This window comes from Schistocerca piceifrons, chromosome 1, assembly GCF_021461385.2.
Source record: "Schistocerca piceifrons isolate TAMUIC-IGC-003096 chromosome 1, iqSchPice1.1, whole genome shotgun sequence".
Lineage (NCBI taxonomy): Eukaryota > Metazoa > Arthropoda > Insecta > Orthoptera > Acrididae > Schistocerca > Schistocerca piceifrons.
The window spans coordinates 267,182,996-267,327,174 of record NC_060138.1 but is presented as its reverse complement, the minus strand read 5'-3'; the positions used below and the strand labels follow the sequence as shown (position 1 = coordinate 267,327,174).

Below are 144,179 nucleotides of genomic sequence, written 5' to 3'. Positions count from 1 at the left end.
GGCGTATCAAGACCGTTAATACAGCCAGAGGTGGTTGTTCTGGGTACTGATTTCTCAGGATCTATGCACCCAAATTGCGTGAAAATGTAATCACATGTCAGTTCTAGTATAATATATTTGTCCTATGAATACCCGTTTACCATCTGCATTTCTTCTTGGTGTAGCAATTTTAATGGCCAGTAGTGTATTTGGTTGAGAAGTAACGTCTCCAAGATGTGGGAAACTCAATGACGGGATGCTAACACCATGTCGTTTATACAGTTCTACATGTTTTTGTGGCCTCTCTTACCCAAGTTGTTGTTAGGTTGACTCATATTTCTTCAAACAATCGCCGTTTCGACACGTCTGCTGGGATATTAGACAGGATCTTGTGGTGTCCACCGCAGATTGAGCACTGTCAGATAGCAGTATTCTCTTCTAAAGGGGAGTTCTTCCCCTCTTGTGGTGGAGAAGTGCGATCTTGAACTACAATTGGTGAACCACCGTCTTTGGATAGTGTTTCTTCCCGCGTATGCTGTAGAATGGGTTTTTGCCGAAAACTCCTGTGGCTACTATTGGTGGGCCAACGTCACTGGTTACGTGATTACTCTGCTGTTCGCAATAAAGTGCCTGACCACCTTCAAACTGCCTCTCTTCCCTTACATTCTCGAACGGAGCGTGGTAAAAACGAGCACTTAAATTTTTCTGTGCGGGCTCTGATTTTCCTTATTTTATCGTGATGATCATTTCTCCCTATGTAGGTGGGTACCAACAGAATGTTTTCCCAGTCGGAGGAGAAAACTGGCGATTGAAATTTCATTACTGTCCGCGGAGGTGGCTTCCAGTACATTGTTTGCTTTGTTCGCACGCCGCGTATTCGCTTCCTTGACGGCGGGGAGTAATTTTAAGTACAATGATGAATTCTATGAACAGTGCGACGCTCTTGCTATGGGATCACCATTGTCGCCAGTAGCAGCTGACATTCTTATGGAACATTTTGAGCAGGCATTAAGTAGTGCAATTTTGAAGCCTTCCTGTTGGCTCTGATATGTGGGTGACACGTTTGTTAGATAGCCACAAAGCAATGAAGAGCTTCGTGGCTTCTACAATTTGTTAAATGGTAATCATCCGAAAATCAACTTTATCCTGGAGACTTAGAGTGAGGTCGGTCTCCCGTTCCTCGAGGTGTTGGTATACAGAACAACTAAAACAGCCTAGGGCAGGCAGTGTGTAGAAAGCCTATTAACACAGACAGATATTTAGATGCTATTTCGCATCACCACTCAGCCGAAAGGCAAGCAATCCTCAGTATTCTGTCTTCACACAATTCCGTATCAGCGATGACAATAGCTTGGAATCGTAGTAGAATTTTTTTAAAAAATGTAGGCCAATAGCTGTGACAGTTTGTCCGTAGAGAGGGCTTTTAAGCAAAATATTAATTACGCTAATGGGATGAACGAGGCCTCACCTTCTCACTCTCTTAAGTTACAGTTTGTTTCTGGAATCACTGGCCGCATAAGCAGAATTTCAAGGAAAAATGGTGTTCAGTACACTTTCTTTGGTCAAAACGAAGTAAAAGACTTTTTCCGACGAAACACGAATGCACCTGATTCCCTGCACATTGTAGGCGTCTATGAAATGACGTGTGGCTACGGTAAAATGTATATAGGTGAAACGGGGACTGTTAACGAACGTTTCAAGGAACACGATCGGCACACGCAGCTGAAACATAGCATAAAATGGGCGGTAGCTGTGGTCTCGACACCAGTTTGAATAACGTACCTGTGCTGGCAAAGGAAACCCAAATACGACGGTGAGCCAAATGAAAACCTTAAATTTGTAATAACAAATCGAAATTTCGCGCTGTTATCCTGTAATTTGGTAAGCGTTTTACAAACAGCGTGCTGAATGGCCTGTAGGTGGCAGCATAGTGCAGATGCACACATACTGTCGTAGAACCAGTATAAAGATGGCCGCCCCAGTTGCGACTTGCACCAGGGAAGAACAGCGTTCTGTTATTCGGTTTTTGCGTAGTGAAGGTGTGGAACCTATTGAAAGTCATCGAAAAATGAAGCATCAGTACGGTGATGCATGTTTGTCACAGCAGCAAGTTTACGAATGGAGTAGGAAGTTCGCAAATGGTGTGACTTCAGTGGAAGATGCTACTCGTCCAGGTCAGGCACAACGAGTTGTGTCTTCACAGAACATTGCAAGAGTTGAAGCCATAGTGAAGGAAAACCGCGGAGTGACACTGAATGGCATTGCAGCATGTTTACAGATTAGTCATGGGTCAGCACACCACGTTGTGCATGATGTGTTCCAGTTTCACAAAGTGTCTGCAAGATGGGTGCCGCGGCAGCTGACTCCTGAAATGAGAGAACGACGTGCTGATGCTTGTGAAGAACTTCTTCGGCGCTTTGAACGAGAAGGTGATGGCTTCCTTGCAAGAATCGTTACTGGGGACGAAACCTGGATTCACTTCCACCAACCAGAAACGAAGAGAGCGAGCAAGGAATGGCACCATTCCTCATCACCAAAACCAAAGAAGTTTCTAACAGAACCATCAGCAGGGAAGGTTATGCTGACTCTTTTGGGGCGAAAAAGGCGTCATTTTGGAGTATTACATGTCTAGAGGGACCACTGTCACCAGTGAATCATACACAGATGTCCTAAAAAATCATCTGCGGCCTGCAATCAAAGTAAAGCGACATGGACTGCTGTCAGCAGGTGTCCTTTTGCAACATGACAATGCAAGACCCCACACCGCCTGTGCAACAGTTGCAACAATCACAAGCATGCATTTTGCGTGTCTCCCTCATCCACCATACTCACCAGACCTTGCCGAAGTGATTGCCATATGTTTGGACCACTCAAAGACGCAATGGGAGGAAATAAGTTCCGTTCTGATGAAGAGGTACGCCACGCAGTGCATGAGTGGTTGCGCGGACTATCAAAATAATTTTTTTTCTAAAGGAATTTATGCACTTTGTAAGCGCTGGAGGGCTTGCATTTGGCGTGCGGGAGATTGTGTTGAAAAGTGATACAGCTTTGTACCACTTCTGCACAGTAAATAATATTTTAAAAATATTTAAGGTTTTCATTTGACTCGCCCACGTATGTAGAAGATAAGTCCGAGGAGCGACTCAAATTTCTAAACACATGTAATCCAAGAGAGACGACGGCTATACGCTTTCGGCATCGTCGCTCCCTGCCATCAGGGAAGTGAATACGCGGCGGTGGCTTGCGAGCGATACAAACAACGACCTGGAACCCATCTCTGTAGACAATAATACACTCCTGGAAATTGAAATAAGAACACCGTGAATTCATTGTCCCAGGAAGGGGAAACTTTATTGACACATTCTTGGGGTCAGATACATCACATGATCACACTGACAGAACCACAGGCACATAGACACAGGCAACAGAGCGTGCACAATGTCGGCACTAGTACAGTGTATATCCACCTTTCGCAGCAATGCAGGCTGCTATTCTCCCATGGAGACGATCGTAGAGACGCTGGATGTAGTCCTGTGGAACGGCTTGCCATGCCATTTCCACCTGGCGCCTCAGTTGGACCAGCGTTCGTGCTGGACGTGCAGACCGCGTGAGACGACGCTCCATCCAGTCCCAAACATGCTCAATGGGGGACAGATCCGGAGATCTTGCTGGCCAGGGTAGTTGACTTACACCTTCTAGAGCACGTCGGTTGGCACGGGATACATGCGGACGTGCATTGTCCTGTTGGAACAGCAAGTTCCCTTGCCGGTCTAGGAATGGTAGAACGATGGGTTCGATGACGGTTTGGATGTACCGTGCACTATTCAGTGTCCCCTCGACGATCACCAGTGGTGTACGGCCAGTGTAGGAGATCGCTCCCCACACCATGATGCCGGGTGTTGGCCCTGTGTGCCTCGGTCGTATGCAGTCCTGATTGTGGCGCTCACCTGCACGGCGCCAAACACGCATACGACCATCATTGGCACCAAGGCAGAAGCGACTCTCATCGCTGAAGACGACACGTCTCCATTCGTCCCTCCATTCACGCCTGTCGCGACACCACTGGAGGCGGGCTGCACGATGTTGGGGCGTAAGCGGAAGACGGCCTAACGGTGTGCGGGACCGTAGCCCAGCTTCATGGAGACGGTTACGAATGGTCCTCGCCGATACCCCAGGAGCAACAGTGTCCCTAATTTGCTGGGAAGTGGCGGTGCGGTCCCCTACGGCACTGCGTAGGATCCTACGGTCTTGGCGTGCATCCGTGCGTCGCTGCGGTCCGGTCCCAGGTCGACGGGCACGTGCACCTTCCGCCGACCACTGGCGACAACATCGATGTACTGTGGAGACCTCACGCCCCACGTGTTGAGCAATTCGGCGGTACGTCCACCCGGCCTCCCGCATGCCCACTATACGCCCTCGCTCAAAGTCCGTCAACTGCACATACGGTTCACGTCCACGCTGTCGCGGCATGCTACCAGTGTTAAAAGACTGCGATGGAGCTCCGTATGCCACGGCAAAATGGCTGACACTGACGGCGGCGGTGCACAAATGCTGCGCAGCTAGCGCCATTCGACGGCCAACACCGCGGTTCCTGGTGTGTCCGCTGTGCCGTGCGTGTGATCATTGCTTGTACAGCCTTCTCGCAGTGTCCGGAGCAAGTATGGTGGGTCTGACACACCGGTGTCAATGTGTTCTTTTTTCCATTTCCAGAAGTGTATTTTGGATAAACATTCCCCCTATCATGCTCTGTCCGTTTCTGGCCAATAATGTGGGACTACTAGTAGCAGCAGAAGCATTTTAATCAGTAACTCTTCTCCAGCATGAGCGCGGGAAAAATTCCTTTCCAACCAATGAAGTTGGCCCACAAATGGTAGCCACAGGAGTTTTAGTCAATAAGCCCCTTCTTCACATTTGTGGGAGAAAACACTATCCACTGACGACGATGTTTCACGAATGGTAGCCCAAGATTTTTACCTAATAATCCAACTTCTCCAGCACAAGAGCGAGAAAACTCCCCTTTATGAGAGAAGGCGACACTAATCTCTGACAGTGCTCAATCTACGCTGGACACCACAAAATCCTGATGAATATCCCAGCAGATGGGTCGAAACGTCGATTGTCTGAAGAAATATGACGCAACCCAACAACAACTTCGGTGACAAAGGCCACGAAAACCAGCAGAATTATAGACAGGACATGGTGTTAACACACCGCCCTCCCCACCATTGCCGGTCTGTGTGGCCGAGCGGTTCTAGGCGCTACAGTCTGGAACCACGCGACCGCTACGGTTGCAGGTTCGAATCCTGCCTCGGGCATGGATGTGTGTGATGTCCTTCGGTTAGTTAGGTTTAAGTAGTTCTAAGTTCTAGGGGACTGATGACGTCAGAAGTTAAGTCCCATAGTGTTTAGAGCCATTTGATCTTTCCCTCACCATTGACTGTTTCCCAGATCTTGGAGGCGTTACTTCTCAAACCAGTAGCTCGTCAATTGGTGGCACGAGGCAGAGTACTTCCCGCACCATTCCTTCAAGGAAAAATCCCTGGCAGTACCGGTAGCTAAACGCGGGTTCACCAGTCAATCACGTTGAGCATTTTGCTGCAGAGGCAGAAGGTTTTCCTCTGGAAAAATGTATTCTTAAATTTCCCTGAACAATTTTTTGTACTTTGTTCTTTCATCTGTCAGCTGAAGTATTTCTCCTGTTACTTCCTCATCTTGTGATTCCTGAACAGAGTTGTCGTTATTACTAGCTGAAATTTATTGCAGAACTCAATTAGTCTTTCTCCTCTCTCATTCCTAGTACAATCCCAAGTGACTTACATCACAACATAAACTGTTACTGTATCTCTTACTTTAATTGAAAACGTATTATGAAAAACAAATCGTATTGTGAAGTCATGAGCGAACTCGGGGAGTGATGCAGCAGCATATGAAAAAAGCTAATGATAGAGCTAGTTGCACAAGCTACCTTACAAATGTACTGCGGTTCGGACGTTATCAAAGAGCAAGTGTCTCTAGTGAGAGTGTATCTGGAATGTAGATACGTCCACATTCAACCCCTGAATCAGTGCTGCAGCGTAGTTCAACGCGTGATGTGCAGGGCACTACGGTAGCCCATGCTAAAAGCAGAAAATGTGGTACGACATTGACTTCCTCCGATGGTTGGCCGTTATGTGTTAAGCCGGGTCCCGACAAACTAAGTGAGGCTGGATTCTTTTTTGTTGGTTACGGAGTTCAAACTGTTTGCTTCCACTGTGGGGGACGATTAAGATTTTGGGAAGAAACACATGAGTCATTTGTCGAACACACTGTATGGTTTTCCAAGTGCCGATGCATAATTGCTGTAAAGGGTAACGATTATGTGGATAATATTACTTGGAACAGTGATTGAAACTTCTGCAAGGCATGCATTTAATATTAAACCTCATGCGATTAATATTTTTCTTCTGAAAGAAGCATGAGCACGCCTGCCTTTGTGAGAGTTTCCTGCACTGCTCAAGTGTTCATCCCACGTAGGCATATCGTCGTTTGTGTTCAATGTGGATTTCCGCTTTCCTCACATGCTCTATGGCAGATACGTCTATCAGCTACAGCAAGACCATATTTGTAGGAATTACAATTACTTTATTATACGTATTGTGAAGAAATCTGCATCAGTTCCGACGGGAACATAATAATAGACACAATAATGTTAGGTGACACACTGTAAATTACAGTCGGTCAAATACAATCATGGGTTTATACGTAAATCTGTAGGATCTTTTTCCACGAATGTTTTCTGTATAAGAAAACAAATTTTAAAAAAATTAATATGAGGCTTGCCTCCGCATTATTATTATAGAGTGTGTGACCTTCCCCTCCCCCCAACACACACACACCACGTGAAATGTTTGATAGGCCATTGAGTGATTCTTCCTTTTTCTTCACACTAGAAGCGGGTGCGGTTTTCATACGTTGATCGATGACCAATACGTCGCTTTTAAAAGCTGGTATATCACCTTATATTTTGGCTTGTTCGTTGATTTGTTGATTTGGAGGAAGGGACCTAAAGGTGAGGTCATTAGAGAAGAATGGGGAAGGAAGTCGTCGTGCCCTTTCAAACGAACCATCCCGGCACTTGCCTGAAGCTATTTAGGGAAATCACGGAAACCCTAAATCACGATGGCCGGACGCGGATTTGAACCGTCGTCCTCCCGAACGCGAGTCCAGTGTTGATGATGATGATGATGTTTGGTTTGTGGGGCGGTCAACTGCGCAGTCATCAGCGCCCGTACAAAGTCCCAATTCTTACACAGTTCAATTGAGCCACTGCCACGAATGATGATGATGATGATGAAGAAATGATGAGGACAACCTAAACCCCCAGTCCCCGAGCAGAGAGAATCCCCAACCCGGTAGGGTTCAAATGATTCAAATGGCTCTGAGCACTATGGGACTTAACTTCTGAGGTCATCAGTCCCCTAGAACTTAGAACTACTTAAACCTAACTAACCTAAGGATATCACACACATCCATGCCCGAGGCAGGATTCGAATCTGCGACCGCAGCAGTCGCTCGGTTCCGGACTGAGCGCCTTAACCGCGCAACGCGATAGGGAATCGAACCCGGGACCTACGAGTCCAGTGTGCTAACCATTGCGCCACCTATCTCTGTTTTTTAGCTGGTGTTAGTATCTGTTGGTCACAAGTCCGACTCATGTCGTATTTGTCTTATTTGTCTTCTAGCGTTAAAATCCATTAGTCTGTTTTTTTTTTCAAGATGGCTATGTATCATGTCTTTATGTAATTAGCATGCGTAGATCGATTGCGACAGCAGCAGCAGCAGCAAAATAAACAACAACAAGAGGAAGCAGGGATCTTTTTCTCTGTCCTTCTTATGTTACAAGGTTATTGAGGGATTAAAAAAAATCTCACATATGCTGTGGGTGGAATTAATATAATAATAATGATCAGAGACAGGTGGGTGACTATTGACCGACAGGTATTGCAACACGTTGTCCTGATCCTATCTTTCCCTTTAGATTCGTATGCTTGATGTATATGAAATCATCGTTAACCAAGCATTAGAGCTACTGTCTACGGGACGGAGTTGTAGGGAATATGAAAGTTTTGTATCAAAATATTATTCATTATTTTTTGTACATAAATAAAACCACATATTGAGCGCAGTGACTCAACATCTTTAAAAAAAAGCGATGATGGTGGGAATAGCTGCTGTGCCACTACACGACCTGATTCTATTGTGGAAAGTTTCATGTCATATACAGATCAGTAATGATGTCGTACTGGTCGAAGAAACATCGTGCGTTCGCGGTGGAGTGCTATTTCGCTAGGTGAATCTGTCGTGCGCGTCCAACGTGTCTTTCGTAAGCATTTCAAGATTCGGCTGCTGTACTCAATTCCTGATCGCGGAACAATATTGGATTGAGTAATTGGTTTGCAATAGTAAAGAATCTCATATCACGTTGAAACTTCCAGAATTCCCCAAGGAGCAACTGGGTAAAACGCCTCGAGTGTTGTGTAGACGCGAATGGTCGTCATTTGTCCGACGTAGTATTTCGTAAGTAAACTTAAATAAATGGTTGCACTTTGTGTAAAATGTCAATTTTGCTTCGCTATTAGTTTGTGTGTTATTCAGATTTGAAATAGTCAAAACATTGTGAAACACCCTGCACATCTTTCCATTCTCAGATTGCTCGTCGTTACTTACTGTGTAGTGGGAGGGGATTTATGAAAAGATATACAATTCCAGCAAACGCAGCCCGTTGGGCCATATGACTAAAACTGAAGCACAAGCTTGGAGCAAAAGGTAAGAGCGTTCACTTGGATGCAAAAGGTAAAAGCAGAAGCATTAGCTTCTGATTGTAAGAATAACCTTTTGCTTTTCCTCTCTACCTTTTACTTCTAACACAGTAGCGAAAGCTCCTAGCCGACTGCATGGTACGCATTATTATTTTGAGCAAGAGCGGGCTTCATCACTGTTTCCTTTGCCGTGCGACTGCGTTTCGCTTCATTTACTTTCGGTGAGAACTGTCACTTATCGACTGAAGATGTCCTCGTCCGATTCAGATGAAAGCTCGGTATGCGCAGAAAGCACGATGTTGTTTTTAGTTACGGCCTTTAGAAAATCATCCTGAGTTATTAGAGAAGTCACAACTTCCAGAAGCAAAAAGAAAGAAAGAAGAAGCAATCCTAAATGTTATACATTCATTTGAAACTAATATCGGCATTAAAACTGCCGGGAAACAATTGCGAAAGAAAGTTAGTAATATGAAAAAGAGACTAAAAAGGAAAATGGATAGGAACAGAATGGGAAATAAACCGACTGTCTTAATTGTTTGGGAGAAGAAGTTTTACAGCGAGTTATGAGGAGATGGGAATCCTACAATGAACCAGATACCAGGTAAGATAAATTATAAGCTTGAGTGATGTTAATATTTACTTATTTTCATTCGGTTAAAAAATTACACGCAGTCTGTAAACGTTAAAATGAGTTTCTTTTCTTTCTTTTTTTTTTTTTCAAATCGTTAACTTTCAGGGGCAGTGACACTAGGGGTTGCACCGTCCATATCTACACTCGAAGTCATCTGGTAAGATTCAGTTCTAGTTTTCGTTAGTCAAACAAAATTAATTACTGCTATTTATAAAGATAGTTGCGGAAATTTGTTTTTCGCGAGAGCAGCGAAATGTTCTTATTACTGTATCGTAAGTACTACTATTATTATTATTAGTGGTGCTAGCAGTAATATGATATGTAAGAGCCATGTTTGCTATTCAGTTTCATTAAGTACCATGGCTAGAGTTAACTTGGGCCGCCAACATTTCGTAGCCCTTTGCGAAGGAAAGTTTCCGCTGTTATCTTTGTAAAGTAAATCTTCATAAAAATGCAAACACGAGTTAGGTTCTACCGTTGTATGCATCTCTGGCATACACATGTGTTTCTAGGAACAGATGTTACACCTCGTGCTGGCCCACCATCCTCTTCGTCTAGAGCAAGTCCATATCTCAGGCCACCACCCTTGAAGAAAGGACCATTGCCAGAAACAGACGAGACGAAGATGCTCAATACCACAGAATTACATGGGCTGGTGCTCCTGGAGCAACTGAAGCTCACTCGGCTGCAAATGGAAAAAGAAGCTATGTTAATGAACTTTCTTAATATAAAGATGAATAATGTAAACAATTTGCAACAGGAGGAAAATGAAAATAGTTTTAATGTATATACCGTTCGGCTGTGTTATTCCTTTTGTTGCAGACGATCAGTAGTTTTGTATCTTTTCATAAATAAAAAATTCAAAATCCTGCATTTTGTATTAGAGCTGCAATTTCTTGTCTTCTTTGGCGACCTCTCCGAAGAATATCCGCTTCAGTTAAAGGCTCTTCTTCCTCATTATCACCATTTTCATGTAAATCCTGTGCCGTGTCTTCAAAATATTCATCTTGTAGATGTTTCGCAACATTATGGAGTATAAAGCAGCAAGCTATTAATGTTGGAACATTTGGTAAGGCAACTCTAGACATATACTGCAAAACAGGAAACCGCCTCTTCAGCTGACCAAAGCAATGATCTATCAGTACTCTTTCTTTTTTTAAAAGGTTATTGAATGACTTGTGACTGTTCTCAGATGGATTACGAAACGGGGTCATCAGCCAGGGCTCTAGGCTATACCCCTCATCACTCAAAAGAACAGTGTTCTTAGATTCACTCAGCACTTTCCAGACACTTGAATTTCTCCATATTCGATTGTCGTGCACTGACCTGGGCCAGCTAGCCTCGACACTAGTGAACTGTTCCTTCGCATTGCATGTAGCCTGCACATTTATACTAGCAAAACCTTTCTGTTGATATATTCGTCGCCAAATTGCACAGGTTTTGGAATTCGCACATGTGTACAGTCAATTACACCAATAGCACTCGGAAATTTACAATTTTGTAGCCACTCATTTTTAGCCACAGTAATATCATGTGTTGATGACGGAAACTTGATCCACAAATCAGCTTTTTCCATTATCATTTTAGAAACATTTCTCACTGTAGTTTGATGAATTCCCATTCCTTCTGCTATTCCAGACTGGAATTCTGGATCAGTTACATACCAAAGGAAAATCTTGATCTTCTGTTCCGACGATAGTGCTCCACCTCTTCTTTCCCCTGTGTCTGTCAGAAAATGCTTTGCAATCCACTTAACTTTTTCTTCATTGAAACGATGCAGAGTTTTATAACGCTCTCCAGGTGGACATCGACGTGGTCTGTAGCATTTTTCGGGGCGTAAACGTGCTGCTGTTTGAGACATATCTGCACTCTGCGAACGTGAGCCTGCTACTGACCAGCCTTCAAGTTTTAGAAGCAATTGCTTCCACAATGAAGTCAGAGCTTCTCTTTATTCCTACAGTTCATCTAATACACTAGGAAGAGCTCGAGGGGAAAGCAAAAGCTTTCATTGTTCTTTTTGTTACCACAAGCAAAAGCTCGTGCTTCACATTTTATTCATAAATTACGTAGCTTTAGCTTCGAAATTCGAAGGAAAAGCATTTGCTTCACCTTATTCTTACGGCCCAAGCAGTTTTTTGCTAAATAAGATTCCTACTGACTGTTGAGTAATCCGAAGAAACTGTCATACACTCTCCCATTATCAGGCCTCCCAGTCTTGATGCAAACGGCTGTGAATACGGTCTTCTGATGGGTGCTTGCATGAAATAGGTATGTTAAAGTGTTCCTACTCGACACGAGTGCCTCGTCAACTGAGCAAATGAGATGTGACGTGCGTACAAACAGCGAACGAATGATGGAGTTATCTTCAGCGTTATGTATATGACACTGCTTAAAGAAAAGAAAAAAAATATTGGCAATAAAAGGGAGGGATTCTCACGACTAGTCGCATGTGAACTACGGATTGTAGTGCGAAGATCGGGAAGAGGGCAACACTTCACACCCTTTCTTGTCAACAGCACGTGCTCTAGGATTCAGTCTATGCATCGCTTCTATTTCTATATCTACATCTACATTGATGCAAATCACACTTACGTGCCTGGTAGAGGGTTCATCAACCCGCCTTCACAATAATTCTCTATTATTCCATTCTCGAACAGCACAGGCAAAAAACGAACACCTATATTTTTCCGTGCAGGCACTGATCTCTGTTATTTAATTGCGATGATCGTTTCTGCCTATATAGGTCAGCGTCTACGAAATATTTCATCATTCGGAGGACAAAGTTGGTGATTGAAATTTCGTGAGGAGATTCGGTCGCAAAGGAAAACGCCTTTGTTTTAATGACATCCACCCCAAATCCTGTATCATGTCCGTTATACGCTATCCCCTATTTCGCGATAATACAAAACGTGCTGCTGTTCTTAGAAATTTCTCCATGTACTCCGTTAATCCTATCTGGTAGGCACCCCATACTGCCCAGTAGTACTTCAAAAGAGGACAGACAAGCGCAGTATAGGCAGTCTCTTTAGTAAATCTTTTGCATCTTATAAGTGTTCTGCCAATAAAACGTAGTATTTGGTTCGCCTTTTCCACATCATTTTCTGGGTGTTCTTTCCGATTTAAGTTGTTCTTAATTGTAATTTCTGCGTATTAAGTTGAATTTACGGCCGTTAGATTACATTGATTTACCGTGTAACCGAAATTTAACGGATTCCTTCTAGTACTCAGGTGGATGACATCACACTTTTCATTATTTTAGGTCAATTACCAATGTTTGCACCATACAGATATCTTTCTCAAATTGTTTTCTAAATATTTTAATGTCCGACAGTAGAATTTTTTCAGCCTGAATTAGAACGGTGCGTATCTTTCCTTTCTTTTCTTTTTTTTGTGTTAGATAAAAAGAGATTACGACGGTACTCCCATTGAGTGGTACTGTGACAGCTTATTTTCATTCTCTGGCTGTCTGCGATGCTGCTGTCGTAAGCTAATAGTTTACTGCCTGAGTGACCAGATGTCGGTGGCGCGTGTTTGTCCTAACCAAGGCCATCGCCACCGCGGTACAAGATACGCATAGCTGGCATCAATATCTCCACTGGAAAAGCTTCTCGTCACGAAGTATCATCTGAACTTGGTCCAAGGAACTCCTAATTCGCGAGATGCGCGTCACGTGGATTTGTAAGGACAGCTGACTCTTTATTAATAGCAGATTCAGCGTATTACCAGTCTGTTTAAACTCCGTGTACCATAGAATGCACTTTTGGCACTATATCGTGATAGTACAGAACACACACTACAGCATTTTACAACAACGGTCCAATAGTACGGGGCACATAATAAACACCACTCGTTGTGCGAAAACATTATATTTCTGTCGTCACCGCTACCACTAAGAAGGCCCAACAGTATAAGCACTTATATTATTGGGTAGCAGTGAACCATACCACATCTTCTCTCGGCTCCCACTATCTTTGCAGGACCAGCCGGTTACTACAAGGCTGTTGCAATGGGGTTGCTCCATCCTTGGAGACGACTATGCAATTACATCAGGATGCAGGGGAAGGGTGGTGAGTTTTCATAGCTCCACTTCTTTTCTTTGTAAACTCCTAAATGTAGTCGGGAATATGAAGGTATTTAAATAAAATCGTGCTTACTTTTAATTCCTCTTGTTCTTGGATCGATGTACAACACGAATCATAGAGCTTTGTTGGTTATAGCATTTAGAATTGCAGGACCGGAATACATTACTTTCTTAAACGTGTGCTCCTGTAGATAAGTGTATTATCTTTCGTTAAATAGTTTAACAGTTCGTGAGTAGTCCCCCACTGTGATAGTATTGAAACATGGGACTTACGAAAAGGCAGGATTCGATGTGGACGGGGCCTTACTCATTTACCGTTGTTTGCTCAGTTTTTTTTTTTTTTTTTAAATCACGTACACATTATTTGGAACCAATTGCAAATAAGGTTGACAATAAGGAACAATTATCAAATTTGACTGTTAAAACAATGTCTAAATAAAAAAATTCTTGAGTAAGTTGCACTCACGGCTGAGGGCCTTATTGATCAGAAATTCAAATTGTTTGTCGGCTGAAGGCCCCAATAGTAACAACTCAAAATTAAAATATTAAAAAAAATAGTCAAAATTTCATTATTAAGAGGCAATATCTAATTAAAAATTCTTAAGACAAATTGCGTTCACGGCTGAAGGCCTTATTGACCAGAAATTCAAATTATTTGCTGGCTGAAGGCCCCAATAGTAGTAACTCAAAACCAAAATATATTAAGAAAACACAATTATCAAAATTTCACCATTAAGAGACAACATCTAATTAAACATTCTTAAGAGAAGTTACATTTATGGCTGAAGGCCTTATTGACAAGAAATTCAAATTACTTGTCGGCTGAAGGCCCCAATAGTCATAACTCAAAGTTAAAAAATCATCTCAATCTGATCAAACCAAGAGAGAAGTGAACCTCAGACAGTGCTCCAAGGATTGGCATGTGAAAGTCGCTCAACTTCGCAACCGATGAGACAGGCAGCCAAGAGTTGTATTCACTTGACCAGATGGCAACTCAAACTAGTGACAGTTTAAACAAAGACCAACCCTCTTGCAAAATCTACCTAACGTCTGGTAACCAACACAACGATGGAATAACCCAAGCAAGGCGGAACTGGCGGACAGCACTGCGTATTTAGAACATCCAGAAGCAGAAGGAACCACTACGACCAAGATAGTCCAAAAGAAACAAATATCTGAACCACAGTCAAGGAGGCTGTCGAACTGCACGCCTTACCGGACAGCAGCGGCGAGGCGAGGAAAGGTACACTGCCGCGAAAATACGCTAACCTCCAGGGCAGGTAACTGAAGCGTTAGCGGCCACTAGGCAGAAAAATACCGCTGGTTGGACTTCATCACTAAACACTAGGAATTCAATGATTAATAATAAGAAGTGGAGGACAGCTAATTAATTTCGCCAACTCCAAACACTCCACTCGTTGCTCTTCATCTCAGCGACCCTGCGAGCAGCAATGCGAAACAAATAGCATGATCACAAAATAGTGGAGATTTCACTACTGGGTTAGTGTTCACTCAGCTCAAACGTCCTGCGTCCGGTGGACAACGAGGTTGTGGCCATCGCAAACTACAGCCCCTCGATCCAGCAGTGCCTGCATGCCGCCAGCGGTCGCGGCATGTGCTCGCGCTGACGGATCTCTCTGCTGCTCCGTCCCAACCAAACTACCCGACACACTCCGATCGGGAAAACACTAGACGACCTTCAAAAGATAGTACTAGGGTACTAGATATCGATAACCGCTTCTGCTTCCACTATCGGACATACAACGGTAGCAAACGTAGTAGCGCCAGTAAACACGAGAAGAAAACGAGACGCCACTTTACTCGGTGCCAACCTACCAATAGCACCAACCCGAGCCGCAACACGGCCCAAGTACAGTCACCTATTATCATGGAGGGGGAGAAAGTGTTTCCATGGAACGAAGCAGCAGTCAGCATTTAGACACTACATAGGTGATTCCATTCAGTTAGGACAACATCACTTCAACGACACAATGTCGCGAATTTTCGGATACAACCATTGAATCCGACGCCATCCCCGATATAGTGATTTTGCAGGTGCCCTTGTTTACGGGGTTGTAACAGGTAGTAACATACATTATGCGCAATGACATGGTTAGCTTTTGAAAGTTATCACGCGACTAGGTGGCTGATTTATCGATAACCGTTAATAATATGTATTTTAGTGGCAAATTGCGATTTTACTGTCATTATTAATGTAGGATAATTTCCTTCCTCCTCACTGAGCCACTCTGATCCTATCTGGTCTCGGGGCTGGAGGTGTTCGCCATTCACAATAAATCTCAGTAATGCAGGTGTCGGGAAAAAAAGTAGGTTCTAATATACATAATTACATGAGTCCTACCTGATATAATGGTTGGACTAGATTATTCGAGTACCGATAATACAAAATACAGTGCATTATACACTGACAGAAGAAATACCTAGTAACAAGAGGGGTTGTTCGACATAAGTGAAAGCTGGTAGTTCTACATACGAAAGTTGACGTCCATTCAGATTTCGTGCCAGTCGCTTAAGAGTGGCGCTAGTAGCGCCGCTATGATGCCGCAAATCAGGTTTGTCTTAAATACGTCGTTAACAGTTGTTTTAGTTACCTTTGGGACTAGGTGTAGTGAGTCAATTTTAGTCCAGAATATCTTAAAGACGATGAAGACTACATTATCAAGGACTCACTGAGTTTCACTAGGTCGTGTAGTAGAGTTACAAGAAGGTGGATGTTCCTTCCACGACGCTCCAGTAAGACTTGGCAGGAACGTAGCTGGCAGCGGTGGTCACGGAAGGGTACGGACGCAAGAGACCATGCTCCAGACTACCATACGGCACTGCTGAGATGAAAATCATGTAACTCCTCAATTGGCCTCACAAGGGCAGAGTGCACCCTGCTTGTCAACAGGGCTCAGCACACCCGGACGGACATCTATCCAAGCGCTAACCGAGCCCGAACTGCTTAACGTAGGTAATCTGACAGGAACCGGTGTTACCACTGCGGCAAGGCAGTTAGCAATTAAGTAAGTAGACAAGAGAATATTATTAAGCTACCGACGATGTACAAATAGCTACGAAATTTTACGGAGTATTAAAGAGATTTCGACTGTGCACCTACCTGACCAGTTGGCTACAGGACGTATTCAGAGCTCGTGTTCTGGAATGGTTGGTTTTACCATGCTCTCGATTTTCTTCTACATGTACATCTACATGGATACTCTGCAAATCACATTTAAGTGCCTGGCAGAGGGTTCATCGAACCTCCTTCACCATTCTCTATTATTCCAATCTCGTATAGTGTGTGGAAAGAATGAACACCTATATCTTTCCACACGAGCTCTGATTTCTCTTATTTCATTGTGGTGATCGTTCCTCCCTATGTAGGTCGGTGTCAACAAAATATTTTCACATTCAAAGGAGAACGTTGGTGACTGGAATTTCGTGAGAACGTGAGAAGGTTCTGTCGCAACGGAAAACGCCTTTCTTTTAATTATGTCCAGCCCAAATCCTGTATCATTTCTGTGACACTCTCTCCCATATTTCGCGAAAATACAAAACGTGCTGCCTTTCTTTGAACTTTTCGATGTACTCTGTCAGTCCTATGTGGTAAGGATCCCACACCACGCAGCAGTATTCTAAAAGAGGACAGACAAGCGTAGTGTAGGCAGTCTCCTTAGTTCTCTTCGTGACCTGCCAATGAAACGTAGTCTATGATTAGCCTTCCCCACAACATTTTCTATGAGTTCCTTCCAATTTACGTTGTTCGTAATTGTTATACCTAGGTATTTAGTTGAATTTACGGCTTTTAGGTTAGGCTGATTTATCGTGTAACCGAAGTTTAACGAGTTCTTTTAGCACTCATGTGGATGAGCTCACGCTTTTCGTTATTTAGGGTCAACTGCCACTTTTAGCACCATTCAGATATCTTATGTAAATCGTTTTGTAGTTTGTTTTGATCTTATGATGACTTTATTAGTCGATAAACGACAGCGTCATCTGCAAACAACCGAAGACAGCTGCTCAGATTGTTTCCCAAATTGTTTATATTGATAAGGAACAGCAAAGGGCCTATAACACTACCTTGGGGAACGCCAGAAATCACTTCTGTTTTACTCCATGACTTTCCGTCAATTACTACGAACAGTGACCTCTCTGACAGGAAATCACAAATCCAGTCACATAACTGCGACGATATTCCATAAGCACGCAATTTCACTAAGATCCGCTTGTGTGGTACTGAATCAAAAGCCTTCCGGAAATCCATAAATACGGAATCGATTTGAAATCCTTTGTCAATAGCGCTAAACACTTCATGTGAATAAAGAGCTAGTTGTGTTTCATAGAAACGATGTTTTCTAAACCCATGTTTACTGTGTGTCAACAGACCGTTTTCTTCGAGGTAATTCATAATGTTTGAACACAATGTATGTTACAAAATCCTGCTGCATATCGACGTTAACGATATGGGCCTGTAATTTAGTGGATTACTCGTACTACCTTTCTTGAATACTGGTGTGACCTGTGCAACTTTCCAGTCTTTGGGTACGGATCTTTCGTCGAGCGAACGGTCATATATGATCGTTAAGTATGGAGCTAATGCATCAGCATACTCCGAAAGGAACCTAATTGGTATACATTCTGGACCAGAAGACTTGCTTTTATTAAGTGATTTAAGTTGCTTCACTAATCCGATGATTTTTACTTCTACGTTACTCATGTTGGCAGCTGTTCTCGATTCGAATTCTGGAATACTTACTTCTTCTTTTGTGAAGGCATTTCGGAAGGCTGTATTTAGTAACAGCACTGTCTTCGATAGTATCTCCATTGATATCGCGCAGAGAAGGCATTGATTGTTTCTTGCCGCTAACATATTTCAAATACGATCAGAATCTCTTTGGATTTTCTGCCAGGTTTCGAGACAAAGTTTCATTGTGGAAACTGTTATAAGCATCTCGCATTGAAGTCCGCGCTAAATTTTGAGCTTCTGTAAAAGATCGCCAATCTTGGGGATTTTGCGCTTGTTTAAATTTGGCATGTTTGTTTCTTTTGTTTCTGCAGCAGTGTTCGAACCAGTTTTGTTTACCAAGGATGGTTCAGCTCCATCGTTTGTTAATTTATTTGGTATAAATCTCGCAATTGCTGCCGATAGTATTTCTTTGAATTCAAGTCACATCTGGTCTACAGTTGTATTATTTATTTGGAGTGAGTGGAGATTGTCTCTCAGGAAGGCGTCAAGTGAATTTTTATCTGATTTTTTTGAATAGGTACATTTTTCGCTCATTTTTCGAGGATTTGGGGATTACAATATTCAATCTCGCTACGACAGCCCTGTGTTCACTAATCCCTGAGTCGGTTTTGATGCTCGTTATTAATTCAGGATTATTTGTTGCTAAGAGGTCAAGTGTCTTTTCACAACCGTTTACTATTCGCGTGGGCTCATGAACTAACTGCTCGAAATAATTTTCAGAGAACGCGTTTAGCACAATTTCGGATGATATTTTATGCGTCCCTCCGGAATTGAACATGTATTTTCGCCAACATATCGAGGGTAAATTAAAGTCACCACCAACTGTTATCGTATGAGTAGGGTACGTGTTTGAAATCAAACTCAAGTTTTCTTTGAACCTTTCAGCAACTGTATCATCTGAACTGGGAGGTCGGTAAAAAGGATCCAATTATTATTTATTACGGTTGCCAACAATGACCTCTGTCCATACTGACTTACAGGAAGTATCTACTTCAATTTCGCGACAAGTTAAACTACTTAGACAGCAACAAAAACGCCACCACCAACCGTATTTAGCATTAACATTTTGAGATGAATCGCGTCAGACTATTTAATTGTAAGTCTTTTATGACGTTATCTAATAAATGCATGGTAATGTCATCCCGGGACTTTCAAACGTCGCCTTAGAAAATTTAAGAATTACTGTACTTGTAAACTTCTACGTTATTTGATACAAAGACAGCTGAGTAAAACTGAACGTACTCATACAGTTCTCTCTTTACTTATTCTGATCATCACTAAACTGACACACAGTATTTTTTTTTTAGCGCAACGCAATCTGACTTTCAATAATCCCTACAAAAGAATGGCCCTGACTAACAATAACCTATACCTTTCATGAATCACTTACCTCACAAAAATCTTCGTTACTCGAACTACTGCAACACAGCGAGCGCCAGTACTGCCAGATAAATAAAAGATTCTAACTACTGAAGACACTAACTACTGATAGGCATAGTTAGCAAATGAAAGATTTTGATAGAGAACAAACAATGTATTTACCTTAATTGCGTTCAAAAGTCATAATATTTATATGTATATAATTTTGTGACATCCAATTAAACATATTTCCTTTTTCTGACGGACACACGTTCAGATCGTCCGCTCAAAAGTCTGCCATCTCTTTCTCCACATCCACCACTGCTGGCGGCTCACCTCCAACTGCCCAACGCTATGCGCTGTTCACATCCAATTGCCCAACACTACAATAGCAAATATTCCAACAATGCCAACCAGCCACAGACTGCACACAGCACAGTCAGTGATTTTCATACAGAGCGCTACGTGGCGTTACCAACAGAAAAACCTAAACAGCCTACTTACAACTTATTTAAGCAAATTAGCTAGCTGCACCTGCACTTATAATCACAGATCGGCTGCTTGCATCTTCTAAAGAATCCACTGCACTACGAGAACTGCTTAAAGGTACAATATCGAGAGATTCACAGAAAACGGATATGGGAAGTTGAACACACTAATTCATTAAGATAATCCAGGAAAGGGTTAACTTAACTAATTGCAGTCTCGGGTGGGAAGACTTGGTATGGTACATTACCTACACCATTTTTTACGTTCTCGAGACTAAACTAAGAAAGTTTTGCGGAGGTTTGGTACCGCGGAGTGATCTTGCACATGACATCCTCTGTGTCGACAAGAACTACTTTGTCGACAAATCTGTGATAAAGAATAGGAGATGCAATTCAAAATCAAGTGCTTCGGAAGGAGAAGCAGGAAGTGGACAGCAAATTAATAGTGATTGAAATCTTTGGCTTGCGTGTATTATCGTCGAGTTAGGAAAGTGCGTGTCGCGGAGTGCAAGAAGTAAAATGTAATAAGTTCCTGTCACAGAAAGCTTACATAGCGTTCAAGACTTCCGAACATTTTGCGATTGAAGCAGATCAAACGATTAACAAGAAGACAACGCGAGGAAGAGGAAAGAAGGCGACGGCAGCAGACGTGACGAGGACAGCCAGATATCCAGAGAAAGCATCGCTGCGCGCTCGGAGCGCGCGGGAAGCATCACAGCAACAACGGAGGGGTGTGCTGGGAGCGCACACGCAGAGGTGCACAGATCGACACGGGGCACGCTCTTCAAGCAGGTGCGTCGTCTTGTGAACACAGAAAATTACATAAAATAAGCTGAGGTTCACCTTAGGTAATAGTCTATAACTCATTAGGCACTGTCGTGTAGTTTTCTTTGAGTTCAACTAAAATGACGACAGACAAGACGAATAGTTTAGATAAAATGGAGGAGCAAAAAACAGCTCAATTGAATGTGGGCGCAGCAGATAATGTAACAGGTGCAAATACTCAGATAGTTACTAGTGAGGATGTAAAAGCAACAAAATGGCCAGGTGCGCGTAGGGCTCGCTTACTGGGCATTCCGTACAAATTTACTTCTATACGTATAGTCAGTTCGTTCATTTCGGGAATCGATAACCTCGACGATTTTTGCCTCTTATCGACATTGATACTGGCAAAATATCGGTCCCAGGGGTTCCAAGGTTTTCGAAAACGTTTTAATTTGAAGGCACTAGAAGAAGCCAAACAAAAACCAACTTGTTTCTTCCGCTACGTAGATGACACGTTCGTTGTTTGGCCACATGGACGGGACAGGTTAAATGAATTTCTCGAACACCTCAACTCGCCGCACCCCAACATACAGTTCAAGCTGGAGATGGAGTAGGATAGTGCCTTACTGTTTCTTGACGTCCTGGCGAAACGGAAACCTGACAGCAAGCTTGGACACAGTGTATACAGAAAACCTACACACACCGATTTGTACCTAAATGCCTTCAGTTGCCACCACAACTCCCAGCGTGAAGGCGTCCAGCGCACACTTGTTCACAGGGCACGGTCGATCTGCGATCAGGGGAGCCTTCCAGCAGAACTGCAGCACCTCGAGACAACATTTCGGAAAAATGGGTACAACCAGAAGCAAAAATGACGCACTCAGACAGACTGCGCCAAGACAACAAGAAGAAGAAACAGAAGAACACAAGTCATTGGCGTGCATTCCGTTGTCGGAAACACCTCAAGGAAAATCGGTAGAATCCTGGGGAAACACAATGTGGAATGTGTATTCCGACCTCCTGCAAAAACCTTGACTCTACTGGGTTCAGTGAAAGATGACCTAGGCCTTCGAAAACCAGGCGCTTATCAAATTCCCTGTCAGTGCGGAAAATCATACATTGGTCAGACGGTCCGCACTGTAAAAGAGAGTTGCCGCGAACACAAGCGCCATACCGAACTACTCCAGGCCACTACATCAGCCGTGGCTGACCACTGTATAAAGATTGGCCATACTATGGACTATGAAAAAACAAAAATACTCTGTCAATCCTCCTACTTCTGGGACTGCGTTACTAAAGAGGCCATCGAAATCCGACTACAGGACGATCTAATTAATAAAGACATCGACCTTCAACTTAGTCAGGCTTGGAACCCTGCACTCAGCCTGGAGAGAAAGATGCGGTCCCAAAGATCGATGACCGCCTCCGACGGCGGCAGCAGGGAGACTGAAGACCTCAGTTCAGATCCAGGCGCCGCTTCCCCCACCACCACCAGAAGACGCCGCGCCGGTCGCACCAAAGACACCAGGAGAGGAACGGTGGAGGGGGTAACGGCTAGTATATATAGGGCGCCGAGAGGAACAGCACAGCATTCATCAGGAACCACCTGAAGATGGCAGCGTGTACCACTGCCGAAATATTGTGGAGAAATTACGACGCTACCCGGTCGGATACCCGAGAACTGTTCAAATTGGAAATACACCGAGAAAACTTCAGATCGCATAAAGTTTATTATTCCGCCAAGGGCTCATAAACCTTAGTATATCACATACGTTTCAACTTGATACGTCTATCTGTTCCTGAGAAAAAGGGGTCTGAACAGATGGACGGACAGACAAGTATCATAACAAACGACAATTCTTTTTTCTTTTGACATAATTACAAATTAATTCTTTTTTCTTTTGATATAATTAAAAATTAACTATTTTCGAATTTTTCCTTGAATGTACAGTGAAACCTTGCTTCTTGCAAACTTTCTTGATTCTAGGTCAACGAGATATACCCTGCAGGTTTTGAGGAATGAGTTTGCTAGTATAAAAAAGAGTGACGTAAATGGCCGTATCTTTTGACTGTTCTAACTTAGAAGCTTCACTTTTTTACAGCCCCAGGGGGATAGTAGACCTTAATATGTGACATAAATTTCCAGTTAATACCTTGACCCGTTCCTGAGTGAAGGGAGTTTCGAACATTTGGACAGAGAGACAAGCAGACAGACGCACAACAAAGTGACCCTAAGGCGTTACGTTTTTATCAATTGCGGTGCGGAACTCTAAAAACGTAATTAAGAAAAGTAAAAATGCCGGATTCAATATACAGGAAACGTTACTAGCTATGATGGTTGAATTAGAAGAAAATAACAGCAAAGTAGACGACTCTGCTAGGGATATCTTGCAGAAAGTGAACAACAAAATATATGCGACTGATAACAAAATTTTAGAAAATAATAATAAAAAGAAAAATCTTCTAGGGATACTACCGAAAAGTTTGAATAACCAAAGCCACAAAAAGACCATGAAAATTCTTAATAATGCTGTGAGGAGTAGGTGGGAAAGTAGGATGAATACAAGTGAAGCCCTTCAGTTGGAATTGAGTATAAATCTCAATGAAAATGATAAAAGTATTAACACTTTGCAAGTTACTGTCAGTAATGAAACTGAAGAATTAACGTAACAGTCCCTCATGTAATCTGTAAGTTGGTAAAGTTGAAATTTGTGGTAAGTTCCTAAGGGACCAAACTGCTAAGGTCATCGGTCCCTAGGCTTACACACTACGTAATCGAACTTAAATTAACTTATGCTAAGGACAACACACACACCCATGCCCGAGGGAGGACTCGGACCTCCGGCGGGGGAAGCCACGCGAACCGTGGCACGGCCCCCTAGACCGCACTGCTACCCCGCGCGGCAGTAAGTTAGTCCCAGATGAACTGAGTCAGTCAATACTAGGTGTTAAAGGACAGTGTGATGTATAATTGAATATAAAAAATCACAAATGACCAGATCCAATCCGCATTATGTATTAAAGTGGAGTCTGTTAAATAAAGCAAGGAGATAGTTGCAGAGGTACTTCGTATTCAGCGTAAGCAAAAAATTAACTGTTTTCAAGGTGAGAGAGGGAAGCGAAAAAATGACAGAAATCAAAACAGCAACAAGGTAAACCACATTCCCACAAACGAGAATGAAATATACGATATTACTTTCCCCAGAAGAGGGATATGGGGGAAACGAAAGCATTGACATTTTCATGGCCGTAGACAAAATAATAATTTTGACAAAGAATACACTCACGAGAATTTACATTCTACGGATAAGAGGCTGGTTACGACAGAGAAGAGGATAATGGGAGTTCAGATTTTCCCTGCAGTATACAGTAAATGATAATGTCAAAGAAAAGGAATAAGAGGAAATAAATTAGGAATAAGAATAAAGAAAATTATAAATTTAGTGTGAGGGTTGCAATTGGTGGGAGCAGTCATTCTAAAAGGACGATCTCATCAGCTAATACGAGCAAAAGAGAGAATATCAGTTTTATTAGTGCGGAGTTTTAAGGATGTAGATGCTGTTCAAATGAAGAAATAAGTGTTAGTACAAATAAGGAATAAAGAAAAAGTAGTGAGAATTATTGACATGGTTGTACCATATAGATGTATCAGTTTCATCATCGGAAAGAATCTGTGGGCACACCATGCTGACGTAGATTTTCAGAACAGTATGACCGTAAATTTCAAATTACGAAGAATAAGATGAAGTTTACAAATATTAATAGAACTTGCTGATATGCACTAAATTGGTACTACATGATGTTAACAATGGCAATGACTGTAGCAATCGTTAATGTAAAGGAGCATTTCATTGCAGCAGGATCTTTTCACCAAATTTCAGTCAACAACTGTGTCCTCTGAAAGGGAAAATTTTTGTTGCCGACCGTCCTACATACGGAGAAATTATCATTACAATGGAATAATAAATCGCAGAGACCGCAGAGAGAGATTCAATTCATCATACTCCAGTGCACTGTTCGAGAGTGGAACTGTAGAGAAATAGTTGAAGACAATTCGATGACTCCTCTGCCAGACACCCACACGGTGACAATAGTGAACCATATGAAATAAAATCGTCATGAATTCTCAACGGTTTGCGTTAGAACATTCAAACTCCACGGTTGGCCGCGGGGCATGATGGGAGTTAGTACGTGGATATGGTTCGCTTTAGCGACGAAGCCCACTTTCATTTGAATGGATTCGTCAATATGCAATATTGGCGCTCTTGGAGGACTGCGAATCCGTATTTCGCCAGCGAGAAGTCTCTTCGCCTTCAACGGATGACTATGAGGTCTGCAGTGTCCAGTCGCGGAATAATCGGTTCGATGACTACCGCACGGTACGTGAATGTTTTGGAAGATGATTTCATCTCCGTTATCCAAAGTTACCTGATTTCGACAAGATGTGGTTCGTGCAAGACGGAGTTCAATCCATCGAAGCAGAAGAGTGTTTGATGTCCTGGAGGAGCACTTTCGGGACTGCATTCTGGCTCTGGGATACGCAGAGGCTACTGGCATGGGCCTCGATTGGCCGCCTGTTCTCCGTATCTGAACACATGCCACTCCTTTTTGTGGGGCTATATTAAAGCCAAGGTGTATAACAATAACTCCAAAACCATTGCTGAGCTGAAAACAAGCATTCGGGAGGTCTTCGACAGCATCTATGTTCCGACACGTCACTGGGTCATGAAGAATTTCGCTATTTGTCTGCGCCACATCATCGCCAATGATGTCAGGCATATCGAACTTGCCACAATCTAAATACGAATATCTATAGTGACGTTTACATGTTGAATAAAGCATGTGAATACCGTAATTTTTATAACTAATTTAAGTTTTTTTATATAGTTCAATAATTGTCACCCTGTTATTGTGAATTGCAGAGTAATCATGTAGTTGTAGATGTAGATCCAAATTCCACAAGCAGTGTACCGAGATTACTACAATCGCCTCTGATGTTCTTCTTATCACTCATATTACGCTACCGGTACTGCACGGTTTGAGTGCCATGTTATACAGCAAATCACTCACACCCATCCAAATACTTTGCGACGAAAAGAAACCAAGCTATTTAACTATAGCCTTGTTCCCTATGTTACATCACACTCTATGAGAAACACATACAGTTCAGAGCCACTCTGTAATCACTCAGTGTAAGAACTTCCAGTAACATCAGTATTTTGCTGTACTGTAAGACGTAAGTTCCAAGGTCTGTTCTCAGTACTCCGGAGACTTTAAATATCTCTGCTGACCAATTCAGTTGGTAAGAGTTCTCTGAAAGACGTACTAAGTCACCTACATTTAATTCCTGTCTGCATGGATCTACCATTTTAATATTACTGTACATGTAGTCTCATTATAATGAACATAAATTTGTTTCATTTTTTATAGTGTGATGTATAGTATCGTTATATTGCCCAATTACATGTGGGAGAATATCTGCTGTGATGCGTTGTCACAAATGAAATGGGTTCTGAATAGATGATAATTTACATTATTATCCCATGTGAAAAATGAGAATTGTAACATATTACAGTCGAAATGAACACTTATTTTTGTTATGCGACTTCTCCTTTGCTCTGTTTTTGGTCAGAGCGTAGGTACTTTTATATACATTGAGAGAATCAGTTCAACACTTGTGATGAAATTGACTGTTGGAACTGTTTCCCATACCACTGTTCAAAGACAAAGTTCACAAACATATGCAAGGACTTGCATATTAACCTGAAGGGTGTAATGGGTTGTCTCTAACTACGTTGTCGCTAGATACTTGCTGTGCATTAGGCACTGACTGGAATATGGCCTGGCATAGAACTGCCTTCGTCTCCATGTAGTGGTCTGTTTCAAGACAGGTCACTGACGGTGGCGTGGAGAACATCTCCAGGCATCTCTTGCTGCATCTATCTCATTGGTGTGGCGAGCGATGTGGCTTCTTTGTGGTGTCCATAGCAAGCACTAGCACTTCGCCTATCGACTACATCAGAATATCTAACCATTTGTAAAATCCACAAATATTCAAATGTGTCTGCATATGGTTTTTTTATCATTCTATTCGAACGTTTCATGATAGCTGCTTTCTGGTGGAAGAGTGATGAGTAATGGTGTATTCCATACCGCTCCTTTAAAATTTTGAAATACCTATTTAAAACGCACCTGCATGATCGGTCTGGAGATTTTCTAGGAAATGGATCATCACCATCTGCAGCAGTTGTTCAAACATCCATGTAACCCCCTTCCCCATTTCTGTTTTTCCCAGTAAAGCTCAAGCATATATGAAATACATATTAATAACAATTAAAATATAATTTCTCATTAATATTGCTTATACCTTCAATATCTGCTTGCCACAAGTCGTCCAGACCTTGTATTACAACACATCTATCCAGGAATGTCAGTTTGTAGAGTTCTCGATCTACTGTATCCAAAATTATTTGATGATGCGTCATTATTAATCTCAGAAATCACTGATGCATTTTCATTTGTATTATCTGCGTTTCCTGCAATGGCCATTAAGGTGAACAGACTTAACTGTTCTGCTAATTCACTTGTGTCATCATAACAGATATGTACTAAAGAGACTGATGGATCATTATTTTGTGCTATATGTCCGTATCTGTGTTAGTGCCACGTCTAGCATATAACGCTGATTTAATAACGTTTTTGTTTTTGACATTGCTTGCGATTTTTGGTTCTCCATTGGCTTTTTTATGCAGAGCAGTCAAATGTAATATTTTACCATAGATTTCTAGATCTTTCTGTAAATCAGATGTTCTTACATATTCTCTACCACCAAACTATAATATATACTTGGTTAAAATTTTAGGTTGTGCATCCAGTGTACGTAGTTTACTTCTGCTGACTCCCTATATTTTATCTATTTTAATATCACTGTGATAATTAATTAAATTGTCAATATCGACAGAATTCTTCTGAGCTTGTGACCGCATTGTCAATATATAAAACTGTCCAACATTTTGGCCACGATTGCAAGTGGTCTTCCTCTGGGCTGTTCAGAGACAATTTTATCTATTGGCAGTGTGGTCAACAGTTCAGAAGAATTTTATTAATAGTGATAATGGCCTACACTCACATTTACATTGGCAGTTGCATCTTTTTTTCACTTTTGAGAGTCATTCAAGAGATTCAGTAGTGATTTAAAAGTCTCTCTAAACGATTGATCTCGTTCATCATGCCCTAATTTTAGGAATCATTATTTCTGTTCAATGGCCTTACGTGCCTTGATGTCTTTTCATTTTGTAGACATTTTGCTGCCAACTAAACTGGCTTCGAAACTGCATGCACCTTATAACTATACACTCACTGATAAAAAGTGAAACTGAGTTATATTTTCTTTTTTTTAACTGTTCCACCTGAGATTCATGTCGATTCATTCTTTTATCCAACTGACAGATATGTAGATTAACATCAAATTTATCTATCGCTTGCGCCTTGTCCCGCAAATTCGGCAGGATTGTGGTCGATACAATCGGATTTGGCATGGTTGGTGGCCGGATGCCCTCCATTCCGACATCCCGTAACCCCCCCCCCCCCCCTCCCCCGGAGACAGAATCAGTGTACTCCAACTGTCTGGCTCTAGTGTAAATCATGAAATAGTGCGAACATGTTTCAAATGTCTGCGAGTCGTGTAACCGAGGTGGAACGTGGGGACCAGCCCAGTATTCACCTAAGGGGATGTGAAAAACCGCCCTAAACCACATCCAGGCTGGCCAGCACACCGGCCCTCGTCGTTAATCCGCGTAGGTTAAAATCAAAATATTTCTCATATTCGTAACATTTGTAGGAGTTTTTTTTTCGTATCTTCTAACATTTGTTCTGTTACCACAGCCCTTGCTGCTAATATATTGAATACCTTCCCCATTCTCAAGTCTTGTGGTTAGCAGCTAACCAGGCTTCTCATAATGCATATCAATCTGCTGACTTGTCATCACAAACTTCCTCTCAACCACTCTAGTCAAGGTTTCCTTGATATTTTCGGTTTTCATTGTAAAAGTTTTAACATTTTAAATGATTTTCCAGTTTCCCCACTATGATGTTTAAGATTCTTGTTTATTGTTTCATATTTTGCGTCCTAATATGGACAAATGTTTGTTTATGTATCCTTGTCCTCTCAAGGTGCATGCTTGACATGCATGCAACTATCTCCTTAGTGTAATGTATACTAATGTACTTACCTCATTCTATATTGCATATATATTAAGTTAAAAGAAACTCCTGGAAGTTTCATCTATATCGTCCATTATTCTATTTTCTTGTTTCGGTAATAACCAGAGCCCCTACTATGTGTGATTTCAAAATCTTCACATATAAACTGAGTAAACTGATTGAAAGTCATGCCAATTCCTACACGCATTTGGTAAATGTGTTTCAAATTCATATTTTCTTGTTTGAAAGCAATAATATAGTTTTCATCATCCCTTACCAACTGCTTCAGGATCTTGGATTATAAGTGACTCAAATAAAAGATGTCAACCCCGACATGATGAACAAAACAGGAATATTTCCATATTTGATTACAGTTTTCCACTGCAACATCATCCGATGTAAATATTTTCTACAGTGTCAGAACATCACTGCTTTCATTGAATTTAGTGTATGTTACATTTAAAAACGTAATGTATGCGAGTATGCCAACGACATGATCAATCATGCTCTAGACAAACATCAAACCTGGCAGCCATATATACAAAGTTTCTATGAGAAAATACAGACAAATATGATGGAGTTAGCATGCCAAATACTACAGCAATCAGAAGAAATCGTCGCCATGCAAACTGAAACGTCCCCTTTGAACAATTATACACGACTGTGCTTAAACTGACACACAATATTTTTAGCGCAACGCAATCTGACTTTCAAAATTCCCTACAAAAGAATGGGCCCTGACTAACATTAAACTATACCTTCCAGAAATCACTTACCTCACAAAAATCTTCATTACTCGAACTACTGCAATACAGCGAGCGCCACTACTGCCAGCTAAATAAAAGATTCAAACTACTGAAGGCACTAACTACTAATAGGCATAGATAGCAAATGAAAGATTTTAATGGAGAACAAACACTGTATTTACCTTAATAGTCATAATATATATAGCAGTTCATGACAAATTACAAAACTCCGCCATCTCTCTCCCCACATCCACCACTGCTGGCGACTCACCTCCAACTGCGCAACGCTACGCGCTGTTCACATCCAGCTGCCGCTGCCCAACACTACAATGGCGAGTATTACAACAATGCAAAGCAGCCACAGACTGCACACAGCACAGCCAGTGATTTTCATACAGAGGTGGCGTTGCCAATAAGAAAACCTAAACAGCCTACTTACAAAACCTGCAAATATGTATGAACCAGTCATTCCAGATGTAGGCACAGAGCTACATTCTTATTTAAACAAGTACATATCTCCACAGTCTGTAACAGTTTATAAATAAACAAGAGTACTACTTGTTTTCTTGTTTCTCTATAAATCCACTTCTTTGCTAATGTTAGTGCACAGTAGTCACCGCCGCCGAGTGGGCGAAACATCCTCATCTTAACGACTTCATAGTAGCATACTTGCCCTGCGGTACTACTTAAGACCAGCAGATAAAAAAAACGGTAGGAGGATGTAACACTCCTTCCCAATAACATACAAACAATAATTCTTGGCCTATACAACTCCAGCAAGATGAATATTATCATGTCGTTGCTAACACATGCAGATGGAATCCAATTCCAACATGTACATGTATTTTCGAAGACATTATTTAAGACCATGTACCAGCTTCTTTAGAGATATTACATATCTGTTCTTCGGAAGACCCATGAGGAGATCATGTGATCGCCTAATATCACTGAGCACTTCCAGGTAACAAGGAAGCAACTTTCATCGAAGGCTCACACAGACAAATTCATTCCTTCATGGATAATATGACTTCCATGTCCCTTTACCCAAGATTTTCGAAAGCACTGTGTAGAACCTGGGATCCAAAATCATTTCCACAGTGGTACATTTGCTGTCCCTACTGCCTAAACTACGTATTGAATTAAAGAGCATTAGCCTCACTTTGAATGGGTTTGCCTCACTTGCACGAAAAAGAAAGAGAGTGCATTACACATACACATATTTGTGGCTACATTCTTCTACTGTCATCATCGTTGTCACTAATATTTACATGATGCCTGTATTGTTGTTGCTATACATTTTGACATGTTCACCCCTTGGATTTTCTTATGCAATTACTAAAACTCCTTTTTCAACTACTGGTAATGGGTAACACTGCCTACAGTGCCTGCAACAGTAGAACAAAAAAAAGAGTAGTTATACGGAATTCATTTCTGCTTTGAAATACAAAAGGAAAACTACCCTGTTCTCTGCAGTCAGTACGTTGCTATTGCCTGTGCCATCACACATACTGTTGACTCTGAATAAAGCTACAAAACTTGAAGCTAAATCTGATACATGCACAGCGATGAAAGATTTTGATAGAGAACAAACAATGTATTTACCTTAATAGTTTTCAAAAGTCATAATATATATATCAGTTCATGACATCTAGTCTTACAAATTTACTGTGATCGACACACGTCCAGATCATCCGCTCTCAAAACTCCGCCATCTCTCCCCCCACATCCACCACTGCTGGCGGCTCACCTCCAACTGCGCAACACCACGTGCTGTTCACATCCAACTGCCGAACACTACAATAGCGAATATTACAACAATGCCAATCAGCCACAGACTGCACACAGCACAGCCAGCGATTTTCATACAGAGCGCTACGTGGCGTTACCAATATAAAAACCAAAATAGCCTACTTACAAACGATCTGCACCAAACTTGTCCATGAGTTCCTCAGGACAAAGCAAAGGACGAGAGTGAATCGCAGTCTGTGCATTTATCGTTACCTTGAAATCTGCACATAAGCTTAATCTGCCTGAAGGTTTCTTTATTACCACCAAAGGCGAAGCCCACTGACTGGCTGTTACACGGAAAATCACGACATGATTTGCGCTGCGTCTTTCATAGTAATGGCGGCGAAAAATTGTTAGCTTTGTCCAGACAATCTTGAAAAAGTTCCGAAACTCATCACACAGTTCAGCTACCTTGTCCGTAGACACAGAGGAGTTGACAGGGAGAACATTGTCTTGATTCATTGTAACGTAAACACAAAACTGTGACTGACACTATCTTGGTAATGAGAAGAAAAGTGCCAGTCAGACAGTAATCACATGGAACAGGAATTCATGTCCACTGCAACCAGAGAGAGTTGCCTGCGACTTATGTAGGTTGGGCTTGCCGAATAGTTCGTAAGTTCTCCTGTTCAACAAAGTCACTGACACTCCAGTGTTTGGAGAGTGACAAACAACTTATTCGCGTGACGCTGAATGGAAGAAGTGTGTGACTTCTTCGCTGTTACACTTGACTTGCACTTTGTAACAACAGAATCACTACTTAGCTTGGAAAAAATTGCATTGACGTTCATCGACTAAGACTTGGAAGAACGTGCAAAGTGCGTGCCACACTTCAGTTTCTGCAGAAAATTCGCACGTTACGTCGCTTGCCAGAATGATAGCACTTAACGTCACGACAGGGTATGTCTGCCACTTGTGAGGCACGAAACGCTGAGGCTTGATTTAACGTCAGTAGCCGACTGTCTAACACATGGTTTCTATTTACGTCACTGCCCTGACTGAGAATTTGGGTGCCGCAATGCTCGAACTGCAGGCACAATCTGTTTGCCGTTACTCCGCATGGCTCAAATAGGAGCGGAATCAAAGTCAATCACTGGACTGTCATACGAATCCTGACGCTCCACCAATTCCAAATCGACGCGCAAATCGACGAAGTGGCGTCACCTCAAAAGACTTGCATCAGGCGAACAGGTCTGCCAGCCGGGGGTCCCTCGCCTCACGACATTTCATTTCACCAGTTCCAATACCGGTAGCAAACTAGAACCAGGACACTTAAGAATCTGTTCGTGTATGCGAGGATGTGACATATTTCGAGTAATGACCTCCCTGATCATGGCGTCACTATAATAACGCCCACACTTAAATTTGCAATGGCGTGTGAGGTCCTGTGAGTCAACTATCGACTGCTTAAGAGTCTGATTAAGGTGCCTACATAAACGAAAGAATTCGTACTGCGCAGCTGCTGCATTAGACTAATCTGTTAACCAAAGTACAGTCATGGAAATAAGTATTCATACAGTAGATGGAGACAAACTACGGTGGTGTGTTGGGATAGTAAATCACCCACAGCGCCGATACGAATAAGTACGAGATGTAGCGTCAGATAACCATGATAATGAAGCTTCCCGTATGCCGTGAATCTATTCTGGGAAAATAAAATATGTTACACTCCGCACGGTCTACGACAGGGCAAAATGTATTCATACAGCGCACTACTTCCAACCAAACAAACGGCTGACGCAGCCCTGGAGAGCATGCCACACTTGTGTAGTCGTGTGGCGGCCGTGAAGCAACAGCACGTTGGACGTGGATACCGTGGAACAGCAGAATGGGCCGCAAGGGGAAGGAAACGACCATTGAGGAACGAAACATCGTTGTCGCCCAATATCTTCAATACAAGTCGTATGCCGAAATGGCGAACATCATAGGACGAACCCGACCGACTGTGCAATCTATCATTAAACGGTATAAGGACAGACATGTAGTAATAAACAGTGAACGACGCGGTCGTCCACAGAAGCTTGCAATAAGACAGACCAGAATACTACTAAGAAGCATCAAGAAAAACCCGAAACCGACAGCGTCGGCACTAACTACGTATGTACATGACCACTTCCGAAAGGACATCACTCCAAGGGCAGTTCGCACCATTCTCAATCGTTCGGGCTACAGAGCCAGGGTCCCGAGACGAAAGCCCTACATCATCAAAAAGAACAGGAAGTGCCGGATGGAATTCGCGAAACAGCATGTATCCAAGACAGCAGACTTCTGGGATACTGTATTGTTTCGTGATGAAAGCAAATTTAATATCGTGCACGATGATGGTTCAAAAATGGTTCAAATGGCTCTGAGCACTATGGGTCATCAGTCCCCTAGAACTTACAACTACTTAAACCTAACTAACCTAAGGTCGTCACACAACACCCTGTCATCACGAGGCAGAGAAAATCCCTGACCCCGCCGGGAATCGAACCCGGGAACCCGGGCGCGGGAAGCGAGAACGCTACCGCACGACCAGATGATGGTAGGATTTTGGTCTGGAGAAGACTGAATACAGACGTCGACCGAAACAACATTCAACCCACGGTGAAGCACGGAGGTGGTGGAGTGATGGTATGGGGCTGCATGTCAGCCTCCGGTGTCGGAAAAATTAGTGTTTGTGGAAGGTACCATGGACAGATTTGTGCATGTGAACATTCTCAAACAGAACTTACAACAGAGTGTTGACGCCTTGGGTCTTCCTAGAAATTATTACTTCCAACAGGACAATGATCCAAAACATACGGCGCAAATTGTTCGGCTGTGGTTGCTCTGCAACACTCCACACACTCTTAAAACACCAACTCAGAGTCCGGACCTGAATCCCATCGAACGCTTGTGGAGTGAGCTGGAAACACGAGTGAGAAAACACGACATCCGTAGTAAGGCCTCTTTGAAAGAGGCTCTCCTTCGAGAATGGGAAGGTATCACGTCGGAAACTACAAGAAAATTGGTCCATTCCATGCCACGGAGGATGCGAGAAGTTATACATCGGAAGGGTATGCATACGAAGTATTAAACATCTTATGGCTTCGTTAGAGGTGTCATTTTCTGTTGATGTATGAATACTTAATTCTCAGCGCAGTAGAGAACTTGGCAGACGTTTTTGTATTTTGTTTTGTAAAGGCTTGTTCATTCTCGTTCTATATACCAGCATAGCTGCATTGGCGACTGGCCAATGTGTATAGTGCATATCCAATTAGTGTTTTTGGTTTCATATTGTCAATAAAGGCAGTTTACTTTCGCAAGCTCTAGTGTATGAATACTTATTTCCATTACTGTATTTGTCTAGCGCAGCAATTAATTCTTTATAAAGAACACTTTCAGGGTGAATGGTGGGGAAAAGTTAGTAGGCGAACCTGTACACTGCTATACCTACAGTTGCAAGGAAATGAGGTTGCCTGTTCTTACGTTAAATATGACTCACCGTGAAATGTGCGTTGAACTGTGCTCAGTACTCGAACCATTCCTCGTGTGTGGAGTCAAATGCACGGAATGGTATGGCGGAAACAGGCGCTGCGGGCTGTGGCTATGCTGAGGGAGTCGAGGATGGCAGTTGCGTGTCAGCTTGCGCAGGAAGCAGCCTTGTGTTCGTGTTCATGAGATGGTGTACCTGCTGGGCCTGAAACTGAACAATTTGTGTTGCTGGCAGCTTTTGCGGAAGACTAGCCATGATCAATACACACACTGATACAAAACAAGAAACAGTACACGCAAGCATGTATGCTAACCTCTAACATACACAAATAAAAACGGCGAATTGCAGACCACGTTCTGAAACACAAAAGCACAGTAAGGCAAGCTGGCTGAAAACGACGGATCTGCAAACAAAAATACACAAGTATTACAATTCTTCTTGTCATTACACATTTTTTAGTTTAATCATTCTAGCAGCATTTTTTACTTCCCTCACTCTCTTTCTCATCCCGCCTCCCCCCCCCCACCCAACCCCCACCCCCTCCAAACACCCTCCCTGCCCCCTATCCTGCCCTCTGGCGACGCCCATGAGCTTTACAAACACACCTCTTGTCTAACCGGTTACCAATGGGTATTAATTTTCGAGCAGGCGATGTTGATAAAACCACGGGCTCATGATGCAACAACGAAAGCAGTCACGCAACTGGCTCAGGTATTCCTTGAACTTCGGACGACTAACAGCGGCGATGGACTGTCAACGCACACGCAGTTGCCGGCAGTTCGCTGTGTCCTGCGGTTTCTTCGATCTCAGTAAAGGTAAGATTAACGTTAATTTCGATATTGCATATAATTAAATACGTACTCAGAAACGCACGACAAAGGCTACCTACTCGTCTCTGTACGACATCCAGAAAGTTGGTATAAGGTATGAGATTCATAACTAGCAGACGTACACTCCTGGAAATTGAAATAAGAACACCGTGAATTCATTGTCCCAGGAAGGGGAAACTTTATTGACACATTCCTGGGGTCAGATACATCACATGATCACACTGACAGAACCACAGGCACATAGACACAGGCAACAGAGCATGCACAATGTCGGCACTAGTACAGTGTATATCCACCTTTCGCAGCAATGCAGGCTGCTATTCTCCCATGGAGACGATCGTAGAGATGCTGGATGTAGTCCTGTGGAACGGCTTGCCATGCCATTTCCACCTGGTGCCTCAGTTGGACCAGCGTTCGTGCTGGACGTGCAGACCGCGTGAGACGACGCTTCATCCAGTCCCAAACATGCTCAATGGGGGACAGATCCGGAGATCTTGCTGGCCAGGGTAGTTGACCTACACCTTCTAGAGCACGTTGGGTGGCACGGGATACATGCGGACGTGCATTGTCCTGTTGGAACAGCAAGTTCCCTTGCCGGTCTAGGAATGGTAGAACGATGAGTTCGATGACGGTTTGGATGTACCGTGCACTATTCAGTGTCCCCTCGAGGATCACCAGTGGTGTACGGCCAGTGTAGGAGATCGCTCCCCACACCACGATGCCGGGTGTTGGCCCTGTGTGCCTCGGTCGTATGCAGTCCTGATTGTGGCGCTCACCTGCACGGCGCCAAACACGCATACGACCATCATTGGCACCAAGGCAGAAGCGACTCTCATCGCTGAAGACGACACGTCTCCATTCGTCCCTCCATTCACGCCTGTCGCGACACCACTGGAGGCGGGCTGAACGATGTTGGGGCGTGAGCGGAAGACGGCCTAATGGTGTGCGGGACCGTAGCCCAGCTTCATGGAGACGGTTGCGAATGGTCCTCGCCGATATCCCAGGAGCAACAGTGTCCCTAATTTGCTGGGAAGTGGCGGTGCGGTCCCCTACGGCACTGCGTGGGATCCTACGGTCTTGGCGTGCATCCGTGCGTCGCTGCGGTCCGGTCCCAGGTCGACGGGCACGTGCACCTTCCGCCGACCACTGGCGACAACATCGATGTACTGTGGAGACCTCACGCCCCACGTGTTGAGCAATTCGGTGGTACGTCCACCCGGCCTCCCGCATGCCCACTATACGCGCTCGCTCAAAGTCCGTCAACTGCACATACGGTTCACGTCCACGCTGTCGCGGCATGCTACCAGTGTTAAAGACTGCGATGGAGCTCCGTATGCCACGGCAAAATGGCTGACACTGACGGCGGCGGTGCACAAATGCTGCGCAGCTAGCGCCATTTGACGGCCAACACCGCGGTTCCTGGTGTGTCCGCTGTGCCGTGCGTGTGATCATTGCTTGTACAGCCCTCTCGCAGTGTCCGGAGCAAGTATGGTGAGTCTGACACACCGGTGTCAATGTGTTCTTTTTTCCATTTCCAGGAGTGTAGAATTAAAATCTTTTTCGGTCCTCGCGTGGTTTACCTAAATAGCATGTTGAAAATACGGTTATGATTCGTTACACAAGAGCGAAATCGGTTACCTTTACTTTTCTTGACGATGCACAGTGAGTCAACTCGCTTCAGAACTAGACATTAAGGGGTCCACACCGTGGTTCAGCGCGAAAAAAATCGATTTTCCGTTTTCATCATATTTCGATAGATTAAGGTTTTATTTAAATACTTTGAAAAGGATTTTGCTGAAAAAAGTTTTTTTTGAGCCTTTAAAGAGCATTTTCCAACCACGTGTGTTTATGTGCCACGCCTACTTTTCTGTCACCCACTTTTCTCCCAGTACCTACTGCTACCTGCATCCTTCTGAATCTGCTTAGTGTATTCGTCTCTTGGTCTCCCTCTACGATTTTTACCCTCCACGCTGCCCTCCAATGCTAAATTTGTGATCCCTTGATGCCTCAAAACATGTCCTACCAACCGATCCCTTCTTCTAGTCAAGTTGTGCCACAAACTTCTCTTCTCACCAATCCTATTCAATACCTCCTCATTAGTTACGTGATCTACCCACCTTATATTCAGCATTCTTCTGTAGCACCACATTTCGAAAGCTTCTATTCTCTTCTTGTCCAAACTAGTTATCGTCCACGTTTCACTTCCATACATGGCTACACTCCATACAAATACTTTCAGAAACGACTTCCTGACACTTAAATCTATACTCGATGTTAACAAATTTCTCTTCTTCAGAAACAATTTCCTTGCCATTGCCAGTCTACATTTCATATCCTCTCTACTTCGACCATCATCAGTTATTTTACTCCCTAAATAGCAAAACTCCTTTACTACTTTAAGTGTCTCATTTCCTAATCTAATTCCCTCAGCATCACCCGATTTAATTTGACTACATTCCATTATCCTCGTTTTGCTTTTGTTGATGTTCATCTTATATCCTCCTTTCAAGACACTGTTCATTCCGTTCAACTGCTCTTCCAAGTCCTTTGCTGTCTCTGACAGAATTATAATGTCATCGGCGAACCTCAAAGTTTTTACTTCTTCTCCATGAATTTTAATACCTACTCCGAATTTTTCTTTTGTTTCCTTTAGTGCTTGCTCAATATACAGATTGAATAACGTCGGGGAGAGGCTACAACCCTGTCTCACTCCTTTCCCAACCACTGCTTCCCTTTCATGCGCCTCGACTCTTATAACTGCCCTCTGGTTTCTGTACAAATTGTAAATAGCCTTTCGCTCCCTGTATTTTACCCATGCCACCTTCAGAATTTGAAAGAGAGTATTCCAGTTAACATTGTCAAAAGCTTTCTCTAAGTCTACAAATGCCAGAAACGTAGGTTTGCCTTTTCTTAATCTTTCTTCTAAGATAAGTCGTAAGGTTAGTATTGCCTCACGTGTCCCAACATTTCTACGGAATCCAAACTGATCTTCCCCGAGGTCCGCTTCTACCAGTTTTTCCATTCGTCTGTAAAGAATTCGCGTTAGTATTTTGCAGCTGTGACTTGTTAAACTGATAGTTCGGTAATTTTCACATCCGTCGACACCTGCTTTCTTTGGGATTGGAATTATTATATTCTTCTTGAAGTCTGAGGGTATTTCGCCTGTCTCATACATCTTGCTCACCAGATGGTAGAGTTTTGTCAGGACTGGCTCTCCCAAGGCTGTCAGTAGTTCCAATGGAATGTTGTCTACTCCCGGGGCCTTGTTTCGACTCAGGTCTTTCAGTGCTCTGTCAAACTCTTCACGCAGTATCGTATCTCCCATTTCATCTTCATCTACATCCTCTTCCATTTCCATAATATTGGCCTCAAGTACATCGCCCTCTATATACTCCTTCCACCTTTCTGCTTTCCCTTCTTTGCTTAGAACTGGGTTTCCATCTCAGCTCTTGATATTCATACAAGTGGTTCTCTTCTCTCCAAAGGTCTCTTTAATTTTCCTGTAGGCAGTATCTATCTTACCCCTAGTGAGACAAGCCTCTATATCCTTACATTTGTCCTCTAGCCATCCCTGCTTAGCCATTTTGCACTTCCTGTCGATCTCATTTTTGAGACGTTTGTATTCCTTTTTGCCTGCTTCATTTACTGCATTTTTATATTTTCTCCTTCGTTCAATTTTATTTCGTGAAATTATTTAGGTCCTCGGAGTAATATTCTCAACGAATCCCAAAACCGTGTAAAACTGCAGGTTCGCACCATCAAACCACACAACACTTCCGAACGACTTGCGTCTTTATAATCACTGAATATTTCTTTTGAAATGGTTAAGGTTTATGAACTATACACACCTGACACTGATATCTTCTTCAATACCATAAAATATAGATTACTGCCTTAATGGCGGCTTCCAACAATCTCCTCTGAATCCGACATAAAACATCTCCCTTCCAATGTCCAACATGGAAAAATTATGTCTTTGCCGTAGCTTAATACAGTCTGTATATCTGTGTTATCGAGTTCGCAAAAATGGTTCAAATGGCTCTGAGCACTATGAGACTTAACTGCTGAGGTCATCAGTCCCTTAGAACTTAGAACTACTTAAACCTATCTAACCTAAGGACATCACACATATCCACGCCGCAGGCAGGATTCGAACCTGCGACCGTAGGGTCTCGCGGTTCCAGACTGTAGCGCTTAGAACCGCTCGGTCACTCCGGCCGGCTATCGAGTTCGCACGGAGATGCTTGAATTCCACAGAGTATTTATCTGTCGCGCAGGTATTTTACATTTATCGCATTAATAGTCCGTCGCACTTTATTCATCGGTGTTTGCAAGATGAAATGCTACAGAAGTATTGGGCGGTGATTTTCTGTATAAAATTCTCGACCAAAACATTCACATCATGACTACCTTTCCCTAGCATATAACGGGACGGAATGTACTGGCGGTTGACAACATTATCTCCTGCTTATTAGTTTTGCACCTTTCACAATCACTCGCTAGTTGTCATAAGATAAAAATTTTTGACATTAGCTGACTGATGTGGCCATGGACTTGCGATCAACAATGCCTTCCGTTCATGCCCTAGGTAATATACCTCGAAATCCGGGTATAATCACTACAGGGTTTGTTGACTTCCTATCCGGTGAGAACGGCTGAAATTGTCTGTGTTGTAAGCTATTTCTCTTACATCAACATCGCAGCGTAAACATTGTTGATGGGCGGCGCTGCTTGCATTCCGTTGTAACTCAGTTTCATAGGATGCGAAACATGTCCATTCCCGCAACAAGATTCTGGTGTGGAATTTTGCGTACGTTCAACCTCACGCTGTTCATTCCGGCACTTCTTTACTGCCCCTTCCATTTGTTCGAGATCTTTGGAAATGTTTTCCACAGAATGAACTATTTCGTCTTTCCATTGCTTAAAGTTCGTTCCTAATTGACCTTTAACGTCCTTTAGGTCTTCTTTAATACTCTCAGCAATGGATAAACTTTCGATCAGCAATTAGCTTACCGCTTCTTGGATACTGGCATCCACACATAGCATCACTTGATTCTCTTTCACAGATGCCCATTCGTTTAGCTTCCTGGAAAATTCCTGTTGTTGTTCGTTGAAATTTTCGCGTATGACTTTATCAGTCAGAAGCTATATTTGTTACTGTTTCTGTCAACTCGACTACGGAATTCTCCACTTCCTCCTGTTTCTACTTCATAGGATGCATTTCCTGTGTCACCTTTTTTAACTCCAAAGGAAATTGCTTTCGGGCCTCGCGCAACTCTGTTATTTCATTCGAGATCTGTTGTTGCTGCGTCACTAACGATTGAATAACCACTGACATATCTGGCTACTTCTGACGTAAGTCACACTGCTTTTGCGCCATGTCTGTTTGCTTTTGTAACATGGTTTGCACTACAGTTGACACGTCAGTTTGCTTTTGTGACATATCCTCCTGCTTCTGGGATACAGCCTGTACCACTACAGACGAAAGTTTTAGTTGCTCTAAAATCTGAGCCATGGGGTTTGTCTCTCGCTGAGACGAAGCTGCTGTTTCCTCTACAGCAGAATTATCACTCATTTCATGAACGTCTGGAAATTTTTACTGATCCATCTTTATTTGGGCTCTAGTTTTTACCATAAAAAATCAAAAACCACACAAAATACCTAACAGGTTTCACACTTAAATACACTATAACATGAAATTACACCTGACAAGAATGAATATATATTTCTCTATATCTACTTGAGCAATACTGAAAAGAAATGAAAAATCTAACTACCTCTTCCTCTACAGACTGAGAATATTAATTTCACTGAAGGCTGTTCTGACTTTCGTATGTGCTGAGTCAGTCCTTCTGACAATTATTTTTTTTTCAATTTCTTCATATTTTTTATGCAGCCATTTCGTCTTAGCTTCCCTGCACTTACTATTTATTTCCATATTCCTGTATTTACCTGATCATTTTTGTACTTCCTTATTCCATCGATCAACTGAAATATTTCTTGGCAAAATGCCCTTCCGGGAATAAAAGTTAGTGGATGTCGATCTGAGCAGCTGTTTGGCGCGTAAGAAACGGCAAAATACGCCGCGCTAGTATCCAGACATCGGACGTTGGCCTACAGTGGAACCGGTGGTCGTCTGTGTCTTCCACTCTTCAGCGGGTGCAGAGAGACGAGTCAGCTAGATGGATGCAATGCAGTCGATATCGGTTAACTTGTCTGCCATTCACTATGGCATGTCACGCTGTTGACGTCGGATTCTAGAAAGCGGACATGGACCGTTTCCCATATGTGACGCCACATATAATGGGGAAACTTAGTTTCGATGGGGTTGGGCGGGGGACACTGTTGTCACACTCGGTAAACTGTTTCGTCTGAAACAGCTGTGTAAGTGGTAAAGACCGGCAGATATAACTGAAGTCTTTGAAAAAGCCGCCGAATGGGATGGTCGAGAGCAAAATTGGGGCAGACAAAGAGACTGGCGCAAAGTATTGGAATAGGAGTCCAGTGAGGCTCTGTGGGCAACGATGCCAGAGTTTGAATTGGGAGCTGATGTACAGCACTGTGACTCTGGTCAGCATATGTATTGGTTCCAGCCCATCACGGTCCGGTGGGAGTGCAAGGGAGTCATACTGCACTTTGAGTAACGTCCCTGCGCTGACGAAGAAGCTCAATGCCATCGACAGACGTCGGGCCATGAGAGTTGGGACCGGTAGTACTTGAGCCATATGTGATATACGGCAGGCATGATAGATGTTCACATATTGGGCGTGTAGGATGATGTCGAGGGCTCGTAGCTGGTGATTTGCAGGGCTAGCTCTGATGGTCTGTAGCAGACGCCTACAGTTAATAGCCGCTGATCGACGGAGATCTGCTGTAAATTCAATGCCAAGACATCGAACCATGGGCCGGCGCTAAGGGGGACGACGCTTCTCTCCGGCAGGCCCTCGCCTTTGAGCAAGACCTTGGATTTTGACACTTTGAGGGAGCTGCCCGATGCTTCGCCGTAAGTCGCCACCCATGTCAGGGCTGCTCGAACTTCATCCTCAGTGCGCAGATAAAGAACGAATTTGTCAGCATAGGTCATGCAACAGAAACGGTGCATATGCATACCTTCTAAACGTTGGCGCAGTCCCTCTAGCAGGGGTTCCAAAGCGAAAGCATATAAGCTCGTGGAAAGGGAGCACCTTGCCGAACAGATCGTGCTATGACCAGGGCGGCGTGAAGCGGTCGTTTTACTTGATTCTGGAGGGCGCACCGATCAAAAGGCGCAAAATTACCATAATAATACTGCTGGGAAAACCGATATGTTGAAGGGCTGTCCGCAAATAGGAGTGGTTTACGCGTTCGAAGACCTGGTTAAAGTCCACAGATGCCAAGACACAAGGGAGACGTTGGTGACGAGCAAATGCTATCATGTCTCGGAAATGGCAAAGGGTCGTCGAATATTGTTCTCGCCTCCTAGGGAAGTCTGGTCCTTGGCGATGACGTAAGTGCGACCTTCTTGAGTCAAGATGCCGGCAGCCGTATAAATATTTTCATATCGCTGTTCAGCAACGTGATTGGTCGATAATCATGGACGCTCGATCGCCCATGCAGTTTCTGATGTCCTCGAGAAAGGTGTTAGGGACCACTGTCATTGGGGACATCAGCTCTTGTGCGATGGTCGTCCATGCTGAAGCCAACAATTTACTTTTGTAAAATTTGATGGGGCGCTACAATCGGGCCTGGGAATCTGTTATCAGACCCTGCCTCGATAGCATCGAGTACTTCATCTGTGGTCCGTCTTTATGTGCTACCTCCACTGGGAGTGTGTTCATAATAAGCCGTGCGACCTCTGTGATCAGTTCCGCGGAATGCGGTACAGCTGCATACAACCCGGTGGAATGATTGTGGAGAGCATGGCCGATGGTCTGTTGGGTCTCATGCTAGTGCCCTTCCGCATCACTGAGGGCGTGGAGCGGAGCCCTGCGACGTCGTTGTCTTTCCTGGAGGACGTGGTACGACGACATTCCCTCAAAATTAAGAACTTTGAAAGAAACAACCCTTTACAAAACAAATCGAGCGAGGTGGCGCAATGGCTAGCACACTGGACTCGCATTCGGGAGGACGACAGTTCAATCCCGCGTCCGGCCATCCTGATTTAGGTTTTCCGTGATTTCCCTAAATCACTCCAGGCAAATGCCGGGATGGTTCCTTTGAAAGGGCACGGCCGACTTCCTTCTCCGTCCTTCCCTAATCCGATGCGACCGATGACCTCGCTGTTTGGTCTCTTCCCCCAAACCAACCAACCAACCTTTACAAAACAAACCGGCTACAGGGAAAATCAACTGGGGTTCCGTAGAAATGTAGAGATATACGAAGGAATATTGACCCCAGCACTTACGTTAGAAGATGTTTGAACAAGGACATACCTACATTTATAGCATTTGAGAATAAAATCAGGCTCCAGTCATAGAATTATGCCAGGAAATGAGACGCTTAAAGTGTTACATGTGTTTTGCTTTTGGGGAGAAAAATAATTGGCGATGGTCGAAGTAAGAATATAAACGTGGAGATTAATAACTCCAGTATAAGCGTTACATGTACAGGGTGATTATAAATTAATTATACAAAGTAACCTTTCATTGTGAAAAGGGTAAGTAACTTACAGAAATGCTTGATATAACATTGAATGCAGTATATCTACATGTTTTATTCCCGCCTAACACTGTTAGTTCCTGACGTTCTCACTACTAGCTCTCATGCGGGAACGAGTTATTGCAAAAGTCGTCATCATCATATCGTAAAACGGTACAGAGCGTGCAAAGTGTTGTTCATGAAGCCAATTCCACTACTTCGGTTCGGAGACAATTCTGGACTAAATATCGCAAGCCACCACCTGAAAGACAAACTCTTATTAATTGGTACAATCGTTTCGCCGAAAATGGCTGTGTATCACGTAGGACGCCGGGTTAAGTTCGGCCAGCCGTCTCTGAAACAACAAGTGAATTAGCTCGTCAGCCATACTCTGTAGTCCGAGTACATCTATGAATATGCCTAGTGTCATAATATGGAAGGTATTGCGGAATCGCCTTACGTTCACATCCTAAAAGCTGGAACTGCTGCAGGCTTTAAGAGTAAGTGACAAAGAAAAACGAGCTGAGTTTTGTGCAGATATGCTTAATGAAATGCAGACTGAAGATAATTTTCTAAATAAAATTGTGTTCAGTGACGAAGGCACCTTCCAGTTTTGCGGCAAATGATTCGGCATAATGTTCAGATGTGAGGTGAACAGAAAGCACATCACGCTGTCGAACATGTATCGGACTCACCTAGGGTAAATGGTTTTTACGCTGTAAGCTGTAACAATTTTTATGGTCCTTCCAGCAAGATGGCGCGCCACCACGTTATCATCGCGAAGTGGTCACGTCTCTCCGTAGGAATGTGACGACGGACTGGATGTGGTGGAACAATATCCTGGTCACCACTCTGGTACGGCGCGCCGCGGAATTTGAATCGGCGCCAGACGTCATGGTCGTCGAAGACACCTAGAGGTCTCTGCACCATCGCGCCGTAAGCCGTGGCGGCGCGCGCCTCCTGGCCCACGTTTAATGTGAGGGCGCCACAGTGGAACACGTGGTCCCAGAGGCTAATAGCGGCGCCCCCGATCGTGTATTTAAGCGCCTGCCTCTCGCGTCTGCCTTCCGCGTCTTCAGCCGAGCTATTCTTTCAGTTTTATGGACAATACTTCGATGACCGACCCAGCCGTCTTGTTCATGTGCTGCGAGTTTTGCTGTTACGAGTACTCGCTGCCTGGACTCCAACTAGACTGTGAGCAAGTTTTGGTCTCATGCCGCTGTTTATAGTCGAGTTCGATTCCCGACGTCCACTGCGCCCCATCATGCTCTTTTGTTTCACAGAACACGTAATGTTACTCCGTGAAACGCAAATTCCCTCAGCGTTTACTAACTCTGATGGATCTCATGGTCGCAGATATTTTTCGAAACTGAGTGCCGGACTTCACGCGTTGTCGAAATTGACTCCTCCATGCCTGTTTATTAGATTTTCTCACAACTCAGTTTCGATAGAGTCTTTAATATACTATCCCAGAAACTTTACGTTTGCAACACGATATTGGCCTCATCATATTTCATTTCATGATGACATTCGATTGCAAGTCGAAGGAAGAGAAGCCAAAAATCGCTTTTCTGCCTTATTCTGGCCCATTATCCCGAAAAGGTCGGTAGGCTCCTACGGCAACATGGCATCCAGTGTGTGGTATAACGTATCGACACCACCCAATGGCGTATCGATGTTGGTAACGGAAAGGCAAGTTTCCCTATGATGCCGACAGCGGTCACGCGGGACCTGAAGTACCTCGTGGTGCACGTCCGCCGAGCTACACGCCCAGCGGCTGTGTACTGCAAGCGCCTCTGCCACCGCGTAAAGCCTAGTTTATACTACGACATTGGGTTGCGCCACTCGTTGCATGGAATGAGTTGCACGCTAGTGGTTTTAATATATGACTGTAGACACAGCGACACCAGTATACACTTTAGTTTCGTCGTGTTGTCGGTCCCCGAGTCGTGTCTGAAATGAAAGTTTTGGCTGCTGCACGTCGCACGAGTTGTGATGGAGTTAAAGCTTGTTGCGTGGAATCCCTGCTTGAGAAAAAAATAACGTGTCTCGATTCGTGGCTGGACGAAGAAAAGACGCCAGCTCGGTTGCTCAGCATCACTGCTGAAATAATTTATAGCGGAAGATCCAAGAAGTTCTTTTAATTATCTTAGAATGTCACCAGAACTGTTCACGTTTGTTCTAAATAAAGTTAAGCAATAAGGAATAAAGGTACTGTAATGCATGAAGTACTGTCGCTAGAACTGAAATTACATATCATATTGGGTGCATTACAATCGAGATCACTCGGCATGCTATAAGATACGGTTCTAGTTGGTTATGACGCTATTTCATTAACACCAATAATTATTAATATTAACAGTAACAATTATTAGCAAAAAAATGGTTCAAATGGCTCTGAGCACTATGGGACTTAACATCTGTGGTCATCAGTCCCCTACAACTTAGAACTACTTAAACCTAACTAACCTAAGGACATCGCACACATCCATGCCCGAAGCAGGATTCGAACCTGCGACCGGAGCGGCCACGCGGTTCCAGACTGAAGCGCCTAGAACCGCACGGCCACATCGTCCGGCTAATTATTAACATTAGCACCAATAATTATTCGAAGCAGGCCGCTTTAAGAAGATAGATCTGTACAGTGGCAATATTTCAAAATTCTAACATATGTGACCACTGCAGCGACGTTTTAAATAGATCAATATTGAATCAAGAATACAGCTTCTTGAACTTGTATAGCCTTCCCTCCTGTCAACAATATTCCTTAACTCAAACGATGGGATTTTAGTCTTGTAGACGACAGCATTGCCACAGCTAGGATTACACTAGCTTGTACCTATCTTAATTCAGTTGTATATGTGCTCCTAACTAAATAAATTTTGCCCTGTAGCTAAGATATTATCAAACCATCTACGTTATGATCGCACATGACGGTCTCAGCGGCAGCAATATGTTGCTTATTCTGGTAATCACCATCACTGAAATTCCACAAACACCTATCGAAGCATAGATATCCAAAAAGCGAACATTATTCTCAGTTCCCCACTTCATATTTCAGTTTGTCTACACTCTACGAACACACATAACCTCACAACTCATGCAACTAGTGTCGCCAAAGTTGATACACGCCGAAAGTGTTTAGTTTCACCAACGAGTTGCGCAAAAACGCGGCGCGCATGCGTAGTGGCCGGCAGCGCAGCGTCGTGTAAACTAGGCTTAAGACTGCCGGCGACAGCCGCTCGGCCCAATTGCGCTCGGAGCAACTTCGCCACGTGACACTACGCGGACGCTGTCTAGTCATGGCCCCAACACCATTGTTCTTGCTTACTGCACAGTGATTGTTGACAATGATGAGCTGGGCTTTGTTTCTCGTTGCATCATCCTTTATGAGTTTTTGTATGTTTGGAGAAATATAACTTAAGTAAATCTTCTGTATGTTGTGTTGACTAGTTCGCCAGTTATTTCTGGTTCCGTCCAGTTTTCCCATGACAACATTTGCCACACCATTCTGTTGGCCATCTATCCTTAATATAGTGTATGAAGTTGTACACAAGACAGTGCCGGCCAGGGTGGCCTAGCGATTCTAGGCGCTACAGTCTGAAACTGAGCGACCGCTACGGTCGCAGGTTCGAATCCTGCCTCGGGCATGGATGTGTGTAATGTCATTAGATTAGTTAGGTTTAAGTAGTTCTAAGTTCTAGGGGACTGATGACCTCAGAAGTTAAGTCCCATAGTACTCAGAGCCATTTTTGAACCACAACACAGTGTATGTCGCTTCCTTCAAATAAGATAAGAAATATTCTTTGTAATGTTAAAGACGATGTAGGTCTGCAAAAACCAGGTGTACACCGCATTACACCGCATTCCATCCGAATGTGTCTTACGTGGGGCAGACTATCAGGACAGTCGAGGAAAAATGGAAGGAACGTCAGCGACACACTCGACTAAAAGAAACGAGCAAATCAGCAGTCGCCGAGCACTGCCTTGAATGTAGTCATGAAATGAAATACGATGAGACCGGTATCACTGTGCAAGTGACAACTTTCATGACCAACGTAATTAAGGAACCTATTGAAATAAAGATGTTAGAACACCTAACAAACAGTGATGATGATTTCAAATTAAAAGAAACACCTGGGGTTTTCCACATCCATCATATGAATTGAACACATGAAGTCTGAAAAATGAGTCTGCTATCATATTTGTGGCACTTTATTTTATAGGTCCGTCTTCTACCTACATGTTTAGTTCGACGTTGATGCTGCATCAGAATATTTTGTGTTCTGAGGATCTGAGGATGTAAGTAGCCGAAACCGGTAATAGTGAAGTGTAAAAGTTTGTTTGATCAAGACGGACCAAAAAAAAAAAAAAAAGAGAGAGAGAGATGAAGGGAATTTACATTTCACAGAGTGTCAGTGCGTGCTCTGTAAAACAAAAGAGCGTCTAAGGGGGGCGGAGTGGACGCTGGGTGTTGAACTCGGCTATACGAGGTACGTGCGAAAAGTAATGGGTGATTTTTTATCTTTCAAAGTTTTTAATTTTTTTTCAAACAACAATACTGTCTCTTTTAAAGTGCATTGGCGGACTCGTTGTTCGCAGTCTCGGTAGCAGCACTGAAAAGCGTCAACAGGTAGCGCCTTTAATATGTCGGTTACATTCTTTTGAATGTTCTCCAGAGTCTGAAAATGACGTCCTTTTCAATTTTGGAAAAAGAAAAAAGTCACAAGGACTCGGATCAGGTGAATAGGGGAGCTATGGAACAACAGGAATGTCTTTTGAGGTCAAAAATTCTGGGGTGGACGTGGCTGGGTGACATGAGGTGTCGTCATGATGCAGAACCCACGTGTCTGCAATGTCTGCTCTCACTCAATTCACGCTTTTCCTTAGCCTTTTAAGGACGTGTTTGTAAAACACTTGGTTGACACTTTGTCCTGGAGGAACAATCTTACAAGAGCATGTGCACCTTCGACGTTTTTGTCGGTCTTTGAAGATGAAAGGCTCCCTCAGCGAGGTTCATCTTTAAAGTGTTCTTGCCCTCCCAAAAATGATATGTGCCAGCGAAAAATTTGTGCCCTTGAAAAGGAATGACCCCCTTAGGCCTGTTGCAACTTTTCAAAGTCAAATGGCTCTGAGCACTATGGGACGTAACTTCTGAGGTCATCAGTCCCCTAGAACTTAGAACTACTTAACTAACCTAAGGACATCACACACATCCATGCCCGAGGCAGGATTCGAACCTGCGACCACAGCGGTCGCGCGGCTCCAGACTGTAGCGCCTAGAAACGCTCGGCCACTCCGGCCGGCTTTTCAAAGATCACACTCATAGATTCCCCAAGTTTAACACAAAACTTCATGGCATTACGTTGCTCTAAATTCCGCTGTTCCAATTTCGTAACATACAATGAAACCACAACCACAGTGATGATACTCTCAAAAATCACGCAATGGCTTCACAGAGCTGAAACTCGGAGTGAGCATCTGGAAGTGATGAGCAATTGGTCTACACAAGTTGTAAGTAGGCTGTTTAGGTTTTTTATTGGTAACGCCACCTCTGTATGAAAATCACTGGCTGTGCTGTGTGCAGTCTGTGGCTGCTTTGCATTGTTGTAATACTCGCCATTGTAGTGTTGGGCAGCGGCAGCTGGATGTGAACAGCGCGTAGCGTTGCGCAGTTGGAGGTGAGCCGCCAGCAGTGGTGGATGTGGGGAGAGAGATGGCGGAGATTTGTAATTTGTCATGAACTGCTATATTTATATATGATGATATCAAGGTAAATACATTGTTTGTTCTCTACTAATATCTTTCATTTGCTAACTATCCCTATCAGTAGTTAGTGCCTTCCATAGTTTGAATTTTTTATTTAGCTGGCAGTAGTGGCGCTCGCTGTATTGCAGTAGCTTGAGCAGCGAAGATTTTTGTGAGGTAAGTGATTTGTGAAAGGTATAGTTTAATGTTAGTCAGGGCCATTCTTTTGTAGGGAATTTTGAAAGTCAGATTGCGTTGCGCTAACAAAATATTGTGTGTCAGGTTAAGCACAGTCGCGTAAAATTGTTCAAAGGGGACGACTATTTTTTCTGCTTGAGCTATGTCATGTTTAGATATAAGCTGCTGTTTGCCAGGCATAGTGCTACTGAACTTTAATTTGTGTTACTCTGCTAAGCCAGATTTATTTTTTTGTTTGCTGTGCATTGCCTCATATTAGTTGTAATGTTGAATTGCTTGGTAATTTAGATTTACTGTAGCTTGCTTTGCGATTTTCCATTTTTTTTATTGCTGTTTATATTAATTGTTTTATGTGCTGCTGCATTGCCTCGTCCCTTAGTTTAGCATCTGAGCTCAGTAGATTTAAGTTAGCTTAAGAGGGGGTAGACTATATAAGAAACTAACTGTTATAAATTTATAAGAAATAGGATACTGTACAGTGGAGAAAAACTATTATTGACAGAGGATGTGAACAAAATACAGAAGGCAGGCTTAGACAGGACTTTTTGGGAATAATGATGAACAAAGGGAGATCTCCATGCAAAATACTGCAGTAAAACAAACCCTGTCCTTTCCCTTTTGTGTTATCCCACTATGTGTTTGTGTACCCTTGTGTATTTGTTTTCTTCCTGTCTCTGTGTAGTTTCATAGAATTTTTTCTTCTTTTAATATTAAGCTACATTCACTATGATGAGGAATACTGTTATCCTCGAATATAATTGGCATTAATAATATGTTATTTACTTTGTAAAGATGTTAGACATTATTAATTCCGTTCTGTTTAATGCTCATGTGTGAAGTTGATGTTTCAAAAGTTATTGTGATCTTTTATGTATGTACTCATGTCATAATTCCACTGATGTATATGTTAGTTCGATTCTTTTGTAAAGCCTGTACTACAAATGTTATCTGTATTATTATGTTCTTTAATGATGTATTTTGTACCTTTGTTATTGTATTTTTATGTTACCAAATTGTAATTGTTACCAGTTCTTCAAATTAAGTAACATTTCACTGCACACGTTTCTGTTGGTCATAGTACATGGACAATATGTGAGAAGTAGGGACTGATAGTGTTTGCACATGTGTTAATGATTCAGCAAGGGACTGGATAACAGCATTGCTGGATCTAAGGACAATTCCAGAAACTTTGTGAGTGCACAAGTGGTGGTTTATGGACTTGCTATATTGTCCGCAAGACTCTTCGATGGTGATTGTGCACCTGCACATTTGCAACAGATGGCTGCTGGCCGTCTCTACCAGGACTACAGTGGGTCTGCATCTTTGATGGCCCACCAATTGCTACAAGGACTGCAGTGGGACTGCACCTCTGGTGGCCCACCAGCACCGTAATTTCTACCAGGACTACAGTGGGTCTGCTCTGTGATGACCTACCTACCAATACTCTTCAAAATTTCGACTGACTCTGCTGTGGGTTTGCTCTGTTGTGGCCCATTACCTGTATGCATGTCAAGAGTCAGCACTGTCTTTCCGTTGGAAGGACAACACTACTTCTTCAAGACTGCATGGAAATCCACTACTTCTGTGTGCATTTTCTTTTACTGCTCAGACTTTGAGAAAAACACTGCAATTTTACTGTGACGAATGATGAACAATCTGGACTGTCTTTATGGACTGTGAGAAATTTTTAGCTTTTGACCAACATTGTATCAATAAGTGTGTGCATTGTTGTAATACTCGCCATTGTAGTGTTGGGCAGCGGCAGCTGGATGTGAACAGCGCGTAGCGTTGCGCAGTTGGAGGTGAGCCGCCAGCAGTGGTGGATGTGGGGAGAGAGATGGCGGAGATTTGTAATTTGTCATGAACTGCTATATTTATATATGATGATATCAAGGTAAATACATTGTTTGTTCTCTACTAATATCTTTCATTTGCTAACTATCCCTATCAGTAGTTAGTGCCTTCCATAGTTTGAATCTTTTATTTAGCTGGCAGTAGTGGCGCTCGCTGTATTGCAGTAGCTTGAGCAGCGAAGATTTTTGTGAGGTAAGTGATTTGTGAAAGGTATAGTTTAATGTTAGTCAGGGCCATTCTTTTGTAGGGAATTTTGAAAGTCAGATTGCGTTGCGCTAACAAAATATTGTGTGTCAGGTTAAGCACAGTCGTGTAAAATTGTTCAAAGGGGACGTTTCAAAGTAGAACAACACACCGTTGCCTGATAGTCCACAGTATTATTAATCGGTGTACTTTTCTCACATAGCACATAAAAAGCGGCATGAGACCAACAGTAGCTCACTGTTTGGCTGGAGTGGAGGCAGCGAGTACACACAATAACAAAATTCATAGCTCCTGTGAACGGGAAAGCGTTATACGGATATTGGTGCCTCTCGCGTCCATCTAGAAAAGATAACCTGGAGATGCCTAAATAAGGTGAAACGCGTCGTTGAAAAAATAAAAAAACTAAAATTGCAACCAAGACTGTTTTTAACCAAAACTCATAGCATCTGAAGAGACAACTGGGTCGGTCAGCGAAATACTGTGGAGAAAATGGAAACAACAACTTCGCTGAACACCCATGAGCTCACCACTGAACAATGGTGGAGTCACCCTAGTCGGCTTTTCTATTCGCTTTGTCGGTTAACGCACTCCCTTTAGCATTATTATTGCTCTGTGTATCATCGGGTAGCTGTTCAGTGCAGCAGTGGATGACGGCGGCCGCGTTACGAAGTTTTTCCTGTTACAGCAGGAAGCAGAGGAGGTATGTTGGCAGTACTGGCCGCGGTGTGCCAGTGGGTGGGCGCTGTGTCGCTGGCGTCGCTGCTGGTCTGGTTGGTTGGCACCGCCCTGGAGAAGCTGAGGCCGCTGCGGCTCCTGGACAACCTGCCGTCGCGCGCCGTCCTCATCACAGGTCAGCTGTCACTGGGTAACCAGCCCATATAACAGAGTTCCATATTCACATGTGATTTTACGTACCTTTGATGTTACTTGTGAGACCACTGCAACATGGGTACAACGTCTTTCAATTAAGATGTTGACCAAATATTAGTTACCATGCATGGAGAGCTGGCCCGAGTGGCCTAGCGGTTCTAGGAGCTACAGTCTGGAACCGTGCGACCGCTACGGTCGCAGGTTCGAATCCTGCCTCGGGCATGGATGTGTGTGATGTCCTTATGTTAGTTAGGTTTAACTAGTTCTAAGTTCTAGGGGACTGATGGCCTCTGAAGTTAAGTCCCATAGTGCTCAGAGCCATTTGAACCATTTTGAACCATGCATGGAGAGTCTGGTCTGTATGCTGGTAAAGTAAGTAGTTACGTCATTGGCAAGTGTATTTTAGAGCTGCAGCATTCTATAACATGAGCATAGTTCGACTTTCAGAGAGTATGCAATATGCCAAAGAAACTTTGGGTAACAAAAGAAATATGCACATAGACAAAGAAGGAAGTACAAATAAACCAGAAAAAAATGAATACACTATTTTAGAGATTTCCAATTCACTCAAGATTTGTTGTTGCAACAGTGTATATGGAGTACACAAAATGATTACATTTACACATCTGTAGCACAAGTGGTTCTGAGGTACCAGGTGTCGACCGATGCTGAAACACCAATATCAGAGTGTACAGATGGCGAACAAGTACTAATCTAATCTAATCTGTCCTGTGATACGGTATTTTATGCCTACTCGACCTTTTCATGTAGTCCTGTGAGTGTTGTTGGTTGACGAGTTGCGTAAGTGTCTTCTCTTCTCGAGGTATCCCACACGTGCTCGATTGGAGACTAGTCCAGTGATCATGTTGGCCAGAGAAGTTTTTGCACGTCCTACAGAGCATGTAGAGTTACACGGGCAATGTGTGGGTGAGCAGCATCCTATTTGAACAATGTATCGTCTTCCTGCTGCAAGAACGGCAAGAGAACAGGCCTAAAAACATTCTGCACTTACCGAGCGCTTGTTAGCGTTCCTTCCAGAAACACCAAATGTGAACGTGAGTTATAGTTTATTACACCTCAGACCATAAGATTTGGTGCGAGGGCTGTGTGCCTTGGACTAATAGAATCTACGAGACAGCACTCACCAGGTCTACGTCGTAGGCGCAAACGACTATAACCTGCATGCAGGTAGAATGTACTTTCATCGCTGAAAATCACGGCGCGACATTCCATCTTCCAAGCGATCCTCTGACGGCACAAGTCGAATCGAGCACGTCGATGCTGTGGCTTGAGTGGAAAACGGGCTAGATATGTACGTGCTCGTAGTTGCACTGCTAATAACGGGTTCGCAGCAGTTCATGTTGACACATCTGGGCGCACAAGCCTTCACCCGTTGATGTATCTGTACGATCTGCCACTGCTGCCCTTACAATACGACAATCCTGGAGGCCTATTACTGCGTGGACGTCAACAACCTGTTAAAGAGTAGACACAGACGCCGCTCTGGTAGCTATGCCACTACGCTGTCTGTTGACGGACAACGTTGAAACCGTTGTCAGTACATCAACTATCCCACAAATGGCATATGCCATCATCAGATCAAAATTGACGTCGTCTTTCTAGTGTATTAATTTTTCCCAGCTGTGTATGTAAGGAAAAAGAGAAATCTGTAGTATAAGACACCTAGGAACGAAATAAATAGGAAGCACAGAAAAGTCAAGGCGAAATACCTGCAGGAAAAGTGTGAAGAAACCGAAAAGAAATGATCATCGAAAAGATTAATTCAGCATGTTAAAACGTCAACACAACTACCAGTAAATTTAAAAGTAATGACGTCAAAAGAAAGAGTGCAATGGAAATTCCGCTGTTAAACGGTAGGAGGTGGAAAGAGTACACAGAAGACGAGGAGGAAGAAGTGTCAGATCAAATGCAAGGAAGTCCAGATGAAAGCAGAGTGTGAACTCCGCTGATACACGCGGAGAAGAGAGCAGATGGATAAAAAGAGTACACTGAAGACATCTATGACGAGGAGAAACTGTTTTACAATGGCAAAGTAATGGGAGCCGTTATGAAGACAGAGCTGATCCAATGCTAGTCATATTTTAATAGACATTTTGTAGACTTGCGATCAAATAAGGAGCAATTTTTAAGCGATTTCTGATATCTGTGGAGGAAGTGGCAACTCAAATTGGTTTGTAGAACTTGTGAGATGAGAGGCATACCATCAGACTCCCGAAAAAATTTGCGTTCACACAGTTTTGAACAAAGCAAGGGCTCGTATGTGCGGTTCCTGTCGCACAATCAACTTACTTTTCTGACAAAAATAATACACATAGGAATTAAAGGGAAGACTGATGTTATGTTGTTTATCGATAGTAAGTAGGCAAAGAAGATTGTGGCGCAAAATATGTCACTGATACAGCCACCGATGATATACTCGGTGACTCATCAGATTCCCACACCCTTCCCTGTTACACATTCCTGACAAAGTGTAACTGCCATATGTATAATATGACAAGAAATTCAAAAATTTGTGAGAAATTCAAAAATAGCTGGCGTCTTCCCCATCTCTTATGACCTTGCTGTGGAATTAGGTCTCTTCTAAGTAAAAGTTGGTCAGAAACACAAAAATCCAAGACAGTGGAAGTAGGTCATTTGTACTAATTACAGAATCTCCTGGAATACTGGTGCAGTCCAACTGTGACTTCAGAAACCAAGATGATGATCCAGAATGGCTAGCCTGGAATACTAGCACAGCTCTATGATGTCAAAATCTGAGATGACTTGGGATACCGGTGCAACATTACTATGATGTCAGAATCTAAGATGGCTGACCAGGGATTACTCGCGCAGCTCTATGACGTCAGAAACCCATACGCTAGGACAAATGGAAATAACGTGCTTGCTAGAAACTGCCTGGTGCTGTAGAGATATGTATGGCTATTTACAGCAGGGGGTCAGGGATTTTCTCTGCCTCGTGATGACTGGGTGTTGTGTGATGTCCTTAGGTTAGTTAGGTTTAAGTAGTTCCAAGTTCTAGGGGACTGATGACCATAGATGTTAAGTCCCATAGTGCTCAGAGCCATTTGAACCATTTATAGCAGTCATGTCACTAGTTGTAATTGTGGATTACCATTCTGTCTGTCCTAAGCTAAACAGTTCCTCTCTGAAGTCACCATGTAAACAGTTGTTTAAGTTTGGTCAGCACATATGTCATACAGCATCGTAAGCCTACTTTACCATAAATTTAAGGAATTGCCCATTTGATGCCACAGTTCAGTAAAGGCATTCTAGAACGACTGAGTCTTTAACATCACACCAGGGGGAATGGTCCTCCGTGGACTCTGGACACGCCACTGCTGCCCTCACGCTGCCTCCAGCATCCACAGTAGCTGAGCATGTCCACAAGCCTCCACAGGTGGATTGCATAGACAATGCTGCCGCTGCTGTAGCTTTACTGTAAGACAGTCACTGCTGTCACGGTCGAGGACTGTCGCACAACTTCGTGCAAGAGTGCTATGCCACCTGTGGGCTAGCACACAACACCACTGTAACCACCAACCGGTGTATGTGGACTGCTGCAACATTGATGTCACAGTGTTGTCTGCTCAGAACATACTGGGCTTGCTCCTCAGTGGATCCAGACGTGACGATATGCAGCCATCCTGCTATGTTTTAAAGATGTGTGACAAAGCTGTCTGTGTTATTTCCAGTAAGTTGTACCTGGAATACAGTAAGAATATCTGTTAGTCACGGCTTTTCCACAACATGGAAAACTGCTACAACAATTACTCGTCCACATGTGTTAGCCAGGCACTAACCAGTATGCTACACCACACACACACACACACACACACACACACACATATATATATATATATATATATATATATATATATATATATATATATATATATCGTTTGACGCTTATTTCGTGAGATATTTGATATCGCGATCGATGGACCACCATATATATATAAGCGTCAAACGAAAACACTACAAAGAACGAAACTTGTCTAGCTTGAAGGGGGAAGCTAGATGGCGCTTTGGTTCGCCCGCAAGATGGCGCTGCCATAGGTCAAACGGATGATGATGAGTCCCATACTGGAGCGTAGGGGAGCGACGCGGGAGACCCGCGCCGCCTTACTAGGCAAGGCCTTAGTGGAGGTGGTTTGCCATTGCCTTCCTCCCTCCGTAAAGGGGATGAATGATGATGATGAAGACGACACAACAACACCCAGTCATCTCGAGGCAGGAAAAATTCCCGCCGGGAATCGAACCCGGGACCCCGTGCTCGGGAAGCGAGAACGCTACCGCGAGACCACGAGCTGCGGATATCAACTGCGTTTTTTTTAAATAGGAATCCCCATTTTTATTACATATTCATGCAGTACGTAAAGAAATATGAATGTTTTAGTTGGACCACTTTCTTCGCTTTCTGATAGATGGCAATGTAACAGTCACAAACATATGGCTCATAATTTTAGGCGAACAGTTGGTAACACGTAGGTTTTATAAATTAAAATACAGAACGTAGGTACGTTTGAACATTTTATTTCGGTTGTTCCAATGTGATTCATGTACCTTTGTGAACTTATCATTACTGAGAACGCATGCTGTTACAGCGTGATTACCTGTAAATACCACATTAATGCTATAAATGCTCAAAATGATGTCCGTCAACCTCAATGCACTTGGCAATACCTGTAACGACATTCCTCTCAACAGCGAGTAGTTCGCCTTCCGTAATGTTCGCACATGCATTGACAAAGCGCTGACATGTTGTCAGGCGTTGTCGGTGGGTCACAATAGCAAATATCCTTCAACCTTCCCCACAGAAAGAAATCCGGGGACGTCAGATCCGGTGAACGTGCGGGCCAGGGTATGGTGCTTCGACGACCAATCCACCTGTCATGAAATATGCTATTCAATACCGCTTCAACCGCACGCGAGTTATGAGCCGGACATCCATCATGTTGGAAGAAACGCGAGCTATGAGCCGGACATCCATCATGTTGGAAGTACATCGCTATTCTGTCATGCAGTGAAACATCTTGTAGGAACATCGGTAGAACATTACGTAGGAAATCAGCATACATTGCACCATTTAGATTACCATCGATAAAATGGGGGCCAATTATCCTTCCTCCCATAATGCCGCACCATACATTAACCCGCCAAGGTCGCTGATGTTCCACTTGTCGCAGCCATCGTGGATTTTCCATTGCCCAATAGTGCATATAAGGCCGGTTTACGTTACCGCTGTTTGGGAATGACTCATCATCACTAAATAGAAAGCGTTCAAAACATCTGTCATCGCCCCGTAATTTCTCTTGCGCCCAGTCGCAGAACCGTACACGACGTTCAAAGTCGTCGCAATGCAATTCCTGCCTGTTTCCTTAAATAATGTAACTATCCAGCGAACGGTCAGGACACTTGGATGATGTCCAGAATACCGAACAGCATACATAGCACACGCCCGTTGGGCATTTTGATCACAATAGCCATACATCAACACGATATCGACCTTTTCCGCAATTGGTAAACGATCCATTTTAATACGGCTAATGTATCACGAAGGAAATACCGTCCGCACTGGCGGAATGTTACGTGATACCACGTACTTGTACGTTTGTGACTATTACATGGCCATCTATCACAAAGTGAAAAAAGTAGTCCAACTAAAACATTCATATTTCTTTACGTAATACACGAATATATAATAAAAATGGGGGTTCATATTTTAAAAAACGCAGTTTATATCCGTTTGATCTATGGCAGCGCCATCTAGCGTGCCAACCATAGCGCCATCTGGTTTCCCCCTTCAAGCTAGACGAGTTTCGGTCTTTGTAGTTTTTTCGTTTGATGCTTATTTCGTGAGATATTTGGCCCGGTCAGTATCAATGGACCACCCTGTATATACACTTCTGGCCATTAAAATTGCTACACCATGAAGATGACGTGATACACACGCGAAATTTAACCGACAGGAAGAAGATGCTGTGATATGCAAATGATTAGCTTTTCAGAGCATTCACACAAGATTGGCGCCGGTGGCGACACCTACAACGTGCTGATATGAGGAAAGTTTCCAACCGATTTCTCATACACAAACAGCAGTTGACGGCGTTGCCTGGTGAAATGTAATCACATGTCAGTTCTAGTATAATATATTTGTCCAATGAATACCCGTTTATCATTTGCATTTCTTGTTGCTGTAGCAATTTTTTATGGCCAGTAGGAAGTTTTGCATCACCGCGGTTCCGAAAGTTCAGGCATCTGTACAGAAAATTGGAACAGAGAACAGCATAAACATCATTTCCGCCCTTTTTATTGCTCATGAAAACTACACATTGCGTGTTGTACTACCATACAGCGAGACCTTCAGAGATGGTGGTCCAGATTGCTGTACACACCGGTACCTCTAACACCCAGTAGCACGTCCTCTTGCATTGATGCGTGCCTGTATTCGTCGTGGTATATTATCCACACGTTCATCAAGGCACTGTTGGTCTAGGTTATCTCACTCCTCAATAGCGATTCGGGGAAGATTCTTCAGAGTGGTTGTTGGGTCACGTCGTCCACAAACAGCCCTTTTCAATCTATGGCTCTGAGCACTACGGGACTTAACTTCTGTGGTCATCAGTCCCCTAGAACCTAACACCTAACTAACCTAAGGACATAACACACATCCATGCCCGAGGCAGGATTCGAACTTGCGACCGTAGCAGCAGCACGGTTCTGGGCTGTAGCGCCTAGAACTGCTAGGCCACAGCGGCCGGCTTTAGTGACATCTCTGAACAGTCAAAGGGACTGTGTCTATGCCGGCCGCGGTGGCCGAGCGGTTCTAGGCGCTTCAGTCTGGAACCGCGATGCTGCTACATTCGCAGGTTCGAATCCTGCCTCGGGCATGGATGTGTGTGACGTCCTTAGGTTAGTTAGGTTTAAGTAGTTCTAAGTTCTAGGGGACTGACGTCCTCAGATGTTAAGTCCCATAGTGCTCAGAGCCATTTGAACCATTTTTGAACTGTGTCTGTGATAAAATATCCACAGTCAACGTCTATCTTCAGGAGTTCTGGGAACCGGGGTGCGTTTTTTTAAATAGGAACCCCCATTTTTTATTACATATTCGTTTAGTACGTAAAGAAATATGAATGTTTTAGTTGGACCAATTTTTTCGATTTGTGATAGATGCCGCTTAATAGTCACAAACGTACCACGTAACATTCCGCCAGTGTCCATGGTATTTGATTCGTGATACATTACCCGTGTTAATATGGACCGTTTACCAATTGCGGAAAAGATCGATATCGTGTTGACGTATGGCTATCGTGAGTAAAATGCCCAACGGGCGTGTGCTATGTATGCTGCTCGGTATCCTGGACGACATCATCCCAGTGTCCGGACCGTTCGCCGGATTGTTACGTTACTTAAGGACACAGGAAGTGTTCAGCCACATGTGAAACGTCAACCACAACCTCCAACAAATGATGATGCCCAAGTAAGTGTTTTAGCTGCTGTCGCAGCTAATCCGCACATCAGGAGCAGACAAATTGCGCGAGATTCGGGAATCTCAACAACGTCGGTGTTGAGAATGCTACATCAACATCGACTGCACCCGTACCATATTTCTATGCACCAGGAATTGCATGGCGACGACTTTGAACGTCGTGTACAGTTCTGCCACTAGGCACAAGAGAAATTACGGGACAATGACAGATTTTTTGCACGCGTTCTATTTAGCGACGAAGCGTCATTCACCAACAGCGGTAACGTAAACCGGCATTATATGCACCACTGGGCAACGGAAAATCCACGATGGTTGCGACAAGTGGAACATCAGCGAACTTGGCGGGTTAATATATGGTGCTGCATTATGGGAGGAATGATAATTGGTCCCCATTTTATCGATGGCAATCTAAATGGTGCAATGTATACTGATTGCCTACGTAATGTTCCACCGATGTTACTACAAGATGTTTCACTGCATGACAGAATAGCGATGTACTTCCAACATGATGGATGTCCGGCACATAGCTCGCGTGCGGTTGAAGCGGTATTGAATAGCATATTTCATGACAGGTGCATTGGTCGTCGAAGCACCATACCCTGGCCCGCACGTTCACCGTATCTGACGTCCCCGGATTTATTTCTGTGGGGAAAGTTGAAGGATATTTGCTATCGTGATCCACCGACAACGCCTGACAACATGCGTCAGTCAGCGCATTGTCAATGCATGTGCGAACATTACGGAAGGCGAACTACTCGCTGCTGAGAGGAATGTCGTTACACGTATTGCCAAATGCATTGAGGTTGACGGACATCATTTTGAGCATATATTGCATTTACAGGTAAACAAGCTGTAATAGCATGCGAGGTGGCGCAGTGGTTAGACACTGGACTCGCATTCGGGAGGACGACGGTTCAATCCCGCGTCCGGCCATCCTGATTTAGGTTTTTCCGTGATTTCCCAAAATCGCTCCAGGCAAATGCCGGGATGGTTCCTTTCAAAGGGCACGGCCGACTTCCTTCCCCGTCCTTCCCTAATCCGATGAGACCGATGACCTCGCTGTCTGCTCTCCTTCCCCCAAAAACCACCACCAAAAACCACCACCATGCGTTCTCAGAAATGATAAGTTCGCAAAGGTACAACAATGGAACAACCGAAATAAAATATTCAAACGTACCTACGTTCCGTATTTTAATTTAAATAACCTACCTGTTACCAACTGTTCGCCTAAAATTGTGAGCCACATGTCTGTGACTATTACATTGCCATCTATCACAAAGCGAAAAAAGTGGTCGAACTAAAACATTCATATTTCTTTACGTACTACACGAATATATAATAAAAAAATGGGGGTTCCTATTTAAAGAAAAAACGCAGTTTATATCCGTTTGACCTATGGCAGCGCCATCTAGCGGGCCAACCATAGCGTCATCTGGTTTCCCCCTTCAAGCTAGACAAGTTTCGTTCTTTGTAGTTTTTTCATTTGACGCTTATTTCGTGAGATATTTGGCCCAGTCACGATCAATGGACCACCCTATATATATATATATATATATATATATATATATATATATATATATATATGTGTGTGTGTGTGTGTGTGTGTGTGTGTGTGTGTGTGTGTGTGTGTGTGTGTGTGTGTGTGTGTGAAGCGGCAAAGAAATTGGTATAGGCAAGCGTATTCAAATAAAGAAATATGTAAACAGGCAGAATACGGCGCTGTGGTCTGCAACGCCTATGTAAGATAACAAGTGTCTGGCACAGTTACAGATCGGTTACTCCTGCTACAATGATAGGTTATCAAGATTTAAGTGTGTCCGAACGTGGTGTTACATTCGGCGCACGAGCGTTGAGACACAGCAACTCCTAGGTGGCGATGAAGTGGGGATTTTCCCGTACGACCACGTCCGAAGTGTATTGTGCATATCAGGAATCCGCTAAAACATCAGATCTCCGACATCGCTGCAGCCGGAAAAAGATCCTGCAAGAACGGGACCAACGACGACTGAAGAGAATCGTTCAACGTGACGGAAGTGACACTCTTAAGCAAATTGCTGTAGATTTCAATGGTGGGGCATCGAAAAGTGTCAACGGGAGAAAAAACAGTGAAACATCAGTTTTCGCACCAGAAGGCCCACTCGTGTACCAACGACGACTGGGCAACAAAAAGCTTTACGCCTCGCTTGGGCTCGTCAATACCGACATTGGACTGTTCATCACTGGAAACATGTAGCCTCGTCAGAGGAGTCTCTTTTCAAATTGTATCGAGCAGATGGACGTATACAGGTGAGGAGACAACCTCATGAATCCATGGACCCTGCGTACCACCAGAGGACTGTTCGAGCTGGTGGAGGTTCTGTAATGGTGTGGGGCGTGTGCAGTTGGAGTGATATGGGACCCTTGACACGTCTAGATACGACTATGACAGGTGACATGTACATAAGCATCCTGTCTGGTCACCTGCATCCATTCACGGCCATTGTGCTTTCCGATGGACTTGGGCAATTCCAGCAGGATAAGGCGACACTCTACACCTTCAGAATTGCTACAGAGTGGCTCCAGGAACACTTCCGCTGGCCACGAAACTCCCCAGACATGAACATTATTGAGCATATCAGGGATGCCTTGCAAAGTGCTTTTCAGAAGAGACCTCCACCCCCTCGTACTCTTACGGATTTATGGACAGCCTTGCAGGACTCATCCTGTCAATTCCCTCTAGCACTATTTCAGACATTAATCGAGTCCATGACATGTCGTGTTGCTGCACTTCTGTGTGGCCGGCCAGAGTGGCCGAGCGGTTCTAGGCGCTGCAGTCTGGAACCGCGCGACCGCTACGGTCGCAGGTTCGAATCCTGCCTCGGGCATGGATGTGTGTGATGCCCTTAGGTTAGTTAGGTTTAAGTAGCTCTAAGTTCTAGGGGACTGATGACCACAGCAGTTAAGTCCCATAGTGCTCAGAGCCATTTGAACCAACTTCTGTGTGCTCGCGGAGGCCCTACACGATATATATATACTGAAGAACCAATGAATCTGGCACTCTGCCTAATGTCGTGTAGGGCCCCCACGAGCACACTGAAGTGCCACAACACCACAACACGACATACACGACATGGCATGGACTCGATTAATGTCTGAAGTAGTGCTGTAAGGAATTGACACCATGAATCCTGCAGGGGTGTCCATAAATATTTGTAACAGTTCCACGAGATATTCGTTCATCGGGACCATAAAGGAGTACGCCACATGATGGATAGATTTTAGTCACATCAGAGCAAGACATTTCGTCAAATGAAAATAACTGACCTTGCGTCTTTCTTTACCCACAGAAGTTTGTCGAGGTGTCCTGCAAGGAAGTCTGTGTCATTATTCGTGCTGTTTCTGGAAGTCTTATTGCGATCCATAGCTGCTCGACTGGGTAACTAGTCGTTATTGGGAGAAACGTTTATCGTCTGTGCATACGCCGATGACGTTATGGTACTTCTTCGCACTCATGACGACATAACGGCGGTCAAGAACATTTTGGATGCATTTTGTCGACTTGCGCGAGCATAGATTAATGACCGGAAATTTCGTTTACACAGCTTGCGGGAATCTGACACAGTTGCAATTCCGTGGGCTGTGGCGGTCGCCCGCCATCGACCTTTGGGTGTTATTGTTGATCATGATCCATTGAGAATCGCTGCGTTAAACTGAAAGTTCGCCACGGAAAGGATTCGTTGCCTCACAAGGTTTAGACCTTGGAAACATTTCTTAATTAAAGCCTAATTTGTTACACAAATTTTCTCCCACCTGCGATGATGTCCAGAAAGTTATAACGGTTATTGAGCAAGATTATCTAGTGAAGCTCTATTTTTTCGGTGCGTTGTAAGGTTTTGGCGAGACTTCACTGATGGGAGGTTTGGGCTCCCTGATTTGGCCAAGGCTTCTGTTTATCTCTTCGACGCACGATTTTAAGGTGTCTTTGTGTCCCGCCCACCCCCCACCCCCCGAAGTCACTTACAGTTCGCCTTTTTACCTTTATCAGACCTGCGAGATTAACCCCTCTTGCACATGACAGTAGGATAAATAACAAATCGAAGCATATTCGGGAGTTTTTTACTGATATCAGTTCTTTCCCAGTCGCACGTCTTTCCAAATTGCGTTCCCTCTGTGGAGACCCTGTCGCCAGAGACAGATTGGCAGGTTGTTTGGTACAATGCCAGCCTCCTGCTTCTCCGATGGAGGTGGCGGCCTTATGATACCAAGTCGTTCATAACCTTGTTCCCACCAACGCTCGACTTTTTCGCATTGGTCTTAGTGAGATAGACTGATGCAGTCGTGGTAACGAAAGAGATACACTACATCCTTTGTTCACCTGCGGCCACAGACATTGGAGTTGATTCCACCATCAACTGACTTTTCTTACGAGGACGACGGAAGCGGCAATTTCCGGTGAGATTTTCCTGCATCCTGAGTCAACCTTCTTTCCCAGCCCGAAGAACAATCGAGTTATACGGCTTGTCGGACATTACGTTTATTACATGCTGGGGATCAGATATGACCCGGACCCTTGTGCCTTTTACCGGTATATGGTTACGTCACATTGGACGTGGCAAAGAATGCAACATTATTGTGCACTTTTTGCGATTATGCTGTATGTTGTATTTAATCGTCAAAGAGTTGGATAATGAGTAAAATCCCTTTTATGTTTGCATGTTTCATTCCTGTTTCCTTGCTTCTGGTTAAAAAAAAAGTGATGAGTTAAACAGGCATCGTGTAATTTTCGTCATGGTCTCTTTTCAGGTGTGTTGTTACACAACTTATTTAATTTTTGTGGTCTATTTGTCTTGCTTTTCTTAATTAATAAAAAATAAACGTAAAGATCCTGGCAATATAAGTCACCTAGCAATGAATTAAGAAGGAAGTGCGGGGATGTTAGGGCGAGATGGCTACATGAGCAATGAGGAGGAATCGTAGAAGAAATTATTGACGAAAGGACTGACTCAGCGTACAGAAAAGTCGAAACAACCTTCAGTGAAACTAAAAGCTGCATTAAGAGTCCAGTGAGAATTCCGCAGTTAAATGCAGAGGAGAGAGTGGATAGGTGGAAAGAATACATTGAAGGTCTCTATGAGGCAGAGGAATTGTGTGATGACGTGTTAGAAACAGAAGTCGCCAGGGAAGAGATACAGGAGCCACCAGTACTTGATTCATAACTTAAAAGAGCATTGGACAACTTAAGCTCAGATAAAGGTTTCGGAATAGATAATTTTTCATCAGAATTTCCAAAATCTTTTGGGGAAGTGGTAACCATACGACCATTCCCGTAGCTGTATAGAAAATATGATACTCTAGATGTACCGCAAGAGTTTCCGAAAAACATCATCGCCAAACAAACAAAAAAGTGTGTGAAATCTTATGGGACTTAACTGCTAAGGTCATCAGTCCCTAAGCTTACTCACTACTTAACCTAAATTATCCTAAGGACAAACAAGCACAGCCATGCCCGAGGGAGGATTCGAACCTCCGCCGGAACCAGCCGCACAGTCCACGACTGCAGCGTCTTAGACCGCTTTTTTTTTAAATCACATTTCGTTCGTTTTATCTGCTCTGGGCGGACGCCGCAAGACACCCGTTTCGTTCCTCATTGATCAATTAACTCAGTTTTTTTTTTATTACAGAGAGCGAGTAGCCCTCTGAGCGAACACGCTGAGCTACCGTGCCGGCATATAATAAGCAGAAGAACGCAGAATAAAGTTGAGTATGTGTTAACGACGATTAGTTCGCCTTTAGGAGAGGTAAAGGCACCAGGGAGGCAGTTCTGACGTTGTTGTTGGTAATGGAAATAAGGTACACGAAAAATCAAGGCACGTTCATGGAATATCTCAAGATATAAAGATATATCTGGAGATATAAAGACGGATATGCATAGGGAAAGACGGGTAATATACAAGACGTACAAAAACGAAGAGGGAACAGAAAGAGAATGAAGCGCTCGGATTAAAACGGAGTGTAAAGCAGGGATGTTTACCTATATTGTTTAACCTATACATCGAAGGAGCAATGATGGAAAAAAAGAGGTTTCAAGAATGGAATTAAAATTCAAGGTGAGCGGATATCAATGATAAGATTCGCTGATGACGTTGCTATTCTCAGTGAAAGTGAAGACTTACAGGCGTGTTGAATGGAATGAATAGTCTAACGAGTACAGAATACAGATTTGTGATATGAGGCTCTATTGCAGAACGAGTCAGAAGACTGACGATTAAAAATGAGAAAGTGGTGATGGCGGGGGGGGGGGGGGGGGGGTGGAGGGGGGGGGGGTGGGGGGGGGGGGAAGGGCGGGGCGGCACGCGTGGACGAGCTAAGAAAAAAAAACACAGGTAACGTGTCGGTCAAAACAAGGACACAGCCTTCACTTAGAAAAACTGAAAGCAAGTTAGCGAGTAGAGAGTTTCAGCCCCACGGCTACCTACGCACGCGTATAAGTGAACGAAGCTAGACTGGATGGGCCACGTGCAGCTCTCTGTTTACAGAACCTTTTAAAAGACGTTCCACACAGCCGACAAAGTATGTAAACTGGTACCAACCACTGCCATGGTATGCGTGCCAAATGAGAAAAATTTCAACCCCAGTGGAAAAGAATATTACTTTAAGAAATCGGAAGTCCATAGGCTTGAAAAAAGAACTCAACAAACATGAAAAGCAAGCAGATACTCGCCGGTCGCGGTGGTCTCGCGGTTGAGGCGCTCAGTCTGGAACCGCGCGACTGCTACGGTCGCAGGTTTGAATCCTGCCTCGGGCATGGATGTGTGTGATGTCCTTAGGTTAGTTAGGTTTAAGTAGTTCTAAGTTCTAGGGGACTGATGACCACAGAAGATAAGTCCCATAGTGCTCAGAGCCATTTTTGAAGCAGATACTCCTGTGTCAAAAACTGTCAGGTTGTCGTAGCTCCCAGTCGTAAGATAACTCTCTCAAACCCCGCTGCAGAGGAGGGGTCGAAACTCAAAAGCAAAACCAGGGAGAGAAATACTATTTTATTCTACTGAGATAGACAGTGAAATATCAAAATTCAAGTTTATTTACAATGGTTCTTTTAAAATTGAGACCGTTCCTCACCCTAATGCTTTCTGTCTGATATGACCTAAGTCAGGTAAAAGATTGGTCAAGCATAACGTAATCGATCTGAGGCATTACTAGAGTTGAAATTATTGATGTCTGTAAGGCAAATGTAAAAATGAAATAAGATTTGAATCTATGTTTGTAATCAGATAATGATAATTTCACGTAAAAATGTTAGAACCTAAGTGTTATGTAAACATCAGTAGTAGGATTGAGCCATTGTGTAGTAGTGAAATAAATACCAAGATACTAAGACTTTTGTTTAAATTGCATGTGAAATATAATGAATCGATGCTTAGTAAGGTGGAGAAAGGGTACATATCATAGTAAAGAGAACGTGATATGGGGGAAACTGCAGATAAATGAATTGTGGTTATACACTATGTGATCAAAAGTATCCGTACCTCTGGCTGAAAACGACTTACAAGTTCGTGGCGCCCTCCATCAGTAATGCTGGAATTCAATATGGTGTTGGCCCACCCTTAGCCTTCATGACAGCTTCCACTCTTTCAGGAATACGTTCCATCAGGTGCTGAAAGGTTTCTTGCGGAATGACAGCCCATTCTTTACGGAGTGCTGCAGTGAGGACAGGTATGGATGTCGGATGGTGAGGCCTGGCACGAAGTCGGCTTTTCAAAACATCCCACAGATATTATATAGGATTCAGGTCAGGACAGTGTGCAGGCCAGTCCATTACAGGGATGTTATTGTCGTGTAATCACTCCGCCACAGGCCGTGCGTTATGAACAGGTGCTCGATCGTGTTGAAAGATGCAATCGCCGTCCCCGAATTGCTCTTCGAAAGAGGAAAGCAATAAGATGCTTAAAACATCAGTGTACGCCTGTGCTGTGATACTGCCATGCAAAACAACAATGGGTGCAAGCCCCCTCCATTAAAAACACGACCACACCATAACACCACCGCCTCTGAATTTTACTGTTGGCACTACACACGCTGGCAGATGACGTTCACCGGGCATTCGCCATATCCACACCCTCTCATCGGATCGCAACATTGTGTACCGTGATTCGTCACTCCACACAACGTTTTCCACTGTTCAATCGTCCAATGTTTACGCTCCTTACACCAAGCGAGACGTCGTTTGTCATTTACGGGCGTGATGTGTGGCTTATGAGCAGCCGCTCGACCATGAAATCCAAGTTTTCTCACCTCCCGCCTAACTGTCATAGTACTTGCAGTAGATCCTGATGCAGTTTGGAATTCCAGTGTGATAGTCTGGATAGATGTCTGCCTATTACACATTACGACCCTCTTCAACTGCCGGCGGTCTCTGTCAGTCAACAGACAAGGTCGGCCTGTACGCTTTTGTGCCCTATGTGTCCCTTCACGTATCCACTTCACTATCACATCGGAAACAGTGGACCTAGGAATGTTTAGGAGTGTGGAAATCTCGCGTACAGACGTATGACACAAGTGACACCCAATCACCTGACCACGTTCGAAGTCCGTGAGTTCCGTAGAGCGCCTGATTCTGCTCTCTCACGACGTTTAATGACTACTGAAGTCGCTGATATGGAGTACCTGGCAGTAGGTGGCAGCACAGTGCAACTAATATGAAAAACCTATGTTTTTGGGGTGTTCGGATACTTTTGATCACATAGTGCAGAAGTGAGAAATATACAACCACAAAAATGTTAATATGTGGAAAAAATGCCCTATATGGTAGAGAACTAATTACCTATTCTGAAGGAAGAATAGATCTAAGTGGAATTGATTTGGTGGATTGAAACCTGATACAAGACTACCAATCGAAAGTCTGAGATGTAAGAAGTACTAATACCTATTACGAAAGTAAGAAAATTATGGTTATGTAATCAAATTTCAGAATGTTGCTATAAGAAAAGACACTTAGTGAAGCATTAATGTGCTTCGAGAAAAATGTACTCACTGAATAACAAAATATTTAATGCGTCAGTAATGTAAGTAAAAGCAATATTTAATGTGTTAGATTAATAATGTGTGATAAAACTTCCTTCGTGATGTATCTATTTAAATGATTAATGAAATGAAATGGAATGATAGCGTGTCATTGTTGGCCTGGAGGCCCCATGCGTGGAAGTTCGGCCGCCTAGTGCTAGTCTTATTTCAATCGACGTCACATTGGGCGACTTCCGTGCCGGTGATGAGTACAACACAACACCCAGTCCACGAGCGGTGAAAATCTCCAATCCGCCCGGGAATCGAACCTGGCCCACTGCATGGTAGGCAAGCACGTTACCACTCAGCTTTTCTTTTTTTTTCTTTTTTTTTAAACGCTACCCCTTTTTTTTACCAGGAACAGGGTAAATTAACAAAAGATCTTTATTGGTACAAACTTAAATACAACAGAAATGCCATCCTTCCGGCGAAAATAACACAAGACATTATACTCGTACCAGGCGAGCAATTTTTTTGTTTTTATGAACAAGGTGTAGGAAAAAAAGAATAATAATCCTGAAGTAAGCAAGAGGTGTGAACCAAATATACAGTGGAGTGAGGGAAAAACCACTGTGTTCTGGTATAGTGCATAAAAGAAAGGAGGTGCGTGTCCATGCGCCTACTCCACTGTGAGTTACAACATAGAAAGTAGCGCGGGGAGTCGCAGATGTCAGCAGGGGGGGCGGGAGTATTGTTGGCGTGTGGCACCATCCAACTGAGCGGGGGTGACGTAAAGATCGCATGTAGGTAATTGGCGAAGAAGGTGCGGTAGCGCGGTCGGTGTTCGACTTGACTGTGGGCGGTTTGTAAGTACTGCCAGAAATCAAGGCGTGATTTGTCGCCATCATTATACATGTAGGTGATCGTCCATCCCTTGACCCATACAATTGCATGATTTTTGGCGGCGGGGAAATAAGTATTCTCAGGATGGATAAAAGTCCATGGGTCAATCGAGTCCGGTGGAACGCGGAGGTAACAGGCAACGAACTGTCGGGCCAGTTTCCAGACGTCACTGGTGGCAGCACAAGTCAGTTGATGGACATCGTCATCCACGAGGTGGCAAATGGAACAAAGTGGAGAGTCCAGTAGTCCGATGGCGTGAAGGCGATGATTTTTGGCGAATTTTTCATTTGCGACTTGGTACCATGTTGCCCGGACGTGGGAGGGAAGAAAAGGCTGGTGGATATGACGCCAAACCGTGGGCCACCGCTTGGACGGATGTTTCTCTTCGATATTGTTGCTGGATATGGAACGAAGCAGTGGGGTGTAAAAATCTTTAGGTTGAGGAGAACGCGTGGTCGGTAAGAGTGTGTGAGCGTAACTGAAGTCGACGATGAAATCAGAAATGTGCGCCAGATGGTGCTTGATGTGTCCGACTGGTACTGGTGGTGTTATGGTTGCGGGTACAAGAATTTCCAGCAAGCTGCGCGTAAGGGAGGTGCCCCCGTGCCACTGCTCGTGCATGGTGGGCGTGTACAAGGACGCCGCTCGGATAGCTAAGCAGGCGGACTAAATGAAGAATAATTACATGTTTTACACTATACAACATACAAATATATCTCATGTTAAGAGTTCAAAGAATTTTTGCAGAATTATGGTATAATGATAATTATATTTTATTTCTTGATCATTACGAACGAAACTTGGGTCGTGCTAGCCACTATGTCCCATGTTCGGACATACAATTGTCAATACAAATTAACTGAACTTGTGGCATATGCAACATGCTCACATGCCTCACATGCTGAACAGTAATTTGATTCTATGATTTTAAAACCGTTTCTTGTAATTATGTGTATTTGTGAGTTTTCTCAATAATTAGTGTTTACGATACTGTAATATGGTACAAGTGAGAAATAATTGTATGAAAGCATTGTAGTAAAGCCACTGGCCTTGTCAGAGACATTAATACTGTACAGAGCCCAAAGAATAGCTTTTAATCTAACAATACCATTGCTGTAGTGAGTGCACACAGTCATAGCAGTGCAGGCAAAGTGGAGGGTTTCGAATCATCTGTAGTGGATATGTACTCGAAATGTTGGCCCAGTAATGCAAAACTGTGGTCGTTGTGGAGTTGGTATTGCAATATATTGCAAGGCAAAATTTATAATTGAGCAAGCATGTGTGGGCGCAGTACCTGGTTATAAGTGCCTGTGTGTCAGCGACACTTCGAAGGCAGGATACCAAATCGTTAGCATTAGCGATGCAACAAAATCAATGTACACCTAACGACATCCTCATCAGTCATTGTCGTAGGTTCCAGGGCGAAGGCCAGCAGCGCCGAGAGGGGGCACCCCTGTCACACTAAGCGCCTGATCAGGATCGGTTGTATGAACATACCATTGTACAGCAACCAGGACGTCATGTCATGCAGGAGACGTATAACCACCTCAACAATAGTTTCTGGGTACCCCCTGCCTGACGTCTAAGGGCAACAAAGCCAAGGACAAATGCTGAGCTCGAACGAGAGCAGATTCCTGTAGCGACAGAGTGATGTCCCATTGTTGTATGCTCTGCCTAGCGATGCCTCATCATAGGAGATGGCGTAACACTGCCAAAATACGCGTACAGATCTTGATATCGCTGTTTAGGAGAGTTAACGGGCGATAGTCACGGACCCGTTTGAAGTGTGTGAACAGGCACAATGCGGCCCTGTAGAAAGGCACAGGGGGACGCTCACTGCAGGGACATCAGTTCTCCATAGATAACAATCCACAATATCGGAAAAACACTATAAAATTCAAGGGGGATGCCGCCAGGGTCAGGTGACTTGTTAGCAGCTCCCACTCGGATAGCATCAAGGTATTCTTGTTATGTTACTGGTGTCTCCAGTTCCAGAGATGCGTCCTCTGGTATTTTGCCGAACATGAGCCGAGACATTTCTTCAATGACAGCTGGTGAACGAGGGTCGTTAGCGTACAACCTAGCACAATGTGCGTGGAGGCACATTCAGTTCCTCATTGGATGTCAAGTTGTCTGCCTTCGTCATCAGTGATGAATCGAACCAGGCAGCGATATGAATCCCAAGTCACCTTGAAACACGTATGTAACGAAGCAGCGATGGCGAGGCATTGTAGCATCTGTGACCAGAGAGTTTGCGCTTGACCGCGCGAGTGTTGCGAGCGGTTCTCAGTCAGTCAGTCGTTGCGAGTCTGTCTGTAGTCGTTGCGAGTCTGTAGCTGTGTCTAGTTGAGAGCAGTACTCTAGTAGTAGTCGTGCAGTGCAGTACGCTAATAGTCGTCATGCAGAGCGGTCGGTCAGTAGTAGCAGCCCAGTGCGGTTGTGTGATGTAGGCGGTCGGCAACACTGGTCAAGATGGTGAATAAGTTCCTCCAAGCGGTGCGCAACAACAAGAGCAGAAATGTGACATCCATTTATTCTGAGGTAAGACTTTAATTCTGATTGTTTTGCACAGGGCCAAAGACCGATATTTCGGTTTAATTGTATTTTCTTGTCACTGAACGGACTTTAAATTTTGTGAAAAATTTATATTTGAGTCAGATTGCGAATTTCACATTTTTGTTGCCATTGTCAGTACATTTCATTGTGGGCAGGTTACGCTAAGCGCAATGTCCATTAGCATTTCTAAATAATATTGTCCATTCTTTTAAATCATTGCAGGGAGGTTATTCTTGGCTCCTATTCATTTATTATTTCTTTCTTTTAAATTACTGTGGAGAGGTTACACTTGGCGACACCCAGTCCAGGATCGTATTTCATTGAGAGTCTTTTGAGCAACAGTCAGATATCTGCTCTTATTTGCTTAGATATAATTAGGATTTGGCGCAACGCTTTTACTAATCTTGTGACTTTCCTTCTACAGGTCAACGGCAATTTGTTGCTTTGTTGTATTTGTGTGTTGCTTTTGCATTGTGTTTATTTGTTTTGTGAAAAATTTTGACTATTGTAAAAATGCCGCGAAAGACTGTGAATAGTGTATCGCGAGGTATTATGAATGAAATTACCGACTCAAACAACTTTACCGATAGGACATGTGACACGCGGTGTGATGATGACAATCCTGCGTTCACTAACAATCAGTGCATTACAACCATTAATGATGACTTTTACCCTAATGATGAACAAACGAACTCAATTGTCTCGTCTGTTAATTTGGCGACAATTGATGACGCGGAGCGGTCTATAGTACTGAGCGCTGCCGAGCTTAACACACCCGATTTAGAAAATCCAAGTAATGTACAGACAAATTTTTCTAATGAAAATGAACAGTGTACTGAAAGTACGACGGATTTATTTAATTCCGAAATAGTGTCTGACAGTGTACATTTGACTGGCAAACCCTATTCTAAAATGCAGAATGACCAAATGGTCGCACAAAACGTGAGAATTGCACATATACCACCACACAGTACTGAGAATGTAACAGCTACTTTTGGGTGGGATCAAGTTATGGCATTTTTACGACAAATGAGTGAAAAACAGAGTGAAGACAACAAACACTTAAATGAAAAATTTAATAAAAATGACGAAAATCTCAAACAACAATTTAGTGAACAGAATAAAAAATTAGACAAACAAAGTGAAGATTTTAAACAACTCAGTGAACAGGTCAAACAACAGAACGAAAAACTTGACAATAATGCCGAAGATCTCAAACAACTTAGGGAAGATAACAAACAAGATAACGAAAAACTCAAACAATACTTAAATGAAAAATTAGACGACAATTCCAGACAGCTTAGTGAACAAATAAGAGCCGTTGCCGCGCAGTGTCATGACACTAAGGAACAGTTGCGCGTGGAAATTGAGGCTTGTTCACAAAAAAATAGCGAAGAAATTAAGTCTGTTGCGCAGGAATTAAGGGAAATGCAAACAGCCGCAACAGACACACTCAGAGACGAAATTAGCGGAGTCGCTAAACAATGCTCTGAAAAAGCTACACAACTACGGGACGAATTTAAAGCAATGACAGCAGAACTTTCGCGCACAATGGATGAAAAGATCGACGCGAAATTCGAACAGCAGAACATTCAGATTAACGAGCGCTTTAATCAACACATACAAAACAGTGATACGCGTTTCCGCAAATTTATTCAGGATCAAAATAAAGTGAAACGTCAGGTTATGGAAACAATCACTGCACAAAGACAAGAGGACAAACGTAAAATGTTCGCGAAAGCGAAGACGTATGTAGACAATAATATTACTACAGTGTCCGACAAAATTAATACCATAGAACAGTTGAACGCGGAATTACGGGATGAAATTTCTGATCTTAAATCAAAAACAGATACACACACAGTAAATATTCAGACAGTGACAGACAGATTCGAACAATTAGATCTAACACAGGATTGCGATGTCATCAAAGCTGATGTTAAAAAACTGAGCGAAACTACGCGTAAGTTGCAAAAACAGATTAATGCGTCCGATTCTAAAACCGATGATCAGGCAAAAATACTGACTGAAAAATATGATGAATTGGCCAGTCGTATTGATGTTATCGAAAATACTAATGACAATAAATCAGACGATACTGCACCGGTTTCATTTATCCAAACACCTGAATTTCAAAATTTACAGCAGACAATTAATGAGATCGATTCATCTAACAACACGTTACGTAGGAAGTTGTCAAATTTAAAACAAGAAGTAACACAGATGAAAAACATTTCAGTTAATAACATACCACAACAGACGCCACTTTGCGAACATTTGTCTGACTCACGCAGCGTGTATAATGTGAGCAATTTACAGCAACTACGCGACTTAAAATCCGAAAAGCCACGCGACTTAAAATCTGAAAAGCTACGTAACTTGAAGTACGAAATGACACAGACAAACGAATTCTCACACAAACCTGAACGTGTTCTCAAATTCAGTGACGAGAGCGTTGATAATAAGCAGTTTGCATTTGTAAGAAAATGTAAAGAATTTAATAATGACAGCGTACAGGTACACGTTTTGCACTGTATACGACAATTTATCTTTGTACATTCACCGCTATTACCTGTAATGCAGAAGCTAGCTTTGAACCTGATGCGACAATTTGCTATTGCATTTACAACAGCATTGCCTATAATGCAGAAACTAGAATTAACATGGATACAACTATTTGCTTTTGAATTTTTACCGCTATTGCCTGTAACGCAAAAACTAAAATTTATTCTCAGTGCGTAAAAGACCTCAGGGGATTCATTACGCTTTAATGAATATGTGCCGTAGCGAGCATAGGGCCCCGAGTTGTAGTAGTGCTGTTTCATCTTTAGTTTTCTGCACTGCTGCCTTTTCTTCTACTATCCTTTATATCTATCAAAACTGCTCTTTAACTATTGCTCTACCTAGTATTAAGAAACGAGTAATGAAAACCGGATATGACAAATTTTTACCGAATGTGACAATATTCAGTAGGCACTCCCGTAATGACAACTACCGCCGTAATTTTAATTACAGATAAAATCGTAATCATCAGTATGTACAAAATTTTCGGCAGTCTATAGCGTAACACGTCAGTAAGAAATAACAGAACAGTTCATATAGTGGATATGCCACAGCATCCTCCCGTAAAATAAATAACGGAACGTACGATAGATTTTAACCAGATACAGCACAGATTGCATATTACAGTAACGCAAACATTACTTTTGACACGCAGAATTTTGTTCACGAGAATGTTATCTGAAACATGCTTCGTTGAATGCTCCACTTTTATCGCACCCAGATCTTACTAGAAATTTTTCCATTGCCACCGACAGTTCCAACACCGCTTTAGGCGTACACATTTTCCAGGAAACATCGCATTTGCAAGCCGCATTCTGTCACCTGCTGAGCGAAATTATTCCGTTACAGAACTTGAAACATTATGTGTTGTATGGGCTTTCACGAGATTTAGGCACTTTCTTTATGGCAGACATACCACTGTTTACACAGATCACAGAGCGATACAATTTTTACTTTCAGCTAAATTTACTCACGATAGACTAAGTAGATGGAAACTGTATTTACAGGAATTTAATTTTACATGTTATTATGCATTCCTGACGAACTGGTTAACAAATTAATTTGGTACACTCATTTAAGCTACGCACATTACGGAGCACGAAAATGTTTTCTTATACTGAGACAGAACTGTTATTTTACCAACATGGAGAAACGTATACGACGAGTTTTAGCGTCTTGTAAAATTTGCCAGAAAGCTAAATCAGACACCACTTCACATATTCCTCCTTTATATCCCATTATACCTGTTAAGTTAAGACACATGGCCGCAGTAGATATTTTTGGTCCGATTCCGAGAACTAACAGAGGTTTTTGCTACATATTTGTCGCTGTTGAGCTCACTTCAAAATTTGTTACTTTCACTCCATTAAGCAAAGCTACTGCTAAAACTGTTTCGAAAGCATTTGTAAAACATTTTCTATCTCATGTAGGGCATGTGATGAAAGTAATTTCTGACAATGGAGCTCAATTTCGTAGTACCATATGGACACGCATGTTACGAGCCAGAAACATTTCTCCGATCTATATATCCAAGTACCACGCTTCTTCGAACCCCTGTGAACGATTAATGAAAGAAATTGGTAAACTGTGCCGAATACACTGCCACAAAAGACATATTGATTGGGACACACACATATTCTCATTCCAAGATGTAATTAATTCCATTCCAAATGAATCCACTATGCTATCTCCGTCTGTTATACTGAAAAATGCTGAACCACCTAACAAAATTAAAGAATTAATAACATTTCCTACATCTCGTCGATTACGACACCACGAAATAATTGACATTGCGCTGAACAACATCAAACGTGCCGCAGAGCGCCGGAGAAGACAGCAAAAACAGGTTTGTACACGCCGCGTCTTTCACGTTGGACAGAAGATACTAGTACGTACACACTATTTATCCAGCAAATTAAAAGGTAAGTGCAGTAAATTTGAACTTCTATACGCAGGTCCATATCGGATTCGCAGCATCCCTCACCCCAATGTTGTACACGTCGAAACTTTGAGAACCAGAAAATCGAAAGGCAATCACCATATCTCAAACATTAAACCGTTTATTGAGTGAAACCACTGTATGATTCAACACACTATGATGCCATTTACTAATGCAATTATTTCACCTGACCAATTACTGATGATTATCGTATTTTTTCTTGGCAAGTGCCCGGCAAGGTAAGGTTAGCAGGTCGCTTTTCTTGTCGTTACACATCAGACCGTGCATACTTTTCCAGACGAACTTACGTATTTTATGACTAATTATGCAATGTTAGCTAATGACATGTTAATTTCATTACATTTTTTTTTCCATTAAAGTCTTTAATTCTCGCCTTGATTAACTACACTCTATACAAGCTGAACACAACGAACGTCACATTTGTCTTTTTATGTACGATTGTATTCCAGTTTTGTTAGTATGCACTGTGAAATAGTTAAGATATAACACACACCAGTTGACTTTGACATTTTTTTTGCTTTATGACATCTCAAGATCGTGACTGTTTTACATTTTTTGCTGCTGCATCGTATTATTCTGTGTACATTTTTGCATCTGAACACTGTCAATGTCTTTGACATATTACGTTTTCTGTCATGTTATGCTATATGGTTAATTGTGTCACCATAAACCAGTCATTATTTAGTGGGTATATGATTTAAATGCAGGACATTAATCTTTGTTCATGAATTTCAGAAAGAAATGATGCGTGTAAGAGATAAATTCAACAGAAATGGGAATTTCACCTACGGAATAAACGAAAGGAGATGCAATAACTTTATGAGGAAGAGTAAATGGATCAGGATTGGCAGGCATTAACAAGAATATACAATACTCATCATAGAATAGCAGTCTTAACTAATTTTTTCTTTCAGAATACAAGGTGATTGATGCAGGCTGTCAGACTGAACTACACATCTTAGTTTTAGTGATGAAATATGCTAGAGATAAGGAATAGTTGTATAATGAGTAGTGAAGCAATTTTTTGCAGATGACAGGTGATGATGATAATGAAGTTATGGTAATGTGGATAATGATGATATGGATAATGAAATTTTCTTTACAGATGAGGGTAATGTTGAAGTTATGTATTTATGCTACGTAGTTATGTAAGTATTTGTTGCAGTTTGCTTTGACAGCAGGTGTTACATTGCATAGTAGGATGACGGAAAGTTTTGGAAAGGACAGCTATGGAACACATTTTATACACATTTCACTACCTGTTAATTCGAAGTTCACTACTTTTCAGCATAGTGTGCGTTTCTTCTTTCAGGTCAATAATCCATTTTGTATTTTTTTCCAGGAGAAGCATTTCATGATACTTACTAAACCTGTTACTTATTATACCTGTTCTAGTACTTGCATTTTTATTTTTTACCCATTTGTGTTTATCATTTATGAATGTGATCACATATACTGCCTTGTTGCATAACCTTGCTACAGCTGACTCATGACGAATGACGTTACCTATCCTCATTTGCAGCAATAGGTCAAAAGCAAATAGTGTTATGCCTCAGCAATTAATTATCGATCTCAACGCAATGCATTGCTAACTAAAAAAATGTATTACCAGTCCCAAATAGTTATACCAATTTGAGAAAGTTCTGAGTAATACTGATTAGCTCTGAATAGTATGTCACTTGAGTAATGACTTCTTAATGAGACAAAAAAAAGTATATATTTAAAATAATGCTTTGTCACTAGTTAATAACTGCCACTGTTTATTGTAATGAGACTACTTATAATGCCTACGATTATTAATGCTATGACTGTAATTAACTGATTTTTTATAATGACTTCATAATGATCTGAATAATACTGAATGATGAACTATGTTTTATTCCATTCAATACTTGCTGGCCACTGAGTGCCAATAATTAATGTCACTCGATGAATTGTTATTAATTATGCCATTAATTAGTTCTTGTTTTCTATGTTCATACTTTGTAATTTGAAATGAATGTGACTGTTTAATAATGCTTTGTAATTAGGAGAAGACTAATAATTCTTACTATTGGAATGACAAATGATTAATTAACCATGCTACATTTTGTAACTAGGAAAAGAAGGCTACTGATTCCATGTAAAACAATTAATGAACATTTTTCTGTAATACTACATACTTGGTACAGAAATGTTCAATAACTGGGCTATGAATGCCACAAACTAATTAAGTCTCTAATTGTCAATATTATGTGACTTGATGTCCTTCACCTCATAAGCTGACTACCCTGAATTATTGCAATGTCCATTTGTCCTGTTTATCCTAGTGATCATGGAGCACTATATTTGGTTTTGCACTAATTCTACGTTGGTGCGCCTTGTAAGAGCGTGGTGTTGACACGACATGCTGTCCACCACCGTGAGCGATGAAGACGTTATTATGGTCGCACTGTTTGGTGTACCTAATGTACTGCCAAAATGAAAACCTGGAACATTACTACGACAGTTCAGTGTCTTGGCTACACTGATAAATTCTGATGGGAAAAGTACTTCAAGTCGTGTCACTTGGTGTTGTACTTCTGTGGAAAGATAAGGACTTTCAGAACAGCTGTGTGCAATCTAAAGTGCTACAACCATGATGCAATCCTTCCCTTTCCTATCCTGATTCTTGTCACATAAAGAAAAAAAAAATTTTTTTTGGTAACATCATTTATGTTCATAGGTTATACATTTTTCGATTTGTTGAATTCCAGTGCGAGTACACTTGTGGCACTGGTCGACATGATTTTTTGCCATTATGTTTATTTGTTGTGAAAATGCTAAAGACATTTTTTTCGATTTGTTCTGGAGTACAGTATATGTACACTCTTGTCTTTTATATTGTGTATACATTTTTTATTTTTAATGATATGTTCTGAACAACAGTGCATGTGCACTTCTGTTAGGTGTTAATATGTTTTCTATTGAACTTCAGTGCCTGTGCATTTTTCTCATTTTTCAATATGATTGTACTCATTCTGTATATTCAATACTTCAATGCGTATGCACTTATGTCATTTGTTACTCATTGTATATACATTTCATCATTTACTGATATGTTCTCAACTGCAGTGCATGTGCACTCATGTCACTTGTCAACATAATATTTTTTGCCAGTCTGTTTATTTGTTCTGAATATGCTAAAGAATTTTTTCAGTGCCTGTGCACTTTGTTATCTGTCAAATAATTTGTATATGCATTTTTCTGATTTGCTACTATGTTTTGTACTCACATCTTGTTTTTGTCTTATATATTTTGTACTTAGTGCGTGTGCACAACATTTAAATATTGTGTAAGTTGTAGGATTTTGTTAATTAAAGAAAAATTTTGCCGCGATTGCCAAGTCCAAATGACTCACCATCGCTGCCAAATTTTTGCCCCCCCAGTGGAGGGTTATGAAACACGTATGTAACGAAGCAGCGATGGCGAGGCATTGTAGCATCTGTGACCAGAGAGTTTGCGCTTGACCGCGCGAGTGTTGCGAGCGGTTCTCAGTCAGTCAGTCGTTGCGAGTCTGTCTGTAGTCGTTGCGAGTCTGTAGCTGTGTCTAGTTGAGAGCAGTACTCTAGTAGTAGTCGTGCAGTGCAGTACGCTAATAGTCGTCATGCAGAGCGGTCGGTCAGTAGTAGCAGCCCAGTGCGGTTGTGTGATGTAGGCGGTCGGCAACACTGGTCAAGATGGTGAATAAGTTCCTCCAAGCGGTGCGCAACAACAAGAGCAGAAATGTGACATCCATTTATTCTGAGGTAAGACTTTAATTCTGATTGTTTTGCACAGGGCCAAAGACCGATATTTCGGTTTAATTGTATTTTCTTGTCACTGAACGGACTTTAAATTTTGTGAAAAATTTATATTTGAGTCAGATTGCGAATTTCACATTTTTGTTGCCATTGTCAGTACATTTCATTGTGGGCAGGTTACGCTAAGCGCAATGTCCATTAGCATTTCTAAATAATATTGTCCATTCTTTTAAATCATTGCAGGGAGGTTATTCTTGGCTCCTATTCATTTATTATTTCTTTCTTTTAAATTACTGTGGGGAGGTTACAACCTCCATAAGTTGCTGACAGTCGGCAGACGCCAGAAGGGCCACATTCAGCTTCCGAACACGCCTTCTATTCGACACTCTCTGGTGGTCAAGGGTGACAATGCAGACATACGCTGCATGCTCGTAAAAAGTAACATGCCAAATCTCAGCCAGTCGGGTTCCTTCTACCAGCGAGTGTAAAATATAAAAGCGATTAAGATGTCTAGAAGAATGTGCAATGTTGTGCGTGAAACTGGGGCGATCACCATGAACGTGTTTTCACGTGTTCACAAGTTGGAGATGGTCGGCAGACGTGCAAAGCTCTGTGAAATTATCTTCGGGGTGGGGGGTGGGATTAAAATCACCACCACAATGCATCTTGCCTCTCTACGAAAAGAAGTGAGATCGCTTCCACATAGAAGTCAGAGCTTTCTCATTGTCTCCCAAATCCTGAAGGGGCAGCGATGTTAATCATTTGGGCATCGAAGGTACTGGACGTCGTCGACAGGTAACCGTTCACAGATTAGGATCGCTATACCGCTAGCGGTATCTGAAGCGTGGAAGACGAATGGATTAAGAAAACCATCAGATGCATTTCTTGTAAGAGGAACGTCTAAGTCCGCTGCATGAAATGTATCATGGAGTATCGCAATTTAATGTGGGTCACAGAGAGCATTGATACTGATCGTACGTAGGCAGTATGTTGCTGTCGATATATGGGATCCAGTAGTGTCATTCAGCCGGGGCAGACCATACTAGACGCTTGAAGACACGACATTCGCGATGATGAGGTAGCGGAGAGCACAACCGGTGAAACGCACCGATCGATGGTATTCATAAGCCGTTCCAATTCCTCCACTTCATCCGCCCAAGAAACAGAAGCAGCACCATTGCACTGTACAAGAGCAGAATCATCAGGAGCAGTTGCATGTCGGCGACCTCCAGAGAAGGCTATCAACAGATGGTTGAGGTGGCTTAAAAGAAGGCATCACAGGTTGCGGAGGACAAACTGTTGAGGGAGGCACACTCAACAGCAGGTCTTCCGAGATGATTCATCGTCCGAAGTTGATTTGCCATCCTGTGCACCCTACCTGAGGAGACAATCTCCACATGGGGTACGACTACCGTTCTTGAGCTTCCTCACTGACCTCTGCTTGCGAACATGTTGTTCCATTTTGGAGTGGGATCGGCCGTCATCTGACGCCGCTTCAATTGGAAGGAAAGCAGAGGTTGGTACGACGTCCGAGCCGACGTCCATTGCTACTGTACCGTTATTTCTCGGGTTGACCAACGTCCAGGGCGTCGATTCCGTCGGAGATGATGGAATCTGAAGACTCGCCTCTCAGTCATGGTCCAGCAACGATGGCAGATTGGAGAGAAGTGGGCCAGACCCTCTGACGCCTTTGCAACGGCGGCGTAGTTGACAGGGAGCACTATAGTTCTTACAGGTGGTGCGAGATCTCCTACCAGCGTCTATATCAGGCGTCTACAGAAGCAATTCAACCGTCCATGGCCCTCTTGGCCACACCCCAGACAAGATCGCCGCTGACCGCCGTACATCACCATTGTCCACACGCCGCCAATTACGAAATAAGAAGACATGTGCTTCATCAATTCCTGTTTGATTTGACGCACGCCATTTAAGACGTGGTAGGTCTCGAAGGTCTGCAATTTTTTCTGGATGTGACCGATGAAATTTCCGTAAAGTCGAAAGGCAGATACGACCACATCTTGCGGTACCACAGAAGAAGTTCGAAAACATGCAGGGCGCAGATCAACCGAAACAACTCCAACAGGGCCATCAGTGTGTTTGAATTTCAGCCCGTCGGTAAAATGTCGCAAAACTTCTTTGGTCCTCAGTTTGATGTACACGGTGCTGTTCGTGAATGAGAAGTGAATTCCTACTTCATCTTGAGGTGCGAGATGAAGCTCATCACATATGAACTGTTCTACTGTGCTCGAAGTCGTGCATGTTCCGCTTGAAAGGTGATCTTTATAGTCGCCCAACGGTAAGATGACACCCTTACAGGTCAGAACTTGAAGGAATACAGCGACGTAGCACCGCGTGCTAGTCATTAAACAAAAACACGCCCATGTCACGGCTAGGAGCCGACTTGTGACTCGCTCGGCTGCGTACTTTTTATGTACGAGCAATCGTACAAACTGTATAAATATGCTCAAAATTTTCAGATTCTATTTTCCTATTTACATCTTTGAAGTAGTAGTCATGCCCTGCACATCCTGTCAATAAGAATTAGATTGGTGAGGGGTAGTTCGTACGGTCTCCTTGTTAGATGAATGAAACAAGACTATTGCACAGTTAAGTTGTTCAATTTTTACTGCACTTACTTTTAATGACTATAATTATTTCAGGCCTGTATGTGTGTCTTTTGTTTAAAAAGCCAGTAACAGACTCCAGTAGGAGTCTACTGAATGTCATTGTTTACCCTCAGCATTTCGACTGAGGTTTTTTTCTGTGGTTGATCTTTAGAGCTGACTATCTCGAAACATGTAAATTTTTGTTGGTTCGCTCTGGCAGACGACCTTCCATATTGTCAAGACTTTATGGTATGAAGGCAAGCGGTGACAAATGGCCCCAGCTTTAAAGGCCCTCGAATCTGGCTGGAAGAGTTGGAGTATTATATTCACTCGTTGAAGAGTTGTTGTGTACCGCTGAGCTAAGACGCGTTGAGAACCTGTTCTGAAGGAGGGCGGCTGGCAAACGGTTTTAATGGACACCTACGATGACCTCGGTCTATTGCGTTAGAAACACGCTGGCCAGGGACGTCGGGTCAGCTGATTGCCCAAGAGAGTGCGCAGCCCGGCCTACAACGAACGTGGCTCACTTTGTGGTCGCATGCTTGGCGTCATCCAGTGGATTCCACAAGCCAGCCCGATACTCCTTCGTTTATTTATTCATTTATTTAGACAGTTCGATCATATTTAATACAATCCACTACATCAGTGGTTCCCCAGCTGGACGTAATTACATCCCGTTGGGTAAAATTGAATTCTCTGAGGGATAAAAACAAAATGGTTCACTTATGTTTCGATCACGAGACAAAATTATTGTAAAAAATCGTTGCTATTATCACTGTTTTATGCGATCTTAGTACCGATTACACAAGTAGTCAGTAACTATATTTATTTCCAAATCCTAACATTAACGCGCGACGTTACGTATTGGTTACAGCTTGGGAAATGAATGTACGAACATCACCGTCCTCACATGGTCCACTACCTTGATAAATTCTTCATACAATGCAACTGTGACAGTAAAATTGGCACATATACATCACATAATCTTAAACATCTCATGAAAATATCTTCTCAGAGTTGTAGGTAGCTCCCCCAGTAAATCAGAAAATGCTCAATGATTCACTTTGTGGTAATGAGCGAACTAACTGGCAGCTCAACGGTGACAGTGTGAAGGCTACCACACTGCTGTAGGACCCCAACATTATTATTACTCTAGATTATTCTCCTTTAAGAGAGCGTGCGAAACTTGAGCCAATCACAGCTCTACTTCTTTTTCTTCTTTTCTTTTCTTTCCATAACCTTTTCAGTAAATCACTGTATTTCTCCTTCCTTTATTCTGTCCATTTTTTTCCTGTTGTTTCTTTCGTTCAGACTTTTTTTGTTATTTTGCATTACGAGATATCGCTCTTTCGTTGTGGTGATACCACATCAGTCTGTACGACTTTACAGTTTGGAAATTCTTTCTGTGTTTGAGATTGTGTTCAGTCCTGTGAGTTGGATGGTTTCTTCTAAGTACCTGAAATCAATTATCTTTGAGGTTTTTCCATACTGCATTTTCAGTGGAAGTTTTCCAATTGATCTGATGTTCAAAATGGTTCAAATGGCTCTGAGCACAATGGGACTTAACTTCTGAGGTCATCAGTCCCCTAGAACTTAGAACTACTTAAACCTAACTAACCTAAGGACATCATACACACCCATGCTCGATGCAGGATTCGAATCTGCGACAGTAGCGGTCGCGCGGTTCCAGACTGTAGCGCCTAGAACCGCTCGGCCACCCCGGCCGACGATCTGATGTTCATATACTGAGTCATTTCATAGGAAATATTGGGTCCGTTTGACAGGAGATTTCATGTAGCCTATCTAGCGCTGCTTTGGCTTCATCTTTTGTTGTTTGTTAATACAGCCAGGTCATCAGCAAAGGCCAGGAATTTCACGGTGACTCTTTTCCTTCCTCTTTTCCAATTTAGACACCTTTGACATGCTGTTCCCATACTTTGATAATTTTTTGCAGTACAGTGTTGAACTAGAGTGGTGATAAGCTGTCTCCTTGTCGGACTCCTGTGTGAATTTCGAATAAGACTGATATTTATCTCATGAATTTCACTTTTGAGGTGCCTTCTGATACATTTTCTGGATGGTGACTCTGGCTCTGATTTGTCTGTCTACTCCTAATTCTTCTCCTCTATTAAACAGCGTTTGTCTGTCAACAACAACGTAGGCTTTTTTTGAAATCCATAAATGCGACTGTAGTGTTCGGGCATCGTATGACATGTAACGTGGTTTTAAGGTTCCAAATCTGTTCATTATAGGATCTTCCCTTCCTGAATCTCGCCTAATACTCTCCGATTTTTGGTTCAGCTTGCGGCTCAAGTTGCTTCAGCAAAGCTTTACAACGGATTTTATAAGTTATTGGAAGAAATGGGATTCCACTGTTCTGTTCGGATATGTTTTGCCTCCTTTCTTATGGATTGGATGCATCAAGGCGCTATTCTATTTTTTGGGATTTTCTGTTTACCAGACTTACGATATTATTCTGTGAATTTTTGTTGTTATGTTTTTGAAGATCCGAATTATATAATTCTGCAATAATTTCATCTTCTCCAGGTGCTCTAATTTTTTTAATGATTTGATTATTTCACTATTTCTCAGTGTGAAAGTGGAAGAGAATCAGGATTTGGTGCTTGTTTTACAAATCGACGTTGTACAGATAGCTGTTCATAGTTGAGGGGTTTACTGAAATATTTGTCTAGAGGCGCCGGTCGCGGTGGCCGAGCGGTTCTAGGCGCTACAGTCTGGAACTACGCGACCGCTACGGTCGCAGGTTCGAATCCTGTGATGTCCTTAGGTTAGTTAGGTTTAAGTAGTTCTAAGTTCTAGGGGACTGATGACCTCAGCAGTTAAGTCCCATTGTGCTCAGAGCCATTTGAACCATTTTTTATTTGCCTAGAATTTCTCAAGTATTCTTTGTATTAGTTTCGAAGGATCCATGAGGTTGTCGGAAATATAAGCTAGGAGACTGATACCCAGTAAAATTTTCTCTGAAGGTGTTGTAAAAATTGCGGATGTTGTTCTTGGTAAAGTCCTCTTCTATTTCAATCAATCTCTCGTTATCGTATTTGCAGTTTTTTCGCCAAATAATTTTAGAGGTGTTTCCCGTACCTCTACGAACACCTGCGACTCTTTTGTTGTTTTATGGCTTCTGAAAGCATTCCATGCATTAATCCATTGTTCAACAGTTGATCGCATCTGATGTTCCACCACCTATGTTTTCTCCTTCTCGTAGGTTAGTCTAATTTTATTGTTTGCTTTCCTTCCTCCACGATTTCAGACCAGTTTGTGGTATCCATCCTACGGAGTTCTTCTACGATTTTCTCCTTGTTGAGTTCTAGATATTCGCAATCAGTCCGGAGACTTTGGGGTACTCTAGTCCATTTTCTGTTGGTCTATTGGTGTTCCTCCTGGAGATAGCAATATGGTTTCTTGGGGAATTTCCATGTCTTTAGTTTTTGTGTAGGTTTCTTGAATTCCCCTCCCGCCGGAGGTTCGAGTCCTCTCCCGGGCATGGGTGTGTGTGTTGTTCTTAGTATAAGTTAGTTTAAATTAGTTTAAGTAGTATGTAAGTGTAGGGACCGATGACCTAAGCAGTTTGGTCCCTTAAGAATTCACACACATTTGAACATTTTTTGTTTCTTGAATTGTGTTGAGATAATTCTGAGATTAAAATTTTGACAGAAGCTTATAAGGTGTCCACCATTTTTATTTCTCCTGTTACGAGCGGTGTACGATCTTGTGATTGGCCCGTATTTCTTTTCTGTTCCTAACCAGTGAACCTCCCCATCGCATGCCCGTCAGATTTAGTGACAAAATGGCCCACTGGATAGCCCATCAGAAACTGAACGCAGATCAAGCATGAAAACAGGAAGAAAGTGTAACTCAACTATGAAATAAAGGCAAGATAGGAACAGTTAACGGTCCAAACTTAGCAAGTGCATCATCGAATGATCCAGCAGAGTGAAGGCGTCGTGGTCCTGTGGGAGCCGGCACGGTAGCTCACAGTGTTAGGTCAGACGCTTGATTGCCCACTGTAATAAAAGAACTGACCAAAGGAGTCAGCTATCAACTTCTAAGGAATGTCATCTGACGTCCGCACAGATCAAATGCGACGAACAGTAACCAACACGAATGAAGAGACGTTAAAAAAAAAAAAGGAAAGTGGTGACGGTGATGGACAGCAAGGCGGATAAGCCACATTCAAATCTGCCTCATGTCATTTAATTTTAATTCTTTTCACAACATTATCAACTGTCCACCCGGTCATTGAAATGTCTGTCTCTTTCCGTAGTCTTGACGGTTGTCATACTACACATTGGTTATAGAATATCAGAGATTTAGTAAGAATACATTATCGTCTCAAGTAAATATGATGAAAGGTGAGAGCAGGCGACATACCACTTAGACGTCTCTTAGAAAGGAAAACAACAAATAAACGGATGCAAACTATGTTACAACAAAGGAATTCAAGAGTCAACACTTCCAAAATGGGCCGCAACTTGGCAAAAACATTAAAAAAAGTATGTTTCGACAGAGCACAGAGAAACTGTGTGACTGTGAAAATGTTGCGTTCATTTGTTTCAGCTTATGTGACAAACTATTATGTTTTCACCATTTCCTTAGGAGTGCTCATTTTCACATTCATTCGAGCACCTAAATTGTCAAGGTGGCATATCTCATGCACTCAGCAGACGTAGAAGTTAGATGCATCAATACGCGATTCCTATCATGTGACACACGAACTGTCCTAACGCCACGTATGACGCACCAGACATGTTTTCCGGTGGAAGATTCTGTTGACTTGTTGCCTTGTCATCAAAGATTTGCTGTTACCATTCGATAGTCACTTCATTTCGGCTGCTGATAGAGTAGCTGTGCAGGAATAACTTTCATTATAGGTCCCTTCCTTACATCTCGCTGGACGTTACAGCAGGACACAGACACAGATTTGAATACAGCAAACAGCGAGGGGAAAAAATCGTTCATTGTTTCTATTTTACTTTTTTACAGTTCAGTATGCCTTCTTCCTGTTTTCATGCTTGATCTCTGTCCAGTTTTTGACAGGTAGTCAACTAGGCCAACTAAATCTGAGAGGGCTGCGGTGGGGAGTTTCCCTTGAGAGTGCCCACTGCAGTCACGTCGTGGATCCTTGATGTGATGTTTAGGAATTTTGTTCATTAATTCTTCCAGAAGTTCCCAGAAGTCTTCTAACAGCCATGGTTCTTTCCTGTTGTAGTCATTTGTTGGTGCGTGCACGTTAATCAGTGCGCACGCCTTGTTTCCTCATTTTATTGACAGTTTTGAGTCTTCCTGAATCTGACGTGAAGTCAGTGGCTGAATCTGTGCTGGACATGTGTATTGTAAAATCAGTGCCAAATTGTTTCTGTCCTGTGTTGACATGCACTGCAGGTTTTCCTTTATAGTACTTGTAATTCTCATGGTCGAAGTAATTTTTGTCTGTGAACCGGGTTTCTTGCATTCCCTTAATTTTGATGCTGGGTCTGTCCAATGTATTCTTTAGTTGTTTCAGTTTCACTGGTTTCCGTGTTTACGTTCAGTGTACGTCTGAAAAATTTTTGTTTTGTTCGAAGTGGTTTTGAGAAGCTCCAATACTTCTCTGCATGGCATGCCTGGTCCCGGTGAATGCTATGACCAGGACGGGAATGCAGTCTATTGACTGGAGTTTGAGGCAGTGGAATTCTTTCCTGTTGTTCTGCCATGGCTGCTTCATGTTGAAGAATTTTTTTGGGTAATCTCCGCCGGAGGTCATGAGAGTCTAAGAATTGTTTATACGAAACTGTATGTCTAACAGCCGCAACGACTAGGTGAACAAACGCTGACCAACAACCGCTGGATACCTGGTCAGACACTCGTGGATTTTGTGATGGTATATGGTCCACCCTGGGTATTTTATTTCTCCAGTGTCATTATTATCTGGAAGGCTTTCCGCTACGCGCTGCCCGGGAGGCGCTTGATGCGAGATCTAAGACCCCCGCACTGGACTACTTATTGTTATTATTATTATGGCAGTTGTCAGACCCTAAAGCATTGCCGGTCTGAAGTCGACTAATTTGTGCTACATTTGGAAGTAAGGAGTCAGGTAGTCAAATGATTTATAAACAGTAGGCCTATGTGTAGTGCAAACATTTTAATTTAGTTGTTTTTAAGTGAGGTGGTAGCGTGTGGTTAAACTGGGTAGAAGAATAGTGCAGAGGACACATGTTTGGTAACCCCACTGTCTGTAGTTAGCTCTCTTTTCTCAAGAGTAGTAGGTAGTACTCGCGATGCGCTGAGAATTGCTTCAGCATTCTATAAAAAATAAAATAAAAAAAATGTTCGGAAATAAGCAGTATCAACGATCTCATTGACACATTGGTTCGTGGTTCAATAAAATAACCACAAAAACTAAATATCATTACTTTTATAGTAGAAATGAGTGCTCAAAGTAAAATTGCTTCCGTCCTGAAGCTTTGTTAGTCGCCAGTGTAGTTGTCCGGGGGAGGGGGGGGGGGGGGGGGAAGGAAAGGGGGGTACTAGCCAATAGCTGTATGTACTCGGGGGTAATAGTCTCAGAAAGGTTGGGATCATTTCTACTAGATGATATTGGACTTGAATTAAATCTAGTGTTTCCGAAGAAAAATAACGTTTAAGTGTGCATTAGAATGGGTATTATTTGGCAGTTTTAGAAAGTGTGTCCTCGGGTTATCCTCCAGCTTGGTTTCATTACATATGAAACTAAGTTGTGTGAAATTTGATCTCATAAGGACAAAGAGAAAGGTTCTTCAAAATCGAGAAATTCGGAAAAAGGAAAACAATCAACTTCGCAATATGTTAATTTTGCACGATAAGGTAATTCGATCTCCAATATAGGCTAATTGTTTCTACAATTTTCTTAACTGAAAGCGTTCTCTTCCACAAATCATATTTGTAGGTGGTGGGATGGCTCAGTCACCCCAAGACAGGTAGAAGGAGGGCAGAGCGAGTCCAGCTGCTCCTTTTTATGTCTCAACGTGCGCCACCGCAACAGTCTTTCGCCAACAGGGCAAACTAGCAGTCGCAGTAAATACAAGGCATGGGAGATGCTATTCGTTTATGGGAGATTCTATTTTTTGGCTAGTATTGTATGGAATAACTGGAAGTAAAGTCCGTAGCTCGTGGTCGTGCGGTAGCGTTCTCGCTTCCCGCGCCCCGGTTCCCGGGTTCGATTCCCGGCGGGGTCAGGGATTTTCTCTGCCTCGTGATGACTGGGTGTTGTGTGCTGTCCCTAGGTTAGTTAGGTTTAAGTAGTTCTAAGTTCTAGGGGACTGATGACCATAGCTGTTAAGTCCCATAGTGCTCAGAGCCATTTGAACCATTTGAACTGGAAGTAAACTGCTGTCTGCGAAACGGACGTTGATAGTTTACTTTTACAATGAGCGGTTCTGTAAATTTGCTCTACACCCAAACGCCACACTGTTGTAAGGGAAGTGACGATTTTTAGGGAGCAGGCACGAATTCCGACGCAGGAACTGTGAAACTGCGTACCAAAATTTTAAAAAAATTGTATCAGCAATGGATACCACTACAAAACATCTGCAGAGATTGTGGAAATGACATAATGCAATATAATACCTTCGGCTGCTGTTCAGTTTATTCTTTATTGTACGACTGATTCTACTCAAAGATCATTACCCAGCAGCTGTTGTCCCCACGTCACGGATAAAGAAAAGTATTGAAAACTGTCGTAAAATACAATCAATGCCTGCAGATTTTTCTTAGCAGCTAGTTACATTCATACATTGAAAACACAATGTCAAAAATTTTATCTTTGTAAAGAATGTCCAGTCATATAGAAGTGGATGCTCGTATACAAGAAATACAGAAAATAAGACGGCGAAGAGTCATGAGCATCTGTTAGCGTACAACGTCGCTAAACTGTAACTGCGACAGATTTAACTCTAGGCAGTTGTCCCTTGCATCATTTACGTAACAACATATTACGACAATTTTTAACACTTTTTGGGATTCAGCTTAGATGTCCATTCAAAATAGATTTTGGTTCTGTAATATACTTCGAAAAAATTTCTTCTCTCTTCCATTTTGTATACTACATACTTCTCATCTCTTAAACGCGTAGCAAATTTCGATGGTTTGGTTTTGATGGGGTAACACGACGGTTACGTCGAATGTCAGGCTCCAACTCTTGGCTGTGATACGAGTGAGTCTACAGAGCGGGAAGTTAAGTGTTCATCCTTCTCTGTATTTTCCACGTAGTATATTTCTTAAATTTCGTGCCTGTTAAAAGAGTTAATCTCTCGTTTTTGCAAATGTAGATTCATTCAGTCTTTAGCGCAGTAGTTGCTCACTGAACAGCCAGCTACGTAACACTTCAACGCCTCAGCGTCCATTGGTGACACATAAGGAGAATAGCAAGTCACATACCCAGGATTTTCTGCTTTTATAGTTAACTTCTTCAGTTAGTCTTGCTAGGATGGGTAGGATGTGTGTATGCTGGCTACAGACGCAGAAGGAGCTGGCCGCAGTTCGCGAATAGCAGAACGTGCTGTTGGTTACGGCAATCACCTTCAGGCTGCTGCCTCGGGGCGTAGCGGTTGCGGAGAACCTGACGCGCCGCATGCGACACCACACGAGTGACTTGTTTTTCCCACGGGCTCTGCTTCCGTGGCATATCCTAGCGCACACGACGCGGAGGATCCGCCCTCACGTCAGGATGAGTGGCAGGTGGTAACGCGTCCGCGTCGCTCGAGAGGGAGGGCCAATGTGAAGACTGGCCGCCTGGCCTCGTCCATTCATCCTGTGAGTGGACGGGTAGTCGCTCCTTCAGCAGGATCCGAGCAGCCACACCGAGGAATCGTTTGTTGTTGTTGTGGTCTTCAGTCCTGAGAATGGTTTGAAGCAGCTCTCCATGCTACTCTATCCTGTGCAAGCTTCTTCATCTCCCAGTACCTACTGCAACCTACATCCTTCTGAATCTGCTTAGTGTATTCATCTCTTGGTCTCCCTCTACGATTTTTACCGTCCACGCTGCCCTCCAATACTAAATTGGTGATCTCTTGATGCCTAGCACTAGGATTTCACCCGGAACAAGTCCCGCCCACTCACCCCTCTGGAGCAAGTCCCGCCCATTCACCCCCGGGTTTCCCGGTCTTTGTCCGGCCCCTGGGCATCGTTTCAGTTGACCCACGTGGTTTACCGCGTTCGCGTTCGGCTGCACTTGGAGTGAATGTGAAATTAATATCTTGCTAGGTCTTAAATTTTGCCAGATAGTTAAAAGGCACGTTACAAAAAAGTGCACAATTGGCCTCAGTTGTGCCAGGTACTTCCACAGCAAACATAAGAAAAAACAATTTAGCACTGAATTCTTTAAATACGAGAACTCAGTATTCAGATGAATAGCCTATGAAGAAACATACTTCTATGTGAGAAAAAGCACCCAAAGCTAAAACAGGAAAAACCTACCGTCAAAGAATAATTTGCTTGGGGAAAGAGGAACCACAGTATACTTGACACTTAAGTTTCAGAACTCAGACAGTATATGTGAAACAAGCACCAATGTTCACTATACTTCGAAAGGGCATCAAAATTACTTCGTTCTTGCTAGATCGATCCAAGCTGTTTTTGCGTGTTATTCACTGAATAGTTTTGCTGAAAAGTTTTAGGGGTGGAAGAAGAACTAGCACAGCATGAAGGACGTTTTACAGCCGTGAAACACTGCAGCATTTATTTCCTCCATAACTGCTCTGTGACAAATATACACACGACCATGATTATTTTTAAAAAAATGGTTTCAATGACATTTGCGAAATTAATAAATCTTTTGGTTAAATCAGACAGGACAAAGAATAACGACAGATTATTTTCCTGAGACCTTTGCAACAGCATATAGGACACTAATGACACAGAAACAGCTACAATTCTTTATAACCTCGTTTATAACGCGCAGATATGGCATTGAAAGAATTTACAAGTTAAAATTCACCCATTACCCATGCAAATACTAACGAAATATGTCATATAAGCAAATATTTTACTGCTTTCATTAGTCATTTCTACTTTATGGCATTCTTATATTCTTTAATTTTGGTGAGCTACTATCACGGCCTACATAAACAAAACGACTTTGACTTATTTCTATATAACGGTGATTTTAGACAACAGAGTTATTCGACTGCATCCGTGGCTTTACTACCGACATGACAGATTCAAGACCATTGTTTTCACATTGCATGTTTGCTCTGCTGTTTCCCTTAAATACACGTATTATAATAAGTGGAATTAGTTAATGAAAATTTGTCCTTATTGCCCTTAAATAACATTTTGCTGGCGATGCTTTCAATTCTCTAAAAATATTTTTATTTCTTTAATAGTGTACATTCATATTATATTACTATCCAGAAAAACTTAAGTTTCTTATTATTACTGAATTTCATCACAGTCTAACATGTATTGGACTGTAACGATAACAACTTTGATGTAGCTTCCTCCAGTTTGCAGAACTGGCGGCTGTTTAGGGGAGGGCCTTACACTACAGATAGGACTGGAGGGGGGTGAATGGGCGGCACTTGTTCCGGGTGAAATCCTAGCGCTAAGGGCACGTGGCACACGGGGTGGTGGGGGGGGGGGAGGGGCTTACTGATTATTGGGAGCTCCAATGTTACTGACTATTGGCGGCTCCAGTTTTAAGCGCGTTATAGAGCCCCTTTTGCAGATAGCGTTCAAGGCTGGAAAGACAGCCAATGTGCGCTCGGCATGTCTACCCGAGGGGGCCTCATCCGAGATGTGGAGGCTGCCTTGCCGTGCCGGTGGCTAACGAGCGTGCAGGGTGCAATCGTTTGCATGTTGTGGCTCACGTCGGCATCAAAGGCGCCTGCCGCATGGGTTCCTCAGTTCATACAGCCGGCTGGCGGAGGTGGTGAACACTGCTGGCCTCGCCTGCTGGGTGCAAGCAGAGCTCGCAATTTGCAGCATCGTTCCCCGAGTTGATAGGGGTTCTTGGATTTGGAGCCGAGTGCAGGATCTCAACCAAAGGCTTCGTCGACTCTGTGACGGTCTTGGCTGCAGATTTCTGGACCTGCGTTATGGTGTAGGGATTTGTAGGACTCCTCTTGCTAGGTCATAGGTGCACTACACAAAGGAAGCAGCTACACAGGTAGCAGAGTACTTGTGGAGTGCACGTGAGTGTTTTTTAGGCTAGGCGGTAGTTTGAGGTGCTCTCATGAGTAATCGCCAGTCGTTTCACAGCAAAGGAAGTCAAACGGTGTTCAGAGTCAAGACACTTCGACTGTCACGATTTATCAGTAAACTGTCGAAGTATTCTTAATAAAGTTCCCGAATTTACTGCCATCCAGGAAAGTTTTCGCGCTCAAGTTATTCGTGGGACATCTAGCTGGCTGAAACCCGAAGTAGAAAGTTCTGAGATATTTAGCGAGTCGTGGAACGGAAATCGGAAAGACAGACTAGATGCCATATGAGGGGGAGTTTTCATTGCAGTTGACAAACATATTGTCTCTATTGAGGTCGAAGTCGAGTGCGACAGTGAAGTCGTCTGATGCCGCGAAACAGGTGTAGATGAAACTAAGTTCATTGTTCGATGTTTTTACCGGCCACCCGATCCCGCTGTGGCAGTTCTAGAGTCATTCAAAGAAAGTCTACGGCCAATAGCGCGCAAATACTCACATCATGGAGTACTAGTTGGAGGCGACTTTAATCTGCCGTGTAGAGACTGGGATGTCTATGGATTCATTGCGAGGGGTACAACGGACAGTCATTGCGAAATACTTTTGAACACGTTTTCTGATAACTGTTTTGAGAAGTTAGCTCGGCAGCCCACGGGCAATGGAAATATCTTGGACCTTGTAGCTACATTGATCATGATGTCATTATAGCAACTATGATTACGGAAGTTAATAAATTAGTCAAGAAGGCTAGAAGAGTGTTTCTGCTAGATAGAGCAGATAAGCAGTTATTAACAACTAATTTAGACAATGTACTGTCATCACTTAGTACCAGTAAGAGGAATGTAGAGGAATTATGAGCAAAGTTAAAGCAGATTATAAATCGTGGTCTGGAGAGTTACGTGCCTAGGAAATGGATAAAGAATGGAAGAGACTCACAATTCTTTAATAACGAAATTTTTAAGACCCTCAGGAGGCAGAGGCTGTTGCACTGTAGATTCAAAAGGGGACGCACAAACGACGACAAGCGAATGTTAATAGAAATTCGTGCATCTTTGAAAAGATCTATGCAAGAAGCATACAACTACCACCATCACACCTTCGCAAAAGATCTGCCAGAGAACCAGAGAAAATTCTGCTCGTATGCAAAATCGCTAAGCGGATCTAAGGCTTCCAGTCACTCACTCGTTGACCAGTCTGGTGTGTCAGTTCAAGGTAGGAAAATGAGAGCAAATTTCATGTTCAAGAGATCGTTCACGCAGGAAAACCGTACATACATACCGTCATTTGACCATCGAACATACTCACTTATGGACGACGTAGAAATAAGAATACCTGGAGTACAGAAGCAACTTAAAGATTTGAAAACAAATAAATCACAAGATCCGCTTGGGATCCCACTTCGATTTAACAAAGAGTACTCTACAGCATTGGCCCCTTACCTAGCTTGCATCTATCGAGAATCTATCGCCTAGCACAAAGTCCCAAGCGACTGGAAAAAAGCGCAGGTGACTCCAGTATATAAGAAACGTAAAAGAATGGACCCGCAAAATGACAGACCAATATCCCTAACTTCTGTTTGCTGCAGAATCCTTGAACACATTCTCAGTTCCAGTATAATAAACTTTCTTGAGGCTAAACAGTTTATGTCGACCAGCTCGTGCGAAACTCAGCTTGCTCATTTCTCACATGATATATTAAGAACTATGGATGAAGGGCAACAGGCAGATTCCATATTTACAGGTTTCCGAAAAGCATTTGACACGCTGCCCCATTGCAGGCTGATAACGAAGGTACGACCATATGGAAGAAGTTCGCAGGTATGTGAGTGGCTCGAAGACTTCTTAAGTAATAGAACCCAGTATGTTGTCGTCGACGACGAGTGTTTATCAGAGACGAGGGTACCGTCAGGAGTGCCCCAAGGAACTGTGATAGGACTGCTGTAGTTCTCTGTATACATAACTGATTTGGTGGACTGGGTGCCAGCAGTATGCGGTTGATTACTAATGATGCCGTGTTGTACGGTTAGTTGTCGAAATTGAGTGACTGTAGGAAAATAAAAGATGACTTAGACAAAATTTCCAGTTGGTGTGATGAATGAAGTGTGGAAAAATATAAGTTAATGCGGATGAGTAGGAAGGAAAAAACCTGTAATTTCGGATCCAGCATTCTGGTTTCCAGCCTGACACAGTCGAGTCGTTTAAATATCTGGGCGTGACGTTGCAAAGCGATATGAGGCGGAACGAGCATGTGAAAACTGTGGTAAGGGAGGCAAATGGTGGACTTCGGTTTACTGGGAGAATTTTAGGAAAGAATGATTCACCTCTAAAGGAGATCGTTCGTAGGACGCTGGTGCGACGTATTCAGGATGCGTACCAGTTCGGATTGAAAGAAGACATCGAAGCAGTTCAGAGGAAGGCTGCTAGATTTGTTACCGGTTGGTTCGAACAAAACGTTATAAGTGTTAGGTGCTTCGGGAAATCAAATGGGAATCCCTGGAGGAAATGCGGCACTTTTTTTGTTTTCCTTCAGGGAATGCTTATAAGAAAATTTAGAGAACCGGCATTTGAAACTGACTGCCGAACGATTCTGCTCCCGCCAAAATGCATTGCGCGTAAGGACCACGAAGATAAGATGTAAGAAATTAAGACTCATACGGGGGTGTACACCCAACCGTTTCTCCCTAGCTCTATTTGCGAGTGGAACAAGAGGGGAAATGACAAGTAGTGGTTCATGGTACCCTCCACCATGTACCTTAGGAGGCTTGCGGAGTATGTACGAAGACGTAAATGTAGATGTAGAATGCCCCATCTGGCGGGAATAACATAATGTGTGTGCTAGCAATAGGAGATTTGGACAAGTGTGAGATGTGGAAGTTTGGGTCAGTCCTGGGGCGTCCTCGGATAGCCTAAATGGTTAGGGCGACCACTCGTGCTAAGCGAGAAATCCGGGTTCAGATCCTAGTCTGGCACAAATTTTCGTATGTCACTAATAAATAGTACAGCTTAAGTCCATTTAGATTTACAATTTGAGAATCACATTTCATAATTTTTTACTCTTGTTTCAAGAAATATGTAGCTGATCTTGTCAGATATTTGCCTGGTTTATGCCAACACGAATTGTTTGAGTTTCTCTTTTTTCTCTTCATTTATTAACATCATTTCTCTCTGACTTACAGTTATTATTTTTCTTCTCTACGGATTTCATTAACTGTTCCAGTATTGTATCTACTTTCCACGGCTATTTGTCTCAATGTACTCACTTCTGTCTTAATGTTCTGATCCATTAGTAGAAAGTGACTTATTCTCTCTAATGTGGCATTAAAAATAACCTTTTTATACGTTATGAGATGAATGAAGTATTGTGGATTATCTCAACAGATGTGGTCGTATTGTATGTTTTTGAGCAGTTCAGCAAAGTCTGTTGAATTACGAAGGCATCCTCATTTGTTCCTTTGAACAAAATAATGTTGTTCCCCTACGTAGCGAATAAATACAGTATCTTGACAATTAGATCTGTTTGCTCTATAAAAACTTTATTTTCTATACAGTAAGAACAACGTTAGCTAATTTTGTCACCAGTCAATTTTTACGGTGGAACAAAAGAGAAGGTATCCACAATTATCAGAAATTCAGTGACCTGCATAAAAACATACAGTTCACAGTTGAATAAGGGAAAGAGAAAACTATAAACTTATTAGACGTTACTATCCGTAATAGAAATGAGACTCATGGATTTCATATTTTCTGAAAATTGACCTAGTCGGATGGTCACATAAAAAAGAGGTTTTTTATGTCATGGTAGACAGCATGATCTACTTTCCACTACGATAAGAACACCGAAATAGAAATGAATGCGTTTAGGCATGTGTAGGTTCCAATAAAGAGAAAGTATTTTGTTATATTTGAATTCTTCTTATCACTTTCAATGTTGAAATGAAATTATGTCCTCCTTTAAAGCCGAAGCACCGTACGTAAATTTCAGTATTCTTTCACTGAATAAATTACAGGTTATTGGCCATTTCCCTCACGTCTCCACACAAGAAAATGTCTACAGAGAAAAATGAAAAAATGTGATATTTGTCTTCTGTTCTGTCGCATTTGCCTCCGAATTAAAAATAAAATGACCAGTCCACTGAATTATGAAGCAGATTCATCAAAAAATATATTAGAGAGGTTCACGTAGGAATCGATAAAATCCCATAAATTAGAACAATTTGTGTCTAATAAATAGTGTTTTCACCAGATTTCATTTGACTGACAAGTTCCTTCGCTGTGGCATGAAAGAAGATAGCGTGTGTACTCTGTACTGAGTCATTAAACTGAAATTTTTAAATGATATGGCTTAAATAGGCATCAATCTTACTAAGTAATACTATAAACAATTTACAAAAAAACGAGAAATTCAGAATATTCTCTCTTCCTTTCACCTGTTCACTTTTTACGGGGTTGTTGCGTTGTTCTTTGCTCGAACTCCACATTCGAGATTTTACTTTGTCAGTCGTTGCGGTCTTCGAGATTTTCCATGTTGATTTGTTGCATGTCCCTCTGGACCTCCTTTAACCACTCCATGCTGCATTTATTCTTTGTTATAATGTCGAGTAGTTTCTTTGCTGTTCTGGTGTTCTCCATCCTGTAGATGTGTGTGTAGAACTTTGAACGGCGTTTCCTGATTTCTTCGGTTATTATGATGGTCTTTTGATAGAGTTCGTTCTTAGGTCTCTTCACCCAAATGCCGTTTTTGTTGATTGCTGCGTAAATCTTCCTAAGAATTTTTCGTTCCATTTTTTTCTATTTCCCTAATTTTGGAGTGACCGCTAATTACCATTGTTTCAGCTGCGTATTTTGCTTCTGGAAGAATCACAGTTTTTTAATGTCTCAATTTTGCGTATGTAGAAATGCATTTCTTGTTCTAGTAGGCTCATGTTTATTTATATGCCTTTTGCAGTTTGCTGATCAAAAAAATGGTTCAAATGGCTCTGAGCACTATGGAACTTCTGAGGTCATCAGTCCCCTAGAACTTAGAACTACTTAAACCTAACTAACCTAAGGACATCACACACACCCATTCCCGAGGCAGGATTCGAACCTGCGACCGTAGCGGTCGCGCGGTTCCAGACTGTAGCGCCTAGAACCGATCGGCCACTCCGGCCGGCGTTTGCTGATCCTTTGTTCATTGGCAATTCTCTTCAGTCCTGATGACTGTATAGTTTCGCCAAGATAATTAAATTGGCTGACTTGCGTGATGTTACCGCGTTTCGTGATTAGCGGGGAGTTATTTTCTAGCCGTCTTTCCACATACAGAGTTTCGTCATACGAAATTTGCAATCCAATTTTTTGTGCAATTTCATGTAGTTTTTCAGCTACGTGAATCGCTTCTGTCCTGTTGTTTCTGATAATCGCAATATCGTCCGCGAAGGCAAGGCATTCCACTTTAGTATAGATTTCTTTTCTGATACCAATTTGGACACCTTTTACATGAGGTTCCCATTCTCCGAGAATATTTTCTAGAACAGTATTGAAAAGACTCGGGAATAGTCCGTCCCCCTGCCGTACTCCCGTTCTAATTTCAAAGTGTTCCGATATCTCACCCATGAATTTCACTTGCGAAGTTGTTCTTGTAGGTGTCTGATCTATGATTTTCTGGACCTTTTGGTCAACTCCGAATTCTTACCAAGAGGGTTTCTCGGTCTATTCAGTCAAAAGCTTTCCTGTAATTGGTGAATGAAATTATTGTATTTGTGCATTTTTTTCATTTGTAGTATCGTCTTTAGGCTCCAGATCTTTTCCGCACATGATCGCCCTTTTCTGAATCTGGCCTGATATTCACCAAGAAGTGGGTTCAATTGGCGTTCTGTTCTGTTTAGAAGTGCTTTGGAGAGGATTTTGTTCGCCGCTGGAAGCAGGGAGATTCCTCTGTAGTTGTTGTTGTCGGTCTTGTCACCCTTTATATGTAAGGGGTGGGTCAGAGCGTATTTCCAGTCTTCTGGTACTTCCTCCGTCTCCCATATGTCTGAGATCATGTGATGAAGTTTCTGTGTCAGTGTAGGATCGTTCAGATTCCAGAGTTCTGCGATAATCCAATCTTCTCCTGGTGCTTTTTTGTTCTTCAACTGCTTGATTATCGATGTAATTTCTGCGGGATCTGGGACTTAAGCGTCCGGGCGTGTGAATACCGCGGGTGTGAAATCAAGTTTTTCCTGTGGTGGTTCACAGTTAAGAAGGGAGCAGAAATACTGGGCCAATATTTTGCAGTTGTGTTTTGAGTTGGTTTCCAAGGAGCCGTCGGGTCTTTTGAAACACAGACAATTTTCAGAAAATATGAAATCCATGAGTCTCGTTTTTATTACGGATAGCAACATCTAAAAAGTTTATAGTTTTCTCTTTCCCTTATTCAACTGTGAACTGTATGTTTTTGTGCAGGTCACTGAATTTCTAATGATTGTGGATACCTTCTCTTTTGTTCCACCGAACATAGTTTTCCCTTTCCCTTATTCAACTGCGAACTGTATGTTGGTATTCCTATAGGTTTTCTCTAAACGTCTTGTAGAAATTTCTTGTATAAGTTTTGTTGAAATCCTGTTGGATTTCGTGGAGTCAATTGTTGTCATATCCTCGTTTTTCTTTTCGAATAGCCTTTGAAGCCTGTTTTCGTATGCCTTCCGGAATTAGTTTCTTCCAGTCTATCGATTTTTCCTGATAATTGGTTTGATGATTTTTTGCTTTGTTGTGTTTCAGGTATTCCGGATCTGGATTCATATTTTTTGATGTTTTTTTTTTCTTCTGTGGGGTTGAAAATTTGTCTTTATTTGTAAGAGACGATGGTCTGATTGAAAAGCACCTTTGCGAGGTGTGACATTTAGAATTTATTAGGTATTGTCCTTAGAACTCGCGACGTGATCAATTTGGTATTCGCCTTGTCTCAGATTGGGTGATCTCCATGTGGTTAGCTTGTGTGTAGGTTTTTGAAATTGGGTGCTCATAGCGTTAGTCCGAAGTTCCAGGGGCAAAAACGTAATAATGGCGACCCCACCCCCCTTCCACCCCTCCCCCCCCATCCCTCACGCCCCCTCCACCTCGAGCGATTGAGTTAGAACGCGGAAAAAATTTTGATTTTTCAAAAATATGTGCATTTTGTGGCCCACAACCTTGTGTAGAGTTTGATATGTAAAATATATATGTTCGAGGAAATGTAAGACTCGTTATTTGGTCTTAAGTGTGATAAAGTGCAGTGCCACACCTGTTTACACAGTATCTTCTATCGCACGTCACTGTATTCCGCTCTGCGGAATACAAACGTGTATATTTTGTAAAGGAAGCCATCAAACCTATAAATTAAAGTATCCTGGACTCCCTCTCCTACTCCCAGTCGGCTGGTTTGATGTCTTACCCCCTTAAAAATACACAATATTGTGTGGGATTATTTGTGAGTGGGAGAATAACAGCTCTTCAGAAAATTTTCGATCTTTACTTCCTCTTAGCTAGTAACTTCCTTTTTTGTATAACATAAAATTAAGTATAGGGAATATAAAAGCAGTAAAGACAAGAGACAAGCAAGACAGTACACATTCTTCAATCCTTAGGTCCCAGCATTTTTTTCTCTCTAATATTACTATAGCTTTACACGGCGTGCTTTCCTTTCTGTGACAGAATCTATTACCTCATCAAAGTCCGCCAAACGTTTTGCTACACGAAAAATCGAAGTGTTGTTATCTAATACTGAAAAAGCTGTTAATACGAATAGTAACCAAGACTGGTGTGGTTCTTCGGTTTGATTACGTCTATTTGTCACTGTCTGCCAGATAAACGAAATAGACCTTTCTAATATTGCAACAGTTATAGCATACTCCAAATAAGCAAGACAGTTTTGGCACAAATCATTTTTATTTTCCTCGCTAACATAAATAACACGACAGAATATAATTCACAAAGTGCCAATATCAAATGCCTGCAGGCAAAAAGTTTTATTGACTGGCGACTCCATAGAGTGCTGTGTGCACAATGACCATGTTGTTGTTGTTGTGGTCTTCAGTCCTGAGACTGGTTTGATGCAGCTCTCCATGCTACTCTATCCTGTGCAAGCTTTTTCATCTCCCAGTACCTACTGCAACCTACATCCTTCTGAATCTGCTTAGTGTATTCATCTCTTGGTCTCCCCATACGATTTTTACCCTCCACGCTGCCCTCCAATACTAAATTGGTGATCCCTTGATGCCTCAGAACATGTCCTACCAACCGATCCCTTCTTCTGGTCAAGTTGTGCCACAAACTTCTCTTCTCCCCAATCCTATTCAATACTTCCTCATTAGTTATGTGATCTACCCATCTAATCTTCAGCATTCTTCTGTAGCACCACATTTCGAAAGCTTCTATTCTCTTCTTGTCAAAACTATTTATCGTCCATGTTTCACTTCCATACATGGTTACACCCCATACGAATACTTTCAGAAATGACTTCCTGACACTTAAATCAATACTGGATGTTAACAAATTTCTCTTCTTCAGAAACGCTTTCCTTGCCATTGCCAGCCTACATTTTATATCCTCTCTACTTCGACCATCATCAGTTATTTTGCTCCCCAAATAGCAAAACTCCTTTACTACTTTAAGTGCCTCATTTCCTAATCTAATTCCCTCAGCATCACCCGACTTAATTAGACTACATTCCATTATCCTTGTTTTGCTTTTGTTGATGTTCATCTTATATCCTCCTTTCAAGACACTGTCCATTCCATTCAACTGCTCTTCCAAGTCCTTTGCTGTCTCTGACAGAATTACAATGTCATCGGCGAACCTCAAAGTTTTTATTTCTTCTCCATGAATTTTAATACCTACTCCGAATTTTTCTTTTGTTTCCTTTACTGCTTGCTCAATATACAGATTGAACAACATCGGAGACAGGCTACAACCCTATCTTACTCCCTTCCCAACCACTGCTTCCCTTTCATGTCCCTCGACTCTTATAACTGCCATCTGGTTTCTGTACAAATTGTAAATAGCCTTTCGCTCCCAGTATTTTACCCCTGCCACCTTTAGAATTTGAAAGAGAGTATTCCAGTCAACATTGTCAAAAGCTTTCTCTAAGTCTACAAATGCTAGAAACGTAGGTTTGCCTTTCCTTAATCTTTCTTCTAAGATAAGTCGTAAGGTCAGTATTGCCTCACGTGTTCCAGTGTTTCTACGGAATCCAAACTGATCTTCCCCGAGGTCGGCTTCTACTAGTTTTTCCATTCGTCTGTAAAGAATTCGTGTTAGTATTTTGCAGCTGTGACTTATTAAGCTGGTAGTTCGGTAATTTTCACATCTGTCAACACCTGCTTTCTTTGGGATTGGAATTATTATATTCTTCTTGAAGTCTGAGGGTATTTCGCCTGTTTCATACATCTTGCTCACCAGATGGTAGAGTTTTGTCAGGACTGGCTCTCCCACGGCCGTCAGTAGTTCCAATGGAATATTGTCTACTCTGGGGGCCTTGTTTCGACTCAGGTCTTTCAGTGCTCTGTCAAACTCTACACGCAGTATCGTATCTCCCATTTCATCTTCATCTACATCCTCTTCCATTTCCATAAAATGGTCCTCAAGTACATCGCCCTTGTATAGACCCTCTATATACTCCTTCCACCTTTCTGCTTTCCCTTCTTTGCTTAGAACTGGGTTTCCATCTGAGCTCTTGATATTCATACAAGTCGTTCTCTTATCTCCAAAGGTCTCTTTAATTTTCCTGTAGGCGGTATCTATCTTACCCCTAGTGAGATAGGTCTCTACATCCTTACATTTGTCCTCTAGCCATCCCTGCTTAGCCATTTTGCACTTCCTGTCGATCTCATTTCTGAGACGTTTGTATTCCTTTTTGCCTGTTTCACTTACTGCATTTTTATATTTTCTCCTTTCATCAATTAAATTCAATATTTCTTCTGTTACCCAAGGATTTCTACTAGCCCTCGTCTTTTTACCTACTTGATCCTCTGCTGCCTTCACTACTTCATCCCTCAAAGCTACCCATTCTTCTTCTACTGTATTTCTTTCCCCCATTCCTGTCAATTGTTCCCTTATGCTCTCCCTGAAACTCTGTACAACCTCTGGTTCTTTCAGTTTATCCAGGTCCCATCTCCTTAAATTCCCACCTTTTTGCAGTTTCTTCAGTTTTAATCTACAGGTCATAACCAATAGATTGTGGTCAGAGTCCACATCTGCCCCTGGAAATGTCTTACAATTTAAAACCTGGTTCCTAAATCTCTGTCTTACCATTATATAATCTATCTGATGTGAAATTAAAAGGAAGGTCAGCCTTGGCCGTAATATTAATGGTTTATTGATAGCAAAATCGATTTTCAATCACATAGTGATCATCTTCAGTGCTGTGGTGTACAAGATGAAACGATCACAGTTGTTGTGATCGTTTAAACTCATAGGCACTGGTATCAAATTGTTATCAGTAACCAAAGCTAAGAAACGATCACAGTTATAGTGATCGTTTCTTAGCTTTGGTTACTGATAACAACTTGATAGGAGTGCCTATGAGTTTAATTTGTACACCACTGACGATGATCATTATGTGATTGAAAATCGATTTTGCTATCAATAAACCATCAATATTTCGGCCGACGCTGACCTTTCTTCTAATAAAAAGTTTTATGTTAAGAAATAGTTTTACATTTCATTCATATGCTCCAGTTTCTCAAACATGAGATCGAAAAGGTGTAGATTACTATGCTATTCACAATGAACCACCTTTAAGCTGTCTCTCTATCGTTCCACTCTCGAACAGCGCGAGGGGAAAAACGAGCCCTTAAATTTTTCTGTGCGGTCCATGATTTCTCTTGTTTTATCGTAATGATCATTTTCCCTTATGTAGGTGGGAGCCAAAAGAATGTTTTCGCAATCGGAGGAGAAAACTGGTGATTGAAATTTCATGAGAAGATCCCGTCGCAGTGAAAACGTCTTTGATTTAGTGATTGCCACTTCAGTTCACGTATCATGTCTGTCGAACTATCTCCCTATTTCGCGATAATACAAAACGAGCCGCCTTTGTCTGAATTTTTCAACATCATCCGTCAGTCCCATCTGATACGGATCCCACACCGCACAGCAATACTCCAGAATATGGCGGACAAACGTAGTGTAAGCAATCTCTTTAGTAGATCTGTTGCACCTTCTAAGTGTTCTGCCAATGAATCGCAGTCTTTGGTTTGCTCTACCCACAACATTATCTATGTGATCGTTCCCACTTAGGTTATTTGTGATGGTAATCCCTAAGTATTTAGTTGAATTTACAGCCTTTGTGCGACTTATCGCGTAATCGAAATTTAGCGGATTTCTTTTAGTACTCATGTGAATGGCTTCACACTTTTCTTTATTCAGGGTCAATTGCCACTTTTCGCAACACACAGATATGTTATCTAAATCATTTTGCAATTCATTTTGGTCATCTGATGACTTGACAAGACGGTAAATGACAGTATCATCTGCGAATAATCTAAGAGGGCTCTTCAGATTGTCTCCTATGGCGTTAATATGGATCAGGAGCAATAGAGGGCCTATAACTCTTCCTTGGGGAACGCCGGATATTACTTCCGTTTTACTCGATGACTTTCCATCTATTACTACGAATTGTGACATTTCTGGCAGGAAATCATCAATCCAATCGCGCATCTGAGGCGATGTTCCATAGGCACACAGTTTGGTTCAAAGGCGCTTGTGAGGAACGGTGTCGAAAGCTTTCTGAAAGTCTGAAAATATGTAGTCAATTTGACATCCCCTGTCGATAGCACTAGTTACTTCATAAGTATAAAGAGCTAGTTGTTTTCCGCAAGAACGATATTTTCTCAATCCGAGCTGACTATGTGTCAGTAAATCGTTTTCTTCGAGGTACTTCATAATGCTCGAATGCAGTATATGTTCCAAACTCCTACTGCAAATCGACGTTAGTGACATGGGCATGTAATTCAGCGGACTACTTCTATTTTCCTTTTTGGGCATTGGTGTGACCTGAGCAACTTTCCAGTCTTTAGGTACGGAACTTTCTGTGAGCGAGCGGTTATATGTAACTGCTAAATATGGAACTATTGCATCTGTATGCTCTGAAAGGAATCTGACTGGTATTCCATCTGGACCGGAAGCGTCTCCTTTATTAAGTGATTTAAGCTGCTTTGCTACACCGGGGAAATCTACGTCTATGTTTTTCATCTTCGCAGTTGTTCTTGATTGGAATTCGGAAATAGTAAACAACAAAGGTACGGTGTACCTGCTACCTATACCCAGTGCCCATTGCCCATACCTGTTACCTTTTTACCATTACTTGTTACCTGTTACCCGTTACCCTTTCCTGCTGCGTAGAGAACTATAACAACTTTAACACTTGACTCATATTACAGCAAAACTGTGACAATTGTAACTATAACCAGGATTGATGTACATACTTGATTTGATATCTCAGAATTCTCTACAAATAACATATAAAATATTCAAATAATCAATAAAAATGACTGTGGATTAAGGAAAGACGAACCGAATGTCAGAGAAATATAGAAAGAGAGAGGGAAGAGAAGGAACAGAAAGAGAAAGAGAAAGGGAGAGAGAGAGGAAGAGAGAGCGAGCGAGAGAGAGATAGAGATGGAGAGAGAGAGAGAGAGAGAGAGAGAGAGAGAGAGGAACAGGTTTACAAATCAATTTCTCATTCATTAATCTAATCTCTTTTTCTTTCACAAGCAGAATACTGTATGAATCCGAAAGCAGTGATGCTAATCTTTTGGCTAGAGAGGTAGCCGATTTTGTTGTCTGTACAGACACACGATAATGATGAATAAAACTTCCTTTCTCTCTCCGTACTGCTTACTTTAATGAAACAAAAACTGTACTATCGAGGGACTAAAAGGCTGTAACATTTACCTGACTAAGTAAACAACATTATGCAATATTACACTGGGTATGAAAAGAACACAGTTTTCCACTGTGTCAGAGCACAAGATCAAAAACTTTAGATCTGTAAAATGATGTTAATCCATACAATTAGTTTACTATAATCTTTGACTGACTTTCAAATCTGTAGAGTTTTTTGAAGTGGGACAAACATTTTTCACTTTCCTAATTCTTGGTGCATTTTAGGCTGTACGTTAGACGCACAGTAGTGCATGTTTGTGTGTTTTGCTACCAATATTTACGTCTTTAGCTGACTTAAATGCGTGGTACAAAGATCGAAGTACAGTCGCCTACTAACCCTACAAATCAATTAAGTTGTGCCAATAAGTAAGATGAGTGCATGTTAATGAATTATACAAACTATTTAGATGCATTAATATTTAATTTTAAGTTTCATAGTGCTTGCAAGTGTGGTAATGCCTTCGAACTTTCGTCGTTAATGAGTGCTGCTTAACAGCAAAGTTTTTGTAAGTAATGCCAGAATGCAAGTCATTGAACTTTAAAAACTAACACAGACAATTTAGATTTGGAAATACTTAACACTGTGCTTGCAAAACGTGTGTAACATTTTTTATGAGAAATAATACAAAGTAATTTTGGATGAATTCTTATGGAGATCTGTAATTATACATGCGTATTATGATAAGCAACCATCTAGTGTGTGTGTGTTCTACTTGTACTTGCTAAACAAGAAGTAATTTTATCACAGAAGTTATTTTCAAGATATTGACTGCCTCTGGAGGTTTTACATCTGTGTCGCCATCTTTGGTCATATTGTATGTTTGTAAGCAAAGCATTCTCCAACGTGAATAATGTATTGTAATAAAACACCTTCGTCTTTAAAACTGTGTCACAATGTATGTGATAAAAACATCTTTCTCCTTCCTTCCTAAACTTGTATAATGTGTGAGTGTGGGTGTATTTCTGTTTAATGTTCGTGTTGATTATTGGAAACATTTTAGAACACAGTTGAGTTTACCATAACTGTGTTGTCTTACTTGACGTCATGGCAACAGTTGACTCTGTATCGAAGGTTTATATTTTCTTGAACATTTTTACGTACCTACAAACAACAGTGCCACATAGGAAATAGCGTCTTGTGCTGAAGCATCAGGTAAAAGTGGTGTAGGCCGTGGTCGTAACTTTCCTGTCACCTCCAGATGTTATTCCATCCGAGCTGGTAACAACTTCTTGGTGAATGCTCATTTACATATCGTTTTAAAAGTTAAAAGGTAGCATATATTAAGCTTAGAACTGATGCATATAATATATTTGTCCAGTTTAAGGTCACTTTGTTCGAGGCCCACAATAGAGACAGGCCGCAGCGAGTACTTCACAGCACGTGACACGACAGGTCTTTTTTGTGTCAGCAGCCATCTCGGGCGGGGAGCGAATAACTATTCCAGCCGACTAATGTGACGTCACAAGTTCGCTGTAGGGGCCCATATTTCTCGTGGGCCTCACTTCGAAATACCATGGAATTTTCTTACCTCTTTATTTACGATGTGTTCATTGTTGATAGTGGTTTCAGGGTAATGGAAAATTTGAGATCGACAGCTGTGGAAATTTATTGTTGGTGATTCACTGAGCTGACTTGTAACAAAGTTTACTACATGGTGGATATCTTGATTTTTGCTGCTTTTAATAATAATGTTATATAATCGGAGAACAGAGTTTGTAAACTGAACAAACATGCATGTCTAGATCATTGAGGTACCCCCTACGTGATTCAGCACTCTCGACATTCTGAGCCTATTTGTGATTCTACTGGAACAACTCTTTTGCTAACTTTTGCTTCTGGTTACTAAAAAATAAATCAGTCTGTCATTTCATAGATTCATTATGCTGATGCAGCCAGGCTTGTTTAAAGGCGTTCTATGTTTGCCACGCTGAAATCTTTCGCTAGTTCTAAAAGTGTGCTTGTTGTTTACTGTTAATACTACTGTTTATGAACTACGTTAACTTTTGTAAGCTATTTTTCCAAAACTTTAGAAACAATCAGGGGGTTACTACAACATAACGGTTGTTCATCTCTTTATCTTCGCTTACAATCATTTTAACACTTTTTCAGGATATATGATTGTAGTGAACACTGACATAGGTGAGCGGGGAGCTCATTGACGTATTGGAGGGAGAGCTATAAAGTACTTTTGATTGATTCCTTCCTGATAACGTTAGCAACGAATATTGATAATTTACAGACATTGGTTACGTCTTTCATTTTCTGCTAATTTCGCCTGAAATAGATTTTTATTAAATTTGCAGCTGTTCAAGTGAGGTAGCTGTTAAGTGTTTCCTGTTTCATTTTTGTCTGTAACTTTTTGTGTAACAAGCTTCGATTCTCAGTGATATCCTTATGTGTACCAGTTTCCTTTCGAGTGATGTCTAAGATAGCTTTTATTTTACTTGAAGAGGTCTTTCAATACATATGGCTATGTATTCTTTTTGCTCCAATGTTTAAAATTTTTAGACAGTCCGTATCAGAATGTTGTACTAGTTTTTTTTAGATAGACTTATTAAAACTTTCAGTGTCATTAAGAGCAGAGCAATTTTCATTTTTCAGTTAATAAATTAATGTTTATGTTATTATTACTGTAATTCTTGCATTTCTGTGTTTAGTAAGTTGTTTTCTAGTTGCTCTCCTTCAACAGCAGTGATAAGTATTAAATCTTTACGGCCGCTGATTCCTGTATCGTACAGTCTTACAGGCCCACTAAATTTCTCTCTATCATCAGGATTTGATCGAAGGTTAACTTATTGGAATTATTCACAGTTGCAGGCTTTGGTGTAACAGTAAGATTACTTGGTTCCTCAAGTTTTACTACAGTGGCTCTGTTTACATTTACTGCGAAACTCAATGCTAAATCCATCACAACATATGCCTTGAAATTCTGTTGTTTGGGGAGCCACGGGAGAATCGATTTAACACATTGCAAACAAATGAACGACGTTCTGATCTCGCTTGAGTTACCTAGGAGCAGTAAAATTCTGAGTTGGTCAGCGTTAGAGAACTGACTTAATATGAAATTGTAGTGAATGTTAAATGTGAAATCAATATAAATGATGAGGAGAGTAGAGGAAATTTGATGAAGCAACAATATTAATTACTAATACTGGTCAAAGGAATACGATAGGGAGTTATTATTATTACTAAAAATGTAACTTTCTGCTTAGAAGTGATTCAAATGATGTGAATAATAAGAAATAGCACTTTTTTATAGGATGTTCTAAATTGTTACGGTTTTCCTGTGAAACATCCAGCAAGACACTAATCATAGCGTGAATGGTATTATAACAAAAGTTACGAAGTACAAGTGCCATATGGAACTGTTGAGTTTGAAAAGTGTGAAATATAAACAGTGATTAGATTTAAGTAACTGTTTCACTGTAAATTACCGTATAGTAGTATGTCTCACGTCAATGATTATTTCAGTTTCAATTAATGATAACCAAACTAGTTAAAATCGAAACAGGGACTTGACATTGCTATGTTCATGGTCACAGCTTTTAACCGTCCATGTGACTTCTATCCTACCGAAATTTTGCCTACCTTTAATTACATTTGCATCTGCTACTTCCCTTGATATATACATAAAGCTGTGGGAGTAGAAGCTTACAACTGCAATGTGAAAGCGGAATTTTGAAATTACACTACTGGCCATTACAATTGCTGCACCACAAATATGACGTGCTACAAACGCGAAATTTAACCAACAGGAAGAAGATGCTGTGATATACAAATGATTAGCTTTTCAGAGCATTCACACAAGGTTGGCGCCGGTGCCGACACCTACAACGTGCTGACAAGACGAAAGTTTCCAACCGATTTCTCATACACAAACAGCAATTGACCGTCGTTGCCTGGTGAAACGTTGTTGTGATGCCTCGTGTAAGGAGGAGAAATGCATACCACCACGTTTCCGACTTTGATAAAGGTCGGATTGTAGCCTATCGTGATTGCGGTTTATCGAATCGCGACATTTCTGCTCGCGTTGGTCGAGATCCAATGACTGTTAGCAATATATGGTATCGGTGGGTTCAGGAGGGTAATACGGAACGCCGTGCTGGATCCAAACGGCCTCGTATCACTAGCAGTCGAGATGACAGGAATGTTATCTGCATGGCTGTAACGGTTGGTGCAGCCACGTCTCGATCCCTGAGTCAACAGATGGGGACGATTGTAAGACAACCATCTGCACGAACAGTTCGACGACATTTGCAGCATCATGGACTATCAACTCGGAGACCAAGGCTGCGATTGTCCTTGACGCTGCATCACAGACAGGAGCGCCTGCGATGGTGTACTCAACGACGAACCTGGGTGCACGAATGGCAAACCTTGTTTTTCGGATGGATCCAGGTTCTGTTTACAGCATCACAATGGTCACATCCGTTTTTGGCGACATCGCGGTGAACGCACGTTGGAAGCGTGTATTCGTCATCGCCACACTGGCATATCACCCGGCGTGATGGTATGGGGCGCCATTGGTTACACGTCTCGGTCACCTCTTGCTCGCATTGACGGCACTTTGAACAGTGGACATTACATTTCAGATGTGTTACGACCCGTGACTCTACCCTTCATTCGATCCCTGCGAAACCCTACATTTCAGCAGGATAATGCACGACCGCTTGTTGCAGGTGCTGTACGGGCCTTCCTGGATACAGAAAATGTTCGACTACTGCCCTGGCTAGCACATTAGACAGATCTCTCACCAATTGAGGACGTCTGGTCAATGGTGGCCGAGCAACTGGCTCGTCACAACACGCCATTCACTACTCTTGATGAGCTGTGGTATCGTGTTGAAGCTGCATGGGCTGCTGTACCTGTACACGCCATCCAAGCTGTGTTTGACTCAATGCCCTGGCGTATCAAGGCCGTTATTAGGGCCAGAGGTGGTTGTTCTGGGTACTGATTTCTCAGGATCTATGCACCCAAATTGCGTGAAAATGTAATCACTTGTCAGTACTAGTATAATAAAATTTTTCCAACGAATACCCGTTTATCATCTGCATTTCTTCTTGGTGTAGCAATTTTAATGGCCAGTAGTGTAATTCATTCCTCGTATTTTTTGTAATAAACTTAATAATTACAACGTCCATGTTTGTCAAATTGATTCTTTGCTGTTCTCCTTCTTCGTTTAGTGGACTAAAGGTACTATAATTGATCTCATGATACTAATCTCCGTCAGTGGTTTCACAGTTCCAGATTGTTCAGTGGGCATTATATACACATTCTTGAAGAAGAAAAAAAACCTTGTTTCACAAAGCGCCTGGTATCCAACGCATTTCGGTCCATCGATTTTTCTTATGATACTGAAACGCATCTCTGTTGGTTTTTGAACATTTTTGAACAAATTTTAAGTTGATTTATGAACGAATCATAAGTTGGTTTTCGAATGCGTGCATAGTGTACGTGATGTCTCTGCCAGAGGAATCCCCATCACATCTAGAAATAAAAAAAGTTTCCCGTAGACAAAAGGGGACGGGACTATACGAGCTGAGATGAATAAATCCAAACGGGTGAATGCCGGTCACTGTTTGTTTACGTTGGTCATTGGTTGTGCGAATGATCAGCGTTGCCATAATTATTATTGATTTCCATAGATCCAGACTACCAGAGCGGAAATAAACGACTAACAGAAATAACAGATAAGGTAGACTGAATGTTGTCTTCTCCGTGTACCAAGAAAATGAAATTTTAACAAAAAATTATTGCCAGATCGCTATACTACTAAGGGCCAGTTGCGCAGTCCCCAGTTAGCAGCCGCATAAGTTCTGTTCTCGGAGTACCACGGAATTGTGTTGCAGGAACACGTAATAACGCCTAACCGGAGAATAAACGCGGGATAACTAAACCGCTGATCCTGGCACGATTACTGATTTTAACCGGAGAATAAGTTTTGACTAGACAGGAATAGTTACAGACTTAGCGATGACAAGATTGTTTGTTAGAACGAGGAAGGAGAAGAAAAGGGGATATCACACAAATTATATAGAATAATATGACGATTTCAAATTTATGTAAAATTTTCGTATTACTGCTACTTTTCGATGTCATGTTTGAGGAACTGCAGCATATGAATGAAATGTAAAACTATTTCTTAACATAAAACTTTTTGCTTGCAGTAGGCCTAACAGGTTCAAATGGTTCAAATGGCTCAGAGCACTATAGGACTTAACTTCTGAGGTCATCAGTCCCCTAGAACTTAGAACTACGTAAACCTAACTAACCTAAGGACATCACACACATCCATGCCCGACGCAGGATTCGAACCTGGGACTGTAGCGCCTAGAACCACTCGGCCACTCCAGCCGGCCAGGCCAAGCAGGCATGTAATATTAGTACTTTGTGAATTATATTCTGTTGTGTTATTTATATTAACGAGGAAAATAAAAATGAATATTTGTGCCAAATCGTTTCGCTTATTTGGGGTGTGCTATAACTGTTGCAATATTTGAAAGGTCTATTTCGTTTATCTGGCAGACAGTGACAAAATAGACGTAATCAAACCGAAAAACCACACCAGTCTTGGTTACTATTCGTATTAACAGCTTTTTCAGTATTAGATAACGACACTTCGATTTTTCGTGTAGCAAAACGTTTGGCGGACTTTGATGAGGTAATAGATTCTGTCACAGAAAGGAAAGCACGCCGTGTAAAGCTATAGTAATATTAGAGAGAAAAAAATGCTGGGACCTAAGAATTGAAAAAAAGTGTACTGTCTTGCTTGTCTCTTGTCTCTACTGCTTTTATGTTCCCTATACTTCATTTTATGTTATACAAAAAAGGAAGTTATTAGCTAATAAGAAGTAAAGATCGAAAATTTTCTGAAGAGCTGTTATTCTCCCACTCACAAATAATCCCACACAATATTGTGTATTTTTAAGGGGGTAGGACGTCAAACCAGCCGACTGGGAGTAGGAGAGGGAGTCCAGGATACTTTAATTTATAGGTTTGATGGCTTCCTTTACAAAATATACACGTTTGTATTCCGCAGAGCGGAATACAGTGACGTGCGATAGAAGATGCTGTGTAAAGAGGTGTGGCACTGCACTTTATCACACTTAAGACCAAATTCCTCGAACATGTATGTTTAACATATCAAACTCTACAGAGGGATGTGGGCCACAAAATGAACATATTTTTGAAAAATCAATACTTTTTGACGTTCTAACCCAAACGTTCGAGGTGAAGGGGGCCTGGTTGGGAGGGGGAGGGGGGGCGCCATGATTACGTTTTTGCCCCAATTTGGAAATATCGTAGATCCCAGGCAGTGACTGCACCACACTGATGCGACAAGTTCTTAGATAGCGATATTCACATAGGCATACACACGGTGCACAGGGACAGTGCATCGGCGAAGTTCTCATTTGTACTCAGGTGATTCATGTGAAAAACTTTCCGACGTTAATTCCGCAAGAAGGGAATTGTTCAAAAATGTTCAAATGTGTGTGAAATCTTATGGGACTTAAATGCTAAGGTCATCAGTCCCTAAGCGTACACACTACTTAACCTAAATTATCCTAAGAACAACACACACACACACACCGATGCCCGAGGGAGGACTCGAACCTCCGCCGGGACCAGCCACACAGTCCATGACTGCAGCGCCTCAGACCGCTCGGCTAATCCAGCGCGGCACGAAGGGAATTAACAGACTTTGAATGGAGCTAGAAGCATAGGACATTCCATTTTGGAAATTGTTAGGGAATTCAATATTCCGAGATCCACAGTGTCAAGTATGTGCCTAGAATACCAATTTCAGGCGTTACGTCTCAACGCAGACAATCAGTGCTAACAGACAAGCAACACTGCGTGAAATTGCTGTAGAAAACATCAGGTTTACGACAAATGTATCGGCCGAAAGTCGGCGTTAATGAGCTATGGCAGGCGACGAATGCTAGCCCCTTTGCTAACAGCACTACATCGCCTGCAGCGCCTTTTCTGGGCTTTTGACCGCATCAATAGGGCCCTAGACGACTAGAAAACCTTAGCCTGGTCAGATGAGTCCCGATTTCAGTTATGAAGCCATGGACCCAAGTTGTCAATAAGGCATTGTGTAAGCTTGTGGTGGCTCCATAATGGTGTGGGCTGAGTTTACGTAGAATGGATTGGGTCCTCTGGTCAAAATGACTCGACTAATGACTGTAAATGACTACGTTCGAACACTTGGAGACCATTTACAGCCAGTCTTCAAGTGGCTAAACAATGAAGGAATTTTTATGGATGAAAATGCGCCATGTAACCGAGCCACAGTTCTACGCGCATGCTTTAAACAACATTCTAGGCAATTCGAGCGAATGATTTGGCCACCCAGATCGTTTGACACGAATCACATCGAAAATTTATTGGACCTAATCGAGAAATAAGTTCGTGCCAAAATCCTGCACCGCAACACTTTCGTTATTATAGACGGCTGTAGAGGCAAAATGGATCAATATTTTTGCAGGGGACTTCCAACGACTTGTTAAGGCTATACCACATAGAGTTGCTACACTATTCCAGGCAAAAGGATATTGAGAGATATCCCATGACTTTTGTCATCTGCATGTATTAATTCAAATAGTGTGGTAGAGACATTCGAGTTCACGAAAACCCCTGAAGTCAGTCAAGGAAGGCAGTTTCGGCACGTGTGTCATGCGAATAGGTGCAAGAAGGTGAGTACTGATGCGATGGGCTTTCGCTGTACTCGAAGTATTGTGTCAAGAATGGTAAAAGAGAGGCAATGAGCAAGAGAGGTAGCTGTAAAGTGGAGGTTTGTAAGTGAAGTACTTGGGTCTCTGAGTTGAGGAAGGAACCTACTTCTAGCGAGATTAGAAACTTTATCATAAGAAACACCGCGACAAGTTAGTTGTGACGTATCTCTTACTACAAATGTTGGCTCTGGAAAGCGGAACTCCCCATCGCAACCCCCTCAGATTTAGTGGTAAAATGACCCAATGGATAGCCCGTCAAAAACAGAGAATAGATAAACAATGAAACCAGGAAGAACTACAAAGAAAAAGAAATAAAGAAAAAACCGGACCGAGTTTATGCTCAAAATTCAACATACGTAACATCGAGTGCAATGCAACAGCCGCGCCGTGGGCGTTGGGTGGTCGTGGTGATCGGCTGCAATGCGGGAGAATCATGTTCAAATCTTCTGTGTGTTTTTTTTTTTTTTTTTTTTACAAAATTACGAACTGGCCGTCCGGTCACTGACGTGTCTGCCCTCATTCTTTAGTCTTCTAATTTGTCACACCATACACTAGTTACAGAATATAAGTCATGTGGTACGAATATATTACCGTTGCAGGTAAATGTGATGAATAGTGAGAGCTGGTGCGATGCCCTTAGACCTCTTGCAGAAATGAAAACAACAAATAACCGGGTGAAAACTGTTACAACAGAGAAATTCAAGAGCCAAATCTTCCAAAACAAAACGAAAGTCATAACATGCGGTACTTGCGTAGAACAAATAGGAGGTTCGTACGTCTGGAGATCCCTTCCTTACACACTGCTGTTACACCGTGACACTGACACAGATCTGAATACGGCGAACAGATGTGTCAATGAACGGACGGACAGTTCGCAATTTTGTGAAAAAAAAGGAAAAGAAAATTAAAGAGCACGAGGGAGATCTGAACACAGATCTCACACTTCAGAGACCAACGCAGTAACCACACAAGTATGACGACACGACTATCGAGTTACGCTCGATCTACGAGGGTAATCCCAAAAGTAAGGTCTCCTATTTTTTTTATAAGTACGTAGACTTGTTTATTTCTACAATGGTTTACATCAGTTTACAGCTTGAACATTTAGCTATTTTTCGACATAATCACCATTTCTGTCGATGCATCTTTGTAGACGTGGCAGTTTTTGTATGCCCATGTCATACCAGCTCGCCGCCATGCTGTTCAGAAAGTTATGAACCTCTTCTTTCACCTAGTCGTCGGAGCTGAATCGCTGGGACCACAATTAGCGCTGACAGGTACTGTGAGACTATGAAAAAACTCAAACGGGCAATTCAGAACTGGAGAAGAGGAATATTGAGCAGGGGCGTACACATTCTCCATGACAATGCTCACCCACACATCGCTCGGCAAACCGTTGCTCTCCTGAACGGTTTCAGTGGAACATAATCACCCACCCACCCTATAGTCCTGACTTGGCGCCCAGTGACTATCACCTGTTTCCTAGGTTAAAAGAACATTTGGCAAGAAAGCGATTCAGCTCCAACGACGAGGTGAAAGAAGAGGTTCATAACTTTCTGAACAGCATGGCGGCGAGCTGGTATGACATGGGCATACAAAAACTGCCACGTCTACAAAAATGCATCGACAGAAATGGTGATTATGTCGAAAAATAGCTAAATGTCCAAGCTGTAAACTGATGTAAACCATTGTAGGAATAAACAGGTTCAGAAACGGTTCAAATGTCTCTGAGCACTATGGGACTTAACTGGTGTGGTCATCAGTCCCGTAGAACTTCGAACTACTTAAACCTAATTAACCTAAGAACATCACACACATACATGCCCGAGGCAGGATTCGAACCTGCGACCTCAGCGGTCGCGCGGTTCCAGACTGTAGCGCCTAGAACCGCTCGGCCACCCAGGCAGGCAATAAACAGGTCTATGTACTTCTAAAAAATAGGAGACCTTACCTTTGGGATTACCCTCGTAAATCATCTTGAACTTAACCGCTCACTGTTTCTATTTTGCTTCTTTTTACACAGTTCAGTACACCTTCTTTCTATTTTCATGCTTAATCTGTGTTCGCTTTTTGACGGGATATCCACTGAGCCCTCTTACTACAGAATATGAGGGAGGATGTGATGGGGAGTTTGCCTTGTGAGGAGCGGCATATTTTCTAATTCTGTGGTTCTGCGCAGGATGCGACTCTGGCTTCGGGCACGAACTGGCGCGCCATCTGGACGGGCTGGGGGTGCCGGTGTTCGCGGGCTGCCTGTTCCCTGACGGTCCCGGTGCGCGCAGACTCGCCGCAGACTGCTCCTCCAGGTTGCGCGTGCTGCCGCTAGATGTCACCTCAGACCAGCAGGTGGCCGATGCCGTCGTCTCCGTCCAAACAGTACTTTCGCACGCGTCAGGCACAGGTACCTCAGAACAATAGGAAGTGTATTGCAAATATGGAATACTTTTCAAATACCGCCAGTAAGATACCTCTCCTTCGACAATGCCCTTCGTTAAATGTTATTATTTTCAGATGATTAATGCTTCATGTTCAGACATTTTGTAGTAGAAAACTAAAACTACCACAATTTGGCTAAGGATAAGATACCTGCCCCTGTTTACCTTCCTGCCGCATCTCAAATTTTGGTCGAATGGTTCAAATGGCTCTAGGCACTATCAGACTTAACATCTGAGGTTCAAATGGCTGAGCACTATGGGACTAAACATCTGTGGTCATCAGTCCCCTAGAACTTAGAACTAGTTAAACCTAACTATCCTAAGGATTCGAACCTGCGACCGTAGCTGCAGCGCGGTTCTGGACTAAAGCGCCTAGAACCGCTCGGCCACAGAGGCCGGCTTTTGCTCGGAGAGTGAGTGTTGTGCTGCACTTATCAGCGTAACCGACAAGAAAATCGTCTCCAGTGCGCCATCGTATCGTCTTTCCCTTGCTTGAAATTGCTGAATTGGCGCGCTCCTGAAGTCAGTTTAAAAACGGAAAGTAAATTTTGTGGGAGTTTGCTTATCCTTTGTCACGTGTTTGTAATTTTTTTCCAAAAAAGTCACGAACATTTAGTATTGATCCTATGAAGCTAGTAGCATTTATACATAATTTACAGAACATTCAAGCAGCAAAATTCAGATGCTGAAATGGATAAAGCTGATAAACTTATAAATGAATAAAAGCTCGTTCATCCACTATAGCTGTATTTATTGTAGTCATTGTAGACTCACACTAGCGGTTTCACACAGTTTTTAATTGCGTCTTCTTTGGCATCTCTGTATAAAAATTACCAGTACTTTTATAACACCAAATACGTAATTACATAGTCGCAATAAATTATTTGTGGATTGACCAATTTCAAAAACATATGAAATTGGACATGGATTAACCAACGTGCTATTACATGTAGCTATTGTTGTTTACGACTGACCAGGCGTAATGATCGACGTCTACCTGAAATATCCTTAGAAGTTGTGAAAATTAAAACTTGCGTGACCACCTTTGATGTGTGTGTCATACCAGCAGAAATCACTACAAAAGTGATCAAATTGACATACGTCGGGTTGAGACGTTTTGTTGACCAACAATGTGTCAAGATTGTTGGTTTGGAGCTCGATAAGTGAGTAATATGCGTCGAAATTATGAAGAAACTGGTAAAATTACGAAAACTGATGGAAAATGTATAAAGTAGATGAAAATATGACAAAAAATGTGGAGGAATGAGGGCACTTACATGCTCGCTTGGGTGTATGAATATCATTCCAGTCCTCCCCTGGTGGGACTGATGACTAATGGTGCATACTACCCGTGCTCTATGCGTTTAAGTCTTGTAGAATACCACCTTGTTCCACATGTAGTCATGCACTGTCACTCCTAAAAATCAAAGATGAAGTGTCTAAAGATTTGGAGGTCAGGATGAACTACCACCTAGGACACCAAAACAGCGATCATGTACCTGGGTGCAATACGCACCACCAATATGAGGAATCAGTGGTCAGTGTATCTTTGAAAAACAGAACACCGAGACATCTGCTACCTCATCACTGTGGAAGATGACATTAAATGTAGAGATCATCACTTTTGGACAGCATTTGGAAATGCTCCATAATGCCACAGACTCTTCCAGTTTCTATGTGTTGTGTTGTCCTCCACATTTTTGTCAATAAGAAACGCCACCTCCGTCTTCTGTTTCAATCATCCTGTATGTTGTCGGAGCAGCATGCTTTACACCATGCAGTGTCCAGCTTTCTGTGAGAGCCAATGGATCGAAACATGTTAATATCGGTGTTGCACCTGACACTGACATCGAAGTCGTGGTGGAAAAACAAAATGTATGATTAGATTAGATTAGATTTACTTTCATTCCAATTGATCCGTAGTGAGGAGGTCCTCCAGGATGTGGAACATGTCAGAAAAACAACAATACATGACAAATATTTACAACTAAAACAAATAAGCTAATGTACCATTCCACAGGTCCCAAGTGGAATGATCGTCATTTTTTAATGAACACTAAGAGTCATTTTACAAATACTATTGCACTGAATTTAAAATAAAAAAGACTGTGGTGTACAAAGCTGTAGTCATACACTGCTTGAATGTATTACAGCAGAAAAACAATTTGTCAAATAGCTTATGGAAGAATAACACAGGAACCCTCTGTTGTGATTGATAGTCTGTGGGATATGGTCCTCCTACAGTATGGGAGACAAAACTTTACACTGGTCTGTGCAAGCGACTTCGATCACCGGCCACCTGCTTCGATGAGCCAGTACCTGTATATGTAATAGGATAGCCACGTATAATCGATCTCAGCATGCACATGGTAATTGTTTTCGATATATCGGAAGAGAGGGATGCTGTAATATCTTATCGAGTTCTCTAGTGTGTGATGTTAGTGAAGCTTTTATACTTCATAGTTTTTCTCATGGATGGTACAAAATAACGAGGAGGGGGTGTATGTGTGACAGACATGAATGCACCCTGAGACACGCAGATCTCCATCAGACTGCAAAGCCTATGTGTACTTTCAGTTTGGAGATGCACCACAATTCAGTTGCAGAATGCTCACACTCATTACAGTTCCCGTATGATGTGAAGTCTTTGTAATAGCTTCCTAATAACTTCACGAATTGCGTGCAATGTGTGCACGTTCTACACAGTAGGTGGAGCTATGACAACATGTTCCCATTTCCACCTAGTGGTCAAAACATGGTCCTATCACATTAACTCAGCTCTCTGTTTCTCTGTGGGATACAGAAGCTGGTAGCTATAGCACTCTCGGAATTCCGCACAGTTCCAGCTTAAACAGGAGTGATCACATGGTGGACAATGCTGCAGGGAGGGCGGGGCCTTTGAACAGTTACAGAGAGACTGTCTAAAATCACGCTGGAGTTTTGCTGTATGCGGTTGAATAGAGATGAGGCCCCTCCACGCCCGCACCAACGTGGTGACCAAACCAAAAGTTCTACTGTCACCTCCGTCAACATGTTAGTTGTCTAATCAGTGGATCACAGGATGCTGGACTATGATGTTACCCATGCGTCTGGGTAAGATTACGCATTAACAGGGTCCATCAGGTGATAGATTGTGGACTAAACGCGAATGAGGGTAGCGATTTGAAGAGCAGAGGGAAAAAAATGCCAAGGCTCGTGCCGAGGGGAAAAAAAAACTCTGCGACAGTGGGATGGGTAGTAAGAGCAATAGTGGCTTACTAGCTGCGATAGTTCATGCAAGGTTGGTTTTTTAGTGTGGGTATCATGCATCAATACCGTGGCAGGCGAAGGCGATGTATCCTGGTCTGCTGCAGCCTCTACATTCCTGGAACAGTCAAGATCGTTATATATTAGTGAGAGATGGGCCATAGATCATCTCACTGTGTGGGGCTGGGTATAGCTTGTCTGCATGTAGTGTACAGTAAGGCTTCCCTGCATGGTGCCGGTTTTTCGGCAGGTGTATACCAACTGGGTATCCAATAATGGTGGCTGATAAACAGGGGCTAACCTGTACCGTTGTTTGCGTATACTTGGCCGTAGATGTTAGGTCCTCGCAAGTATGTATTTTGGTAAGAGTCTCCAGTCGGTATTCCCGGTGAAGATCCGCGATGCCTGTGTATCGTGGAGCGTTGCTTATGATTTTATGTACTTCGTATGATCTGTAGACGACGCAGGCGTGTGGGCGCAGCGTATCCCCAGACAGGGGCTACATACGTTATCAGGGGTCGAATAAGTATCATGTACATGGACCTCGACACCCGTCTGTTCAGTGTGCTACGCCTGTTGAGCATAGGGTAGAGATGTTTGAGCCTCGCGCTTGCTCTGTTGCACATGTTTTGCATGTGGTCCTGCCAGAGTAATTTCCGGTCCAGCCAGATACCAAGGTATTTGACTCTCTCATGGAAACGTATTCCGCGTGCATGTAGTGTTATTGGACTGCAGTCTCGATGTTTGCGCAATTGCTTCGGTCTTCGAGTGAACAGAACGGCTTCGCACTTGTCGACGTTTAACACGCCATTTTTCTAGCCAAGACTCAGCCACTCTCAGTGCGGTCTGTAATCGTGACGTAATGTTTGATGGTTTCCAATCTTGTGCGAGGATAGCGGTGTCATCCGCGTAGATTGCCATCGTTGTTTTGTGTGTGGTTGGGAGATCGTTTATGTAGAGATTAAACAGTAGGGACCCTAGGATGCTTCTTTGGGATACTCCCGCATGTATACCGCGTCGTGTTGATTGTCTTCCCTGCACGTCAGTGCACAAACTCCTATCTGTGAGGTATGAGTGTATGAGACGCACCAGCCCGTCGGGGAACCCTGCGTCGCTGTGTTTGCGAATGAGGCCGTTGTGCCATAGACGGTCGAAAGCTTGTTCTATGTCCAGGAACACCCCCCCCCCCCCTCCCTGTTGCTTTGTTTATGTTGAAGCCATGTGTTACATGTTCAACGACCCGTAAGAGTTGTTGTGTTGCGGAGTGGTGATTCCTGAAGCCGCATTGGTCCGGTCTCAGGATGTCATTTGTTACGCAATGCCTAGTGAACCGCTTGAGGATCACCTTCTCAATAATCTTGCTGAGCGAACTCAGAAGACTGATGGGTCGGTAATTTTGTGGGAGGGTGTGGTCTTTCCTCGGCTTCCTGAACATCAGGACCTTGGCCGTCTTCCGAAAGACGGGGAAGTGTTGGTATTTTAGTATGGCATTCGTGATGTGTGTGAGGTATTCTGTGGCTCTATCCGTGAACTCCTGGAGGACACGGTTTTGAATGCCATCATGACCAGGGGCTTTCCTAGCAGCGGAATGCATTATAGCCCAGGAGACTTCGCGCGATGGTTGGGCTAAAATGCGAGTAACCTCCTGGTCAGCAGCAAGTGTGAACACTGGATCTGATGGTACCAGGTTCCTTGTGAATGACGCTGCGAGTGTGCGGGCCATTAGTTCTGCTTTCTCCTCCGCAGAGTATGCAAGTCCGTCAGGCCCCTGGAGCGTTGGGGTGTACATTTTCTCCCTGGTGAAGTGTCGGGCTAGATGCCACACACCAGGACGCGTGGTGTCCAGCACTTCAAGTTTTTGGTTCCACTGTTGTGTTCTGTGTTTGTATTTTGTTGTGTATGATGCCCTGTAGCCTGTTGATGTGCCGTTTGAAGTACTGACGCCTGGTACGCTGCCACTGTCTCCTGAGGCCATTCCTCATTGAGATTAGGACCAGGATTTCCTGGGGTAGGGCAGCACTGTGTTGTTGTGGGGTGCGATCAGGTATGGTACCCGCCACTGCGTCCTGGACGGCGTTAGTCAGGGTTTCTACTGCCTCGTCGATTTGTGCTATTTCGTTGATTTCGTGTATGGGTGGATGTGGCCATCGAGCGTTTCCTTGAAGTAGCGTGCTGATATCGCGTGTTGCAATGCTTTCAAGACTGTTGTATACAGACATCAGTGTAATGTAGGCTCCGTTGAACTTGACTCTGACGGCCGTGGCCTCGATTTTTTCCAGTTCAGGGAGCTCTATGTTTGTGTGCTCAATGTCTTTGTGTATGACGATTGCAGTTCCACCTGCCACTGCGTCGGTACGATAGACGCAGTAGCTGGGAAAGTTTAATTGTTTGTGCGGTTTAAGCTTAGTCTCGCTCAGTAGTGCGACAACCATTCCCTTCAGCTCTAAGAAAGCGGAAAATTCTGCCCTTTTGTTGTTGATCGAGGCTGCATTCCAGAACACGATCTGTGATAGTGTACGCAGGTTTGCGTTCCAGGCCGAGTGTGGTGTATTATTCATGAGAGGTGTGGAAAGTGTCTTGATGGCAGTGTGTGACAGCCCAGTACTGCCCGAGTTCGGCACTCATTAGCTGTGTGATGAGTGTAGTGACGGCCGTCAGCACCGTGGTAAGGATTTGAGCGGTCGTGTGTCGAGGGAATAGTGTTTCCAATATTCCCCCAGGTGATGTGTTGGTGTTGGATGTGGAGGCCTGTGGTGCTATTGCAGAGTTAGCGGCCGCTTGTGCGGGTATTGGTGTGTTGTTTGGGATGGCATTTGTGTTCATGTTTTGTGGTAGAAGTTGTGGCACCTGTGGTACTTCTGTGGTGAGGGAGATAGTGGTATGGGTTACAGTCTCGGTGTCTTGTTGGCTGTTTGCCTGTGTGTTACTGGTCTGTTGTTGCTGGGTGGCATGTTGTGGTGTTCTGGTGTTCCCCGCCCTGTGCCGTCGTGTACGTCTATTCTTCGTCTGGGCTTCGGGTTCTGGGGATTCTTGTGTTGGTGCGTTTTCCTGTGTAGTGTACGTTTCTTCGCAGCACGTGACTTCAGGGAGTGGGATAGTATTGTATGGGAGCATAGGTGTTGGCACGGATGGTTGTTGATTTTCTGGTGTTGTCTGTGGCTGCTGTGTAGTTGATGCAGCGGTTGTTTCGTGTGTGTGTGTGTTTGTGAAGGGCGCTGAGGTTCCGCAGCCTGTGCCGTTCCACCAGGGCGAACAACCTTGGCAAACGTTACGCCGTTCCTAACTGGGTTCGACGCCGGCCTTGGACGTGGGATGTCATGCAGTGCTCTGTGTTTCTCTTGTTTACGCTTCAGCGCCTGTTTGTATGCACTGCACTGCCTGAAATTGGCCGCATGGGGCCCACTGCAGTTTGCACAGCGTCGTTGGTTTGGCTGTGTTTGTGTGCACGTGTTGGATCTATGATTGCCAGTACATCCGCGGCAACAAGTTGCCAGGCCACAACGAAGGACCGAGTGGCCGAATCGCTGGCAGTTGTTACATTGTTGGGGGGGCGTGGGTGGTTCGTAGTGTTCTACACGTACGTCCATCCGCAGAAGGCTCTTTATCTGCAAGATGTCGCGGGAATCAGCCGTGTCGACCAACTCAACCATGTAGTGTGGTAGCGGTGCGTGTGTATGGAACCCCGTCATCCGAGAGGCACCTTTACAGTCGAATCCCAGATTACAGAGCGCCACCTGTACTGTGTCGTTAGGGGTGCTGGGATCCACTCCCTTAATCACATACTGCTGGGTTCTCTAGTCCAGCGTTCTGTCCGTGTAATGTTCGACCTTCTGATCTTTGAGGAAGGTCAGAAGATCTTTGTATTCGTTGTGCTGTCCTTAGCAGACAGGTTCGAAAAAGGGAACTGGTTTCGAGGTATGGGAGTGCCATGGATATGATTCACCAGTGGCTGTGGTCATTAAAGGACATATTCTAGGCTCCAATGCAAGTGTGTGGTTGAATGGAGACACTTGATAGCAAATCACAGACAGAATTTCTTCCTGAAAACGTAAATCTATAGATCTCAGAAGCTAGTGATTTGGTCATAGGATTTTGTACGTTTCTTATGACTTCAATCCAGCGTTGTATTTTTTAATTGATTCCTCACATAGCACACCATCTACTGTATGTAGTCATTCTCAATCTGCGATCATACTCTCTCACCTGAAACCTCATGGATATATCACAGAACCTCTGTTACACTATCTGCACGGTATCAAGACAGAATGTATTAAAAATACTGTTTGTTATCTTGGGAAATACCTAGTAGCGGCATGAGAGAGTTGCAGCTATTGGCTTAATATCACATTCCTTAGCCGAGTCACTTTCTAAATTCGGTGAGAAGGGTGATTTTACTTCGGCGTTACACCTATGGCGACATGCATCCGCAATTTTGGACTATTAATATACGCTCCTGCGTCACCAACCACATTCAATGTCACAGTATTTATGTGGAAGACCACTTCATTTGGAGGCAATACCATATCGTCGTTTATAAAGCATGTACAGTTGTTTTTCCCATAGATATAGTTAGCGATTCTTGCATGTGCCTGTAGAATCAAGACCATTTTCTCGAAATACGTTAAAGCATTTCAGGATGCTAGGACATTGGTGGTAATAAAGTACATGACTGGCTGTGAAATGACAATGACGCTCGCTACGATATGATTTTTGATTGTTAAGTTATCGTTACTTATTTGTCTGCAGAGAATAAGGGTAGTGATGAAGGGTTGGTTGATAAAGAAGACGTTATTACACAGACAGAGGTCACAACACAGCTGGAGAAAATAATGGCGTTACCGACTTTTGCTGAGCAATGCTGGTGAAACCCCTGCTTGATTGTTCTGCATGTATGTAAATAATACCTGCATTGTTGCAACATTTCACTCACAGCACTCAAATTTTTTTATAAAATTTGGGATTATCCTAAGTTCCGATGAATGATCCAAAGTTTCAATGAATGCTCCAGAGTTTCGATGAATGATCCCAGCTGGCCAGGATCAGCGCGGTTCTATTATATCATCTAAATGCCACTGCCACAAACTCCCACAACCACTCCCATTCCTTACACAGGCTAGGCATACTGTCCCAACGAGGCGCAGCGATGTGCCAGCAAAATATTCTAGTAGGCTGTATATTTTAGCCTCGGATCTGTCATATGGTATCACTACCAGTTTCGACTTATTACCACGTCATCACCAGATGAACTGATGAAAAATAAAGAAAAGGAGAATAGTAAACCTAGAATTGTGAAACTAAATTAAAGATAAATCTTAACTTCTATATACAACTACTGCACTTGTTTTGTTATATGTTAACTAGTCAACTGAACAGGCCTGGGAGGTCATAGAGTGTAAACATAGCTCTGTTCGACTGTCTTGACTGATGGCTACATTTAACTACGTGCTACTTACAAACCTGGAAACCTAACAATTGTTTTTTTGGTAATTTATAATTTATGCTTGTTAGAGCCGGGAAGGCTGTTACGGAACCACGTTTATTTCAGTCAGTATTCCACAAGGCTATGTCTGAGGTAGTCGGGTTTCCAATTGATTCAATTGTGTGTGTTTTTATGTGAGGGGGAATGAGACCCTCAAATCGCAAATATTAAATTAAAAATATTCGCAGTATAAAAGTTATGACAGGTATAGCTTTGTCAAAGTGGAAACTACTAGAAAATTACTTTTTTTTATTTTTAAACAGTTACACTGATGGTGCCTGCATCTACCTCCACAACTACATCAATAATACACATTGCGTCCGACGGTGTGTGGCAGAGGGTACGTCTGATGCCACTAACTGATATCACCTTCTCTGTTCCACTCGCGAACGGGGAGTGGAAATGACTACTGTCAATAAGCCTCTGTTTTAGCTGTAATTTCTCGTATTTTCTCGTCATGGTCTTTTCGAGAGATATATATGGGACGGAATAATATGTTGCCCGTATCTTCCAGAAAGAGTACTCTAGTAATTTCAATAGTAAACCTCTCTTTTCGTTGGATCTTCTCTATCTCTTTTAACTGCCTGGTAAAGGTCCCAGATCGACGAAGAATAGTCAAGAATCGATCGAAAGGGTGTCTTGTAAGCCACTTCTGCCGTGATTGAGTTACATTTCCCTAAGATCCTTCCTGTGACTCTCAGACTGACATCCGCTTTTTCTACTATATGAAGATGGTATCTGTTCCCGAAAGAACAGATACCATTGATGTCCGTGCAGCTTCTCTAGAATGAAATGATACTTAAATCGAAACCCTTAGCTGCCGACAGGTGTTGTGGATATACGTTAATGGGGACAGCTGAAAATGTTAAAGGCTACCTGGCCATTGACTTTCTTCTGTGAGAATGCGCACGCTTTGCCCGAACTCTTATGGGACTCGTCAGCTTAGTTGGCGCGAGTAATGAGTGAATGGGCAAAATATCTGTTAGGAACACTACGAACGTAGCTTGTGGACAGTTGGGAATGTTTGCCTCACGGGAAGCGTGCAAGGGATAAGTCCCTGCAGTCACACTATCCTCAATTCCCTCGGTGGCTCAGATGGATAGAGCGTCTGCCATGTAAGGAGGAGATCCCGGGCTTGAGTCCCTGTCGCGGCACACATTTTCAGCTGTCCCCATTGATGTATATCAACAACAGCTGTCGGCAGCTAAGGGTTTCGATTTAATAATCATTTCATTCTAGAAGGTTCACTGAATTCATTGTACTCCAAAACACAACAACAATGTAATGGCCACGTTTGGATGGCCATTCCGACGGGTGATGGAACAGAGCTGTTAGTCTCGGGAAACCAGTACTTCATCACCCTGGGCAGAATAGCAGTGCTCAGCGGACTCCTGGCAGTCGTCTGACCTATCAACATGCAGATGTCATTGTTAAGACATTCATTCATTACTCTGCAAGCTAGATCAATCATGACGAGAGTTGGAGAAGCCAACATCCCCTGGACGTAAGTGATAGGTGGCCTGTGGTAGGTGCGGTCGTCAGCAAGCGGCATGCAGCATCATACGGCTGATGGTGCGATAACGACAGCGACTCTGCAAGGATGCTGACCGCAGCACCATGCTGCAGCCCGGAATGCAGACTGAAAGCAGCCCAACTGCACATAATGGAGAGCGCTGAAGCGCACAGAATCACGCCGCAGACCCAGAGTGGATGTGGCAGCTCACTGCAGCACCAGCGTATGTCCACACGAGCAGAGACCGGCAGAAAGGAATTTGCCTGCACGGGTGATGGCGGATAAGCAGATGCACCGCGGCAGGCTATAAACCGACAGGGTAGGAGGCCGGTAGCAGCTGGAGTGGACCCGCAGGAGGTCCAACCGCTGGAGAGCATGGGCAGCAGCTAGCAGTGGCAGGCATTAGCTTTTAAGAGCATTCACACAAGGTTGGCTTGGTGGCGACACCTACAGCGTGATGACATGAGGAACGTTTCCAACCGATTTCTCATACACAAACAGCAGATGACCAGCGTTGTCTGGTGAAACGTTGTTGTGATGCCTCGTGTAAGGAGGAGAAATGCGTACCATCACGTTTCCGACTTTGATAAAGGTCGGATTGTAGCCTATAGCGATTGCAGTTTATCGTATAGCGACATTGCTGCTCGCGTTGGTCGAGATCCAATGACTGTTAGCAGAATATGGAATCTGTGGGTTTAGGAGGGTAATACGGAATGCCGTGCTGGATCCCAACGGCCTCGTATCACTAACAGTCGAGATGACAGGCATCTTATCCGCATGGCTGTAACGGATCGTGCAGCCACGTCTCGATCCCTGAGTCAACAAATGGGGACGTTTCCAAGACAATAACCATCTACACGAACAGTTCGACGACGTTTCCAGAAGCATGGACTATCAGCTCGGAGACCATGTCTCCCGTTACCCTTGACGCTGCACCACGGACAGGAGCGCCTGCGATGGTGTACTCAACGACGAACCTGGGTGCACGAATAGCAAAACGTCATTTTTTCGGATGAATCCAGTTTCTGTTTACAGCATCATAATGATCGCATCCGTGTTTGGCGACATCGCGGTGAACGCACATTGGAAGCGTGTATTCGTCGTCGCCACACTGGCGTATCACTCGGCGTGATGGTATGGGGTGCCATTGGTTACACGTCTCGGTCACCTCTTGTTCGCATTGACACCACTTTGAAGAGTGGGCGTTACATTTCAGATATGTTACGGCCCGTGGCTCTACCCTTCATTCGATCCCTGCGAAATCCTACATTTCAGCAGGAAATGCACAACCGTATGTTGCAGGTCCTGCACGGGCCTTTCTGGATGCAGAAAATGTTCGACTGCTGCCCTGGCCAGCACATTCTCCAGATCTCTCACCAATTGAAAACGTCTGGTCAATGGTGGCCGAGCAACTGGCTCGTCACCATACGCCAGTTACTACTCTTGATGAACTGTGGTATCGTGTTGAAGCTGCATGGGCAGCTGTACCTGTACACGCCATCCAAGCTCTGTCTGACTCAATGCCCAGGCGTATCAAGGCCGTTATTACGGCCAGAGGTTGTTGTTCTGGGTACAGATTTCTCAGGATCTGTGCACCCAAATTGCGTGAAAATGTAATCACATGTCAGTTGTAGTATAATACATTTGTCCAATGAATACCCGTTTATCATTTGCATTTCTTCTTGGTGTAGCAATTTTAATGGCTAGTAGTGTATGTTTACAAATTTTATTTGTTTATTACTTCTCCCGCATTCTTTGATATACTATTATTACTCTTAGCAGCAAATAAATTCACGCAAAAATGACTTCCTCAAAATTAGAACAAAGCTACTACATTCTCACATACTAAAAGAGGTTTGATCATCAGCGAGTTTCTTACTTATATCTGCCATACACGATATTTTTCTATAATTATGTATAAAAATATAGAAAAGTTCTAATAATACGATGTAAGGTTAGGAGTGTACTGTTATAAATTTCACGGTCTCGTCTGCAACGATGGAGCGAATGTTGTAGGGAAGTTTCTTGTTGTACGATCGCGGTAAGTTTGGGAGGAAGAGAAGGAGTTTAGGAAAGGGAGAAATATGGTGGAAATGATTAATCTGTGGGTCCAAATCAGGTATTACGTACTCGCGAGTTATGTTGAGTAACGTGTACAGTTGCTAAAAAACGAAACTTACCAGAAATTTCTTTCGCAATGCAACATATTTTATGTTTCTTAATAGGGCACTACTGGGTCTATGTGAAAGATATTTGCGTTCTTATTCTAGAGCTGTGGGCGGTGGTAAACAACGCAGGAATCGCAGACCTCGGTGAAGTGGACATCACGCCGCTGGAGAAATTCCAGCAGGTATTGGACGTAAACACGATGGGCGCCATAAGGGTCTCCAAGGCGTTCCTGCCGCTCCTCAAGAAGTCTAAGGGCCGCCTCGTCAACGTCGCCAGCCCTATAGGTAAGTAAGGTGATTGAATATGTGTTGGCGCACGTTGACTTAGCACCAGTAAAAACAGGAAGACGTTGATAAAGTAAGGCATAGAAAGCAAACTGCTGAGAAAGGAGAAAGTTGTTCACTGCAGAAAGTTTTATTAGCATGTGATGGTATCCTTTGCGAAGTGATATTTTTCAATTTCTGAGAGCGTTTCCAGCAAGGCCAGTTTTACGTGGTGTAAGGTGAAGTTTAGGCTTGATCCCAGAGCATGTAATTGGTGTCTGTAGTAAATAAACAGCAGCCGATGAAATACATAAAGTAAACGAGAGATACCTTTTTTTATCAAATGTGATTACAACACCACGAGAAGGAAGTTTGACATTCACGTCACACACTATTGTTGAGAGGGCCGTTAGCGGTATTTAGAACCTAGTGTCCCTCAACGATGGGTTCATGTGTAACGGACTATAGTCACGGATTGTGAAAGAACTGAGAACGAAATCGGCAGTGTCCTTTTCAAAGGAACCATTAAGGCATGGCGAGTGAGTGATTTAAGGAAACCAACGAAGACTGAAATCCTGGCGGCGGAACGGGGATCGGAACCCAGCTGCTCCCGATTACCACTCGAGTGTCCTAAGAGCTCCGCCTCCTCGCTAGGCCACGCTGTACTCACATGTAAATGATCCAGTGGATGACAGCGGGAGCTCTGAGACGCCGTACACGGACAGCAGAGGATTTTAAGGATAAGGAGGAAGATCTGAAGAACATCGAAGCATGATATTAGACCTTCAACAGAAAAAGATAAAGCACAGAAGTATTTTTCATAAGTAGGCGGGAAGACTCAATGTTGCTCGATTATACGGTTTGGGATAAAACACTGGAAGCAGTAACAACCGTAACACACCTAAGGCTAAATATTTGGAGCTAACTAGAGTGGAAAAACCACATTACTTGTATCTTTTCCAATCCATTCTTTTTTTTAAAGTCAAATCTCTTGTAGCTGGTTCGATGCGGCCCACCACTAATTCCACTATTATGCCAACCTCTTCGACTCAGAGTAAGATCCTATGTCCCCAACCACTTGTTTGGTGTATTCTAATCTCTGCCCTCTCACCCGGTTTTATCCACTACTGCTCCCTCTACTACCTTGGACGTTATTCCCTGTTCTCTCAAAACATGCCCTGTCACCTTGTCCTTTGTTCTCGACAGTGTTGTTCATAGTTCCTTTTCTTTGACAGGTCTGCAGAAAATCCCCTGAGTCCTTTTCTTATTATTTGCAGTCAGTTTTGAAGCAACTACGGTTTCATGATCAGTCACTTTAGCTCTGTTATCAATGAAATACACACCGCAAGTATATTCTCTTAACGCAACAGAATGTACTTGCTCATGGAAAGAGGTGTTCATTGCAATGAGAGACGTCCAACGTCCGTACGTGATGCTGGCCGTAAGCACTATTGACTCACGAACTTCCGAGGCCGTAGGGCTACCTGCCTAAAACGTCCATTGGCACATAGCTGCCTCCACTCTTCTATTTGATCATCCGTCAGGCAAATTATGCACTCGTTGATGACCAAAAATGCAGCCAATGCTCCAGGTTGAATTCGATGTTTTCCCTGGTTTATACTGTCGTTGTTAATGGATTGCTGGAGACCAGATTGATCATGTGGAGGCTGTTGCTTGCCACCTGGGTTGGCAGAGCCATCCTAGGTGCCTTCAGACAGCCAATGCACAGTTCTATCGAATTCTTCTCTGGATAATCAGGAGCCCTAATTTTTATGTAGCGGTCACAGGTTGGTTTTTCGCTTCAGTGCCGCGCGACCGTTTCCCCATCCTCAAATCGTTCAAATGGCTCTGAGCACTACAGGACTCAACTGCTGAGGTCATCACTCCTCTAGAACTTAGAACTACTTAAACCTAGCAAACCTAAGGACAACACACACATCCATGCCCGAGGCAGGATTCGAACCTGCGACCGTAGCGGTCTCGCGGTTCCGGACTATAGCGCCTAGAACCACACGGCTACTCCGGCCGGCTTTCGCCATCCTCCATGAGTTCAGTCCAGTATCCCTTTCCTTTCGATGGCTACCCAAAAATTGGTATACATCACTTTTTTGTGAGGTGGGGTGCCTAGTTTCGAGGGACACACAACGGTTTTGTCTCCTGTGCCAACTTCATCTCAGGAGTAGTACTCACATCCAACATCCTCCATTATTGTTGGATATTTTTCTAATCTCCATCCACCGCAAAAACGTTTGCCCTATATGGGTTTTCCTTGTACCGTGGAGGTTATTTCCTGATGTCTTAACACATCACCACGCAGACATAATGAAAGACGATATCAAGTGAATAAACACCACAACACAGCGTATCAAGCAATTCGCCTCCGGTATGTACTGCACCATAAGTACAAGGCAATAACCCTTAGGGAAGATGATACGGTGGTGGGGTCTTGGCAGTGTCCACCTGACCGTGAGCACCAGAGCATCGTGAAGATCTCAGCAGAGGGGTCGAAACGTCAATCGCGTAGAAGAAACTGACGAGGAACATTATGCGCCGTAACATCCCATAAGGTTTCACTTCCAATATCTGTGGGTCTGCCGACTTACATAAACTATCTGGTGTAGGTAGGAGACTCTAAATCGTAAAAGTTAACGTGAATAAACTGAGAAATCAACATAGACTTGCAGGAAGTAAGGCATTAAGAAGAGACAGTCCCTCATAGAATAACCTGTCCGCAAGGAGCTTAAGTGCTCACTTGCTTAATGTGGCACATTACACAGAAGGCAGCCCCGGCATCCACCACACAACAGTAATGTATGAGACCCGCCAAAAAGGCAAATTCACAACTGAAAAATTTTATTACGAAGTAAATAATCGAAGTGACCTTAGCCAGAAATGCAGAAATAAAGAACAAACTATGTTAACGTTGCGTGTGTAGTTGCGTAAATTGATGAAATACAGTACAAACATAAGTACATAAATAAAATATTTACTGTTTGATTTATAAATACATATATTTTGATCACTTGATTCTCTGTTTCGCACTGTCTGTGATTGAAGCACTTGCTAGCTGTTAACAGCCTACAGGCAATTGGTAGTTGTTGCAATATTAGTAGCATCGTGCTATGTTCTTCTATTCTCACGGCGAGTCTTCCGAGATGTGAGTGGAGTTCGTTATGGGGAACCTTAGACGTGCGAGGGTTACAGTATCACGCAGTGAGTCTAAGTGAAAGCGGCGTCATCTGATGATGTCCAAAGCGCCAACCATAGGAAGAGGGCGGGCTCTGAAGCGAGTCTGGTTCGCAGGGGCGCGCTGGCGGCAGTTTTCTTCCATCTTCCTTCCCGGAGATGTAAGGAGCGCGCGACACGTCGTGTATGATCGATAAAGACACAATCGGTACTCCTCTTCACAAATACAGCTGTGAACTTACAGAGGGGATTACAGGAAACGTCATGGTATACTAGTATTGCAAATGGAATAAGACACATTGTCCGCAGTGCATAAAGTACGTATACATCAGCGTGATCTTCTTAATAACGAATCTGTAGGAAGGAATGTTACAGAGAACGTAACGGCGTATGTATGATTATTTCTTTATTCCTAAAAATGCTGACAGCAGCGTAAATGTAAAAGCTGCTGTATGCAATCAACTTTAATATCCCAAATATTTACCGAAATATAAAGGAGGATCAGAAAGATTCCGTATGAGGGCGTTGCTGCAGCGTATATGCAACGTATCGCGATTCCGATGTGGGTATACAGGGTGGTCCATTGATAATGACCGGGCCAAATATCTCAAGAAATAAGCATCAAACGAAATAACTACAAATAATGAAACTCGTCTAGCTTGTAGGGGGAAACCAAGTGGCGCTATGGTTAGCCCGCTAGATGGCGCTGCCATAGGTCAAACGGATATCAATTGCGTTTTTAAAAATAGGAACCTACATTTTTAATTACATATTCGTGTAGTATGTAAGGAAATATGAATGTTTTAGTTGGACCACTTTTATCGCTTTGTGATAGATGGCTCTGTAATAGTCACAAATGTATAAGTACGAGGTATCACGTAACATTCCGCCAGTATGGACGGTATTTGCTTCGTGTTACATTACCCGTGTTAAAATGGACCGTTTACCAATAGCGGAAAGGGTCGATATCGTGGTGATGTATGGCTATTGTGATCAAAATGACCTATGGGCGTGTGTTACGTATGCTGCTCGGTATCCTGGATGACACCATACAAGTGTCCGGACCGTTCGCCGGATAGTTACGTTATATATGGAAACAGGAAGTGTTCAGCCACATGTGAAACGTCAGCCACGACCTGCAACAAATGATGATGCCCAAGTAGCTGTTTTAGCTGCTGTCGCGGCTAATCCGCACATCAGTAGCAGACAAACTGCGTGAGAATCGGGAATCTCAAAAACGTCGGTGTCGAGAATACATCAACATCGATTGCACCCGCACCATATTTCTATGCACCAGGAATTGCATGGCGACGACTTTGAACGACGTGTACAGTTCTGCCACTGGGCACAAGAGAAATTACCGGACGATGACAGATTTTTTGCACGCGTTCTATTTAGCGACGAAGCGTCATTCACCAACAGCGGTAACGTAAACCGGCATAATATGCGCTATTGGGCAACGGAAAATCCACGATGGCTGCGACAAGTGGAACATCAACGACCTTGGCGGGTAATGTATGGTGCGGCATTATGGGAGGAAGGATAATGGTTCAAATGGCTCTGTGCACTACGTGACTTAACTTCTGAGGTCATCAGTCCCCTAGAACTTAGATCTACTTAAACCTAACTAACCTGAGGACATCACACACTTCCATGCCCGAGGCAGGATTCGAATCTGCGACTGTTGAGGTCGCACGGTTCCAGACAGTAGCGCCTAGAACCGCTCGGCCACTTCGGCCCGTGAAGCCAGTCCCATCCAAGTGGGAAACGCTAAAGCACTTGCACAATAGCACTGGTAACTCCGCACGTCATCATCATGCCTTTGCTCCTTTAAAAAACACCTTGAACTGTCGAAGAATCCTGTCAGTCGTAGTTGTGCAGCACTCAGTTATGGACATCCTCGAACATCAAAATACGGTGATTTACCAAACTGGTATCCTTAGCCTGATGCGTCGGTGCTATATTTGCCTCAATGCTCCTGGCGATTTTGCTTGACTAGCATACTGATTCAGAACTGAACTGCCTTCGAACAGAAACTTTTTGATCGTTCCTGATACACGAACGTGACAAAAGTCATGGGATACCTCCTAATACGTGTCGGACCTCCATTTTCCCAGGGTAGTGCAGCCACCCGAAGTGGCAGATACTCAATAAGTAGTTGGAAGTCCACTGTAAAAATAATTAACCATGCTGCCGCTATAGCTGCCGATAATTGCGAAAGTATTTTGTGCACGAACTGACCGTTCCATTAAGTTCTATAAAAGATCGATGGGATTCAGCCGGGCGATCTGGGTGGCCATATCATTCCCTCCAGTTGTACAGGCTGTTCTTCAAACCAGTCGTGAACAGTTGTGGTCCTGTGAAATGGCGCATTGTCATATATAAAATTTCTGTCGTTGAATGTCTGAGAACGGTCCCCAAGCAACCGTGTAAGTGGGCTCTTTAGGTTTTTATGTTGGTAACGCCACGTAGCGCTCTGTATGAAAATCACTGACTGTGCTGTGTGCAGTCTGTGGCTGGTTTGCATTGTTGGAATATTCGCCATTATAGTGTTGGGCGGTTGGATGTTAACAGCGCGTAGCGTTGCGCAGTTGGAGGTGAGCCGCCAGCAGTGGTGGATGTGGGGAGAGAGATAGCAGAATTTTGAGAGTGGACGATATGGACGTGTGTCCATCAGAAAGAGTAAATTTGTAAGACTGGATGTCATGAACTGATATATATATTATGACTTTTGAACACTATTTAGGTAAATACATTGTTTGTTCTCTATCAAAATCTTTCATTTGCTAACTATGCCTATCAGTAGTTAGTGCCTTCAGTAGTTAGAATCTTTCATTTAGCTGGCAGTAGTGGCGCTCGCTGTATTGCAGTAGTTCGAGTAACGAAGATTTTTGTGAGGTAAGTGATTCATGAAAGTTGTAGGTTATTGTTAGTCAGGGCCATTCTTTTGTGGGGATTATTGAAAGTCAGATTGCGTTGCGCTAAAAATATTGTGTGTCAGTTTAGTGTGGATCAGAATAAGTAAAGAGAGAAATGTCTGAGTACGTTCAGTTCTGCTCAGCTGCAAGCTGAAATTGACTCAGCTGCATCTACCGATTTGGTTACGCAACTTGCAAAAACTCAGGAAAACTTAAAGGACACAGTAGATACGATTTCAACACAAATGGACACTCTGAAACTTGGTTCAGAAAAACACACTGAGGAAATAAGTTCTCTATCGGAGAAAGTAGCCGAACTTTCGGATCAGTTCACCAACTTATCTACAAAGGTAGATGATGATGTGAATGAAACAAGACCCGTAGCCTTCACTGACACAGAAGAATATGAACAAATTAGAAAATTCAAACAAAATCAAAATCAAATCAATACACATTACAAAAGAGAAATCCGGGAAGTACAAGATCAGTTAGCACAAGTAATACAAGAATTACTTATTTGAGAGGACACTCGCGCTCCAATACAGGAAGAGGGACATAGAAATACGGTACAGCCACAAAATAATAACACAGGGCACTTCGGACATCATGAAAGAAATTGGCAAGGTACACCGAATTTTGAGATGGAACCGCCGAAAAGAAGTAACAATGACCGATATGAGACTTGCTGACATGATGATTTTGACTATAAGCTGTTTATTACTACACGTAAATTCAAAACATTTAAGAATTCCGGCAACGACATCCACCACTGCTGGCGGCTCATCTCCAACTGCGCAACGCTATGCGCTGTTCACATCCAACTGCCCAACACTACAGTAGCAAATTCCAACAATGCCAACCAGCCACAGACTGCACATAGCACAGCCAGTGATTTTCATACAGAGCGCTACGTGGCGTTACCAATATAAAAACCTAAACAGCCTACTTACAACCGAACATAACGATTTCCAGTCAAAGATCGCTCCAGTAGGACCAGAGGACCCAGTCCAGTCCATGTAAGCACAACCTACATCATTATGGAGCACCATCAGCATGCACAGTACCTTGTTGACAACTTGGGTCCATGGCTTCGTGGGGTCTGCGCCACATCTCGAACCCTACCATCAGCTCTTACCAACTGAAATCGGGTCTCATCAGCCACGGTTTTCCTGTCGTATAGGTTACAGCTTAGGTGGTCATGATCCCAGGAGAAGCGGTGCTTCCGATGTCGTGATGTTAACAAAGATACTCGCGTCAGTCGTCTGCTGCAATAGCCCATTTAACCCAAATTTAACCACTCTGTCCTAACGGTTTCTGCGGTTACTTCATGCAGTATTGCTTGTTGTTAGCACTGACAACTCTACGACAACGTCACTGCTCTCTGTCGTTAAGTGAAGGCCGTCGACTACAGCATTGTCCGTGGTGGGAGGTAATGCCCGAAATTTGGTATTCTCGGCAGACTCTTGACCCTGTAGATCCCTATCGAGTTCCGAAATGGAATGTCGTATTCTTGTAGCTCCGATTACCATTCCGCGTTCAAAGTCTGTTAATTACTACTGAACGCCCGTAATCACGACGGAAACCTTTTCACATGGATCACCTGAGTACAGATGACAGATCCGCCAATGTACTGCCCTTTTACACCTTCTGTACGTGATACTACTGCCGTCTGTATATGTGCATATAGCTATCCCATGACTTTTATCATTTCCATGTGTATTATAACTTCAAGTCAGGGACAAACATAGTAAACATGATTCATTTATTCTACTCAATGTTAGATTCTATGTCTTATCCAGAATGAGCAAACAGCATAAGCATAAATGTACATTGATACTTGCGCTTAGTTACTTGAACATTAACTATCATGTAATAAAAGGACGTCGTTCATTATTTAAGCGAAGACTATTGAAATAAGCTAACAAAAATAAAATACCGCAGGTATCAAGGCGTGTTTACTGTTTTTATGGTTATACTATTGTATATAATATAACTTAATATAATAATTCCAATCCAAAGGAAAGCAGGTGTTGACAGATGTGAAAATTACCGAACTATCAGTTTAATAAGTCACGGCTGCAAAATACTAAGGCGAATTCTTTACAGACGAATGGAAAAACTAGTAGAAACCGACCTCAGGGAAGATCAGTTTGGACTCTGTAGAAATATTGGAACACGTGAGGCAATACTGATCCTACGACTTATCTTAGAAAATAGATTAAGGAAAGGCAAACCTACGTTTCTAGCATTTGTAGATTTAGAGAAAGCTTTTGACAATGTTGACCGGAATACTTTCTTTCAAATTCTGAAGATGGCAGGGGTAAAATATAGGGAGCGAAAGGCTATTTACAATTTGTACAGAAACCAGATGGCAATTACAAGAGTCGAGGGACATGAAAGGGAAGCAGTGGTTGGGAAGGAGTGAGACAGGGTTGTAGCCTCTCCCCGATGTTATTCAATCTGTATATTGAGCAAGCACTAAAGGAAACAAAAGAAAAATTCGGAGTAGGTTTTAAAATCCATGGAGAAGAAATAAAAACTTTGAGGCTCGCCTATGACATTGTAATTCTGTCAGAGACAGCACAGGACTTAGAAGAGCAATTGAACGGAATGGATAGTGTCTTGAAAGGAGGATATAAGATGAACATCAACAAAAGCAAAACGAGAACAATGGAATGAAGTCGAATTAAGTTGGGTGATGCTGAGGGAATTAGATTAGGAAATGAGACACTTAAAGTAGTAGATGAGTTTTGCTATTTGGGGAGCAAAATAACTGATGATGGTCGAAGTAGAGAGGATATAAAATGTAGACTGGCAATGGCAAGGAAAGCGTTTCTGAAGAAGAGAAATTTGTTAACATCGAGTATAGATTTAATTGTCGGGTTGTCGTTTCTGAAAGAATTTGTATGGGGTGTAGCCATGTATGGAAGTGAAACATGGACGATAAATAGTTTTGACAATAAGAGAATAGAAGCTTTCGAAATGTGGTGCTACAGAAGAATGCTGAAGATTAGATGGGTAGATCACATAACTAATAAGGAGGTATTGAATAGGATTGGGGAGAAGAGAAGTTTGTGGCACAACTTGACTAGAAGAAGGGATCGGATGGTAGGACATGTTCTGAGGCATCAAGAGATCACCAATTTAGCATTGGAGGGCAGCATGGAGGGTACAAATCATGGAGGGAGGCCAAGAGATGAATACACTAAACAGATTCAGAAGGATGTAGGTTGCAGTAGGTACTGGGAGATGAATAAGCTTGCAGAGGATAGAGTAGCATGGCGAGCTGCATCAAACCAGTCTCAGGACTGAAGGCCACAACAGCAACTATTGTATATCTTATGCATAGTCACTTATTCTGAGGATCTGCTCACTTCCTCCTGAACTGGACTGCAGTATCTCAGTGTACTGGTAACGGCGCCACAGCCCTCTTTCACATTTCCCGATACTCACCAGTCACCGAACAGTACCATATTCCGTTGTTTCAGCTGTCAACCCTGAGATGAATTGATCCGGGGCAGGATCCCACTTCTGAAAGTGCCACGAAGTTGATAGCCATCACGTTAATTTATGTACGTGTCCATTTTCAACTGCCTGTATTCATACTGTGTAGTACCTTCTTTTATGTAATATTCCTATATGAATAACAATAATAATAATAATAATAATAACAATAACAATAACAAAAAGTAGCACAGTAACTTTAACACCGTGTAGTATTAATACTGTGTAGTATCTTCTTTTATGTAATATTCCTATATGAATAACAATAACAATAATAATAACAATAACAATAACAAAAAGTTGAACAGTAACTTTAACATCAAGTTTGGGACATTACAGGCAGAATGCCAGTTCCGAGGGTGAGTGCATACTGCCTGTCCAAAAGTGCGCTGATAATGTTTACCAAGGTCTTGAGAATGGAAATGAAGGAATGGTCCGTCTCTGTCTGCACTGTGGAACCTTCTCTTTGTCAGTAAGTATATTACGGTACGTGCAACACTCAAGTTTTCTCGTACGTTGTAGAGCAAACTATGTGTACAGTGTTGAGTGTATTAATTTACTAGTGAAAAATGAACAGTACTCCCTAATGCAACGGTCTCACATGCATGGAGTTTTATTCGGTAATGATCAGCAGGAAATAACACGTATCAGTTCATTAAAAAGGCGAAAATGCTCCTGTTTAGAAGACTCTGACTGAAAAGTGGGGTACGAGCTACCTCATTCTACCTTTCTCAGCTACATCAAAAATTTTCCCAAAACGTTTGCCACGCAAACATATCCGCGCTCTTTTCTACAAGCATTTCACCTCTCACTTCCACGAACTCACCTAACTGTCTCTCACTTACATCCACTGGGCCGTCCACTACCACTTGCCCATTCTCACTCACTCATTCAGCCCAACTCGTTTTCATTGTCTCTCTGTAGCTCTCTGTCATTGTCTTCCATCTCAGAGCCACAGTCTCCATCTTCCTGTCCCACTACTACTGTCACCTCTCACTGACACTCCCACTTGCTCTCTCTTACTGCTACTGTCTCATTCGATCCCTCCCACTGCTGCTGTCTCTTCTCACTGTTACCTTCTCTGTTCCTCATAGTCATTGTCATAGATTCCGTTTCTCATGATCACTGGCTCTCACCTACTTCAACAGTCTCCTCCTTTCTGTTCCTTCCCATTGGCAGTGTGTCCTTTACTCTTTTCGTAGCACTGTTACGTCACTGTCAACTATGTTCCGCTGATACTGTGTCCTTCTATTTCTCTGATACTGCCCCTGTCTGCTTCGCTCTTTCTATACCACGACCACTGCCTACTATCGTCCAGTATTTTTTAAAAATTTTCTGTCTCTTTCCCACTGTCTCTGTCTCCTTCTCTCTTAGGAAAAAAAGCTCGAATATGTTCACATGGAAAAATTTTTGGGAAGATTTTTAAAGGTGCTGAGGAAGGTAGAATGAGGCAGCTGGTACTCCAATTTTGAGCCAGAGTCTTTTAAACAGTAGCACATTACCTTTTTTGTGCACCGATAGTAACACTTTCCTCTTGGTTCCCCTCTTTTCGCTGCCACAGTAGGGCGCGTCACTCATACGGAAATAACTTTATGGGTCGATAAAATGTTGGTAGTACTTACGTGAAATTGAAACAACACAAAACTAATTTTACATTTCAAATGGAATTTTACGTGCACAAATTTTTGCGTGAGAGTTCTTAAAATATACCGAAAAAATTACACCCATTTCATGTGTATAACAGTATTGGAATCTGCGACTCGGTTTGGGTCCCCAAATATCAAGTTTTGGGGTGTTTCTAGATAACAGCTAAAGATTTTTGAAAACGGGTAGATGGCACTTCTAGACAAATTCCTGGAGAACATGCCTCATACCGGATCTTACACGCGTATTTTACGAGTGGAGGTAGAGTAACTTTGAACCTCTGTATCTTGGAAAAGATTAAGATATAAAAAATATTCAAAGTTCCTCGAAACCGGGGTCCTATGAATAAATCGTAAAAATTTCATGTAATTACTGTGCATAGCCGTCTTGGAATCTGCGACTCTATTTTGGTACGAAAAATTTGAGCAGAAAACCCCTTTTTAATGGTTTTTCGAAGGAACCGCCCTTAAACTAATTGTGGTTCCCTATACCCCTTAAAGTCCACCGTAGACAAAACAAAATACAAAAAGAACCAACCGATTTTATGCATTTGCCTAAGCGGGAGGAAATATGTAATAGTCATACTTTGACCCTGTTCTGTAAGAGAGTGACAATAAAACGATCCTGCTGTTGGATGTACGAAAGGCTATACAAAACGACCCTACCTTTCTATCATCAACAGAGGCCGAGATATGAGTCCCGGGAAAAAGTCGTTTCTATTTGTGGCGTTTTGGAACATATTAGCTACCGCATGTTGTCGCGTGCGTACCGCTAAAGGTTGTACGCTTTATGGGGCCGCAATCACAAAGTCACACGCCTATGGATAGATTGGCCCG

General features: G+C 42.8%; 1 protein-coding gene and 1 non-coding gene across 2 annotated transcripts; one reads left to right on the top strand and one right to left on the bottom strand.

Annotated features, from left to right (window-relative positions):
- Positions 1-53,196: 53,196 nt before the first annotated feature.
- LOC124710137 (estradiol 17-beta-dehydrogenase 2-like) lies at positions 53,197-132,120 on the top strand. Its single transcript, XM_047240902.1, has 3 exons — positions 53,197-53,344; positions 119,166-119,387; positions 131,930-132,120. Exons 1-3 carry the CDS (start codon positions 53,197-53,199, stop codon positions 132,118-132,120), a joined length of 561 nt encoding a protein of 186 aa, XP_047096858.1.
- On the bottom strand, positions 118,808-118,891 carry Trnas-gga. Its single transcript is given in 2 exon segments — positions 118,808-118,842; positions 118,852-118,891. It is a non-coding gene; the product is annotated as a tRNA-Ser (tRNA).
- Positions 132,121-144,179: the final 12,059 nt, after the last annotated feature.

Bases quoted from the DNA above. Each gene is read 5' to 3' on its own strand.
- LOC124710137 (XM_047240902.1), top strand. From the start codon at position 53,197: ATGTTGGCAGTACTGGCCGCGGTGTGCCAGTGGGTGGGCGCTGTGTCG. The intron at 53,345-119,165 runs GTCAGCTGTCAC...GGTTCTGCGCAG, and splicing joins GCGCGCCGTCCTCATCACAG to GATGCGACTCTGGCTTCGGG. The intron at 119,388-131,929 runs GTACCTCAGAAC...TTCTTATTCTAG, and splicing joins TTCGCACGCGTCAGGCACAG to AGCTGTGGGCGGTGGTAAAC.